The following is a 144,179-nucleotide window of genomic DNA, read 5'->3' on the forward strand; positions in this document are numbered from 1 at the left end:
GTCGCGGCTGCTACGGCCTGGAATACGTAATGCGTCTGATTCGCATTTCTGTAACTAGGTTTAGGGACTGAAGCGTGGTTACGAATAATACTCCGAACTGACTGAAAACTAAGCATCATATATCAGTAACTCTCACAGTTGTTTTATATTTATTTCGTATTTGTACTAAAAACTAAGAACCTCATTCAGAGACGTTTTCATGCCTCGCCGATAGTCGAACAAATCAAACAAATAAAGAAAAAAAGAATGTGTGTGTGTATGATAGAGAGAGAGAGAGAGAGAGATAGAGAGAGAGAGAGAGAGAGAGAGAGAGAGAGAAATTAAAAAGAATGAGAGAGAGTAAGAAATTGTTGTAAAGAAATTGAATCATGGTATGTAAAGAAATCTTTCATTAAAATGACACGTTACACATCATTACGAAATATCGTATTCATGATCTATGAAACAAGAATTGATCTAATGTAATCTAATCATATCATATTGATGGCTATCCATGAAGAGTCATGAATTACCAAAATTTTTGCCAATACCAGTAATGAAATCTAAACTTGAAAATAAAAGAGGACAATTTTTGTAATAAACCGGGACTCCTAACAAGACCCTTTCGTCCCTGTTAACTAACCACGAAAGATGTCTGATATACCTCCATGCTCAAGTAACAAAGAGCGCGTGCATTTAAAGATTAAGTGCATGATGTGAAGTTATATGACGGAGATACGAACCCAACACGTAATCGTATTGTTAATTAAGAAAAATCAAATGTTACGTGTCGGTTTTTCTTACCAGCTGCTAGGTGTTTTAATCTAAACTAAGGATACAAACTTTTGTACCTAAGCGACAATCTAACTGCACGCCTACCGTGCATCCACAAATATAACTTAAATATCAGTTGCTTACTCACCAACGGTAAGGTGTGTGCGTGTTTGACCAGAAATAATGACAACTATTGCGATTGCTGGCAACACATGAATAGACATTAAAAGCGTACGTTGGTTTTCACTAGCGGGACGGTGTGCACGTTATAGGGCTTGAACTGAAACTATGAATATTTTGGTATTGGATCAGGATTCGGACCCACATACTTACCTTTGGAGGAGACCTAGAGAAGGTTGCAGTCTTGCGAAAAGGAACGAAATGGTTGAACTATAATGTTCCGAGAGATTCAGATCCTCGAAAGAGGAGAAACGAATTCGAATCACAGTCCAGCACCAAATTTTTCAACGTCTCTAGTTCAATAAATTACAAGTAAAATAAGAGCCCCATCCTTTAAATGGCTATCGGTTCATAAAATAAAATAAAATTTTCTAATGTAAGTAAGTTTACTGGCGACTGTATTTCTGTTTACGATGACTTCCGCTATGTCATTTCCCAACGTAACCTGGCTCTGCCCAGTTGGTAATGATGGAACGTGATTTGTATTGCGAATTCTGGATTATAACGTCTTTCTCTTGAGGTTACCAGACGCAAAGTAAATCTGTTTGTGCTTCTTAAAAGTAAATGTCTGAACCCACGCATTGCTCCTGTGATAGTTCCACCAGACCATTGTGCCCACATTTCCCAGACCCAGGAGTATTCTGCAACGGATGATGTGCTGAGCTTACAAAAGTAGTCACGGTGGAAAAAACGCGAGTCTATTAAATGGTTAAGTAGAAACAAGTTTCTGATGCGGAGATTATGCTATTCTCATGTCAGCAGGATGTAAAGACCCTTGTAGGCATCATAGGCTCGATGTGAAGCCATTTTGAAATGTTCACAAATTCAGATATTTTCTTAGTTCGTGAAGATCCACTGGGAAGTGTGAAGTTACCGGATAATTGGATTGTTACCGTCATTATTACTATCATTTTCTTCTTGCCGCTGCTGGAACACTGTACTTGAATATCAGTTCGTGCCTTTTGGTCACTATACAAGTAGTTTCCCAAGAAGAGGTTCTTTCTCTGTCTACAGAATTCTTTTCATGTTAATATCAAACATCAGTAATTACTCATAGATTACATTAAAACTAAAGCAATCGATGAAGACGTTACTTGATAACAAAAACGCGCTGCCTTTCTTCTATTACTTGCGCCTAGAAATGGCTGTCGAGTACTGCCAAACCAAAAGCCAAGAGATCTTACTGTTTGCCGATATACGACGCTGTCAATTTTTCCATTAGATTTGGTCGACGTGACCTATTTCAAGTTGTGTATGACAGAGAATGTTTTAGAAAATCAATTGTTTTCCTTTGCAATAAAGAAAAAGATTTTCATTCTAAGCTATCCAAGTTCAAAATTTTTCGAATATTAGTTCCAGTTTAATATTCGGTTCTATAATGTAGGAAAGTATTTCGCACATGCAAAACTCGGATCCGGCCCACTGACCTTACACTCAGCCGCCGGCCATAAATTCTGGCTCAGAGTGACACCACATTAAGTAACCTAATATAGCGAAGACTATTTGCCAGTGCTCTCTCTCACCGGAAAATACGCAGTTCACTCATTAATTGGGCTCCATTAGTACACTGTAACAGTAATTTCTGTGTGTCTGCAATGCATACGGATGTAGAATTTAGCGGTGCTCTCTCTCCCACTTCTGTATACAATATGACTGACCTAAACGGGCCCTTTATCGTTACAGGCCCTGGACAGTGCTACATCATACTGACAACAGTAATGTTCTTATACTGACAATCTGACTGGCCGTTTTACCTGATTTTGTAATCATTTAAATAAGAGAACGTGACCTTCCAGTGGGAGACATTTCGTTCTCCCTTTTCCTTCTGTGACATTTTTCCGTAATCTATTTGCCTTCCAATCAGCGAAATGCGGTAGAGTACGGCCGGTAAACGATTTACAAATCACGATTTAGTCCCGTTATGACGATTTCTTCAAACATTGTCGTTGCTAAAGGAATTTACTTTCGTCTTAAATCGTCTCAAGCAGCAACGTTCACAGACATCCCAAATACGTAAAAGCTCATTATCCTGGTACGAAGTTTGTAAAACAAACTTCCCACAGTTTGTGTCAGGTTGATCTTTTCGTCTGATAGCACTGCCTAAGTATCACAAGTAGTGTCCCTGTAGCTTTGGGAATCATTGGTTAATAACGAGTTTAACACCAATGGGTATAGTATTGCTAAATATTCAAATTAATTATCAACCTAAGTCTGAGTTCATCCGCAGACTGTAGCGAATTTATAATACTGAAGCTAGACTTTGCATCCTTGTCCTCCTTGAGTGGGCATTGGAAGGCTTTTGCACACACGTACACAACACTATGAATACTTCGAACGCCATAGTTAACGTTGCTCTCATAAACTACTTTTGTTTTTTTAATTCTTCTAGGTGTTCAGGATGCAATATGTGTTGTAGATACAGCCTTAGAGCAAAACATTGACCGCCGAGCCGTCCACATAAGGTGGACAACACAGTCGTGCTCCTCTCAGGATCCTGTGTCCGGCAGTAAGCTCGATCTGCAACATTGTAGACTGCGGCACTTCCCAGAGGAAGTCTTGAGTTCAGTCTTAGTACATTATTCTTGACTAAGGCCGTAGTCTTGAGGTAAAACGCGAGACTAGCTAATATGACGTCTGGCGACCGGAAGCAGACAACGACAAAATTTTTATCGCCCCTTTCCTCTCGGTGCTGAAGCTATGCGTGTAATTCAAGCGAATCTACAATATATTTCGCTTTGTGTCACACTGGTAATAATAGTTTGGTTCAACAATGTTTTAGCGAAAGATTTCTTTACCGAGCATCTGCCTCTGAACACCGCATGCGTCTGAGTTCTCTGGGACCCGTTTGCTGCCTACCGGCGGGGGCTGAGGCACTGCGCTGCCTTCTGCCGACAACATCTGCTCCACTCCACACTCTCAACCATGTAAAATGCTTTAATGTTGTTGAGTAGTGACCCATAAAATCTGCCTACGATTTGTGTTTCACTCTTCATAGCAAAGGAGGCACAAAACCGTTTTTATTTGATGATTACTTTATTACATTAGAATGCAGTACATCAATGTGACACAGAATTAATTTCATTGTTTCTGATCCAGTGCGCTATAATTAAAGCGTCACATTCTGTTCTTTTCCTTGCACAGGAGATTCTTCAAATAATCTATTATTGTCATGGATTCATGTGTGTTACTCAAGGCACAGGGAGTAAATGCAATGTAATGTGTTTGGTTTCTTTCTTTGATTTTCTATGGTAAATGGATGAAAAAGATTGCGTCAATACCTATCAGAACCTGCTCTATAGCTACTAAGGCAAATTGATTGTTTTGAGGTCCATAAATTAATTAATGGAGAAGTGAACGCTGTTCACAAATGATATTAAGAATATTCAATTGGATTTAAGGCGAAAAAATTGCCCATATTTGAAGCTACATAGAGAAAAAGTAAGTTGCTAGAGACACTGTCAGCACATGTCTGCAGGGAAGTTTAGCATAGAGTAATCAAGAGGCTCATTTCCTTCATACTTATCACCCTGGCATGTGAGTCTTAAGTGAAGAACAATATTGAAATTCGTATCGTTGATGGTCGATTCGAATTTCTTCAGAGACGCTGGTATTGCGAAGCAGCTTGGAAGTCAGAACGCCATGATCTATGACGATTAACACAACTTACTGAGTCGAGCTACCAAGAAGATTTGATGTGTAAAGGTTTTCTTCCGATTTCTATACAGAATTTTTTCTGGAAATTCGCAGCTCCTTAAAAAAAAAAGCTCGCACACGATGGTCCCTACCTCAGTTGGAACTGACGACTGATTGAGCCGTTCTGACACGAGACATGGGCGGTACCACCGGGTTACAGACACACTGCTACCTTTGCACCACTCTCATCATGGTATTGGTCGCTCAGCCTCATAACGCATCGTGAAAGATAATAAAAGTTGCCACTTATGTGAAGAATAGCATTTCTTTAGCCAAAAAATTGAATTTTCTGCCTCAGTATCTTAGTTTACGTAAGGATTATACAGCATGAGCCATTCAAATGGAAAGGTAATATCAAGTAAATTTAGTGAGCCAATTCAGTACCATAGGCGGAAGTGATTGCACTGTCACAGTGTTGCCTAATGTTTGTGACGATGTTGCCAAATCTCAGGTGTGCTAGGAACAGCTGTGTAGCGGTATGCGTGGAGAATCCCCTGCTCGTGTCTTACGGGGATATGGAGAGGAACCGCAGGGTTTGGTTAGGATGCAGCGTTTTCTCCTAGCAGTTGTGTCAAACATTAAGGTGTATAATCTTCCATCACGATTACAGTTTCCTACAAAATATATACAAATAAAACACTTACCTTGTTTCTTTCCGACAAAAGATTATTTCAGTACGATAAAAAGTTTTTGGAAATCTCTTATGCCCACCTGTCACCAAAGTAAGATAAACACTTTGCACCTCGAAATCGATTGCATGTATGTGCAGTCTTGTGATGCTTAAATAACGCTCAAAGGACATTAAGTCCATATTTTATCTGAGCTTCTGTATGTCGATAAAATCGGTTCTAAACTGGGAATGCAACTTAGACCGTACTTAACGCTGAATTTGATCCCTTCGTGAGAATACAGCACGGCTACTATTTGTTGTTTGTTCAGAACTGCAGATTCCTCAACATCTCCACATACTGCGCGTGAATGGGTTCGAATCCTGGCCCGGCACTATAGATTTCATTATGTATTATCAAGCTCTAGCATGAGAACACCTATCTGCTGGTGGATAATTATTTTAATGTTTAATGTAATTTCATTCGTTGTCAACACTAACGATATGTGACGTTTTGACACCCAGTGAGACACAGGACTATTTGCGAGATCACTGTAAGTTCAAGATGTTAGTCCGAGCTGGACAAAAATTCGGAAGCTGACGTATCTTTGTGTATAGACAAAAGCGATATGATGTGTGGAGCTGTATTCCCAGTGAGCACTGAACTCTTCGTCATATTATTTCTAGTTCAAACACGCTCACATGTCGCTGCTGGTGCAACAAACCCATATTTAACGTTCGTTTTCTCTAGAATATAACAGCGATAGATGCCGGGTTGGAGTCTTGGGAAGGAAAAAAATGTATGTTTCGTCTCGTCATTTCAGTTAAAACATCTAGCTACTGCCGAGAAAATCCGAAATGTCACAGTTGATTGTGCGTCGATATCTATTCGATTAAGTTCTGAGTTCGAATCCCTGCCCAGTATAAAGCCTTACCTCACGGCAATTCAAGTAAGTTACTTGTTAAGAACCAAGATTCAACATCTCTCGTCGTTCGTTAACAGGGACAATAGGTGCTGGGTAGGAATTCGCGTCCGGCAAAAATGCTTGCGCTTTGTAATTTAAAGTTGGTATTTGCAAACTGGCTCTCTCTAAAATCGAGGTATTTTCACTCTCTGTATGCCAAATCAGGAGTGATTGTTATTTTCCGTCAGGCACGAAATCGTTGCTTAGTCTGCATGACCTGGGTTTGAATCCATATGCAAAACGAGACGGTTCGTCGTGTCATTTGAAGTTCATACATATTCTCAACTGGTTGCCCGTGAATAACTTCAATTTTTAATCTCATTTTGTGTTCAATGATAAGTACGGTATGTTACTTTGAAGAGTAAATCATGAATACGACGAATTTACTACGTGTATTACCTATCTGACGTAATAATGAGAGTGGTAAAATGTCAGGTATGTCATTTATTGTAATAAATGTGAGCTACAAGCCTTAAGGGCAGTCTTATCTGTGATAAGGTGTTCCGTGATATTTGTAGTATCGTGGTATTACTTTACATCTTGAGTTATTGCGATACAGAACAGTGTTTTCAGGTGGTGATTTGTTGGAACCACTTTCTATAGTCAAACGACTGTACCAAGGAGCGATAAGGGGACCTGCTAGACAGTTGCGTTATGTGGGTTGCATGTGAATCAGGCGAAATTCAATTCGGGCGTTAGGATAGTTTTGAGCATGACTGTACGTGTAGGGGCAAATGAATGATTAGAGTTGAAGAAAAACTGGATGATTAATTCAAGACAAAGAGCTTCACAAATTGATAAGTCGATAACGTGTTGGGCCACCTCTGGCCTTTCCGCGGGCAGTTACTAGCTTGACATTCACTGATAAGGTTAGTGGATACCCTTCTGACGGATATCGTACCAAATTCAGTTCAGTTGGTTCGTTACATCCTCAAAATCGCGACCTGCTTTAAAGAACCTGCCCATTGTGCTCCAGATGTTGAAAATTGGTGAGAGATATGGCGATCTTGCTGAGCAATGTATTGCCTTGCGTGTACAAACACGTAGGTACGATATCCGTGTGTGGTGCGTAAATTGTCGGTAGGCACCTCACTTAGTGTCCCGAGCAGAGTTCAAGCCGCCATAAAGACAAAGGGTGGACGCACTGCATATTAATGTCCACTAATAGGTGTCTGTACACTCACTGATAGGATAGTGTATTTCGAAATGTTAGCAGAGGCCAGAAGTTGGAGCATTTGGTCTTCCTGTTAAAGCTTACGTGGGGCGAGTCGTAGAATCTCTAAAAAGAGACACCTCTGGCAACACTAGTTCAAAGTGGCCTTCAAACTAGCCGTCAGAAGTGCCGTAGCCGAGACGCCCCCTGGGTAAACGCTACGGACTTCTGCAGTCGCGCCTCGCGATCTGTCACGAATTATGGAATGTATTCGCAGATACCAATTGTAATACGACAACGGCTATACAGTTTGCTGGAAACGTACAGGATGTTCTGAAATTCCCATCACTACCTGCTACAACTTGTAGAGGGGACTGAATACATAATACTCATATTTTAAATTGTAACCTGTCTCCCGAGACGTACCGTATACTAGAACCACTTGAAAACATGTTGGTAACGCTGTCACTTTGACAAGTAATTTGTTACATTGAGGAGCCAAAGAAATATCGTTTATGGTCCCCGCGAGCACGCAGAAGTGCCTCAACACGCCGTGGCATGGACTCTACTGATGGCTGAAGTCGCGCTGCAGGGAACTGACACCATGAAACCTGCAGAGCTGCCCATAAATCCGTAACGGTAAGAGGGAGCAGAGATCTCTTCTGATCAACACGTTGCAAGGCATTCCAGATATGCTAGTTAATGCTATAAAATTTACTAGAAACGTACAGTATGTTTGGGGAGTTTTGGTGGCCAGCGAAAGTGTTTAGGCTCGGAAGAGTGTTCCTGCAGCCACTCTGTAGCAACTGTGGTTGTGTGGGCCTCTCCATTGTCCTGCTGGAATTACCCACTTCCGTCGGAATGCACAATGGACACGAATGGATGCAGGTGATCAGACAGGATGTATCTAGACGTATCAGGGATCCCACATCACTCCGAATGCGCACGCTCTACAACGTCACAGAGCCTCCACCAGATTGAACAGTCCGCAGTTGACATGCGGGGTCCATGGAGTCATGATGTTGTCTTCATACCCATACACGTCCATACTGTATATACATTTTGAAATGAGACACGTCCAACCAGGGATTATGTTTCGAGTCGTCAACAGTCCAATGTTCGTACCGATGGGCCCAAATGAGGCGTAAAGCTTTGTGCTGTGCAGCCAGCAAGGGTACACGAGTGGGCCTTCGGCTCTGGAAGCCCATGTAGATGATGTTTCCATGAATGGTTCGCATGCTGATACTTGTTGATGGTCAAGCATTGAAATTTTCAGTTATTTTCGGAAGGGTTGCACTATCGCCACTCTGAACGATTCTCTTCAGATTTTTTTCTGGCCACAGAGATGTTGGAGATTTATTGTTTTACTGGATTGCTGATATTCAGGGTGCCCTCGTGAAATGGTCGTACAGGAAAATCCCCACTTCATCGCTACCTCGTAGATGCTGTGTCCCATCGGTCTTGCGCCAAGTATAAAACCACGTTCAAAGTCACTTAAATCTTGATAACCTGCCATTGTAGCAGCAGTAACCGATCTAACAACTACGGTAGACACATGTCTTACATAGGCGTTGCCGGCGGCAGCACCATATTAAGCCTGTTTACATATCTCTGTATTTGAATACGCATTATTATAATAGTTTCTTTGGCATTTCAGTGTAGATGTGGCCGAGTACATCTATTGTTCTACAGTTTCACTCTTTAATAACCAAAGAATCAAAAAAATCGGTCTTCAGAGACACTGGTTTTACAGGAGGGCGTTTTCCAATTTGAAATTAGAATGATATTATTTCCTTCAGCTGCTGATGGGCGTTGATAGATATCAACGAAGACGGGTGAAAATGTGTGCCCCGACCGGAACTTGAACCAGGTATCTCCTGCTTACATGGCATTCGCTCTATCCATCTGAGCCACCGACGGCACAGAGGATAGTGAGACTACAGGGACTGTCTCGCGCACGCCTCCCGCGAGACCCACATTCTCACCTTTGTATGTCCACACACTACATTCGTAGCGTCCTTTCGCACATGTCCGGAAGAACAGACACAATATCCATATAAATATATTTTCCAATTCGCGTGCGCTGCGTCTCCACGGGGCACCACAGACGCACCTGCTGACGGTGAAGGCACCCTTACTCGAAGACGTTGCGCAATGCTAACGAAAAGCGTGTGGGGAGGAGTCAGACGTTGTGGACAACGATCTTGATAAAGGCGACCAGCAGCTCTTCCAGTACTGTGCGCTTTGGCCACACAGAATACTCGTGTCGGTGTATTCGGCAAAAGTGTGCTCAAAAATGTTGCTCTAACACTCACAGACACATGAACGAGACTCGATCCAGGTCAGAGAGGAGACAGCCGTCAAATGACAGCATAGGATCAGACGTAAGTAACCCCCCCCCCCCCCTTCAGTGATTATAACCCTGTTGCATACCATATTAGCGAAGGTGTATTTATACGGCTGTAGCACGGATATACCTTTCCATACATGGGCTCCTCTTCAAAATATCGTCACTCAGTTCCCTAGAAGTTTTTAAGGGGAATTTTGCAACATCCTGTATCTCTCCACTAACTATACAGTTCTTTCCAGAATTAGATCCCTCTGCAGTGGAGTGTGCGCCGATATGAAACTTCCCGGCAGATTAAAACTGTGTGCGGGACCGAGACTCGAATTCGGGACCTTTGCCTTTCGTGGGCGAGTGCTCTACCATCTGAGCTACCCAAACACGACTCACGCCCCGTCTAAACAGCTTTACTTCTGCAGTACCCCGTCTCCTACCTACAGCTGTTGTACGACATTCGAAATATACGGATGTATTTCAGAATTTCGGCGTAATGCAACTTCGCAGAAACATGGCTGAATTTTCCTGTATATTGTTATCATTAAAACCAAGCACCGTCTCAGTACCTAATACTTTTTGATATGGAGACAATTTTCATCATTTCAAGCACTATTAAAGTTGGTAGGTGTAGGGAAAAAAATACCAGTACCATACTGAAAACATCGGTGAGAAGCGATAGAATTCCTACAAACAACTTGGAGAAAATCATTTTGGGTTCTAGGCCATGTCATTATAAAACAGTGAAACAACTAAAATAACTACATTCCGACCATCGTTTAAACGATCCTCTTCAGAGCGAATAAATGCCACGAAATTTCAAATCAGCAGCAGCGAAATGAAAGGTCGATTTGGAAACAGTTTCTATTTCTTCTTTCTTATCTTCGATTAATTTCCCAAATATCTCGTTGGTTTCGTATGTTGCTTTCTTTATACAAGGTGTTTCACATTTCTAGAGCTTGCAATTTTACCTAGTAACTCATGCATGCAAACGTCATCTAACGGGGCTACAGAGCATCAAAATACAGGCGCCAGCTCCGGCAAATGTATGTAAGTAGAGTGTGATGCCGTGATCATGTATCAATTTGATCATGTATCATGATCCGGAAACGAATGAGTCGAAAGTTACATACCTCTGACGGCGGAATACAAGTACTGGTACTGTTGTTGCTAACTTTCAAAGGTGGTAGTATGGATCAAAGTAAGAAAAAATGTCTGGTAAACATGGGCTACAAAATGCATACCTGAGGAGCTATGAGCACTTGTTCAGCAGTGGAGATATGTTTTATGCTAGTGAACAAGTCCTCACAGCTCTTAAGGTATGCATTTTACAGCCCATGTGTACTGGACATTCGGTCCATACTACCACCTCTGAAAGTTTCCTGCCCAACATCTCAGCTACAACACTACCGGTAGATCCTGTCACATGTAACAGGAATGTCTTCTCTTCCAATTTTCCGTTATGGGGACATAACCTCAAATTTATAGATTTATCCATCTCCATCATCATAGAAAATTGGTAACATCTTCATTGAATCTTTCTGTGTACACATATTTTACAGACTCCAGCGCCTGTAACTTCGATACCCTGTAGCGTCGCTGGATGACGTTTCCAGACATCGATTCCTATGTAAAACTTCATCTGGTAGGTCCCCTCTACAGACGCGATAAGTGTGTAGCACGACGTGTGAAACATTCTGTATGCAAAGTGAATAACATGGGTGAATGGGCTAGAACCGAAGCCCCCCCCCTCCCATTATCTCTCTCTCTCTCTCTCTCTCTCTCTCTCTCTCTCTGTCTCTCTCTCTCTCTCTCTCTCTCTCTCTCTCTCTCTCTCTCTCTCTCTCTCTCTCTCTCTCTCTCTCTCTCTCTCTCTCTCTCTCTCTCATTCTCTCACTTTCATTCTCTCACTCTCTCTTCTCAACTATCAACTGCCAGCTTTCCTTTATGTCTTTTAAGTCTTAAAACTGCTGTCTGATTTCTGGCAGAGCTCTAGATAACATGCCGCTCACTGTATTTTATCGCTGGTTGCATCATCTTAAATTCAAACTGTATATTTTGCTCAAAATTGTCAGAAGTTATTTTGTAACATCTATAGATGTTATAAATATGGGTTGAATTTCTTCAACCGATCTCTAGCGGCTAGTGTGTTCTCTCAAAATCGATTTTCCTCTAGCTCGTCTCCTCTAATTCCTGTGTAAATATTTTGGATCAGTATTTTCAGCCAGGACGTATGAAAGTGATGGTTCGATAGTATCCGCAATTATCACTATTTGCCTTATTTGGTGTTGGTGTTATTTTTTTCGTTTAGTCTGAAAATTTAGCAGTCACGTTAGTTAGCATAGATGTTGAGGAGTGAAGCAGCAAACGTCGATAGAATGAGTCCTCGCCGGTGCTGATAGAGCCTTCTGGTGGCGAAGCCCTGCACTACAGACAACTGAGTGTGTGAGGAACTAGTAGCGACATCTAGCAGCGAAGTGATGAACAGCAAAATGGCCGCGAAAATTGAGTGACTTAAATGTCTAGTTGCTGTTTATTTCTTCCTTTACACTATTATTACAAAACAGATTACGGCATCACTGCTCGGTTAGTCTGTTACCGTATTTTTGTGTATTTCACACATTACAAAATAATTCTGTTCTGGTAACATATAATGCAAACTACATCTCGAGCGACATTAACGTACGCAGCATGTTACATTCATCATTCCCTCTTCGTAATTTAGTATTACTAATAGTTTTGTCCACACTTTTAAGCATTAAAAATGGATATGTGGCTCGAAACAGGACTACTGTTACATTAAATGTTAACAACATAATCGCACGGTATAGTGAGTTAAAGAATATTGAACAGCAACGAGAACTGTAAGTAAGTTTATGCAATGCAACGTTAGTGATATAATAGTACAACAGTAATAGGCGTTTGTCAGCCCTTTTTTCTATTTTACAGTTTCACTCATTACTGATGGCAAATGCCTTGCAGAGAACGTAATATTCTGCATCTTCGGTACGGCCTTTAAAATCTCTTTCATTGAACTGCACTTAACCTGGAGAGGTAGTAATACAATTTTTTCTCTGATCTACAAGATACTTTTACAAAAAGTAGAGGCAGAGAGGTAGTCATGTAACTATTAATCGAAATATTATATGAACTATATGGGCGTGTTAGTAAAATCACCAAGAAATTCCTCTTATTAATTTTAAGTGTTATCTGTTTGATTCAGCATTCAGCTCACAAAAACCACGAGAAATATCGTTTTTATAAAAAAAAACAGTTTATGTCATTAGTGACCTGTGTAATATCAAACATCTCATTTTGACACTAGAATAATTTGAGAAAAAAGGCCTGTTTTAGTTTTTGAAAATGCAATAAGTGAAAACAATGTATTTTTAAAAGGTATTGTCAATTGTTACGAAACGATTTATTATACAGAATTTATTAATCGCATAGTAAATCATGATACTAAAAAGATCACCTTGTTGGCTTGTGATACAATATTTTGCATTTTTTTATGACTTTGAAATAATTACTGCTTTTTCAACACTGAGAATGAGTAAAATACATTATGTAATATATGAATCAGTATGATAAACTTTTTTTCGAATATTCATTGTTAACTACAAGAAAATGGCAGATGTTTGGGTACCTCAGAAGTATTCAGCACACGAAGGATAACAAAAATCATTTTTTTGGTAAGGTTTTTGTTTCATAGTTTCCTACAAATATTACTGATACCACAGTGAGATATATTAAGTACCTTAAAACATATGTAGATGTGGTCTGGTGAAGAAAGTGTGTGAATTAAAATTTAAAATGCTTGCACCAGCATAATCAGGTTTAGTTTGTAGTGTGGGAGTGAGCTCCACGTGGGACCCGAAGCACGGACCCCACGGGGGTGCCCCGCATGCGCCACATGCCAAGGCAGAGGTGAAGGCTAGTGTTCGGAAGTCTGAAAATTCCAGCGCCGGCCGGGGATTGAACCCCGGCCCGGCTGGGGCGAATAGCCCCAGCCGAGGCGCTGGAACGTTCCAGACCCCCTTACCACTAGACCACCGGGGACCCCGGCTGTTTCTTGCTCCATAGTCCAGCTAGTGGTCGTAGAGCACTTCCTGTTGTCCTCCGTGTTTACACCGAGGCAGCAGTGGCGTGGTGTAACAGGAAGTGTTTACTTGCGTCCGCTGGATGTCCACTTAGTGTACGACTTATTTACCCGGCTGACGTTCGTGTCGCTATAATCTCCTTAGTTGCGTTACAATTATATGCAGGGAATGAAAATCTGCCTATGCAGTTGCACGCAGTCGCAACTCACTATTTGAACCTCTGTAATTCGATCGTGTTGTCAAGACCCATGTCAGAACTGTTTATCGAAGAAAGCTCATGTGTTCGGTACATTTCATAAACGGAAGCGACTGGGATAACAGACAGCCCGTAAACATTTTGTAATGAAGCGTCAGCCGGTACGTAATACTCGATATCTGGAGTTGTTTTATCGGTTATTAAGATAATCGTTTCACCCCTACACACTTAAAAAAATTCCCGTGTTTTCTCAATAAAGCATAAGCACAGTACATAAATCCCTCACGAAAATGACATCGGAGAAGTACAAGTGTTCGAGTTCCACAGAAAACAAGTGGGTCCATGAAGGTGTGGAACGGAGAGCAGAACTAAAGTAAGATGTAACGTTTCGGGATTCCCTTATAGTCGCGTAGACACTCCAGAAGCAGGAAGATCCGTTTGATGACGTCTCTTGAGGAGCGAGGAAAAAATTCACTCTCAAATAACTACTGTACAAGATGCCTCGCCGCCTCTTGAAGGGTGTCATGGGATTCTGCAGCCGTGGACTCGGCGACCCGTGAGCCAACGCGGTGTTTCTGACCACATACATTTTAGCTGCGGGTTCTCCGACGTGCAAAGGAAGCCGCGACAGTGGGGAGGCTCTGCGTGCCGTTTTGTAATAAGAACGCCTCTCCACATTTTATCGTAGGAATGATATAAATTTTAAACTTCTTAGATCCACCGAGTCATTATGTATTCTTAAAATATCTTTTAACTCTTTTTCAACACATATGTATCTTTTACCTCTTTCACTGAAGAAGCTGACCAACAGATTTTTTTTCAATTTCAGGTATTGGTTTTATTGCATTCTCCTTTAGCGTATTGATCAGAAATTGTAGGTTAAGATACCTTTGCCTTATTGAGTATCGTTTGCTATGCCAAACTTCGACAGCATTCATTGTCCTGTGCATCGAATTGATGACGGTAGATAGCTGACCGAAATCACTTGGAAATAAATTCTCTGAACGCAGATAACTTTGATACAGTAGTGATAGGTATCGAGGTATTATCTAACGCAACTGAAGCCAACCTAAGAGTGAATTTATTTCGAAATAATTTCGGTCGACTGTCTGTCTTCACCAATTCCACATTTCAGGTTGTGTACTAGCATTTTCCATCTATTGACTGATTAAATAGTCTACGCCACTGGGCACTTGCTAAGCTGTTACTCTCCATGCTTCATCAAGGCAGTCCGGTGGAAGATGGACTCTACAGCACACGTGCGGCAAGACAAACGAACTACTTCTTCATCCCTGTATTGCTCCACTAATCGCAGTTCTTGTATGTCTTCCACAGGCATTGCTTGAAATGAAAATTACAACTGGAAAATAAATGTCTCGGATAACACTGTTTTCATAGCTTAATTTGCAGCCATTTCGAAGTAAAGCAATGCAGTTTTAAATGACAACCAAGTTATGACATTTCTCGGTTGAGAAAAAATATTTCACAATTATTTTGACTTTCCTCTGGTAAAAAAGCTAGTCTTCCGTGCTTCAGGTATCAACAAGTTGTTTCGAACACCTCTGAAATGTCCGTCCATAAGAAGAGCTTTATTTTCAAACATTTTCTCCCATTCTTCGTAACTGATCACCAGGATTCATTTGTCAGGAACAGGGTTATTATCAGTCTCCTTAAAAACTTCAGTGACTTTCAAAATATCTTCGTGCTGCCGAATCCCTGAACTACTGCCGTCTTTCTCACAATTCGTTATACTTGCGACGTAATCTAAACCTTTATCTCGCAAATCTTGAAATTGCTCTTTAAACCCTCCGAAAAAAGGCACTGTCTACTCACCGCAGACTGTTTCCCAGCAGTTATGCATTCGTTTCTTAATATCCACATCTGTTTCGTCAGGTTGGGCGAGAAACTTACTCTTGAGCCGTGATTCTACCATTTACAATTTTTAAACTGCCGCTGCTCCTATTCCGTTCGGAGTTCCTGTACAAGCAATTCGTATAATTACCACATTTCCGGTGCTCCTGGCACCGCTTACCATCCTTTCCCCTTTCTGTTTCCTTTTCCTTTCCTTTTTCTAACCACAGGCTCCAGTCACATTAACGTGATCACCGCCTGTGTCCGACGCTAATGAGTAGGGTATGCGTAACGCGGAAACTCAGCCACTTATGTGACATCCAAAAGGACGTGATCATTGCCTTTCGGGCCACAGGTGGATGCATTTTCGAAACGGCAGAGTTCGTAAAATGTTGGCGTGTTGCCATATTTAAAGCACTCCGCGCATGGCGCTGTCGAGAGCCGACGCTGAGGCCGTTGTGGTGCCCCACGGTCCACAGAGGACAGGAGTTAAAGGAGACCGCAGGTGAATAAGGTGCAACTGCTGAGCAACTGACCATGCACGTGAACCGAAGAGCCTACCTACAGTGTCTCTTCTAAGACCACTCAGCGAAAAATGCTATGTGTGGGTCTCCACAGCAGACTCCTGGTCCACACACCTATGCTGACTGCTGTTCGTCCGCGACGAAGGCTGGAATTTTCACGCCAGTTCTGCGACTGGGCGTCCACTGAACGGTGACCTGCGGGCTTTCCAAGTGACAGACAGACGTTGGCGTGTAGGGCGCGATTCACCTGAAAGTGAACACCCTGCAACAGTCGGCGGCAGGGTTAGGACAGGAGGAAGGATCGTTACGATCTCACAAACGTTATCGTGACACTCCCGTCGTTCTGGAAGGCACAGTGGATGAGCAGAAATATCGGTCGGAACCGTTGCCACACCTACATCGAGTCTTTTTTCCCTCGGAATCTACCAGCAGAACAACTAAATCTGTGACACAGCTTGCAGTGTGAAAAGCACCAGGATGAGTTTGCTGTACTCCGCCGACCACCAGGCTTCCCGGGCTTAACGGAATCGAGAATATGTGGGACCACCTCGATGAAGCTCTTCGTATCCTGGGTCCTCAACCGAAAAACGTAGCGCAGCTAACTAAGGCACCGGCGTCGGCATGGCTCAGTACCTCACTGACTCCTACGCGTTTCTCAGTTGTCCGCGCTTCCCGTTAATCTTATCCCCCTACAGTGACTCAATAACGACACTCTCCCGTACACGACAGCATCATCAACAGCCGCAGACTGCTGTTCACTCTGCCTGTCACCTCATTTATGTCTATACAGTATAACAGCTGTCTGTTACACTTCCTGGGACACTCCTGACGATGCCCTTGTGTCTGATCAACGCTCGCTGTCGAGAACGTACTGGTATCTGTTGTAGACTTGAAGCCGCTCTCATATCTGGGAACCGACTCCGTATGCTCATACGAGGCCCTTGGTTAACAGTGTGCAGTGGAGCACCGTGCCAAAGGCTTTTCTCAAATATAGGAGAGTGCAATGTGCTTGGGACCCTTCATCCGTGGTTCGCAGTATATAATGTGCGAAAAGGGCAAGCTGCGTTTCACACGAGCTTTCTAAAACCGTGCTGATTTCTGGACGTAAGCTTTTCGGTGTCTAGGAAATTTATTATAATCATATTCAGAATACGTTCTAGGATTCTGCAGAAAATCGATGTCTGTAATTTTGCACATCCTTTCTTTTACTCTTCTTGTACACGAGTGTCACCAGCGATTTTTTAAACTGCCTTAGGTTGGACCCATTACAGGTGTAATATTCAGAAGGCAAATGTATATTGATCTCGTTATATACGGCTGCAACTTGCGCTTTTGCCAGTCCTTTGCGAAATACTGCAGGGCAAGAGAAAGGCGATAAATGCGAATGAAGTAAGTAAAACTGAAATTGTTTTAACTTCTTCGCTGTCGCCGAATCCTTTCCAAGCGATGCGTCCTTGAGCGGGTCAAACAGGTAGCAATAAATGCTCTACAAGTGAGGTTGACTTTTGAAGTTTTTCTTACCAGTCAAGTACAATGCAGACAGCTTCCCCATTTTGAACGAAAGTTTAATCACACGTTAAAATCTCGTTCGAAAAAGGTTCACCTTCACGTTCATAGCACTCTTTGTTTCCTTGTGTTGTGTGAATTCTCTCGGGACCCACGTTGGACTTGTTTCGCTGTACTTGAGCATGTCAATGACGACGTTATGGACTGTGCCACTACCTGTTGCAGCTATTTTGCTATTCAGTTCTACTGCAACACGTCGGCCATCAGGAGTAATGTCAGAGCCGGCTTTAAGCGAAGGAGGAGACAGTTCAATTGGCCGGTCACGGTGTTTTTTATTAGTCACTGAAGTTAGATTGTTTTTGAACTGTCCTACGTATTTATCAAAAATTTCCGTCGTTCGCACAGCTTCGACCATACTGAAAAAACGTTAGAGAAAATATTTCGGCCGTTTTCCGTCTTCTGAAAGGGAAAACGCATCGTTGAACGTTGTTCAGTTAATGTGGAAACTTCAACCGGACACGCCATTCTCAATTGCAACATTAAGGTTATAAATAAAACAATTATTTTTTGTCAGCCGCTCTTAGCTCATCACAGTCATGCCATCCTAAAGTCATGAAACTACAAAAATTCTTCCTACGGACTATTCGACTTCATTAATTTGCTTTGCAGGGGAAACTCACAAAGGAGTATGTGCTTAGTATTTAGTCGGTCATTTCTAGTTGATGAGAAAGTTAAAACAAACAAGTAGCAAACCATTGCTCATTTATTTAGGAACAACATTTATCAGATACAGCTGAGTAACGTTTAACCCAAACCTTAAATGCCATATATATGACACTGCTCGTAGCTGCATCATCTGGCAAGAGTACGCACTAACACCAATAACAAGAAAATGCACCATGACCTTCGTAAACTGTGCATTCTTCATGCCACTGTTGGGAGCAGACATCACACTCAATACAGTCTTCCGTGACAGACTCGTTTTAGTCTTCACCACACCTTGGGCAGTTCAAAACATGAAGTTGGAATAATAGACAATTGTGAAGGTGATTCGATAAACTCTATGCCTGGCACTTAGATATGATTTGCACAATATCCATGTGGGTGTAGATCCCTCCTTGGATTGTGCCCTGGTTGTTGCTGAAGATGATGGAGCAGTTTAATCCAGATTAACCACAGAGATTCTACGTTGTTCGTTACTGATATTTTGTCCCCCCTTGGTTTAGTTTGTTTTCCTAACAATGCATTTTTGTACGTAGAATCAAACAGAATTCCGGATGTTTTTGCAGCTTGCTTTAGATGTTCGAAAACCTAAAATTGTGCAGTTCACAAAACGAAAAATCATAGTATCCTATGACTACAGCATCAATAACTCTCATTTTCAATCGGTCAGCTCACACAAATACCTCGGTGTAACACATTGTAAGGATACGGAATGGAAGCAGGACTGAATAAAACTCAAGACGCGTTCATACGATTTCTACACCTGGATAAGCGTTCGACAATGTAAAATGGTGCAAGATCGAAGTTGTGAAGAAAATAGCTCTAGGCAGAGACGGGTATATATTAGTACAAGACCCAAGAGGAAATAAGAGTGGAAGACCAAGAACGAAGTGCAAGGATTAAAAAGAGAGTAAGACTTTGATATAGTTATTCGCCTATACTGTTCAATGTTTGCATCAAAGAAGCAATGAAGAAAATAAGAGAGAGGTTCAAGATTCGCACTGAAATACGGGTTGAAAGGATACCAGTGACAATGTTTGCTGATAATATTATCGTTGTCAGTGAAAGTGAATTACTACAGGATCTGATGAATGAAATATACAATATAATGAGTGTAGAAGTAGGGGTCAGAGTAAATCAAAGACAATAGTGATGAGATGAAGCATAAACGGGAAAAGCGAGAGTCTTAACATTGGTGATAACGAAGTAAGAAATGGAACCATCACATCGTGTCAGTCAAAGATAAAGGTGGTGGCGAACTGTAATTTATTGTTAGAATTAAAGAGAAATATAATCAGTGCACAAAGATGATCTTTTTTGAACTATTGGTGCGACCCATACTCTAATATTGCTCCATGGTGTGGGACCTGTCCCATATACGAGTAGCAGGGGATATTGAACTGTTCATAATAAAGTCAGCACAGGTTTGTTTGGCTCACAGGAGAATGTAACAGAGATGCTGAAGAAATTGGGAGATGCCTGAAAATACACATAAGCTATCCCGAGAAAGCTTACTTGCCAAATTTCTAGAACATACCGTAAATTTTGAATATACGAGGTGTGTTAAAAAAAAATTGGGAACGTTCGTAATTTCGCGCCAATGGCGTGTTGGGGCGAAATGCAGTTGACATCCCTGCACGCGCGTGTGCTTAATGTGTAACTGCGGGAAGTTTCACTGTTGTATGTCTGTTAGCTTATTGTTCAGTGCTGTATTGACTAGAACGTTGTGTCGCACAGTTGGCGAACTTCGAGAGTGTATAGTTAGAGGAGCAATGCGCCTGCAATAAATTTTGCGTGAAACTCAAGAAAACCGCCGCTCGGGGTAGCTGCGCAGTCTAGGGGCCTTGCCACGGTTCGTGTGGCTCCCCTCTGTCGGATGTTAGAGTCCTCCCTCGGGCGTGGGTGTGTGTAAGTGGTGCAAGCCTAGGGACTGATGACATCAGCAGTTGGTCCCATAGGAACATAAGAGCTAAACTCAAGAACACCTCTACAGAGACACGCCAAATGATGCAGGAAGCCTACGGTGATGAGTCCTTAAGCCGCACTCGGTGTTACGGATGGTTCACACGGTTTAAGAACGGCCGGACGGAAGCTAAAGACGACGCTCGTCCTCCGACTTCTGCCAGCAACGCTTGTGTCAGGAACGTCAACGATCCTGTGCGTGCTGAACGAAGACTGACTGTCCGAGAGATTGCAGAAGAATGTAACATTGCAGTTGGATCGTGAAATCCTAATACAGCATCTTGCAATGTATCGTGTTGCCGCCAAGTTCGTGCCACGGCTCACGAGTCAAGAGCAGAAAGACCTCCACCTCCCAATCTGAGAAGAGCCTTAGGATCACCCAAATGAGAACGAGATGTTCCTTAAGAAAATTATAACTGGTGATGGGTCTGCAGTTATGACGTTGACATGAAGGTTCAATCTTCACAATGTGTAGGGAAATGTTCTGAACGATCAACATATAAAATAGCTTGTCAGGTCAGCTTGGCCTTTGCAGACATTTATTTTCAAAGTTGAAAACCAAGTTGAGAGGACGAAGATTTGTAACGATAGACGCACGGTCCAGCGAAAGGCGAACCAAGTCTGCTCCCAGAAGTGGAAACGGTTTATCAGTCGTGGGGGTGATCATATACAAATATGTGAAGGTAAGCGTAGAAAATTTTTGTGGACAAAGTTCCGGAATTTTTTAAACAGACCTCTTAGACGAAAGGTAATGAATACAGGCAAGTGGTCTGCAAATGTTCGTACGCTTGAGTTCGCTTCCATTCGCTGCTGTTGAAACTGGGCTTAATAATAATATTCCCTGTGTGAGATGTAATTGGAAAACTATGTAAACGCTGAGCTGTGCGCCGCTTACAGCCCACGCGAAATTATTTTCGGAGGGACACATCATTATCCCCTTCGTGCCTAAAGTTGCTTCGGCCAAACTCAAACTCAATTGCCAGGCCGATAGCTCGTTATCCTACTGCTCTGCAAGTAACACTTGGTCTGAAACCATCCGTACGGTTATGTAGGTTAAGACACTGCAGCCACTCAAAATGGTGGCTCCACGTTTGCGAGTAACTGATGAGAAAAGAAATTCTGAATTTTGTGTGACACTCCGTAGCATTAAGAAAGCTGAGTGACGTTAGTTGGTTGTGAGGTGTAATGGAAAGGATAATAGCTTCACATGTTGTGTTCGGATACCAAGATTTAAAAGCCTGAAGTCTTATATTTCAGAAGCAAGGAGCGTAACAATCAAGTGATTTATGAACAGTACGTGCACACATTTTTGCTCGGTTGATTTTAATTGAGGTTGCAACGTGCAGATCAAGCAAGTACCGTACTGTAGAGAGGTTGAGCAAGAGAAGCGTTTGGAACATGTGTTTATCCTTATTTTGGATAGTTAGCTTTCTTATCTGAGAAGTAATTGTGGCTAGCCCTTGACATGCATCACGAATTCCTTCGTCGTTCAGTCTAATATCGCCTTCCCCCCCCCCCCCCCCCCACACACACACAATACCCTCCACCTCTCATGATTTTGAAAATAAAAGTGTTCCTAGAAAAGTTGTTCACTGTACAGTTTATTTATGTGCCAAAGTTAGTGATAATGTGGGGGAGGGGGAGGGAAGGCCACAGACCTCAGGGAGGGGGGGGGGGGGGTAGGACAGGGGGTACTGGCAAATGTCTGATGACAGTCAGGAGCAACGGTCTAAGAAAGGCTGGGAACCACTGTTCAACTGCCTGTGAATGTATACTGAACATAAATGTGGAAAACTGACACAACCCACTTTTTGAATTTTTTTTAATTCGAGTTAACTAGTTTTGGAACCGTTTGAGGGACATCTGAAAATGTGGCGCACAGAATTCCCGTCTTTATTTCTTTAGATTGAATCTGGGTACTGGCTCTTTGACAATAAGACAGAGCACTCTTTAATGTATCGCCACGAGCGGCAGTTAAACGGCGACATGTATCGCGAAACCAAAACACCTACTTACCGTGGCAGCGTGGGCGCTATTGCAGTTAATATCCATCTAGCAACTTGCGTTTTAGTTGTCTGTTGGCCACTGGTCAATCTCTTTCCATTGTAAATATAAATACGAATTGTCTCCATATATCACAAGCATAACGTTTACCACAGATGTACGTTACAAAGATCTTTACTTAAAAATACAGCATACTTTGCTCGGAAACAATTTTTTTGATTTTTGTGCTTATAACACGACGGCGTGCTGAGAAGATAATGACTCGGTCTGTTTTATTTGAAGTCAGTAACATTCTACATCTTTACTATGGATATCTGCAGCCCTCTGCTTCGTACCGCGTTACATAGCGGTGTGTGACGTGACTATGTTGGGGGTGAGAAAGAGCTCACAACACTAAAAGCACGAATTCGAAGACTTCGTCCGCATGTGGAGCACACTCTCCTTGAGCACGGCAGTGCCAAACTACACACGATCGCTGCGGCATCTGCAGCAAGCCGACGTCCTTGGTTCACTGCCGTCGATCATCCTACACACAGTCTCGATTTTCGTCTATGTGCAAAACTAAGAAAACCTTCGAGCACTTCAATTATTTCAAGCGGTGCAAGCAGAGGTAAGGTTGTGGCTCTGTTAACATAGTCAAACAATATACTGTGACGGTGTCAACAAAATAGTATCTAGTTGGGGAAATTGTGCTGGTTCCGAGGGTGAGTGTGTTGAAAACTAAATTTATTGACGTGAAGAATACCGATGCAGAATGTTCATGAAGTTTGTTTTATTTAAAAATCTTTGTGACTTTTCACTCAAAACATGTCAACATTACTTTTCTGTACGTCCTCGTACAATGGATGTCGCAAAAAATACGTACATTGATCAAAATAAGTGTTAACATGAATGCTTTTAACAGCACTAGGTTCAAAAAATTTTAACTGTATGCCAATTGCAGATTAATTTTAATGGCAGCTAGCGCGATTATATGAGTGGACTATTAGATTTAATGGTGAGCATTTATGTAATTTTTAAACATTCTCTGCCTTGTCATTCTTCCTCTCTTAAGTGCCTCGTCTTCCAGTAACACTGTCGATCGATAGAATGATCTGTTGTCCGTCCATGGTTTTTCAGACCATTGATTCAGTGCTGAACCCAAACTGCTGGTCTGAGTTATTTAGCCTGGATAATCCTGTGCGTCGTGGGTCACGTATGCCATTAATCTTTCAAAGAAATGGTTCAAATGGCTCTGAGCACTATGGGACTTAACATCTGAGGTCATCAGTCCCTTAGAACTTAGGTTTAAGTAGTTCTAACTAACCTAAGGACATCTCACACACACACACACACACACACACACACACACACACACACGCCCGAGTCTGTATTCGAACCTGCGACCGTAGCGGTCGCGCGGTTCGAGACTGAAGCGCCTAGAACAGCTCGTCCACAATGGCCGGCCATTAATGTTTCATTGAATTATTAATTTCAACAAGTTTTATTTATTGTTGCGAAATTGCGCTACCAAAACAATCGAGTTTTGCTATGTGGATGCTGTTGAGAATTTCTGCATTTTCGTACCGCTATATTTTTGACTATATCTGTCGATGGTGTTGTTGTTGTCTTCAGTCCTGAGACTGGTGTGATGCAGCTCTCCATGCTACTCTATCCTGTGCAAGCTGCTTCATCTCCCAGTACCTACTGCAACCTACATCCTTCTGAATCTGCTTAGTGTATTCATCTCTTGGTCTCCCTCTACGATTTTTACCCTGCACGCTGCCCTCTAATGCTAAATTTGTGATCCCTTGATGCCTCAAAACATGTCCTACCAACCGATCCCTTCTTCTAGTCAAATTGTGCCACAAACTTCTCTTCTCTCCAATCCTATTCAATACCTCCTCATTAGTTACGTGATCTACCCATCTAATCTTCAGCATTCTTCTGTAGCATCACATTTCGAAAGCTTCTATTCTCTTCTTGTCCAAACTAGTTATCGTCCATGTTTCACTTTCATACATGGTTACACTCCAAACAAATACTCGGAGAAACGACTTCCTGATACATAAATCTATATTCGAAGTTAACAAATTTCTCTTCTTCAGAAACGCTTTCCTTGCCATTGCCAGTCTACATTTTATATCCTCTCTACTTCGACCATCATCAGTTATTTTACTTCCTAAATAGCAAAACTCCTTTACTACTTTAAGTGTCTCATTTCCTAATCTAATCCCCTCAGCATCATCCGATTTAATTTGACTACATTCCATTATCCTCGTTTTGCTTTTGTTGATGTTCATCTTATATCCTCTTTTCAAGACACTATCCATTCCGTTCAACTGCTCTTCCAAGTCCTTTGCCGTCTCTGACAGAATTACTATTTCATCGGCGAACCTCAAAGTTTTTACTTCTTCTCCATGAATTTTAATACCTACTCCAAATTTTTCTTTTGTTTCCTTCACTGCTTGCTCAATATACAGATTGAATAACATCGGGAGAGGCTACAACCCTGTCTCACTCCTTTTCCAACCACTGCTTCCCTTTCATGCCCCTCGACTCTAATAATTGCCATCTGGTTTCTGTACAAAGTGTAAATATCCTTTCGCTCCCTGTATTTTACCCCTCTGTCGATGGTATCCTTAATATTTTTCGATACGATCGCATTTCAAATGCCTAATACAGTCCATGACTCAGCTCCATAGAGTAGGACACCGAACGTGTAACATCGAAGTAGTCGAGTGCGAATCCTAATGACTGCTCTGAAGGTTCTCAGCAGTCGCCGCGGACTAAATGACTGCAGGGGACTCGATGCATTGGCCATAAGTTTTCTAGTAATTCTGGAGATTTTCCTTTGGACTAAGTATGAAGTCGTTCCTTGTTGCTTAGATCGTGCAGGTTTCAGACCGATTGTGTTAGTATTGCTACACTACTAAATGTGTATCCACCACCATATCAGGGTATATAATGAAACGGCGGCCCTCTTTCGTCATGCCTTACAAGGAGATATCTCCAGCGGTAGGATCGACTTTTTGGAACCATCTATACGGTTATGTAGGTTAAGCACCCAAGTATCGCACACTGCAGCCATTCATCCTGGTGAGTCAACGTTAGCGAGGAAGTGACGAGAAAAGAAATTCGGAATTTTGTGTGAGACTCGATAGTATGAAGAAAGCCGAATGACATAAGTTGGTTATGAGGATAATTGAAAGGATACTAGCTTCACATGCATGAGGTTGTGGGTTCGAATCTCACCAGAGAAATAAATCTATTTTAGGTCTTTATCGAAGTGACATTGATAATCATATTCCTTCAACTGATGTAAATATATATATATATATTTTTAGTTCCACTCCTGGGTCACGTGATTCAATAGTGATATGAACTTCTTCATTTGGTCTAGTTTTTCTTCTTATCATCCCTTCTCCACTGGAAATATTTGTTTGTGAACTTTTAATTATCTTCATGTATCAATTCCGATTTAATGCCTCCTGTTTTTATTACCCTGTATTTTCGTCTACGTTATTGTGTACATTATATCGATTTCTCACTTTGCTTGAATTTTATTTTACTTAGAAAACATTCTCTCATTTATGTCCTCATCTACACTATAATTTCCATAGTGCACAAAGATTTTATGTTATGTTTTAAATATTTGTATGTCGATTACCATGCAAAAAAAGGCACGTCTCCCAAAGAAAAACGTTTTTCACATTAATGCACAGTCAATATAAATAGATTATTTCGTCTTTTGTTTTTTAATTCATTTATCGGAGTTTTGAAGTAATTCAGTAGTCAAACAGATAGGTATAATAAATTACACATTCACAAAAATTCCGATTGGAAGAAAAATTAAACAAATGGAAAAGTTCATACGGTGACTAAAACGATGTGACAAAAGAATAGAACGAAAGAAATTACATTTAAACCAATAAATAGAGTACAAATAAACATCAAAGTCATTTCGATAAAGATTTTTAAAAAAATTTACTGCACCTGACGAGGCATGGTTAAGCTTCTATCGTAACCATTATGACACGTAACCAGACTGTGGAATACGACTTTCTTCACGCTATGTAGCATCAGGCAAAATTTTGAAATCTTTTCCGTCAGTTACTTTCAATCCGAGGGCCACCTGGATGCAGGGATCTTAAGTTGCACTACGGCTTATTTGGATTCAAAAAGTCGATCCCACCGCTGGGGGCTCTCCTTGTTAGTTTTAAGAGTAACAAACGGCACATTTTGAAATAACAGTAATATCGCAGTCCAGTAGCGCCGGACCCTGCAAACTTGAAAGACAACTCCAGCAAAGGCAAAGAAAATGTTACTGTAGCAAGTAAATTACTGTAGGCAACTGAACAACAACGAAATAATAACAATAATTGGTTCGCAGGAGAGCTTCTGTAAAGTTTGCAAGGCAGGAGACGAGGCACTGGTAAAGCTGTGAGGACAGGGCGTGAGTCGTGCTGGGGTGGCTCAGTTGGTAGAGCACTTGCCAGCGAAAGGCAAGGGTCCCGAGTTCGAGTCTCGGTGCGGCACCCATTTTCAATCTGCCAGGAAGTTTCAATAATAATAATAATAGATCCAGTCATATTAATATGACCAACTCCTATTTTCGAGGTCAACGTGTAATAACCCATAGACTCCAGGAGATAGCATTAGTAGGTGATGAATGGGGGTGGGGGGAGGAGGCTGGAAACAGTGAAGTCGTTGTCATAATGCGTAAAAGGGGCGATTTATGTGACGTCCAACAGGGCATAATCGTTGGCTTTCTTCCCAAGGGTGGAAGCATTTCCGAAACGGCAAAATCTGTAATCTTTTCACATGCCACTGTATGTAAAGTAAACCGTGAGTGGCAAAATCTCGGTATTCTAATCCGGCTCCAAGGCAAGTGTGTTGGACTACGGGCAGTAGGCGACACAGGTGAACGATAGCTGCAGATGTGTGTGCTGGCGAGAAGACGTGCAACTTTTGTGCAGCTGACAGCCCAGGCGAACCGAGGGCTGCCACCAATGTTTCCTCAACAACTTATGGGCTTCCGCAGTGGGCACCTGGTCCCTGCACCCACGCTGACTGCTCTTCATTGGCGTTGAAAGCTTGCATTTGCACGCCGGTACCACAACTGAAAGTCCACTGAGTGCTACAGGTGGCCTCTCCATATTCATCACATTTTGTGCTCCATCGGACAGATTGAAAGCAAACGCCCTGCAACCCTGAGGGAGTGTTATGGTGTGGGCAATGTTTTCGTGGCACTCCCTGGGTGATCTCGTTGTTCTGAAAGGCACAATGGATCAACCCTAGTACGCACCTATCCTTGGGGACCAAATCCACCCCTAGATGCACGTGTAACATAGCTCGCAGTGTATGTGCGTGGTTCTGAAAGCTCTAGGATGAATTTACCGTACTGCCCTCACCACCAAATTTTCCGCCTTTAAACCCAATCGAGAATCTGAAAGGTCACCTCGATCGAGTAGTTTGTGCCATGGATCCTCAATCGATAGAATTCTATCGCAGCATGACAAGTACTGGGGTAGGAATGGCTTCTTATGACTGTCGTTACATCATTGACTCTATTCCTGTACGTCTCGTGCTGCAGAAGGTGTTTATTCGGTATTTTAACACGTGGTCAGATTACTGCGACTGGACAGTGTAATAATAATAATAAATTTCGCTTATTTCAGTGCCCTCGTTTAAGTCTTTCAATTGGACGGCACTTTGAAGACATGCTTATCATTAACGTACTCCAGTTGTCCAACCGGGGAAAGGGAATCGGCAGTTTAACGTGGAATCCGCACCACATGTTGTTTCTACCGACTCCTCATATCATTGAGAGGTGAAGGCTGTATTAAAAGCAGACAGAAAAATTTATTTGTTCATCTGGGATTCGATCCCGAGATTCTCGATTTGCAGGCACGCGCTGTGCCGGTAGACCACCAGGTCCAACAGTTACGAGACGGTAATCGAACTGTATTGGCAGAGTATTTCGTCGTATTTTGCGTCAAGTAAATGTGCTGTGGTGCAAGCCAAAGTACATTCACGCTAAGGGCATCAGTTCCGATCCCAGAAAAATGTGCAGCCAGAGCAGTATTGTAAGTAAAAATCAAACTCTTCCATTTTTCTTACCGAATTGCTATACATCTAGAAAACAAACCAAAATTGTGAAAACATTTCATACAAGATTACTGACAAATTTTTATGAGTAAAAATAAACGGGTATGGTAATATACATGGAGGTGAATGAAAAGTAGTGGCAGTTTGGCTATAATTCATGTCAGTCTTCATTGACTAAAATTCACTTTATCACATTTCCGTCTCGCGTCTCGATCACTTTCCACACCCACATGAAAGATTTCATACACTGTCTGTGCATCCATCTGTGATGATGTCTCGCTAGGACCGCCATATGGTGTCTTATCATTTGCTGTAAGACGTGCCACGAAATACTTCGTTCATTTGGGTGATCAGGCCATAATTGGGGGGACTCTACCGGATGAATACGGTGGATGTCCCAGTATGTCCCGCTGCCACGTATGCGGTGCTCCTGCACAGGGCTCGTCGTTTGGCGTCGTGTAAGTTGGTAGAATGCAGCACTGGAGGGAAAGATTGTTGCGCGCTCCGACCACGTGCCCTTCCAGTCTGCACCCAAGCACGTTTTTCGTGTTTCCCAAACATACTATTAAGGCACTCGAGCTAGCCTCTCCATCTCTGAGAGAGTACACACTGCAACTGACTCAAACACGACTTGTGCTGCTGACTTTACTACTTCAGCCCACCATCTGTCAGCAACAGAAAGTGTGCGTACCGAAAGACTCACATCCGTCATATTATGGCATTGTGCTACCACTTTTTATCCAACACATGCAAAGACGCATGTGTGACTACTTGTTGTCTCCCATCTTGGTAGTGGCCTAATTATTGGGAGGTTTTGAAGTGCATTATCTATACGTGGTGTATCAAAAACAATCATCCGACCTGGGCCGTCTATATTTCTGGAACTAAGAAACATATACAATGAATACAATGAATTTTGTCCTTTGATGTACGAAAACTAAAAAAGTTATTTTCATCCTTTTCATTGGTGTTCAATATGCATCGTTGAGATGCACGGAACATGTGAATGCGGTGTTCAAATTGTACCAACACTGCAGCAAGCATGTCTGGAGTTACAGTTTCCACAGGTGCTGTTATGCGATGTCTCAGTTCATTTATTGCTGTTGGTAATGTAGGTACATAAAGAGTCTCTTACAAAACCATACATATATAATCACATATAGTCGGGTGCGGTGACCTTGGAGTCTAGTAGTCTAAGGGTGAGTGATTTAGTCCAGTGTGAACGATCCATCGTTCAGCAATCGTTTGATTTAGAAATTCCCACACTTCCAGATGCCACTGTCGCGGTGCCCCATCGCATTGGAAAATGAAGTCGTTCGAATCAAACTGTGGGAAGAGAAAGTTTTCAGGCATATCGAGATATATGCTTACTCTAACAGTGTTTCCGGCAAAGAAATATGAATCATACACATTTTCCCTCTAAACTGTACAAAATACATTAAATTTAGGAGAGTCTATTTTATGTTGTACACCTTCATGTGGTTGTCCCGTACCTCATATTGTCACATTATGAAAGTTCACCTCTCTGTGTAAATGGAGTGTTGCCTCGTCACTAAACACTAACTGTGGGAGAAAACGGCCATCCTCCACCTTGACAAGAGTGAAATTATGGAACTTCACACGATGTATTGCCCTCACGAACAGGTCGCATTAGCTAAATTTAATATTGTTTGATGCATAAACGTCGACGCAGAGACGCCAGACGGACATCGGGGACGTGCTGAGCTCTCGAGCTGCACGGCGAACGGATTTCTGCGGACCCCTCGTGAAACTGTGGCGGATGCGTTTGACGTCTGTGTCAGGCATTCGGGGACGGCCCGGCGATTCGCCTTTCCGCAAACCTTCTCTTTCTCTTAATCGTTGATGCCATCATCTAATGCTCTGTGCTGTAGGAGGATCATCATCGTACCTTGTACGAAAGTCACGTCGAACACTTATTACTGCCCACACTGCGCAAAATGCAGAACACAAAACGCTTCCTGACGCCGCGACACCATTTTTACTAGGACTGAAATGGTCGGACAGTGCTGCTGCCAAGCGGTAACCATGTAAAGCCGTAGGGTTTGCTCTTTCCAGCAGTACGCTATTCACGCACATACGTCGAATAACATAATAGTTACTTTTTTTTAAAAAATCGGTTGATCCTTTTTGATACACCCTGCATATTTACACTCTAAACAGTACCACCAATAAATTATCCCAGTGTGAAGGAAATCGTTAGATGTGATGTACGTGTAAAGGCAAACAAATGATAACAATTGCTGTTAAATTGGGTGACTCATTCAGGAGAAAGTCATAACGCGTTGGGCCACCTCTGGCCCTTAAGGAAGCAGCTATTCGACTTGATCTTCATTGATAAAGTTGGTGGATGTCCTCCTGACGGATGTCGTACCATATTCAGTTCAATTGATTTGTTACATCGTCAAAATCTCGGCCTGGTTGCAAGGAGAATCCCATATAGCTCCAAAATTGGGGAGAGAGGTGGAGATCTTGTTGGCCAGTGTATTGTCACGTACGTACACACAGATGAAACTCTCAACATGTGTGATGCATAAAATATCGTCTACACTGAAAGCGTTCCCAGCAGAGGTTAACCCCTCGTAATGGCAAAAGGTGGTCATACCGCATATTGAAGTCCACTACCAGGTGTCTGGATACTTTTGATCCGATAGTGTATTTCAGAATGTTAGCAGTGGCCAGAATTTGGGACATTCGGCTTTGAGCTTAAAGCTGGTGCGAGGCGGTTCAAGATACCTCTAAAAATAGACACATCTGGCAGCATTAGAGTGAAATGTCCATCAAAGAAGCTGTGTTGCGCTCTCTACCTACAGTTGTTCTCGTGGGCGTCAGAGCCCCCGTACGCAAGAGGCCCCCTGGGTTTTATACTGCGGACACGGTAGTCGCGCCTGATGAGCTCTCAGAAATTATGAAATGTATTCGAAATTTCTATTATGGTGGAACAACAACTGTAAAATATACCGGAAACATGCACGATGTTCCGAAATTTCCGTTACAAACTCCTAGTGTAGATGGGGAATGAGTACACAATACTCGTATTCTGAATTGGAACCCATCTCCTGTAACGCACCGTTTCCTCGCTACAGCCGTCGGAAAACATGTTAGTAACGCGACCACTTGTACAAGTAAGTCATTAGCTGTGACCCAGTACATCGATAGTTCCACAATTCCACTCATTGAAAGGAAACTTGATAAGTTTTCAGAAACACTCTTCTTTACAATACGGCCTTTTGAAACTTAGGTGCGCTGCGTCTCTTTGTAGCACTGCAGTCACCCGTGCTGACGGTGAACGCACCATTATCTCAAAGTCGTTGCGCAGTTGTGGCGAAAAGCGTATGCCGTGAAGTTGGACGCTGCTGAGAACGAGCTTGATAAAGGCGACGAACTTCGCCATACAGTAGGATCATATCGGTGTATTCGGCAAAAGTGCACTCCGCAATATTTCTCTAATACTGAGAGACACTTGGGTGACGCACGAACCTTGTCAGAGTGGCAGGGCTGACGGTGAATGACATCCGACGTAAGCATCTTCCCCCACCCCTTCCGCCATCCCACGATAGCTACCCTGTTGCCTACCCACGTAGCAAACATGTATTCAAACGGCTGTAGCACGGAAAGTATACGTTTCCGTACGGGGGTTCAAATTAAAAATATTGTCGCTTAGTTCCCTCTAAAAGTGCTAGAATTTCGGAAAACTCTGTATCTGTCCAGTAAACTGTACAGCTGGTGTCGTACCACATTCGAAATATCCGATTATATTTCAGGATTTGGGTGTTATGGCATTTTGCAGAAACATTACAGAATTTTGCTGTATATTGTTATCATTAAAGTGAACTACCGTTTCTGTCTCCATACCATAAATCATAAGTACCATTTATATCGTTTCAAGCACTATTCAGCTGCTACGTTTTAGGAAAAAATAATTGTATCATTCTCAAAATATCGGACAGAAGCGATATAGTTCCTACAAAGAACGCTAGCGAAGATGAACAAGTGCTCATGGTTCCTGATGTATGCATGTAACAGCCTATGTGTACTGCACATTGTTTTCTTCTCTCGTTCCGTACCACCACACCTGAAAGTTTCCTGTCCTACATCTTAGCAACAACGATAACGGTACATACTGAGGTAACAGAAATGTTCTCTGTTATAATTTTCCGATACAAGGACATAATCTCAAATTTATGCATTTTTCCATCTGCATCATCTTAGAAAGGTTGTAACATCTTCGTGGGATCCCTCTATTTTTGTAGGCACCGGTATCTATAACTTTGACGCTCTGTAGCGTCGCTGGATGACGTTTTCAGAAGTAGATTCCTATGTAAAACTTCATCAGTTACGTCCCCTGAACAGCCCTGAGTAGTGTGAAGCATGATTTGTGAAACACCCTGTATAAAGAATGAATAACATCAGGGAATGGACTAGAATCCTGTCTCACTCACTTGTCACGTATTTCCTTTCTTTCATGTCCTTCAACTCGTACAGCTGCTGTCTCGTTTCTGGTGGAGTTCTAAGTAATGCTTCGCTCGCTATATTTTATTCCTGGTTGCATCTTAAATTCAAACTGTATATTCTGGTCAACATCGTCAAAAGTTTTTTCTGTATCGAAAGATGTTATAAATATGGGTGCTGTACCCTCCAAATTGATTTTCCTCTAAATCAGCTTCTGTAAGGTGCTCCATTCCTCTGCAAATAGTTTGTATCAGTATTTTCAGCTAGGAGTTATCATAGTGGTGGTTTGAAAATATTCGCACTGGCCACGAGTTGCCTTATTTGGTATTGGTGCTATTACGCTTCTCGTTTAGTGTGAGGATTTAGCGGGTATTTCAGCCGGCGTACTCGTTCAGGAATGAAGCAGCAAATCCCGGCAGAGTGAGTCCACTGGTAGCGAAGCCCTGCGCTACAGACAACTGACTGTGTGAGGGACCAGTAGCGACACCTAGCAGCGATGTGGTGAAAAGGAAATAGTATTGCTAAAAGTTTTATCCACGATTTTTAGCATTTAGAATGGAGATATGGCACGGAATTTAATAGAAAAAGAAAACAGCTATAGTAGCAGTCTCTCTCTCGCAATGCAACAATAGTACAACAATAGACCAACTGAATCTGTAGAGGTAGTAATAAAATTTATTTTCTGACCTGCAAGATACTTTCATATAAAGCTGAGCCTGAGAGGATGTCAGCTAACTACCGTCAGAAATATAATATGAAACATGTAGACCTGTCAGTAAAATCATCAAGAAATTCGTTTTTTAAATGTTAAATGTTATCTGTTTAATTTAACATTTAGCTCACATAAAACCAGGATAATTATCCTCTTTCATACAAAGAAAGAGAGTACCTCATTAGTGACCTGTGTCATATCATAATCTCATTTTGACTCTTGAATAATTAAAAAAAAATTTGATATAATATTTTGAATTTCTTTTGACATTGACACAATTTATCCTGTTCCTGCACTGAGAATGTACTAAGTAAGTATGTAATATATGTATCAGTATTATAGCCAAATTTATTTTTCTAATTACTGATTATTAAATACCAAAACAGCTTCCAATTTCTTGTAGTTATCTTAGCAGCAGTTAGAACAAAAACGAAAATAAAACGTATTAGTTTTTTTAGTAAGGATATTATTTCATTGTTGTAATCCTACAAATGTTCATGATACTATGCTGTTTCTTTTGACAGTGAGATATAATATGTAGAAAGTACCTGGAAAATATATGCAGATGTGGTCTGGTGAAGAAAGTGTGCGTATTAAAATTTAAAATAAGTGATTGCAGCAGCATAATGAGGTATATTTTGTAGTGTGGGAGTGAGCTCCACGTGGGATCCGAAGCACGGACCCCACGGGGGTGCCCGGCATGCGCCACATGCCAGGGCAGAGGTGGAGACTAGTGTTCGGAAGTCTGAAAATTCCAGCGCCGGCCGGGGATTGAACCCCGGCCCGGCTGGGGCGAATAGCCCCAGCCGAGGCGCTGGAACGTTCCAGACCCCCTTACCACTAGACCACAGGGGACCCCGGCCGTTTCCTGCTCTGAACTCGGTCTGGTAGTCCTGTCACACTTCCTGTTGTCGGCTGTGTTTACATCGGACGCTGAGTGGCATAGTGTAGCCGGCAACATTAGAACGCTGTGAGGGGGAAGTGTTTACCTCTGACTAGTAGCTGTCCCCCCTACCCAGGTGAAGTAGCTTTACAGTTACCAAAGACATTTTAAATCAGCCTTTGCGACTGTATGCAGTCGACGGTTGTTAATCGTTTGTTTCAACCTGTTCCCAAATGCCTCGAGAAAACCGAAGCAACTTCTTCACTAATCGAGGCGACTGTCATATGAAAACGACCCGCAGACATTCTATAATTACAAGTCAACGCCTAGCTTACACCAGATAATTCTGTCTGTTTCATCAGTTGTTTTAACAGTGCACGAAATACCACAGCATGTTATTAATCCGTTGCAAATAAATTTCTGTGTGTGCAGTTCAGGTCTGGGCCGTAGAGTTTTCGTGAAAACGTCGGGATAAAATCGTAACATGCATTTCATATTAATATGAAATTTAGTTAACAATATCTTTATTACAGTGGTCACACTCACAATTTTGGACTTTTCAGTGGCTGGGGTACGATATAGGCTTTGAGTACGTTATCGCGTTGCGCAATTTCTTCCTTTTTTTCCGACTCTGAGGGAGCTGTCACCTTCTCTTAGCGCTGCCCTATTTAGGCTTCTGGGAGGGCTTTTCTCACGTTTTCTGTAATTTAGAGCATATTTACAAGTCCTGAGACGAACTCTTCCTATGTGTCGTAGGTTTAAACTCAATATAGATTTTCGTTTATATTCCAGCGAATATTTTTATTTTCTGTTACTCCTAGCGGCGCTCCCTAAGCTGTTCATCGCAATGACACACAAATGAGAATCCTAGCTAACAGCTTCACCAGTTTATAATTTTACATAAAGATTATTCCTAACAATGACCCGCATATGCCAATACAGGCAATAAGTGACAACCACGTGGACTTAACCTTTGTTTGCGCACTGTCAGTCTCGTAATTAATAGTGATTCAAATCTGACGCCATTTTGTCACACAAGGAACTTCGACCACGGAGAAAGTAGACGTTTTTCACTTTAGGATATTTTCCAGGAAGTTTCCGACATTCGTAAAACAGAAACGAGTTTCGACGCTGTGGAATGCAACGAGAAGTAGCAGGTAACGAATTGTTTCGGGATTCCACCATCCAAGCTGCAAACGATCATCGAGCGGAAAGATAATGTTGCTCATAAGTATTAAAAAGCGGGAGCAAGCAGACCGGGCGAGACGAAAGTTTATAGTATTGCCTTACTCAATGCAGGGTACAAAAGGTATTTGTCGGAGGTTATAGCTTAACGGAATGCTAAATCATTAACGGTTAGTCTGGGAACCGAAGTCTCAGATACAAATAAGAAGTGACACGCTAAATCCAAAGGCATAAGGTGGTTTATAAGAAATTTAGTTCACAAAATGCATCCATTCGTAACAGTTTGTTCAGTATTGAAAAATGAATGAAGCTGAATGTATGTATTTTCGAACATTTGTGTGTACCTTCCATTTCAAATACTAAAGCAAATAACATGTAAGAAAACTGGAAATACGTTAGTAAAAAGAAAATAAAAATTTTATTTCGATTTTTCCTGATTTCATCTAAAGTCGAGTTAAATAGAATTAATTATTCGAACTTCGAATTGTGCAGACTCGATTGTAACGGTCCCTTGCGCTTCGAATTTTCTAGTCAGGAGTAATGTCTAAAAAGTAAAAACAAATCTTTTCGTACTACTATCCACGTTGCAGTGGATGTTGGTTTGGTTGTCCTTTTTAGTATATCAGTATGATCATAGAGTCATAATCAACGTACACAACGCTGTTACGGTATAAAAGTACTTTGGTAAAAATAAAAGTCGCGTAAGAATGCGCTTTTGCCATGCATCCCAACTCCCTAAATCCGCCATCAGGCAAAAGAAAGTGAATACTCTTTCCTTTGTTTTCACCCTTCATCGATGACAATTGATAATGACTTGGCAGCAGACACCTGTTTAGCTTGAGTGAGTGCTTAAACGGAAGGCATTGACGAATAAAAATACAAAACAGATATATACGTAACGTCAGGTAACCATGAAGAAAAGCAGACTTGGTTTATTTTACCATATAAGTTAATTCTTTTAAAACATCGTAAGTAGAATTAACAATTTCGGTCGCTTTCAACATCTAGGAATGTTCTTTATAATAGATAAGTTTCTGATATTTACTTATAGCATTCTTGTGTCTTTTCCCCTTGCATTTGGAGTTGTCTTCTCTGACTGCAGATTTTTGAGCAGCAGTGATGTCATTATCCTACATTTATGTTGGTCTGCAGCGCTGAGGTTGATCCCTCACCTGTGGTCGAGTGAGAGATCATTCCAAAGTATGGCAGGCAGCGAAAGACTTTGCGAGGGGCCGATCGTAGGGCCTCCAGAGGAACCTTCTTGGAACGCAAATTCGTGGTGTTCACAGAAGGTGAGTTTGCTGGTGGTTCGGAACTCCAGTAATAGGCGCGTAATTGGGCCCCCTTAGTAACATGGCTGCCAAGGTGTGGAAGGATGGCAGTGTGCACAAGGTGGGGGAGTCAGTCCTGATTTCTAAAGAGTGCTTCCGGATGCCATGAAGAGTACAGGGTGCACCCAACTGCAGGTGGTGGCCCCAGTCGGTGCCAATGGCGTGTGTCGCTTTGGATTGTAGGAGATTCTCTCTCCTTTTGTTTAGCGGAAATGGTAAAGACTGCCAGTCTTGCTTGCGAGATTAAAGCGGAGCTCACCATCTGCAGCATCATCGACAGAACCGACTGTGGTCCTTCGGTGCAGAGCCGAGTGGAAGGTATGAATCATAGGCTCAGGCGGTTATGTGACTGTGTAGGCCTCAGAGTCCTTGACTTGTGCCATAGGGTAGTGGGTTTCTGGATTCCGCTTAATAGGTCAGGAGTCCACTACACGGGTAGTGGGGGCGGCTGGGGTGCATTTTTAGGTTAGAGGGTCTCAGGAAAACATAGAAATGGCGTCTGTCTAAAAGGGGGCAGGTAACACACAGTAAGGAGGTTGTAGAAACGATCGGTGTTGTAAATTATCGTAGCTGTGTTGGGAAAGAACCAGAGCTCCAGGCCCTAATAGAAAGCACTGAAGCTCAAACAGTTATAGGTACGGAAACCGGGCTAAAGCCGGAAATATGTTAAGCCGAAATTCTTTCAAACGACCTAACAACGTTCAGAAGGGATAGATTAAACATAGTTGGTGCTGGAGTATTTATTGCTGTCAGAAGTAGTTTACCTTGTAGTGAAACTGAAGTAGATAGTTCCTGCGAAATAGTTTGGGTAGAGGCTGTACTTGTCAATCGGACTAAACTGGATCGTTTTACCGACCCCCGAGTGAGAGGATATAGTTGCTGAACAGTTCAAAGAAAACGTGAGTCTCATTTCAAAAGGTACCCCACTCACACAATTATAGTCGGTGGTGATTTCAATGTATCCTCGATATGGTGGAAAATTTACACGTTTAAAGCCGGCGGCAGGCTTAAAACGTCACTTGAAATAGTACTGAATGCTTTCTAAAAAAAGTATTTTGAACTATTAGTTCGTGAGCCCACTCGAAGCATAAATGGTTACGAAAGCGTACTTGACCTCATAGCAGCAAATATTCCTGGATGAATAGGTAGTATCATGACGAATACAGGGATTAGCGACCACAAGTCAGTTGCCCGTACACTGAATAGTGTAACACCTACAACCATCAAAAAGAAACTTAAAGTACATCTGTTTAAAAAAAGCTGACAATGCTCTTAACGATTTTTAAGGAAACAGCCTCCACTCCTTCCAATCTGATCATGTAAGCGTAGAAAAGGTGTGGAATGATTTCAGAGAAATAGTATCGATTGCAATTGAGAGAGATATATACCACATAGATTAATAAGTGATGGTACTGATCCCCCATGGACAAAACGGGTGAAATCGCTGTTGCAGAAGTAACGAAAAAGCATGCCAAATCTAAAAGAATCCAAAATCCGCAAGACTGGCAATGTTTTGCAGAAGTTCTAAATATAGCGGTTACTACAGTGCGAGATGCTCTTGATAATTTCCGCAACAAAACTCTGTTTCGAAATCTGGCGAGAAACCCAGAGATTCTCTTCATGCATAGAGTACACCAGTGTCAAGACGCAATCAGTACCTTCACTGCGCGAAAGTAACGGTGGAGTCACTGATGACAGTGCCACTAAAGTAGAGTTAAGAAACGTGGTTTTCCGAAACTCCTTCAGCAAAGAATACGAAGTAAGCATTCCCGAAGCCCAGTCAACAGAAAGTGCCAAAATGAGAAGCATATATCCTCGGTGTAGCAAAGCAGCTTAAATCACTTATTAAAGACAAGGTTTCCGTTCCAGATTGTATACCAGTCAAGTTCCTCTGAGTGTGCTGATACAATAGCTCCATGTTTAGTAATTATATACAACCGCTCACAGAAAGATCCGTACCTAAAGACTGGAAAATTGCTCTGGTCACACCAATTTCTTAAAGTACTGCCTTTTTTGATGTTTAACAAAACTGTTGGCAAGCGTACTTGTTATACAAATGGGCACGGCAAAGGCTTAAGGTCGTAAAAAAAATTTCAGCGTTAAACTGGAAATAGTTGTAGGAGAGTATCAGAAGTAATAACCTAATGACATCTTTAATTTCTTGTACATTAGGTTTATGTGTTGGAGAAGATTCTCATCAGTAATTTTAATAGTCTCATAAATGTGAATGTTAACAAGTAAATTAACTACGTTAAAGGATACGGAATTACCATAATCAGAAATGGAAAAGTTTTTAATTTTAGCTGTTAGTTAAAGGGAATTTTTGACAGTGTAGTTTTCTGCAAAGACATAATACTCTTTAAATGGTGTACGAGATTTTTTGCCGATTTCGTAGAAGCGCCGTCTGTATAGTTAACACTGTGGACAGGAAGCGAAGGCGGCGTGCAGTCGGAGGCGATGCTGGGTTCGTAGCGGTGGGCACCAATTGTCGGCTACGACGGGACTGCCCGGGAGGCACACTCACACTCCAGTGGCCGCACGTGTCACGGTGAATGCAGCAGTGACCCTGTCGCGGATGCGTGCACCACCTGTTCTAGTGTCTCGTGTACACGAAGGACCTCTGCGGACCGAGCTGCAACTTTCTTAGCTCGCTGGACTGTGCAGTTACTGATTTACAGGGGCTATGCTCTATGCAGCCTGCCTGGCAGAGGTATGTTGCAGGGTGGCATCAGAGCCTGACGGCTTCCGCGACTGGACAAATGAACTGGCGATAAAAAAAAAAATCACAGCAACAAACGAACAAAAAATCATGTAGAGTAATGAAATTTCGGGAATACGTCTGTCTATGTAGGATATTTAAGTAATTAACATTGCAGCATCACAGGGCAACGTAAGCGCGAAATAAGCCGTTGCAAAAGTGACATGCTGGTAAGTTAATAACAGATGTAACGATCAGAATGTTGAATGCAAACATTGAAACGGGCACGCATTGTGTTGTAATGGTGTGCGATGTCAGTTTTGTGTCGCAAATGCCGGTGGTTTGGGGGTCAGTGAAATGCATGCTACTGGGCGCCTTGGCTCGGGGCTGTCTCTGAAGTAATCGATTTTTATTTCGTTATGTCGTCGACTGCTGTTCGAATTGCTACTGCAGAAGAAATGTGATGTGCCAGAGACGTACGCCAGACACGACTGCCCTCCCTCTTGGTAGCGCCACGTGACCGGTCGGAGCCCGAGCTTTTTGCAACCGTACATTCTCGCGGTCACCGCTGCCAGTATACAGTGCTACATTTTTGCCAAGTCTCCTGCGAAATCGCTGGAGGAACATCCAGCTTCTCGTGTCCCTATTACACGACCTCGTTCAAACTCGTTAAGATGATCGTAATGGCGTCTCTGTCTCCTCAAAGGCATTCTTGGCTAAGATCAAACCACCACGTCCAATCTAGAAGGTAACTAACGCTCACAACCGCCACGGCGTGTATTTACAGCAGACCTGATCTGCACCCTCACAGTGCCCCCCCCCCCCTACTAACACCATTCTTATGCGACTGGCGCGAAATTTAAATCGACACTATTTTTCAATTGTAGAAACACGCCTACCAACTTTCGTTTATCTCTCACAACTGCTTGTGGTGTTGCGATTTTTTCCGTCGTAGCACATCTGCAATGTAACGTCCACTGTTCAAAGTGCCGCCAATGCGGACAAGAGGTGACCGAGACCTGTAACCAATTGCTCCCCATACCATCACGCGGGGTGATACAGCAGTATGGCGATGACGAATACACGCTTTCGTGATGCTGTAAACAGAACCTGCATTCATCCGAAAAAATGACGTTTTGCCATTCGTGCAGCCAGGTTCGTCGTTGAGTACACCATCGCAGGCGCTCTTGTCTGTGATGCAGCGTCAAGAGTAACAGAGCTCATAGTCCATGCTGCTGCAAACGTCGTCAAACTGTTCGTGCAGATGGTTGTTGTCTAGGAAACGTCCCCACCTGTTGACTCAGGGATCGAGACGTGGCTGCACGGTCCGTTACAGCCATGCGGATAAGATGTCTGTCACCTAGACTGCTAGTGATACGAGGTCGCTGGGATCCTGCACGGCATTCCGTATTACGCTCCTGAACCCACCGATTCCATATTCTGCTAACAGTCATTGGATCTCGACCAAGCAGCAGTGTCGCGCTCCGATAAACCGCAATCGCGATAGGCTAGAATCCGACATTTATCAAAGTCGGAAACGTGATGGCACGCATTTCTCCTCCTTACACGAGGCATGACAACAACGTTTCACCAGACAACGCCGGTCAACTGCTGTTTGTGTATGAGAAATCGGTTGAAAACTTTCCTCATGCCAGCACGTTGTAGGTGTCGCCAATGTTGTGTGAATGCTCTGGAAAGCTAATTATTTGCATATCACAGCATCTTCTTCCTGTCGGTTATATTTCGCGCGTGTAGCAGGTCATCTTCGTAGTATAGCAATCTTAATGGCCATTAGTGTACATAGGAGTCACTTTTTCCAGTCACTTGGGACTTTGCGTTATGCGAGAGATTCACGATAAATGCAATCTAAGTAAGGGGCCAATGCCGTAGAGTACTGTTTGTGAAACCGAATCGGTATTCGGTCAGGACCTGGCGACTTATTTGCTACCAAATGTTCCAGCTGCTTCTCTAGGCTAGGAATGTCCATTACCGTGGTGTCGACACGAGAGTGTAACGACTGCATGTTTCTACGATTCTGCTGCGTGAAATATTCCTTAAACATGAAATTTAAAACTTGAGCATTCCTTTTGTTGTTTTCTACTAGCACACCAGGCTGAAGCTTCGCCCCCCACTCAGCGGTTTTACGCAGGACCAGAATAGTCTCGCGATCTCTTCAAGATAATTTGTTGAGGTATGACGGTGGCAGCTTTATGCTCGAGCTTCGATCTTTCCACAGACGCACGAACCTCTACTAACCTTGAATTGTTGTTAGCGTGCTCTCTGTTGAACTGAGTGTGCAACAGTCTCTGCTTCATCATCATTTTCCGCAATGTATCTTCTCCATCCTTCATTCGCTTACTAGGCACATACTTTTCCACAGCACGATTTAGGATCTGTTCAAACTTGGCTTATAATTACTCTACACCCATCATACTGGAACTAAATAATGTCCATTCACTGTTTGAAATTCTAACAACCGCTTTTCTGCTCAACTACTCTCCTAGCTTTCTTGATTGATTTAATAACTTAAGTAACCATCGTCGCTACGGCAACGTCATTATCACTAACGCCTGTCTCTGTAGTGACACCCTCGGTGAGTCCAGGCATCTTTGTAGCTACATGCTCTAAAATACTTACATCAAAAAAAGTTTAGCATCACTTCGGTTGGTTCCGGAAACTATTCCAATTTTTTGTACAGAGATCGATATAAACATCGTTTCCGCCCTTATTATTGCTCATAAAAATGGCACATGGCATGTTGTACCACCGTATAGCGAGACCTTCAGAGTCGGTTGCCCAGATTGGTGTACACACCGGAACCTGTAATACCCACTACCACGTCCTCTTGAATTAATGCACGCCTGTATTCGTCGTGGAATACGATCCACAAGTTAATCAAGGCAGATTGTCCCATTCCTAACGGTGATTCGGCGTAGATCACTCAGTGTGGTTGGAGGGTTACGTTGGCCATAAACAGCCCTCTTCAGTCTGTCCCAGGTATGTTCGATAGGGTACATGTCTGGAGAAAAATGGTTCAAATGGCTCTGAGCACTATGCAAATTGACTTACGAGGTCATGAGTCGCCTAGAACTTAGAACTAATTAAACCTAACTAGCCTAAGGACATCACACACATCCATGCCCATGGCAGCATTCGAACCTGAGACCGTAGCTGTCACCCGGCTCCAGACTGTAGCGCCTAGAACCGCTCTGCCACTCCGGCCGGCACATGTCTGGAGAATATGCTGGCCACACTAGTCGGGCGATGTCGTTATCCTGAAGGAAGTCAGCCACAAGATGTGCACGATGGGGCCGCGAATTGTCGTCCATGAAGACGAATGCCTCGGCCATATACTGTATACTGCCGATCTCGTTGCACTAAAAACGAAATTAAAAAATCGGTCGGAGGATGGCATTCACGTATTGTACAGCCGTTGCGGCGCCTTCCATGACCACGAGAGAGTACATCGGCCCCACATAATGCCACCCCAAAACAGCAGGGAACCTCTATGTTGCTGCACTCGCTGGACAGTGTATTTAAAGCATTCAGCCTGACCGGGTTGCCTCCAAGCACGTCTCCGACGATTGTCTGGTTGAAGGTATATATGAGACTCATCGGTGCAGAGAACGTGATGCCAATGCTGAGAGGTCCATCCGGCATGTTGTTGGGCCCATCGGTACCGCGCTGCACTGTGTCGTAGTTGCGAAGATGGACCTCGCCACGGACGTCGGGAGTGAAGACGTGCATCGTGCAGGTTACTGTGCACTGTTTGAGTCTTAACACGACGTCCTGTGGCTGCACGAAAGGCATTATTCAACATGTTGGCTTTGCTGTCGGGGTACCTCCGAGCCATAATCCGCAAGCAGCGGTCATCGATTGCCGTAGTCGCCCCCGGGCATCCTGAGCGAGACATGTCATCGACATCGCTTTCGTTTACTCCGACTCGCCTTGACAATTCACTTGTTGAGAGCCCTTCCTGGCACAAACGAACAATGCGGACCGCTGTATTGACGGTGTAGGCACGGTTGAACTACAGACAACACGAGCCGTGTACCTCCTTCGTGGTGGAATGACTGGAACGGATCGGCTGTCGGACCCCGTCTGTCTAATAGGCGCTGCTCATACACGGTTGCTCACATCTGTGGTCGGGCTTAGTGACATCTTTAAAAAGTCAAAGGGACTGTGTATCTGATACGATATCCACAGCCAACGTTTATCTTCCCGAGTTCTGGTAACCGGGGTCACGCAATTTTTTTTTATGTGTGTATTTCCATTGTATGTGCTCTCTCGAACTAGGTGCTCAAGACAGTTTTCGAAAAAACATGTTCAACAGTACTCTGCAAGGCTACTTATGTGGAAACCTTGTAATGAATCCATCGGTGTCCTTGTCTATGCTCGGAACTAATACTGCACGATTTGGGTACTTCCGCACTACTGAGCGTAGACTTTCTTTGAATAACTCTGTCTCGACGGAATCGGGAGGCCGTTAATAACATCCAACAATTACCTTCTTTTCACCTAGACCTGTTGTGCGTTACCAGATAACTTCACAGCCACACTGAAATCCGACTTGAGTAGAAACAACATTTTTGTCGCCCTCGGTAAACGCTTCCCCATCAGTGGCGTTTAACATGTCTTTTCGTTACACGTTTCACGAATCGCTAAACATTTCAGAGCTTTATACAGCTCTCGGTCCCGAGAATAATTTGTGTGTGACGAATTTCAGAGAGGGCAGTAAAGGCGAAATATTAGGGATACGCAATGTCTGTTCTTTGTGACATGTTTGAATAAACGGACAGCACGCTTTCATATAACTGATTCGCCTCTACGAGCAATGAATCATGTAGCAGCGGACCCCGGGTTCGAGTTCCAGGGTTGCATACATTTTTTCTCATTGCCGCTGATTCCGCGCAAGGTCTCAGTGCAGCTTACCTTAATAGTTCCTTCCGTTTCCTTTCTCCTCGCTACAGTCTACATAAAAAGGAAAAATAGCCGGCGGCGAAGATGAGCGGGAAGACACAGATGACCTCATTATACAGGTTGCACGAGAAACATTAGGCATTGAAATAGGTAAGGTAGACACTGGATGGTACGTGGATTATAAGGTGCTTCGAAATCTCATCCAATAATTGTCAAATTTGTCTCACACCGAAAAAGGACGCAGATCTTCAGCCACGAGAAAAAATAGTTAGCAAGGGCAGGGCTTACAATAAGACAAGATCTTACACTCCTGGAAATTGAAATAAGAACACCGTGAATTCATTGTCCCAGGAAGGGGAAACTTTATTGACACATTCCTGGGGTCAGATACATCACATGATCACACTGACAGAACCACAGGCACATAGACACAGGCAACAGAGCATGCACAATGTCGGCACTAGTACAGTGTATATCCACCTTTCGCAGCAATGCAGGCTGCTATTCTCCCATGGAGACGATCGTAGAGATGCTGGATGTAGTCCTGTGGAACGGCTTGCCATGCCATTTCCACCTGGCGCCTCAGTTGGACCAGCGTTCGTGCTGGACGTGCAGACTGCGTGAGGCGACGCTTCATCCAGTCCCAAACATGCTCAATGGGGGACAGATCCAGAGATCTTGCTGGCCAGGGTAGTTGATTTACACCTTCTAGAGCACGTGATACATGCGGACGTGCATTGTTCTGTTGGAACAGCAAGTTCCCTTGCCGGTCTAGGAATGGTAGAACGATGGGTTCGATGACGGTTTGGATGTACCATGCACTATTCAGTGTCCCCTCGACGATCACCAGAGGTGTACGACGAGTGTAGGAGATCGCTCCCCACACCATGATGCTGGGTGTTGGCCCTGTGTGCCTCGGTCGTATGCAGACCTGATTGTGGCGCTCACCTGCACGGCGCCAAACACGCATACGACCATCATTGGCACCAAGGCAGAAGCGACTCTCATCGCTGAAGACGACACGTCTCCATTCGTCCCTCCATTCACGCCTGTCGCGACACCACTGGAGGCGGGCTGCACGATGTTGGGGCGTGAGCGGAAGACGGCCTAACGGTGTGCGGGACCGTAGCCCAGCTTCATGGAGACGTTTGCGAATGGTCCTCGCCGATACCCCAGGAGAAACAGTGTCCCTAATTTGCAGGGAAGTGGCGGTGCGGTCCCCTACGGCACTGCGTAGGATCCTACGGTCTTGGCGTGCATCTGTGCGTCGCTGCGGTCCGGTCCCAGGTCGACGGACACGTGCACCTTCCGCCGACCACTGGCGACAACATCGATGTACTGTGGAGACCTCACGCCCCACGTGTTGAGCAATTCGGCGGTACGTCCACCCGGCCTCCCGCATGCCCACTATACGCCCTCGCTCAAAGTCCGTCAACTGCACATACGGTTCACGTCCACGCTGTCACGGCATGCTACCAGTGTTAAAGACTGCGATGGAGCTCCGTATCCCACGGCAAACTGACTGACACTGAAGGCGGCGGTGCACAAATGCTGCGCAGCTAGCGCCATTCGATGGCCAACACCGCGGTTCCTGGTGTGTCCACTGTGCCGTGCGTGTCATCATTGCTTGTACAACCCTCTCGCTGTGTCCGGAGCAAGTATGGTGGGTCTGACACACCGGTGTCAATGTGTTTTTTTTCCATTTCCAGGAGTGTACAAAGGACCATCTAAGGATTTAAAACAACGCCACATCCCATTTCGGCCTTCAGAATGTATGTACTCTGGGCGGCAGCATAATTAAGACCGCCCCCCCCCCCCCCCTGAAAAGAATGCGTTTAGAAACGTGTCAGAACTGAACAGCATCAAGAGAAACTATGCGAGCCAAAGCGAAATCCTAGCACCTCTCACCTTAATTTAATACTAATCTTTTGCAACATCTCTCCTTCTCTGAATGCTATCTTGAAATTGCATCTACTCTCCAACTATCTCTGTTTCTGTGCCTTTACCTATTGTTCTTGTAACTGTAACTCCGTAATTATCTTCCTGCTAGTGTCTTCGACTGTTACCGTTAACTGTAGTATTACTTGATCTGAAACTATTTGCCTGAAATTCTTTACATTGTATGCTATAGCATACAACTGTAGCTATTGTTATTTTCCTGGTTACCTTACTCGCTCACCTACTCGGTTTAAACTGCCGAGAGAAATATCGCAATCACTATTATTGTAGTAATTCCTAACTTGTTGGCATTCTTCGTTAATTTTGTAGCGAACTGCTTTTCGTCCCCTGACACATCGTATCTATTCTCGACGGCACCCCTTCACAACGAATACTCTCCGCTCCTCTCTACTCCGTACTGTAACTGGGTTTTCTCTGTTTGTGATGGTCATCTGTCAGGATGAGCACTACTGCAAAGGGCATTTGATTCTAAAGCATTATGTCAGGGTGAAAAACACTAAATAAATTACTTTTTCTCTCTTAACAACATTTTTGCAGGGTGGGTTCATCATTGGCTCTGGTATGAGGTAGAATGAAACAGCAGTTTTACATAAGATAACTTTTATTGAAAGTTTTGTACAAGGGTTTCTGGCTGGGATACTGGCAACTGTGTCGTTTGCGAAGCCTTCTGCGTGCGTGAGCGGCGGCGTCTGATTACGCACGGCGGTGTGTATCTCGTGTCGCCGTTTCGCCCAGTTGACTGGAGACGCGCATCGCGAGGTGGTCCGTTTAATTATTGAGGAAGAAGTGAATCGGACGGTGACGACTCGGATGTGACTGCTGATGTGCGCTGTCTCCTTCCCGTCCTCACGAGTCACTCGGGTATATAAAAATCTGGCCTCAAATACCTTCTGTCTTCTGGCGCCGAGGCTGCTTGCTATTCCATTACAGCGGCGGACTCGGTGCTTCTGTGTACGATGTAGTATCTTCCTGCATGACGGTCTTGAGCACCGACTGTACCGGAACTGAACTGAAAGCTACTCCTGTCGGGCCCACTGCGTCTCGCGTACTTATTCACTTCACTTCACTGGAGGTGAACAACATCGCTGTCGTTGCCTCTTTTGTCACGTCGAAAAGCTTCGCGAAGAATCTTCTTAACGTCGGTCATTGGCTCTCGGAATGTAGGCGAGAGCCTTTGATCACGTGTGACAATTGAGAAACACGTGAGCCGGACGGGCGATGCCCTGACGGCTGAATCGACAGCTTCTGCTTACGTGGGGGAGGACGATAGCTTCTCCTGAATGTGCTGACTTCGCGGTCATTGCCTCTTCTGCTCTGCCCGTTGTTTGCCAGAGTGTAACTATTCTAAGCTAAACGAAGTTTCTCATTAATTTTAAATTTCTACTTCACTTCACTAATTTATTTCCCTATCTTAAGTACCACTCAACAGTATTTGCGCCGATCTCCGTGCACTGTTTTAGGAAAGTGTAATGCCGTCACTACACGGACGGTGTTGTGAACATCAGTCTTGAGCGTGCCAAGTTGAAAGTGCTGCCGAACGCTCTGACTTGTGCATACAGCATGTGCGTGTCAACGTGGTACACGCGACCGCAGCGGCAGCATCTGGGTCACACATCACCCGGTTGTCCGCCCCGGTAGCTGAGTGGTCAGCGTGACAGACGGGTTCGATTCCTGGCTGGGTTGGAGATTTTCTCTGCTCAGGGACTGGGTGTCGTGTTGTCCTAATCGTCATCATTTCATCTCCAAGGACGCGCAAGTGGCGTCAAGTCGAAAGATCTGCACCAGGCGAGCGGTCGGGAGGCCCTCGTCACACGTTTCTCTCTATCACCCACTTTACAAAATGCATGGGCGTAAAATTCTTAAGCTAGCGCTATTAAAACGCGCCTTTCCTCTCTTGTCCACGTGAGAGTCACGTTGTTCTGCGTGTAGTGTCCACGGACATGTTATAAGGCAGAAAGAGAAGCTCCGTAACAAATAGCGCGATTCAAAGTCTTACTTTATATTTGTTCCTATTCAGCAGCAGAATCTTCACAACATGTGAAATAAAAAAGAATTGTTTTACACTTTCTTGTTATATCTTACTGCATGTAGTGCAATCTGTCTTGTAAATTAAACCATTCGAACAAACTCCATCCTCAGATGGAACGTACATATGTAACATCGAATATTAGAGAATATACTTTTATTGCACTGAAAAGAAAGTATCAGATCATAACAGAAAAAGCGAAGACTAGTAATAAAAATATTCGGATCCACTGAGGCGCAAACAAGAATCACATTACCAGCTACCTCATCATTTCGCTCTACCGACTGTGACTGTCGAATGGCCATACATTGAATCTGACCTACTGAAAGTTTTAATGGTAGATACGTTATTAACTGACACTGAAATATGACAGATTGTATCAACGACAATGCGTTTCTTATGGATCCTCACTGTGCCCGTTTACAGTCTGTCCCCACTCTGGCTACCCAGCCACGTCACCGGGCGCCTCCACAGGCTGTCTCACGACGCAGTACCGCCCTGCCGCGGCGCGCGCTATAAGTCGGCGGCGACGCCGTCTGCATACACGGCCCGGCAGCGTTAAATTTTAGACGAGTGTTTTAGTACCGTAAAGAATACAAAAGACGATAGCTTCTTCCGAAACATAACGCTATAGAGTAAATAATATTAACATATGAACGTAAGTCGGGATTTTACTACAAACATGGAACCGAATGCCTGTTCATGTGAATGTACGTTCCTCTACTTCTACCCCATAAAGCGCAATGAAACTGTAGAATTTAAGAATTATTCTCACTTTGTGTTTCTACTAAAGGATAGAAGTTTCCTTTGAAGGATTGCGTTGAAACTTAACAGGTCTTGCAACACGATGAGTGTTTAAAAAGTAACAAGAAATTTACAATTTCTTGTGTTGTACTAGTCCGATTTGCACTACATTTTTTGTCACTGCCTTCGTAAACGTACGTGAAAAGTATGTGGACAATGTTATATCCATTGGCTATTTGCTCTATTGTCAGCTGTCAAAAAGGATACATGTGTTTTGGTAGCATCAACGATTATTTGTTTTGTGTAAAAACAGATTAGAGAATCTTTCTTACATAAAGAGTATGGAATTTTAGAAAAGTTAAATATTCCTTTTGGCGAGCCTGTTACGAGTAAAACTGGAGTTTTTTGTTTCACGACAATTTGTAGTTTCCGTAATGTCGGCACTATTTTTAGATTGATGTAAAAGCCCTCCATCGTTTGTGGAAGGATCGATTTTATGAAATTGTCTACGACGACGGGTTTACTCCCAAAATTACTAGTTTTCCTTCGTGGCGATCCCTGTAAACCACGCGGTTTATTTTTGCTTTCCTTCCTTAGGCGTGACAGACGTTTGCATAAATTGGAGCCCTTTGCTTGGAACGGGTAACAGTTCTTTTCGTGTCACCTCCTTAACACACGCTCGTTACATCTACATCTACATCCATTCTCTGCAAGCTACCTGACGGTGTGTGGCGGAGGGTACCTTGAGTATCTCTATCAGTTGTCCCTTCTATTCCAGTCTCGTATTGTTCGTGGAAAGAAGGATTGTCGGTATGCCTCTGTGTGACCTCTAATCTCTCTGATTTTATCCTCATGTCTCTTCGCGAGATCTACGTAGGAGGGAGCAATATACTGCTTGACTCCTCGGTGAAGGTATGTTCTAGAAACTTCAACAGAAGCCCATACAGACCTACTGAGCGTCTCCGTGCAGAGTCTTCGAGTTTATCTGTCATCTCTGTAACGCTTTCGCGATTACTAAATCGTCCTGTAACGAAGCGCGCGGCTCTCCGTTGGATCTTCTCTATCTCTTCTATCAACCCTATCTGGTGCGGATCCCACACTGCTGAGCAGTATTGAAGCAGTGGGCGAACAACGGTACTGTAACCTACTTCCTTTGTTGTCGGATTGCATTTCCTTAGGATTCTTCCAATGAATCTCAGTCTGGCATCTGCTTTACCGACGATCAACTTCATATGATCATTCCATTTTAAATCACTCCTAATGCGTTCTCCCAGTTGCTGACCTGCTATATTGTAGCTAAATGATAAGGGATCTATCTTTCTATGTATTCGCAGCACATTAAACTTGTCCACATTGAGATTCAATTGCCATTCCCTGCACCATGCGTCAATTCGTTGCAGATCCTCCTGCATTTCGGTACAATTTTCCATTGTTACAACCTCTGGATATACTACAGCGTCATCCGCAAAAAGCCTCAGTGATCTTCCGATGATATCCACAAGGTCATTTATGTATATTGTGAATAGCAACGGTCCTATGACACTCCCCTGCGGCACACCTGAAATCACTCTTACTTCGGAAGACTTCTCTCCATTGAGAATGACATGCTGCGTTCTGTCATGTAGGAACTCTTCAATCCAATCACACAATTGGTCTGATAGTCCGTATGCTCTTACTTTGTTCATTAAACGATTGTGGGGAACTGTATCGAAAGCCTTGCGGAAGTCAAGAAACACGGCATCTACCTGTGAACCCGTGTCTATGCCCTTCTGAGTCTCATGGACGAATAGCGAGAGCTGGGTATCACACGACCGTCTTTTCCGAAACCCGTGCTGATTCCTACAGAGTAGATTTCTAGCCTCCAGAAAAGTCATTATACTCGAACATAATACGTGTTCCAAAATTCTACAACTGATTGACGTTAGAGATATAGGTCTATAGTTCTGCACATTTGTTTGAAGTCCCTTCTTGAAAACGTGGATGACCTGTGCCATTTTCCAATCGTTCGGAACGCTACACCGCTTCAAGAAGGGGGGCAAGTTCCTTCGCGTACTCTGTGTAAAATCGAACTGGTATCCCATAAGGTCCAGCGGCCTTTCCTCTTTTAAGCGATTTTAATTGTTTCTCTATCCCTCTGCCGTCTCTTGCGACATCTACTATTTTGTCATATGTGCGACAGTGTAGAGAAGGAACTACAGTGCAGTCTTCCTCTGTGAATTAGCCATTTAGTAGTTCGGCCTTCAGTCTGTTTCAGTACCATTTTGGTCACAGAGTGTCTGAACATTTCGTTTTGCTCCACCTACTGCTTTGACATAAGACCAAAATTTCTTAGGGTTTTCTGCCAATCAGTACATAGAGCTTTACTTTCGAATTCATTGAATGCCTCTCGCATAGCCCTCCTCACATTACATTTCGCTTCGCGTAATTTTTGTTTGTCTGCAAGGCTTTGGCTATGTTTATGTTTGCTGTGAAGTTCCTTTTGCTTCCGCAGCAGTTTTCTAACTCGGTTGTTGAAACACGGTGGCTCTTTTCCATTTCTTACGATCTTGCTTGGCACGTACTCATCTAACGCATATTGTACGATGGTTTTGAACTTTGTCCACTGATCCTCAACACTATCTGTACTTGAGACAAAACTTTTGTGTTGAGCCGTCAGGTACTCTGTAATCTGCTTTTTGTCACTTTTGCTAAACAGAAAAATCTTCCTACCTTCTTTAATATTTCTACTTATGGCTGAAATCAGTGATGCAGTAACCGCTTTATGATCGCTGATTCCGTGTTCTGCGTTAACTGTTTCGGGTCTGTTTGTCGCCAGAATGTCCAATATGTTATCGCCACGAGTCGGTTCTCTGTTTAACTGCTCAAGGTAGTTTTTCAGATAAAGCACTTTAAAAAAATTTCACTGGATTCTTTGTCCCTGCCACCCGTTATAAACGTTTGAGTCTCCCAGTCTAACGGGTGATCAAAAAGTCAGTATAAATTGGAAAAAGTGATAAACCATGGAATAATGTAGATAGAGAGTTAAAAATTGAGACACATGCTTGGAATGACATGGGGATTTATTAGAAAATACAAATTCACAAAATGTCTGACAGATCTCTTATGCGCGTCGTTTGGTGATGATCGTGTGCTGAGCCGCCACTTTCGTCACACTTGGCCTCCTAGGTCCCCAGACCTCAGTCCGTGCTATTGTTGGCTTTGGGGTTACCTGAAGTCGCAAGTGTATCGTGATCGAGCGACATCTCTAGGGATGCTGAAAGACAACATCCAACGCCAATGCCTCACCACATACTCCGGACATGCTTTACAGTGCTTTTCACAACATTATTCCTCGATTACAATTACTGTTGAGGAATGATGGTGGACATATTGAGCATTTCCTGTAAAGAACATCATTTTTGCTTTGTCATGCTATTCTGATCTGATGAAGCGCCACCTGTCGGACATTTTTTGAGCTTTTGATTTTTTTTTTTTTTGTTCTAATCAAATCCCATGTCATTCCAAGCATGTGTGTCAATTTGTACCTCCCTGTCTACATTATTCCGTGATTTATTCAGTTTTCAAATTTATACTGACTTCTTGGTCACCTGGTGTATCTGGCAAATTAAAATCTCCACCCAGAACTAGAACATGATGGGGAAATGTACTCCGCAAATAGCTCCTCTTCGTCTTCTGCAATTTTCTTGCAATGCAACGCTGTTATCCAGCACTTCCAGATACCGAAGTATGTCAGTGACTGATGCTGGCAACAAGGATCTCACGAACAGAAACGACGTATTGTACACCACTGCACGCCGATCTACGCCGCTAGACAGGTAACAGGCAACTGATTTTGGGTGCCCCTGGTGAGCCAAGCCTCTACATCCTTACATTTGTCCTCTATCCATCCCTGCTTAGCCATTTTGCACTTCCTGTCGATTTCATTTTTGAGACGTTTGTATTCCTTTTTGCCTGCTTCACTTACTGTATTTTCATATTTTCTCCTTTCATCAGTTAGATTCAATATCTCTTCTGTTACCCAAGGATTTCTACTAGCCCTCGTCTTTTTACCTACTTGATCCTCTGCTGCCTTCACTATTTCATCTCTGAAAGCTACCCATTCTTCTTCTACTGTATTTCTTTCCCCCATTACTGTCAATTGTTCCTTTATGCTCTCACTGAAACTCTGTACAACCTCTTGTTCTTTCTCTTTATCGAGGTCCCATCTCCTTAAATTCCCACCTGTTTGCAGTTTTAATCTACAGGACATAACCAATAGATTGTGGTCAGAGTCCACATTTGCCCCTGGAAATGTCTTACAATTTAAAACCTGGTTCCTTAATCTCTACCTTACCATTATATAATCTATCTGATACTAAAAGGTATCTCCAGGGTTCTTCCATGTATACAACCTCCTTTCATGATTCTGAAACCAAGTGTTAGCTACGATTAAGTTGTGCTGTGTGCAAAATTCTACCAGGCAGCTTCCTCTTTCATTTCTTAACCCCAATCCATATTCACCTACTACGTTTCCTTCTCCCACTATCGTGTTCCAGTCACGGCGTAGCGTGCCATCATCATCAGATTACTCCTGTTGACTGACGTCCAATGCCGGCGGGCGGTGTGGTATATATACCTGTCGCCTCTCCCCTCCGTATGGACTCCGCGTATGGACCGAGGGATGTGCAGGCCGCGGTGGTCTTTCAAATTTCAACGCATTTTCCATCAAAAGTGCAACAATGCTATTTGCTATTAAAGGTTTGAAAGCTACTGGAGTATGGCCCACGGACCAGTCCGTATTCACCGATGCAGATTTCCTCCCGGAAGACAAAACTGACATCGGAATTGAGAGGCCGTCAGATAAAGAGGTTATTGTATCTGGAGCTGAACGATTGGAGTTGCCTTCACCTAGCACACCAGGTAAAAAAGACGACGCCAACAGGTTGGGTGATCAAGCTGGCAGGTTTCAGCTAATTGTAACTATGAACTGCCGCCCAAGAATGACGAAGTTATTGAGGCTAATTGTTCTAGTCCTGCAACTGCTAGATCGTACATTTATGGGTGCACTTAAGACTCACTACAGCGAGAATATTTGGCAGTGGATGCTCCATGAAAGCAAACTTGTTGGATCCTATGATATAGTGTGTTTCTTTGGCAAGGGAAGGAAATACAGTAGAAGGATGAAGTAGTGAAGGCAGCAGAGGATCAAATAGGTAAAAAGACGAGGGCTATTAGAAATCCTTGGATAACAGAAGAGATATTGAATTTAATTGATGAAGGGAGAAAATATAAAAATGCAATAAATGAAGCAGCCAACAAGGTACACAGACGTCTCAAAAATGAGATCGACAGGAAGCGCAAAATGGCTAAGCAGACATGGATGGCTAGAGGACAAATGTAAGGATGTAGAAGCTTATCTCACTAGGGGGTCTTTGGCAAAGTTCTTTTCCTCTCTTTTCTTTAATAATGACTTCTAACTCTTTTTTGTACAGCAAATCAGTTGAAACAATGGTCTTTCCCCTCATCCATTCTCGGGAATACGAACATCAGGGCAACATAAGAACTCCTGCACTCAGCAAACAGACGACCATTACTAGAGACCCACACTCAGCAGCAGTCAGAGAACAAATTGGCGTTTACCTCTGCTTGCAGTATCAGTCTGAACTACACTAAGGCCTGTTTTCTAAACGTTCCATACACGATCTTCTGGATACTTATGTTTCCAGAATTCAGCTTATAGCAAGTCGTAGAATGAGTTAACTCTCTCATGCGAAAAGCGTTTTGCTCGAACATATGATGTTCCAGTTGGCTTTCTAATCGAAAGCTTATCTTGATGACGTCGAAGAAAATGGCCAAGACAAGCCCTTCCATTCACAACTGCAAGTTGGTAGGCCATTTTTCTAACATCCATACTAGTAAAAGCATAGAATTTGGCCTCCATATAGTGTATGTAAACCACTAGTTCTCTTTCCAGGGCAGCTGGTTTTCTTCCAAACTTTTTAGTTTCAACATCTGTCAGGTATTAGCCTCATACACATACTGGCACAGAGTTGTTTTTGGGACAGCGCAATGTTTGCTTTTTTAACTCCCATGAGTTTTACTACAACAGCAGACACTGCCTCTCGCATTTTGTTTTTATCCCACACCTGCCTTTTACGGGTTCATTTAGGTGCCAGATTAGTCCTAGGCATCTGAAAACAGAAATAAAAACATTTTACGGTCTGCTTATAATATGGACCCTGAGGTCCACATTACAGTCACTTACACCTTGTAAACTAGTGTAGACAGCTTAAAAATGCAATAATACCATACTTTTAATCTATTTGAAACTGTTGCCAATACTTAGTAGGTTGCATCTAAGTATTAACCAATAATGGTATGTTAATACACCACTAGAGTTCAGCTAAATATTATTAAGATATTAAGGGGGGGGGGGTGCATATTACCACCACTTACTCTACATGGTAATGCAAAGCAGGTGAAACATTTGGATAAAGGTGTACTTGCATTCACGTTGCTTGTAACAGCAAATCTGTTTGACAGGCTCATTGTCATTGTGAAAGCAAAACTAACAAGTAAAATGAAAACATCCACCATAAGCACGAATCCAGTATTTTGATGAATAAGGACTCAACTAGAAAGGTAGGCTGAGGTTGGAAAGTACCAGCCACAAAATCACTTGAAGTTTACCTTGTGGAAGAAAATATTATCCACTGTAACTCCAAATTAGAGTGCACTGACTGTAAAGTAAGAATTCATAGATATTACTATGCATGTATTGATTATAGCATTAAGTTAAATACGTGCAAGCATATACATAATGTTTATGAAGTAGAGAGTATAGAAGAAAAACCGTTTGAAATTTCTGAATTACCAGATGTACTACTTATGAATGTTGGAGAGGAAAATTCTGAAGCCAGTTTGTTCCTGTGACACAGAGGTACTGGCAGAAATTGTTTCTGGTATTTCAGTTACTGAAGTTTAGCTGGCCAACAAAATGGTAACTTCACTGAAGGCTAGTGTAGGTGCTGTTCATGCCAGTAGTGGCGTCTCTTTCAATAGCCCACAAAGGAGTCACAAGAGAAAACTTGCAGTACAGAGGAGACTGTTTAGAGCAAAGAAAACAAATTCCTCAAGCTGCATACTCATGGCAGTTCCTGATACAGAAGAAACTGTGAACACTTCTGGATGAAGGTTTACACCACATTAGCTAGTGTGTTGATCTCACATTCAGGAACATGATGGCTTTATTCCGTGTCCTGCCATCCAGTTTTAGGTTTTCCATTATTTCCCTAGATCAATCAAGGCAAATTCTGGGATGGTTCCTTTGAAAGGCCAAGGCCAATTTTCTCCCCCATCCTTGAAACAGTCAGAGCTTATGCTCTGTCTCTGACGGCCTCACTGTTGACAGAATGTCAGATGTCGATATTCCTTCCTTCTTCACTGGCCTCTGGTGCGGCAGTTCTGCTGACACGTGGGACCACCAGAAACTGCTGCGGCTTGTGCCAGCAGCCTAGAATGCTGGCATCACTGGGTCAGCCCCCTCCCAAGCCGTGCTGGGCAGTGATGACTGTGACTGAGGCTCAGCGCACTGCTGGTGATGGCCACACATTTGACAACTGTCCCAACGTGACAACAGAGTGAGTTGCAATCAACTTGTAATATATATTTATTTTTGATCTAGCTAGATGGGTAACACTAGTGCAACTGTTAAACAGATTAAATATTTTCATATTCTAGCAAGGAATACACTAACATCTGATTGTTCACAATCAATTTTCCTGATAATGTAACTCATTTACCAAAAAATAAATTTGGTGAATAAATAATAATTTCAGTATCAGTACAAACACATGCAGTTGGAATTAGGAATGAGTAATTATGAATTAGCAATATAACCCAACTGAAAGCCTTTCACGTTCCAATTTGCAGTATAATTTTACTTTTTAAAAAAATCCCCCTTTTTGAAAAGTTATCTGTAACCAAATAACTCATATTCCAGAATTTTCTGTTTTTAGCGGGCCATTATTTCCTAAATTTAAGCATATAATTTTGTAGTTCTAATTTACCAGGGCACAAAAGTGGCTGTTTTTATTTGGGAACAAGTAATAAACTTGTCATTAATGCTAGTAACACCCTGACACAGATGCTAAGAGAGCAGATACCAAGTCTCACTGCTTGCCTGCTGGCTGCAGATGTTGATTGATTGTCTGAATGAGGAGAGGAACGAAACAGTGACATCATTTGTCCCAAGATCCAAAGTGGCAGAGACTGTGGGAGCAGCAAACCAACAGCACAATCTATTTGATGGCGAAGCAAAACAGGCAAATGAAGATGGAACACTGGGGTGGCAGGAAGAGTAAAGAACTGGAGGGAGGAAGGGGGAGATCATAAGACACCCCAATGGTGCTATGTGTGACATGGTGCTGGAATCACTGCTAACCCACCCCAGTTCCCACTTCATACCATGATTGCGACACAATGGGGGATGACACAAGAAGAGGGGGTGGTGATGAAACAGCACAAAATGGAGAGGAAAACCTGACCAGCATGAAAGCAATGATGAAAGCCTTCAATTGTGGAAGAGAATTCAGGTACTTAAATCTAGGGAACAAACCACTTTTATGATGAAAACCAAAGACAGATGTAACTATGTAAGGTTGTATGCTACCATCTGTGATAATGGAGAATGGAAGAGTGTGTTTAGTGCAAAAGGCCAAATGGTAGGGGAGTCTCATAAAATGTGGGGGTTACAGATCATTATGGAGTAAGAGGCTTAGATTCAACCTTGTATGACCAATACGAAGTTCGCAGAGGATGGTAGATCCCCAGTGGGCCATGTGGCAAGAGTCCCCTTATCGCAATAAGTTTATTAGGCAGGGGGTTGGCCTCCAAGAGTCAGCTCAAGGCTGAGCAAAAAGGAATTGGACATGAGGCTGCAAACCCAGCACCAGAGAGGTCACACAAAAGGGGCACACCCTCCAGCCACAGGATCAGCAGTTCATTACCTGGGATACCCACATGAGTGGGAACCCAAAGAAAGTCAACTGAACAACCAGCATGGTCAAGATTGGTAAGGTGGTCTTAGATGTCATAGACCAAGAAGAGGGAGGGAAAACCACTGCCTGATAGCCTCAAGGGCAGTTATCGAGTCTGCACATAACGTGGGTGGGAGAGGACTGTTAAACATACTAAAGAACCTGGTAAATGGCCATTAGCTATGCAGTACACATGCTACATGGGGCAGGTAAGAGATGGTGTTACTTGCCAGCAGAAGGCACATTCCTTCTAATTAGCAGATTTAGAGCCTAGAGCCATTCCATTAAAACACAACAGCAGCCTGAAACTCCCATAAAAGCTGGCAGAACAAACAATGAAACACAGACCCCTCTGAATCTGGGATCAAGGAACTAACCAAGGGGGAGGAGGTTTTTGGAGAGAACGGGGAACAGGACAAAGAGGGAAGATAAAAATCATGGCAAAGGACTGCAAGCTGGAGCCCAACTGTTAAACTCACCTGAAGAGCGAGCAATTTCCTGCTCCTAAAGTATAAAATATAAGGGATGTGTGGGGAAAGAGAAGATGGTGATGGCATAGGAAACAGGAAGCTTAGACTGTTGTACCAAAAGGGCAGTGAGTGGGGGACAACCCCAGCTTCAACCAGGAAACAATACGGCTACTGCAAAAGGTACTGATGATCAGATAGATACCACAATGGTGGACCTGCTCCAAGAGGATCAGTATGGAAGGAGCAACTGAGCCCTAAATTTGGCTACCATGCCCCCCTCCCCCTCCCCACACACACACACACACACACACAAGTAAATGTCATAAGACGACCCAAGAAATGGAAGTGGTGGACCACAATCAGAAATTGGGTCTCGAGATAGAGCTCCAGTAGGTATCGTACACAATATGGTGACAGAAATGCACCACCCACAATTTAAGAGGAGAAAACTGAAAACTGTGTGAGAAGGTCCATGCAGAAGCATACCACATGGCACCCTGGAACTGTCACTTCACAAAAGCCACCAAGTGTTTGAGTTATTTAACACAGAAGTCATCCACATGCAGAGCAGGGGTGACCAACAACAGTTTGACGGAGGTCACAAGTCCTTTAATAGTGATGAGGAAAAGGATACTTAACACTGAACCCTATGGAATGCCATCCTCCTCAGCAATGGAGTGTCCTCATCCCAGGACTTATGTCCCTTCTTCTCTTTCATAAGTAGAGGAGGACACACGCTAGATGCCAGAGAGGTAAGGGGGGAGAGAGGCTTCTGCTAGTTCTATAAAGAGAGACCAGGCAACCTTGGGGATGCTAGAGCTGACGGTTCCATGGCCAATGTGTACCAGCAGACTCTTGGACTGAGAGGAGGCCCTAATGGCAGCAGACACCAGAGAAGAGGCACTTCTCTGGTGGATGAAAGGAGCAACAGTTGGAGGGGAGGAAGATGTAAGTTGAGGGGAGAGGGAGAGAAGAGTGAGGCATCACTGGGATAAGGTGGGGGAAAGGATGTAACAGAGTCAATAGTAGATTTTTGTAGACACAAGGCGAAGCTGATCGTAAACCCCAATATATTCTTTCCTTCTTACAAACAAGCGACAGTTGTGACAATGAATACATGTGGTCAGTAGAACAAAGGCACACCTGGGCATCCTCATTCATTGCATACAGGATTAATACATGTGTACAAATCATAAACACCAAAAACATTTTAGCAGTGGCAGGACATACATCACAGTGCACAGTGATAAGCCATAACCTTGACCTTGTCTTGGGGGTATCCCCTTCAAAGACCAGAATAAAGTGGTCATTATCAGTGTGGTTGTCCTTAGTGCCTTTCTGAATATGATGAACAAAATGAATGCCTTGCCACTCCAGACTGGCCCACGCTTCACCAGTTTGGAAGATGAGGTCTCTATGAAAAAGACACCCTGAAGCATATTCAAAGGCTAGTGAGGAGTAATGGTTTGCCAAACTTGTCTTTGATAGTTTCTACCAAAATAATGGGTTCATGGTGGGAAGGTGTCCTTGTCAGTCTTGATGCAGACCAGGTAATGGGAAAAAGATTTGACCCCAAGCAAGCGAGTCTGACCCTCCTCCCATGAGGGGATAGTTGTAAGTTGAAAAGGGGTACCATGAAAAGTCGTTCCTGACTAAATGTCAGCCAAAGATGGCCGGTTTTTTAAGTCTGATACGTTTGATACAAAGTGTAGACCCTAATAGCACCAAAACCAATCAGGGGCTCTCCCCTTGTGCACTACTCAGCCACACCAAGGGCCAATGCCATAGGGGCTGTTGCTGGGAGTTCCAATGCTTCAGAATGACAAGCCACTACTCCTAGGCATACACAGGGAGGTAGCAGCTCGTGTATCAGAACTGTCATCCCTGTTTTCAGAGGACTCCATCAAAAGAGTACATAACACCCCAAGCACACGAAATGACTACTGTGCTAGCTGTACAGCACAAAAAGGGCAATGGCTTCCGGTAAAAAATGGAAGAGATGGTAAGCCCACATGCCAAAGACTTCATGTATGGTGTTGTTCCACAGCTGGCTCACACCATGGAGACAAAATTTAGAGTAGTTCAATCCCCAAAGAGGGACCAAAATTTCCAAAAAGGGAATTGTAAAGCAAGAGGAATAATACTGTAAGGGATATCAACAAAAAAAGATAGCCAGGCCAATGTAAGCAAGGGAAAGGTTTGAGGACAGGGATGGATGAGCACGGGAAAGTTAATGCAATTTTGAAAAGTAGAAAGGATCCAATTGCTAGCAGCCTCATGTGCACAAAATAATTGTGACCCCCTTCCACTGGGGAATGGGGATGGAGCAGATATAGAAACATGATTCTGTGATGTTAAAGATAAACGAATCTTCATATGTGAGTATTACTGGATTTGCTCCAAGTATCCACTGGCCAACATGCAAACATGTAGTACTGAGGTCAGACTGGCCATCGTGACAGCTCTATTTCTCATGCAGTGAAGTAGACAACACTACCCAGTGCTGTTGGCACTGTTGCAGTCGCATGTTGTATTGCCATGCTAGGTGACACGACAACTCACCATAGTGCACACAACTACACACTGCTTACTCTAGAGCCCTGTAAATTAATATTAAACCGACTGAGCATATACAAATTAAGAGATGACTCACAATTCAATAATGTGCATATCAGAGAATCAGTTTCATACCTAGCGTGAAATGAAATGACAGTATGGCATTTCTGGCCGGGAGATCGTATGCAGGAGAAATCGGCTGCCTACTGCAAGTCTACATCAGTTGATACTGCTTATTTTTGCATCTAAAGAAATGGTAAAATGGTGATAAGCACAACACAACACCCAAACTCTGAGAGGATAAATTCTCAAATTGGCCAGGAATTGCACCTGGAGCCCCTGCATAGCTGTTGGTCTCTCTATCCGACAGCCACAGTGATGGACAGAGCTGGCCTCCAACACACTCATTTACTGGCAGTCCTGTAAGGCATTGTGTATCGGAAGAGGAAAGCAACATTGGGCATATGAATATAGGGATGACTCACAAGGCATTTCAGTATTGTGCTTACACACAATCAGTTGCATATATGGTGTGCTGTTTGGATGCTCTTGCTGCCATGGTATGCCAAAAGCTTATCCCTCACACCCAATGACAGGTCCTGTAAGCAAATAAGTAAACACTAAATCAGAATGCAGGCATTGTGTATTGAAACAGGAAAGTAACATTGAGCATATTTGAATTTATAGACGTCTCACAAGGCATTTCAGTATAGTGCATATTACATAATTAATCTCATACCTGGTGTGCTGTGTGGAATCTCCAGCTACCTTTTTTAAGCCAAAAGCTTACCCTTCACGCCCAGTAAGTAAACAAACAGGAAGACAAGATGTCCAGCGAGTGAGATCACAGGTGTTTTCTTCGTCCACTAAAAGAACTTATTTGAGAGGAAATAGTGTCAAATTTAAATTTCCTTTGTTTTGTATATTTGCTGTAGTGTCCATTCTTGTCACAAAACTGAATATTTGCGTCCCCATAGAGATTATTCTTGAAAAAAAAAAACAACTTTGTGTAATCTGAAGTCACGATAATTGTGACATAATGCGAAATTTTCCATTCCAAAACACAAAAAATTCTATTCAAATTTTCCTGATAGCAGAAAATTCGTTTAAGAAAGGCAGCTACTAGTTTCATCAGTGCCTATTGTTACTATAAAAGTATAATTAAAAGTTTTTTAAATTGTATTTAACTAACACATTTCATATTGTTCACTAGTTAGAGGTGATCTAGGTATAAATTTAAAACCTGACCAAACACTAAAGTAAATTCTCTAAAAGCAAAGTAATTACTAATTCACTCTCCTGTCATTGTATCTCTAAATCAGTACAAAAACAACAACAATGGCATGTAAGACCTCCATGTCATTTTTGCATACATATAGCCAATCTCGTGTCCTGGACAAATTTAAAACTTAATTATTCTTTTGAAACTGATCCAGAGTGGGAAATGTGGAAGCTGTTATAGCATTGTGAGTAGAGGGATTTGTTGCTAACCTTGTAGGAAATATTTTCACTGGGGGAGGGAGAATCTTGGGAGAACAGAAGAGGCTCTCTCCTGGAACTGCAGAGTATGCAGTAGGAACATTTTAGTTGGGGTACAGGAAAGGAAAATCTGTGCCCTTGGGGCACAGTTGAAGGAAGGAACTGATAAGGATCAAGAGAGATAGGGAGGTTGTGAACTGGCAGCTTGTAGGAGGGTAGGAAGAAAGAGAACATGATCTGATGTTTTTGGGGTTGATGATAAAACTGTGTGTCTACCACTGCCAGAGCCTCTGGTAGAACACGGAGCAAGAAATGTGCAGCACACTTCAACTGAGGCCAAGAAGCTTAGAAATATACAAAATGTTAGGAAGAAGAAAGTGCTGCTGCTAGGTATTAGGCATGGGTGAGTTGTAGGCCCCGAGTTACAGGAATGTTTAGGGGCAACATACCAGGCCACCAGTATGTTCCAGCCAAATGCAGGGCTAAGTCATGTGATAGAGGACTTAAGGTCTTTACAAAAGAAGACCATGTAGTGATAGTGGGTGGGGCAGGAAACAGTTTGCACAGGGATAGGGCACATGACATAGGTGGTGACCTGGGCAAGATAGCTTCCCTGACTTGTGGCAGTACACTTTGTTGAGCTGTCACGATTGGCCAAACCTTGATGGAGATGTGAGGCGAATCAATTTGGGGTTAGGGAAGCCAACTTTGCTCACATGCCCGTCGGGACTATCGACAGATGGGGTTTCACTGGGTGTGGCCTATACCTAAACAGGACTGGCAAAGGAAGATTGGTACAGCTGATTCGTGAAAGTATAGGGGGTGGATCTCGGGCCACACATGGTCAAATACCTGTTGTCATCAGTATGAGAAGTAGGTCTTTTTTAGGATAAATCCAGACAACAGGTTCCCCTGCCTAAAGAGTGTCTCCAGCAGTTTGAATTAACAGGGCTTGATATCACCAAGATATTAATAATTTTGTGTTTGTATGGATCTCCCAGAGATAGTGTGGACACTGTTTTTCAATAAATTAACAGAATTTCTATATAAAGTCTCAAGTACAAAGCTCAGCACAATTCTGTGTGGGGACATTAAAATCAACATGAATATCATAAATGAATCCAGCAGCACCTTCATAAATATACTTCAAAGTTTTGGCCTCTCCCTATTGGTCAATAGTGCAACAAGGGTTGTTACAATGACTTCATCAGTAATTGACCATGTTGCCACAAATATGGGCAGGGAAAAATGTGATGTAGCTGTAAAAGATCTCGGATTATCAGACCATCTCTGTCAAACAACAACAGTAATATGAGACATGAAATCATCCCATAAACTACAAGCCTACAAATGACATCCATTGGAAATGAAAATAAAAGATTTTTCAAAGGAACTAGCAAAAAAAAAAACAAAAAAAAACGCTGGGATGAAGTGTATAGGGAAACCAATGTGAATAAGAATCCACATTATTTAAATTGAACTTTGAAAAGGCATTTCCAAAAGTATGCATGTCTGTATCAACGTCACACAAAAGTAGATGGATAACAGCAGGTACTAAGAAGTCCTCCCAAACAATTAAATACCTCACTTCCATGGAAAAGAGTCACAATGATCCATAGGAAGGTGCTGATAGCTGCAACAAAATCGTTTAATGACACAGTAATATATAATGCAGGGAATAAAAGCAAAGCAGTCTGGGATGTTATAAAAACGGGAACGGGAACAGGGAGAGGCAAAGAAAGACAGACAGAATAACATATTGCTAAGGGAGGAGGATAAGGTAATAAATAAGCCACAACACTTATCAAAGTATGTAAATGAGCATTTTTCAAGTATTTTAGGGAAGTTACGGCAAGAATTCCCCAAAACAAATATAACCCCTGTAAAAAATGTTGCATTAAATACAATGATGTTACTTCAAATCACAGATAATGAAGCCAGTAAAACTTTAGTTTTTGAACAAAGTCAGTAGGCTTAAATGAAGTACCAATGCGTGTACTAAAACAATGCATAGAAGTTATACAAGGTCCCTTAACACACATAATAAATGAATCCTGTACACCAGGGACATTTCCACAGCAGTTAAAACAGGCAAGAGTTGTGCCTTTGTTTAAGAAAGGTAATGCAGAAAATTACAAGCTGTCACCATTCTCAAAAATAATAGAAGCAATTATGAAAAACAGATTAATGAATTACCTGAATAAGTACAATCTTTTAAGTGAATCACAGTTTTGTTTGTGATGTGGCAAAAATACGGAGTCAGCTGTCGTAGAATGCACAAAAGTTGTACTTGATGCTCTTGATAAAGAAGAGTCTGTCAGAGGGTTCCTTTATGATCTTTCTAAGCCCTTTGATGCAGTCGACCACAAGATTCAATTAAATCAATTAGAAGCATTAGGAGAAAGAGTGGTAGCTAAGGACTGGTTTTGATCATACCTAGCAGATAGGGTACAAAGAATAGTGATAACACATACTTCAAATAGAGCTTAACATTTAGTAAAACACTTACCTGAACAAATGTAAGCACATTACACACATCCATGCCCGAGGCAGGATTTCAACCTGCGACCATAGCAGTCGTGCAGTTCTGGACTGAACTGCTCGGCCACCACGGCTGGTGAAAAATACATTAATATGGGGTTTCCGCAAGGTATCAAATTAGGACCAATAGTATTCCTGATGTACATCAATGACTTTCCCAGTAGTGTTACTCATGGTGAAAAAATTCTTTTCATTGATGACAGCAATATTATAGTCAGTGAGAAAACAAGAGAATTCCTCTAAGAGAAAGCAAATGAAACTCTCAAGGAAGTCTACAATTGATTGATTTTTATTGTTGTAGAGACCTCAGACGCATTACAAAACAGAGAAACTTCTGGTACAAATTGATATTGCATAGTAATTTTAGCCAATTACAGACTTACTCATATATAGAAGCATGTAAAAACTGATCACAAAGTGTAGTCATACCATATTCTTTGCTTCCCTTGAAAATTCATCCGTTCCATAAATGTTGAGTTCAAGAAGAAATTCTTTTACTTCTTTTTTTTCATTGGAAGATCTCTGATATGTTGGGGCATGGCATAAAAAAATTTTATGGGCTTGTATAAAGAGCACTTTTGTATTTTCTTATAGTTACATCAGAAAGAAACTAGGTCTTGCTTGTTTCTTGTGTTATAATTATGCCGCATGTCATACTGTTGATACTTCGGATAGATTTCCTTGGTATGCATTACACACTATGGTATAAATATTGACAGCAGGGTCATAATCTGTAATTTTTTAAAGCTTGGTCTACAGTGAGCTCTGGGTGCCAAGCTACATATCAGTCTTATTGCCTTATTTTGTAGTTTGAAGACATTAGCTGCCTTGCTTTGATGTCCCCACAGTAAATGTGACTGTGGTTTCTTTTGCTTTAAGTACTGGCACATTTAGACAAAGACACAGCTTCCTTGGAGAAAATATTCCTTTGCTAATGCTGCTTCCCACCTTTTTGAATCAATTGAGATTCCTAGGAAATCAACAGCATTTGAGCTCTGCTCAAGTTCAGTGTTATTATTCCACGATACATACAGGTCTTGATTTTTTTTTGACACAAAGGGAATTAGCTTTACACCAGTTTTCAACTTTGACAGTGCACTGGTCTGCTTAATATTTGACCTTCTGTGCTGTTTCTGCAGTTATACAGACTGCAAGATCATCTGCAAATAAGTAACTCCTAGCTGATGGCCCAACTATGTTACATGATAAGTCATTATATAAATAATAAATAGAATTGGGCCAAGTACAGAACATGCCCACATGTAAGTAATCTGATTCTGTACCATTAAAAACCACCTTCTGCACTCTATTACTTAGATAAGATTTTATCAATTCCCGAGCACTTCCTGTAAAGCCATAGAATTGCACTTTGTTCAATAAGATTTCATGAGACACAGTGTCAAAAGCTTTTCATAAATCACAGAGTTTATTATGAACCATGAGCTTGCGTTCTAGTTGCTTCACACACTGTGTTAAAAGTGATAAGGCAGATTTAACAGTTCCTAACCCTGATCTGAAGCCAAATTGTCTATCACTGAAGATATAGTTTCCTTCAAAGTATTTTACTATTTAATATAGCTTCTATCACTTTAGACAAGACTGGCACAATTGAAACAGGCCTAAAATTATCACAACTTTGGAGGCTGCCTTTTTTGTGTATTCGAGTGACTTTACTGCCCTGGGGAACTGAGCCTCCGAAATACATGTATTTTTCTACATGTGTTATCAATTCTGGCAGCTGAACTGAATCACATTTAACATGGCTGAACTTAAACCATAAACGTCATCAGTAAAACTGTTCTTCATTTTCCTCAGTATATAGGTAACATCCTGTACCTTGACAAATTTATAGCTAAATGTACTTCCAGGTTTTGTGGTGTTTCTCAGGCAGTATTTATGGTCAGTGACTATATTGTAAGTGCCAATCACCTTCTCAGTGAAGGATGTATTTAACTGTGCAGCATTCAGATTGCTGCCTTCAGCCTGTGAAGTCATTTTCCTGTTGCATTGACTGTTAATGATATTATTTTCTGATGTTAGTATTATATCTTCATACACCTAGCTTCCTTTAAGGCCTGTCTTAATCTTTCCTTTTTCACTGTGAGCATGTCTTTAAATACTTGAGAACCTGTACTTCTATACCAGTCATAATATTGATCACACTCCCTCTTGATCTCCAACACCTTTTCACCCTTGACCTTATTTACTCGTAGTGCCTTTTTATTATTTGGTACCTTAATGGGAAACGACATCTTAGCATATACAGAAAGAGTAGATATGAGTTCTTCCACCTTTCTACCTATTGCATATTCTCGATAAACTTGCAACCAATAACTTTTATCAATATTAGACTTAAACATATTTAGATTATCATAATTGACCACACATACACTCTTTCCTGCCATGTGCACTGAGTCAGTGGCCAGATACCCAGGTCTTAATTACGTCTGACTTCAGATGCACTAACTCATTTGACACAAATATATTGTTAATACATGTACCAGTACCTTTATAATGAAGCCTTGTTATTTCAGTGGTTGTAATATAAAGACCAAATGAATTTAATAAATTATTTGCATATGAGTTACAGATAGTGGACAACTGAAAATTCAAATTGAAATCTCCACAGACTGTCAGTATTGCCTCGCGTGTTCCAATATTTCTACGGAATCCAAACTGACCTTCCCCAAGGTCGGCTTCAACTAGTTTTTCCGTTTGTCTGTAAAGAATTCACATTAGTATTTTGCAGCAGTGACTTATTAAACTGATAGTTTGGTAATTTTCTCATCCGTCAATGCTTGCTCTCTTTGGGATTGGAATTATTATACTCTTCTTGAGGTCTGAGGGTATTCCGCCTGTCTCACCAGATGGTAGAGTTTTGTCAGGACTGGCTCTCCCAAGGCCGTCAGTAGTTCTAATGTAATGTTGTCTACTCCTGGGGTCTTGGTTCGACTCAGGTCTTTCAGTGCTCTGTCAAACTCTTCACACAGTATCATATCTCCCACTTCATTTTCATCTACGTTCTCTTCCATTTCCATAATATTGGCCTTGTATAGACCCTCTATATACTCCTTCCACCTTTCTGCTTTCCCTTCTTTGCTTAGAACTGGGTTTCCATCTGAGCTCTTGATGATCATACAAGTGGTTCTCTTTTCTTCAAAGGTCTCTCAAATTTTCCTGTAGGCAGTATCTATCTTACCCCTAGCGAGATCAGCCCCTACAGCCTTACATTTGTCCTCTAGCCATCTCGCACTTCCTGTCAATAACATTTTTGAGACGTTTGTATTCCTTTTTGCCTGCATTTTTATATTTTTTCCTTTCATCAATTAAATTCAATATTTCTTCTGTTACCCAACGGTTTCTACTAGACCTCTTCTTTTTACATATTTGATCTTCTGCTGCCTTTACTGTTTCATCCCTCAATGCTACCCATTCTTCTTCTACTGTATTTCCTTCCCCCATTGGTGTCAATTGTTCCCTTATGTTCTCCCTGAAACTCTGTACAACCTCTGGTTCTTTCAGTTTATCCAGGTCCCATCTCCTTAAATTCCCACCTTTTTGCAGTTTCTTCAGTTTTAATCTACAGGTCCTAACCAATAGATTGTGGTCAAAGTCCACATCTGCCCCTGGAAATGTCTTACAATGTTTCCTTTCCTCCCTACCGAATTCCATTCACCCATGACTATCAAATTTTCGTCTCCCTTCACTACCTGAATAATTTCTTTTACCTCATCATACATTTTATCAATTTCTTCATCATGTGCAGAGCTAGTTGGCAAATAAACTTGTACTACTGTAGTAGCGTTCACTATGCTGTTTGTAGTAGCTTATCCGCATTCCTATTTTCCTATTCATTATTAAACCTACTCCTGCATTACCCCTATTTGATTTTGTGTTTATAACCCTGTATTCAACTCACCAAAAGTCTTGTTCCTCTTGCCACCGAACTTTACTAATTCTCACTATATCTAACTTTAACCTATCCATTTCTCATTTTAAATTTTCTTACATACCTGCCCGATTAAGGGATCTGACATTACACGCTGCGATCCGTAGAATGCCAGTTTTCTTTCTCCTGATAATGACATCCTCGAGTAGGCCCCTCCTGGAGATTATAATGGGGGACTATTCTTGGGTAAAAGACACCATCATTTAACCATACAGTAAAGCTGCATGCCCTCAGGAAAAATTATGGCTGTAGTTTCCCCTTGCTTTCAACTGTTTGCAGTACCAGCACAGCAGGGCCATTTTGATTAGTGTTTCAAGACCAGATCATTCAATCATCCAGACTGTTGCTCCTGCAACTACTGAAAAGGCTGCTGCCCCTCTTCAGGAACCACACGTTTGTCGGGCCTCTCAACAGATACCCCTCCGTTGTGGTTGCTCCTACAGTACGGCTATCTGTATCGCTGAGGCACGCAAGCCTCCACACCAATGGCAAGGTCCATGTTTCTTGGGGTGGGGGGGTGTACTTTTCATTAATAATCCAAATTATTAGCATTGATATTGTTGTGTCTTAACGTATTATTATAATACATTATTAATGTTAGTGTTATTATTATTTTGTTTTCTGTGTAATATCGTTACTGGTCATGTGTAAGTTAGCGCCTGAAGCATCTAATCTAGTCAGGGTAAATAAGCCATAAATAAATAAGTTTGGGAATTTTGTTGCAAAAACTACAACAGTTAACTGATAAAATTTGTCAAAGTGTCTTCACTCTGAATGCTGTCTGATTTTGTTATCTGTATGTCAACTGCTTTGTGTTCATCAGAGTATCTCAGACTACCATGTAGCCTAAAAACCACCATGTGCACCCCGCAAGTACTTACCTAACTCATTAGCTGCTTCCTTTGTGTAGTGTACCCTGACCTGTCTAGGAGAGTCCTACAATTATCCACCCAATAATGGAGGTCCAGCCAAGACTGTCAGACTCAACAAAGCCTCTGGCCGAGATTGTCCACTCGGCTCCAGACCTTAGGACCCCAGTCAACTCTGGAAACTGTGCTGCAAATCGTGAGCTGTTCTTGCACTCCATATGAGAGGCCAGCAGCCTCCACCAATCATCTGAATGAACTGAGGATGACCTCGGAACCCTCGCAAAAGGCACTGTCAGAACTGATGCCACTCCTCGGAGATTACTGCACCCTGCAAGCTCAATAGCCACAGGCAAAGATGCCCCATCTCGGATGAGGCTCCCTGACAGACCTACTGAGTGCATATTGGCTATCTTTCTGGCTCTGAACAATATTTCCCTAATGTGTCCAACACTTGTGAACCCCTCCTCCGGTGAGCTCGCTCAGATGCCGTTGGAGGAGTGACACACAGACGAGTGGGCATGGCTGGACAGCCAGCCTCCACATGCCTAACCTAGCAGTGTAGTTAGTCGTTCAAGAGAAATGACGACTGTGCTACACACTGCCTGAATTTCCACTTTAAAGTTACAAAAATGTGAGACTTCTTGTATTTAAGAGGTGTAAACTCATGGAATTTAAGAATTAATCTATGAAGAAAACAGAAAAATCTAAAGACATAACTAGCTGTTGTCCACATCTGGAACCAGTGTGTAACTCAGCTTTACTTGTTTCTTGTGAAGACGAGATTTAAAAAAGATTGTGCTCTGGGTTGATCTATATTTATTTTTGTCGTTATGAAATTTTGAACTTTATTTACAAGCCAGTCAGTGCCCCATTGTGAATTTACGGAAAAGCTGAATAATGCAGCAATACTGAGCATTAGCTGAAGTTTAGATATATTAGGAACCTGTGCATACTGTCAGTCTTTTAGCCTCCTTCTTTTAGAGAGTCTTTGTACATATGATGGACTACAAGCACACTTTTATAACAACAGCTTAATAATCATATATTTTACTCTTCCATAAAAAAAAAATTTAAATAACAATCAGTACTTTTCAGCCATGACTAGAACCCCCCCAAAAAAAGATCTATGCGAAGAGGCATCGGACGTCTCAACAGTGATGACTGACAACTGTGTCATCCTCAGCTAACCAAATTAATTGGAGGGGCACGTGGTCAGCACACCTCTGTCCCGGACCTTGCCAGTTTTTGGCAACGGCGATGCTACTTCTCAGTCGAGTAGCTCCTCAGTTGGCCTTACAAGGGCTACGTGCACCCTTATTGAACCTTGCCCACACAGCACAGTACAGAGAGCTTCACTCACAATGTTTCATCGAGATGTGCGTCGGTTAAAATCACACGTGGTTTCTTACAGGGCTCAGAATTTTGCTGCCAAGCTGGATAACAGACATGTCTAATCCCACAACCATAGTTTTTTATTACAGTCCCAATCTATTTGACTAAATTGCTCGCTAACAAATGAATACTTCACTTACCAACATTTACAGGCTTTGTGAAAATTGGCTACATCTTTCAACAGAACTTTGCCCACTTCATCATAGCTTGATGTGAGGAGTAAGAGTATCGTGGTCAAAATTTTGTGTTTGCTTCCAATAACAGTATGCTATTAATCACTTAATTTAAACCATATGCTAGTACATTTGTATGTCATCCTGATACCAGGTTCCCACCATATATTTCATTCCCTTGAGAATCAGCTAGCAAATCTCCTTACACTCTATTCGTGCATGGTACGACGTATGACCAGCTGTCTGCTATCCTGAATGGACTCTTCCAAACTGTGACCAACAACCACCTAAACTGACTCGTGTGATGGAATGGGGCATTTACACAACATTTTAAAATATTTCACATTCCAAGCTAAAATTTCAATTGAAACAGGAACTTTCTTTCTGTGGCCATAAAATGATGTAGACCTAACTATGAAGCTATTATAATCGTTACAGGACAACTTTTCAACACTGTCATACAACATACACAAGTTCTTGTGAGTTCATAGTAGAGGTCCACCTTGAGCCGTGCAATTAATTACGAATGAAGCACGGTATTGATATTAAATGTCTGAGTGATAGTCAGTTTAGAGAGTAATTTAAAACAGATTTGTACAATAGCTGGGAATAAGGGGATCTGGCTGAGCTCGTCTGGAAAGCGGCGGTGAGGGGAAACTTTCACTGTGGCTGCCTGGCCCAGTAAGTGTCTTTGTGATCCCTAATGGCACCACCGTGTGGATGGACAAGAGTCAAGACATTCTGCATTGTTCACTCACACAAATATTTTACGTGTTGGAGTGAGAAGTAATGTTTGTGAAAGATGCAATTGACTGCCAAATGCAGAAAATCTGGCTTTGGGATGTGTGCCAGAGATTGCTGTCTTACAGGTGAACTCCCAGCTAGGCCTTTTAAATGCCACCAAACACATAACTCTTACAAAAATTTTGTTTAGGGATTTAAGACCTTTGGACAGTGGTTCATCTTGATGTTTTTCAGAGTGACAGAGAGCTAAAAGGAAGCTGCCTCACTGACACGGGAGAGAGATACGAATAGTGAGGCATGACTTTTTCCAAGGGGTATAGCAGAAATGGAAGCAATGGTTGCCCGAGTAAAACATAGCCCAGGGAAGGGGAGTTGTGCTCTCTGAGGAGCATTTTTCCCAGTCAGAGCTTGGAAGATCCAGAGCACAGCCAGTAAAATTAAGCACATATAGAAAAATTTGGCAATTTGAGGTTTCTCTCCTCACAGTTGCTACACTGATGTGTAAGGAGACTTGTCAAATATTTGGCCAGCCACAGAAGTGGTCTGCTGCTACTGAATGGTATCAAGGGAACTTCAAGTCATCTTGTAAATACAATCTCAGAGATTCATTCGGAATATTTGTATTGCAAAGTCGTGAACACTCTGCTTCTAAAATCCACAAAAAGTGTGACAAATTACCTCCAATAACTTATTAGTTTCAGTAGTTCTATTCTGTGCTCATAAACCAACTAATCACAATACATGTTCCACAGTCGTAAAACACTCCTTCCCACCCAAACACACAACCTCTCAAAGCTTCCAGAATGAAATTTTCTCTCTGCAGCAAAGTGTACACTGATTTAAAACTGTGTGCTGTACTGAGACTCTATCTCAGTACCTTTGCCTTCTGTGGGAAAGTGCTCTACCAACTGAGCCACCTAAGCATGACTCATGACCCATCCTCACAGCTTTACTTCCTCCAGTACCTCATCTCCTACCATCCAAACTTCAGAGAAGCTGTCCTGCAATGCTGGAAGAAAGGATATAGCAAAGACATGGCTTGTCACAGTATGGGGGATGTTTACAGAATGAAATTTTCACTCTGCAGTGGAATGTGTGCTGATGTGAAACTTCCTGGCAGATTAAAACTGAGACTTAAACTCAGATCCTTTGCCTTTAGCAGGCAAGTGCTCTCAAAGCTTGTCACTGTTTGGAGCTACCATGTACACAAAGCCATTGCTGCTAATTTTGGCTAACAATAAAAGACAAGCAGCTCCATTACACTCAGTCCAATACATTATTGATAGAGTAGTTTGTATTAGGAAACCTGCAATAAAGTTCTATTCATGCACACGGATTAGCATTTTACTTAAGTGTCAGTGTACACCATTTTCCCAAAACTGCGAAAAAGAGAATAATGTATCATGTAATAAAATGTACTGTAGCCTGTTTGATGCATCAGTCCATTTGTCACAAGCAACTGGAGTTGAGTACAATAGTGTTAATAGCAGACTAAGTGTGAAATGGTATATTGAAACTTACTTAACATACTTGTAGACAGAGTGTCAGGGACACAGATTATTAATAACAACTTTTTCATTTATGGTCTTGTGCTGGTATGAACTACCAATTTTCTTTTGGTTCCAGCTGTATGGAATTGAATTCTCACAAGCTTTTTGTTGAGTACTCGTAAACCGATGTCAGATGGTAGCTGACTCTCATACCAAACACGACCTCATCCACAGCCATGTTGCCAGCACTATCATGAAGATGGCTGCAGTATAATTGGATAAATAAGATGATCTACTCACCACACTGGTGGCAGCAGAAACTATATGCAAAGGATATAGAAATGTGGAAGCTTTCAGAGCCAATGGCTCTTCCTTCTAGCAGAAGATTTGAAGGGAAAGAAAGAAGACTGGCAAGACTTAAGAAAGGGAGAGAGTTATGGAAAAGTTGCCCAAAACCATAGGTCAGAGGAGACTTACCAGACAGGATGAGAAGGAAAGACTGATCCTTGGTGCCTGCGCTGGATGAGATTTGAAAACCTGAGAGCTTAACGATGGAAGATGCGGTAATCAGCAAGACACAATTTACTGGAAAAAAAAGGTCATTTGGAGTCAATATGAGCTGAAAGCTAACTGCATTGTACATGACAGGCATATATGGGGAGGGGGAAGATGGTGGAGATGTGTGGGTGTGGGGGGGGGGGGGGGGGGGGGGGATAGACGGACTGCAAAATGAAAGGGGAGCAAAGAAAAGGAATAGTTACTGAGAATAAATTCTGACAACACTATGATGCAATTTTACTTTTTTAAGCTGATGTTTCTCATTGATTGTGTAAACAAAACAAACGGATCACATACTTTTGGACATATAAATACAGACTGATTATTGGCTCCAGTGTCCAAGGTTGTTGAATAAGTCAGTTTGCAGTCTGCTTGTTTCTATTAAATCATTGTCCACCCACGTTAGCTGAGTGGTGAGTGTGACATACTGTCGATCTTAAGGGCCTGCATTTGATCCCCAGCTGGATAAGAGATTTTCTCCACTCAGGGACTGGGTGTTGTGTTGTCCAGATAATCACCTATTCATCCCCATCCAAGCACAATTCGCCAAAGTGGTGTGAAATTAATTAGTTTGTTTATTTTCATTCATTTTAGAAAAACATCTGTCTGTCTCTGATTTGATTGTCTTGGCCATGGTTTCTAAATCTGCCTCTACTTGTGTGACACGCCTCGTGATGTCATCATGAGGGGTAACGCACTTTCCTACTTTTGTCATCATGTGCTACTTAAAGGTTTGACATTGATTTCATTATGTTTTGCTAAAACTGTTAGTTTTGAAAGCTAGGTGGCCATTTGAGTGATCCTTTTGTTCAAGTCAGTACCAATTTTGGTTAATTTAGCGTCATTACTGTCAAGTTTTTTCTTTATTTCCTGAAATTTTTCCGTAAACAGTTTCTCATTGTTCTGTAAACTTGTATTCATCTGCTGAAATTGTTGCATGACTGCACTGATAAATTGTGAGAAATTTACTGTTTGAACATTATCTGCTCCCGGTAAATCGTGAGAATTTACTGCTTGTGATCCACTTTCCATATCTTGCAACTCTATGTTGCTGTCGGTTCCTACGGCTAGATTATTTAGGTTCTGTATTTCATTTACTGTTTCACTTGTTTGAGCAAGTGTAATTTAATTCTATGCTGCTTCATTGGATATGGAACTTGCAGTAGGCAAACTGTTTATGTTATCCATTCTGTGAATCATGACCGTATCAATAGTAATAAGATTTTTTTTTAAACTCGTCTCTACAATGTTTAGCTTGTATGTAATGTTATTCAAACAATGCATAGAGTTGATCTATTTTTGACAATGTCTCTACACGCCATGTTGTCTCCACTGAGCTGTGTATCGGCCATTTTGCAGTAATTGTTGTCGTACTTTGAAAAAAAACAAAAAATATACACTCAGCAGTAAAAATCACTTTTTAACTTTAGCAAAACTTCGCTATATATCGTGAGTTAATGAAAGATTGTGCCAACAAACAGCCCAAGATGCTATGGGGCAATGTATCACAGGATGGCATTTGGCACCTTTATGTGTCAGAATATACACCTGCATTGCCATCAGAGAGTGGTATGCATTGTAGTGATGTGACAGGACACCCTTCACTGTGACACGTGTTTCATTTGACCTGAATTACAATGATGTCGCATCGTGTGACAAAAATGACCATTTCTTTGAGGGTGTTGCAGTTTCTTCTTTCAGCAGAGTATATGGTATGCATTTCATTGTAACCTTTCTAGTTTAGTAAATAAATCACATTCCTTGACAAGGATCTCAATATCTGTTTATTGTTGTTACTAAGTATATACTACAGGTCAAAATTATTCGATCACCTATGAAAAAAGCTGTGCACTTTATTTTAATAGACAACTACACTCTTCAAACTAAATAGGCTAACAATACAAATATTTTCTCTCTCTCTGTCATTAAGTACCCTTCGTGCTAAGAACAGCTGCGCAGACTGTTGGCATTATGGAGATAATATTTTTGCAGAGATTACAGTCCCATGCATCTGTAATCCATAGATTTTCAACATTAGATGACGCCAGTTCTCTGATCTCTCTGCCATGTTCATCCCAGTGGGTGAGGTGGAGCAGTGGTTAGCACACTGGACTTGCATTCGGGAGGACAACGGTTCAAACCCATGTCCAGCCATCTTGATTTAGGTTTTCTGTGATATCCCTAAATCACTTCAGGCCAATGCCGTGATGGTTCTTGTGAAAGGGCAGAGTGGACTTCCCTCCCCATCCTTCCCTAATCCAAGCTTGTGCTCCGTCTCTAATAACCTTGTTTTCAATGGGACATTAGTGTTTAACCTCCCTTCCTCAAGTTCATCCCGTAAGTATTCGATGGGATTTAAGTGAGGCGGCTGACTTCACCAGACCATATTCTTCAGTTTCCCAAATTTCTTTCCTCTATTGACTTACTATTGGCACAATTTAGAAGTCTGTCTGAGATCATTGTCTTGCTGCAGATCAACCCACAACTAATATGCCTCTTGGCAGATTGAACTGAATTGTTGATCAGTACTGACTTCATACGTTCTCCACGATGTCAATGAGTAAACATTCAGTGAAGGCTTACAAATTTAAAACTCGATTAATCCTTGGACCATTGCAATCAATTCAACTTCTCTCTGTCCATCCATGTAAGTCATGGTCACACAAATGGCTTTGCTGTGCTGAGACAAAGGTTGGAGCTTCTCACATATTGTTTACTTTATTATTAATTATAGGTGCAGGAGGATTCTTCACATTTACTCTGTACACATAGGAACTAATCTTTGCTTTACCGTGTTACTCAGGGTCTTCCAGATTGTCAAACACTTGAGCTGGCACCAGAGCAATGTATACACTACTGTAGGCTTGGTTAGGCCAAAATTTGTTACTATTGCCTTGCTAGAATAGCCTTTGTGATGCAGAGCTACAATTACAGCACTTTTTTCAATTCCGACCTCCTCCTTCCATCTTATTAGGATGCAATACAGCATGAACTTGAACAAGTATAGAAACTCACTTCTAGGTACACACAGTGTACAAAGGCAGCAAAAGAAATGAGACCTATTTAAATGGAACCCTCTTAGGTAAAGGCCACCAGTGTTGTGGAGACTCACCAGCACCTCTCTGGGTGAAGAATGAGCTTAGTTTTTGCATGTTTTACTATCAAAAGAGGTTTATGGTGCAATACTCAAAGTTAAATCCCTGTGTTAACGCAAATCAATAGCTGTGACTGAAAACTTTTCTTCACTTTAGCATCTAAAATTCGCAGACAATGTGTGTGATCATCTGGACCACAGCCCTTGGACACCCAAAAAGATCAAAATGCATCTGACAGCAAGCCATCCAAGTCATTGGCACATCTCAAGGGCCCAAGTAGCATGTACGTGGTTTTATAGTGATCCCAACATAAACTGCTTCCAAACCTCAGAAATGGAATTCTGTGATTGAAATTCAACCTTTGTAAGAGATTAGAATGTATGCCACTTACTACTAGCACAGACATACTGCTATTTTAAGTGTTCTCTCTGTCAAGGTAACTGTAACTGAATTGGCAGAGAAGTGACTAAACACAGGAATGATATTGAGTTGCTACAACAAAATCAGGGATCTTCTCTTTATAACAGTATCTAATTTTGTAATATGTTTCTGCTGTTGAATCGTGTTCCATCTGTGTATTACAGTGCCTATGTAGCACCAAAATGTTCCATCTTCAAAATTTGAATTTAGAATATTTTCATGTGCTTTTGGAAGGGGTGAAATGTCACAACTCGTATCCCTAGAAGTGTTGGTATTATAATTGCCAGCTCAGAGACATGGTTATTCATTACAAATGATGGGGGAAAAAGCCTCCAATTGAATACAAAGCTGATATATAAATGAGTGAGTGAATGTACAATTGCCCATTGGATTACACTGTGTCTGTTATTGTTATATTTCCAATTCTTAATTTTCTGCATTCAGTTACAGTTATCATTGTACAGCTTGCTACATTGAAGCATGGAAATCACCCCAAGACAGTGAAGATCACATGGAACATGGAATGAGTGTCTGAACTGAAATGATTCCAAGCAAGCTACCCTGGGAATTGATTAATACTAAAAGTGTGTACTGCTTGGAGTATCTGACAAATTGTGCAGGGTCAAAAACACATACATTTTACAGAAAAAGTACAAGATGTGGTGAACATTTTGACTGCAGTCTGGTATATTGAACTGCTATGGGTGAAACAGAGTACAGTACTGCTCAAAGTAGAGGTGCTAGTTCTTGGAGTGCATTTACAGTAACCAGGATGAAATGTTTGTGGCTTTGCTTGCCTGTGTGAGAAGGACTGTTGCTAAAGAAAAAATCCATTTTATTTTGCCAAATGTGTTTAAAAGTAAAAAATAATACATATATTGACTGAATTATAAAGGTAACTAATGATAATGGTGTTTCAGACATTCCAGACTACATCTTGGGTACAGTTACAAGAATTATCAGGTGCTGTGAAAAATGGTATTGGCTGCTAAACATTTAAATGTAATGCTGTGGTAATTTAGGATCAAGAAAGTGCCTTGAAAAAAATGTTTATGTCTCCTTTTTCGTATATTTTTTAAGTTGAAGTGACTGTACATCATGTGGCAATAGCTGAAACAAATTGGCAACAAATTTAAATGAAATGTATACAATTTTTACGGTTCATATAGAAGATAACATGTTTAATAAACAATGCTGTTTTTAACAATAGTATAATGAATACTATGCCTTATCTTACGATAACATTAGAATAATATTTAAATACCTAAATTTGGGAGTTTTTATAGCTAGTAGTGTCTGCAACACATCAAACAGAGCTTTTCGTTAGCTACCATTGTATGTTCCAGCACCATGTTAACAAGCCTGCCTCTCCTATCATACTTTATGTACACCCTATATAAAGTCCAGGAACACTTTCAAGTAATTACTGCACAAGAACTAAACATTGTACAGATATCATACATATTGCAATTTGAAGCGAAACTGTAAAAAAAACTTCCAAACAAACGGGGCACTGCTTCATCATGTGGTAGAGGCAGTACATACACCAGATCTTTAATGCGTCCCCACAGAAAAAAGTCACATGGAGTGAGATGTGGTGATTGGGGAACCACTTAGTGAAACACCTGTCCTCTTCTGTAGCAAGGCCGATCCATCGATGCAGCAGCTCTGTGTTCAGACACCCACAAACTTCACGATGAAAATGGGTTGGAGCTCCATCCTGCTGAAAAATGAATGAAGGGTCCAGTTGCATTTGAGGTATCAGCCATTGCTGCAACACATCCAAGTAGGAATATCCAGTAACAGTGCTCTCAGTGAAGAAGAATTGCCTGTACTGTTTTTGGTACGACAAGGCACAAAAAACATTTACTTTTGGGGACTCATGCTCAAATTCAATGCATTCGTGTGGATGCTTTGTACCCCCAGATATGACAATTATGCCTGTTCACTTTCCCATTAGTGTGAAAAGTGGCTTCCCTGCTAAATATTATGTAATCAAAGCCATTACCATCCCCATTCAGTTTTTGCAACTCTGAACAAAACTCAAAGAGAAGCGTTTTGTCATCATCATTGAGTTCCTGCACTAGCTCCAGTTTGAATGATTTCATTGACACCTTCTGTAGCAGGACTTTTCACTATGTCATTGGAGCTATTTTGAGATCATGGGATGCACGACGCACAGATTTTCTCGGACTCCTTATAGATGACTCTCGTATGCACTCCTCATTCACTTCACTCACACTGGGACGTCTGCTTCTCTTTCCCGGGCACAAGCAACCCATCATAACAAATTTGTTGTGCCAGTGGTAAATGGCCTTCCTTGTTGGTGGCTCCTTACCACACTAGTTTTTGTTGGACGCCAACACACCACGTTTGTGACTTTTGGTGGCTATCCTCAAGTTACGAAACTACACTGTGGTGGTATACATTAAAAAAAAACTTTCAGTGTCTCTTTGAAATGACACATGTATGATAGCTGCACACTGTTTGGTTCTTGTGCAATAAATAATTGAAAGTGTTTGTGGTCTTTATGTACGCCTCATATTTTTTTATACATGGCAAAATCATGATATTCTCAACATTAGAAATGTTCATAATGTAACCATATGCATAAATTAATTTGCAAATGAATGTAAAATGACTCATTCCTCATCATTATGATCCATAGAACATGTATCCTACTAACTAAATTGGATTAGATGATGATGCATCACTATTAAATCATTTGCCTGTATTCTCTCTGTCGCCAAAAAGTGTATTATTAAGGGAGATAAGACTATTAGTTTGTTCTTTCAGTTGTCACTTGAAACTGAAAATAACATTGATATGAATGATCATCAAAAAGAAAAGAAACTTTATGGTTCCATGGACCTTTACAAGTCTCAACCAACTATGCAGTATACATGTAGACTGAAGAGATGAATGAAAATTTGAACCCAGATCCTCTGCTCACTGGGCAGATGCACGAACCACTACACCACCCTGGCACAGTGGCTCTGCACTGTTTGCCCCAGCATGCCTCCCTCCTCAGTCCAAAATCCTGTTCACAACTCAGTCCACTTATTTCCCCAAAACACAAAGAGCACCACAGAGGATGTCAAACTGTCATGGAATAGCACCTCAGTTTTGAATGAAATGGGGATTCCTCTCTGGAACCATATAGTTTCATTTAATGAAAGCAGCTATACCTGGGTCTCAGGCAGGACCTCCTGTTTAGTTTGATTCTGAGGTACTATTCCAATACTGTTGGACATGTTCCACACCCAGGAGGATACCCTCTTTTGTGGGTCTGTGGAATAAATAATTAATGTAATCTAGTCTGAGATCCCCTCCTCTTGTGGCAGTTTATTGTATATCACTGGAGCAACAAGGCATTGTGACTAAAAAGGACACACCATTCCCATTTTCTGGAATGGTTGCAAGGCAAATGCACTTACTTGCAGGCCTTTATTATGGATAACAATCTGTTGAAGCATTAAAGAACACAGTTAACATTTCTGAATTGTGACACACTTTATAGACCAGAATTGTCTTCTCTAGGTCTCAACATGAATTTGATGAAGGGTAATTGTCTGAAACTTTACTGATAAAGGCAAAATAGTTCTCTTAATTCACCTCAAAAGCACGATAACCGACCTCGATATCAGATGGAGCAATAAATGAAATATTCGAAAGTGTCTTTCATTGGTTCTCAATAAATGGTCTAGCACATCATTTACAATGAAAATGCATCTTATTCAGTTTTGTACAAGGAAAGACAAATCATCACTAATAATGAAGCATTACGGAAACGAAATATGTGAAGACTGATTGTTAAAAATACGTGGGGGTACATAGTGATGAGAACAAGAATTAGAAAACTGAGTGCAGCAACATTTGCTCTAAATTTGATTGCCATAAGTGGCAATGACATCACTAGAAAATTTGACTTCCTTCTTTCATTGATGTCATATTTAGAATAGGGGCCTCTGCCCCCCTCCCCTTACACACACACACAAATGCACAGTGCCTATCCTCAAACTTCACATAGATAAAGAAATTAGGTAGCCTTGCAACACATACACTCTTATGAAGTTTGTTTTGAAGGATCAGCACAATTTGAAAATAATACTAGCATTCATAAATACAATACTAGGAGGAAAACAGTGGGACTTAATCTTGTTGTAGCACAGAAAGAAGCATATCATGCAGCCATAAAAATATTTGACAACCTCCCTTTAATTAACAAGGTGCTGGCTGATAATGAAAGTTGACAAGTGCTATTCCATAGATGAATTTCTGAGAAGGAAACAACAGGTTACCCACGAGCACTGATGTGCTGCTTCCTGGACTTGGGTAGGCGCGCCGGCCCCGAACTGAATCAGCCCAGCAGGTTAACAACGAGGGACGGCATGCCTGAATGTGGTTTTTAGGCAGTTTTCCACATCCCACATGGTAAATACTGGGCTGGTCCCCATGTACCACCTCAGTTACACAACTTACAGACATCTGAAAAACATTCGCACTATTTCATGGCTTACACTAGACGCAGACAGCTAGGGTACATTACTTCTGTCATGGGGGGTACATGATGGTGACAAGAAGGGCATCTGGCAACAACACTCTGTGACACTAACATTGCCAACTCTATAGTAACAGGGTCAACCCCATGTTGAAGCGGGGCAAAGGCCCAAGCAAATTATGAGAAGGTGACATCCAAAAATGAACATATCTACTAAATGCAATTTATCACAGTCAACATGAAACTTATTTTGGGCATACATAAGAATGAAAATAGCATACTGCAGTGTGAATGCCTTTTACTTTTAGGCCAAAAGGCAGTTCATATCTGTAAATCAAATCTACAATGAAAATATTCCTTTAAAAAGAGCATTTAAATATTCATTACATGAACCATGAGCGACTTTCAAAACCAAAAATCTTCTTCTTTCTTTCAAAATAACTTACCTCTTACTGAATAATGCTTGTTATACCATATCATTTCACATATTTTTATAGTGTAGTATGTGATACCATAGAAAAAACTGTACTTCACAATAATTTGAAATGTTTCAGATCACCATGCCAGAATAAAATGACGTAACTGTGGCATTAACTATCTTTAGAAGTATTCTTTGACGTAAGTGTTACATGCAAAAAAGAATAATTTTCTTAACAGTCACAAGCAACATGGAAATATCATCGGTGATGGTTGTGTTCCAACTTAAGTACTAGTGATTTTGGCAGGCTTCTTAAAAAATAGTTTACTGTAAACCATCAACATCTTTTTTCCTATTATCTTAGACTGGATGGCTGAAAAGTACTTGGGCTTTTGTCCAAGGAAAGGGTTTTGTAGTGGTTCATCTGCTCTTTTACATCTAGTTGGGACTTCTAGAATGCATTTGTCTCAACATCAGTATGAGTGTTTCCCATAGCTTTGTACTTGTGTATGGAAATGCATTTTATTTCACACATTTAATGTGAAATCCCTATCTAAGGACCTACAAGATGTACATCGGCGAGCAAGGTTTCTTAGCTGAGTCACTGATTGTAGATCTCATTGTATTCCTCTTTTGTTACAATTGTTGGCCTTTTTCTTAGAAGTTTTCCTATTCTATCAAAAGTGGAGTCAGTGCGTAAGTAACTGTGTCCTTTTAATAATAGTAATTATTAGTGCTATGCAACATATTATGAGGGAGCACGGAAGCACAAACAGTTGCTCTGCATTAGAGAAACAGTGTGACTGGAATGGAAATCACTCGACTGGAAGTAATGGATTAGTTATCCTTCACACAAAATGTGTATGCGGACACACATTTATTTTCCTAGGCTTGTATCTTGGCCAATGTTTGATTTCACTTAAATTGTATGATTATCTAGGTTCTGCTTATCCTGTTTGTTTTGTTCCATTCTGTGTCTCATTTATTTTAAATTCCTGACATGTTTGCTTTTGTGTGTAAGCTCCTCATATAAAGTTTTGTTGAGGATTAAGGCAGCAACAAAGTTCAGTAAATAGTCAGCATGAACTAATTCTGTGCAATGGAACCCCAGAAAAGCAGATGATAAAAGCTCTCAGGTTACAATTGCCTTCCTCATCTTCCAGAAAACACGCTACTTTTGATTTTTGGGTCATGACAAATGTTGACCATCCTGATGAGATCAGTCTCATTGACTGGGTGCACATTTGTCAAACATGGATTTCATGAGCTGGGGACTTGTTAACACGAACAGTGGATTACTACTCTAAGCTCAGGAATTGCTTTTGCCTGCCATCCAATGACACAGTAATGGAACATTGTACGCCATAGTGCATGGGATTTTGATCTTATTGGCTGAACTGTGAACATTGTAGGAGAAAAATAATTTTGAAAATGCACCATTTGTCAATAAGGGTTGAGGGGAGTGAAACAATCATTACTGAGTAACTGCTATGGAATATGCTGTACTGGGGCAAGCAGGGTTCTGTTTGGGTGGGCCCCAAATAGGCTTGTGATTATCTCACTGTATAAATTTCCAGAGGGTTATTGGTTGACCCTACCACCCCATCAGCAAACAAACGTTTAACAGTAAAAATGTGATAGTAACACAGTATCAGGAGAATTATTAAATAATGTTGCACTAGTTACAGAACACAGATTTGAACCGTTGCCTCATGACTCACACACATGAATGTATCTTCTTCTGCTTCTACACAATGAGCACTGATCCAAAGGAATTGCTGAAGAAATGGTCTTGGATGGTTATTGATTCATTCAAGAGACATACTTGAGGTATAGGGACTTCTGAAATTAAGTTACGCAACAGGCACGGCACCCTTTCAGAAGACTGGGCATGTTACCAATTTCCTGAGACACAATTCTGCTGCAGTACGGACAACAGGTTCATCACATTGTGGGAGTGAAATGGCTCTCCAAAGTTGAGGTACAAGGAACAGTAAGTTTCTTGTTAGCCAAACATATAAATTGCACACAAATTCGCCATGAAATTCTTGCAGTGTATGGTGCAATGCAATGTAGCATCCAGTCGTAGTGAAACAGTGCCAACAATTTGATGAAGACCATTCAGTCTTTCCAGCAAGCTCAGTGCATATTTGACAGGAAAGAGATTTTCCATCAAAGAGGAAATTCACACAGCAGTCCTCAAATTGTTCCATGACTGAGGCGCACGTTTATATTTTCAAGAAACTGAACAGTTTGTGGGATTTTCCAATTGTTGTTTACAGGTTTTAGTGACTGTAGTGAAAAGTAGTATCTGCATCACTTTGAATTGTATTGCAGCATACAGTAAAAGTTACTCAGTCTGCCATAGTAACAGGTAACTTTCTTTCTGAAGTCTCATAGTTTCCTGCTGCTTTCACACCTTTCTTTGACAATCATCAGATGTCAGGTTACTCCTGGATGCATCAGTGAATGGAATCCTACTCTGCTGACTGAGTACCCATTCTGTGTTTTCCCATACCCAACTCCACAGACCAATGCTTTGGGGGAGGGATGCTAGTGCTATCTGAGGCCACATTGATAATGTGGAGACTTGGATTCTGTCTTGACCATAGTTGCCTGATATCCCAGATATCTGGTTGGAAACCCAACTCCCAACTGTACTTTGTTGGGATAGATAAAATTCCTGGTTACATAAAAATGGACAACATTATATAAAATGATGTGGTCTTCACTTCAAATTGCTCATTACCAATTTCTAATGAGGGGCAGTCTTGTATGAGTTACTGACTTAAACTCCTCCTTTTATTAACAGCGCTAAGTGGCCATACTTGACTAAATAGCCATTGTTTTCGAGTAGTGCATCAGAGGTCAATCGTGACAGTGCTTTGTAATTCTCTGCTGAAAAAATTGAATAGGGTTGTGCAGTTTCCTTCCCCTGTGGCAGCCTTAGTCGTCATGATGATCTTATCAAAACATTCGAAAGAGAAATTGTGACGAAGGAAGCTGGGATAATTTTTTAATTTTTACTTCCCCCTTGTTTTGCAATATGCCTCCTTCAAATTTGTTTCTTCACTTTCAACTAATTACCATTAACATATGTGAATTGTAATCTGCATTTTCATAAAAGAGAAAGGCAGCCCCCTCAGGTTGAATTTTGTCTGTGTAATTGATTTTCTAATTTATATTGAGTATTCCTAGTTAGTATCTTTTATTATAGGGCAAAATCAGTCATTTTTATGTAACTTTAATTCCGATGTGGACTTATAAACAAATATAAATGGGAAGTTGTGCACTGCCCATACATAACTGTGTATTATTGGGAGGATGTGAAAAGTGAAAGTAGAAGACTGTGAAACGCAAGTGTGCATCTGTCGGCTACATCATTTACAGTAGACAGTACTGCACACCCCTATGTTTTCAGCCAGTATGTAGACACCGAGGACAACAAAGGAACAAAGTAGGCAAACCACAACAAAATGGCAGTTTACTTGCAGCACAGTCTAAACTATGTTGAAAAATGATTTGACTTTGAAGAAAGTGTCTACAGGACTTTCAAACCATTTTCACTGACAGTGAAACAGAGCTCAGTTTCAGAATATCTAGAAGTTATTTCTTGCAGATGGGGATTTGATGTTTGAAGAATGTGTGCAGTTAAAGAACTTTCTCAAGGATGAAGAGAAGAACTTTTCAAGCTGAAATCAGATTAGTGGAAGGAATTTTTTTCATTGTTATGAAAACTATGACAACTTCTTAAAACTTTTCCGTTTTGTTTCAGATGATGGTGAACACTTGGTGAGCTGAGAGGAACCTTTTCCCAGCAGCAACATTAGAAGCTGAAATAATAATAATAATAATGAAGATGGTTTAGTGATTTACATGTCTCCAGTTTTATTGAGGAAGAAGAGAAGATTCTATGAAGGAGATTGAAAAGTGAGCAAAAATCTCAATAAGGTAAAAAAACATTGAATTGTAGCCTGTGTGTGTTTAGTCTTGGTTTTTTAAAAAATATCCTGATTTAGTTCAGAAAAAACTTGGTGTCTGCTCTGTACTAATACAGCTGCCTTCTAAATGGGCAGTGCACAGCTCTTTTGCATTTTCTTGTGGGTGCCTATGAGCCACAACTCTTATGCTCTAAACAGGTTGTCGACTCCAGGCTACCACTGGAAGATGGTTTGTCTCATAGTAGTGGTTCTCTGTTTGAATGATGTCACTGTGGTGTATGACAAATTGACAGGCAACTTATCATGCTGCTATACACTCACAATGTAGATAAGCCTGAAATGATCCTTCAGAGCATGTTTACAGACAACACGGTTGAAGATTTTAATGAATCTGTCTCACAGAGACTTCTGTTCAATAGTAGATTATGATAAATATTCTGGCCAACAAAGTATCTGATTCCATTAAATTTTCAGCTATGTTTTTTCAATAATTGCAAATCTGCTGTTCAAAAATGGAAGCCTTTTGGATTGATATTTTCTTTGAAATTTCTTTCTGTTTCTTTGATGTTTGAGATTATAAATTTCATGTGTTTCAAATTATTTGGTTATGAAAATGCCTCATAGCACTTCTGTGTCAAATAGAAACTGTTATAATTTTTCATAACCACTAGAACAGTTCCTGAAGTTAATATTGTAAAAATGTACCTTTGATGCTTTGCACCCGTGAGTTGAGTTGTGCTATCGTTGTTAACTTTCTCAATAGTTTTAGTGAGGTTACTGAATGAGAGTAGTTGTCTTGGACTTGATGTCACATGGAACCAAGTGCAGTTTTATCTGTTGGACTGAGTAATGTGAACTCAGTGTATATCATGAACTGTAATTTGCTTTTATACTTCTGCAACTTTGAAATCAGTGACTCTTTTTTAGCCAGTTGCCAAAGCTTTAGAAATGTGGTTTAGCTGTTGATTACATTTGGAGAATTGGGCTTATCAAAAGCTACAATGTTGTTTCATCAGCAAGTCAAGATATTAACTGAAACTATATGACCTAGAGCCCACATGAATTGTACTTCTAAATATATTTGGATGGTGAGCTGAGCTCAAAATACTTCAAATCATGTCGATGATTGTTGATACTGTTTTCTAGGTTATGCAACAAATGTCATTGGAACTCTATCCTACAGTGTCATATCACAACATTACACTTCAGACAGTTCTGACAAACAAGTGTTACATCGTTTCAATATTTTCTTGTTGTTTGGAGTGAGTAACGGGACTCTTATAATACACAGGAAGAGAGAAGAAATAAAGCTCTTGATATCAGAGGCAGGAAGGGTCTTGGAAGATAAATTGAATGGAATGGAAGGGATAAAAATCAGAAATTTTTGACATTCCTACTTGGAATTTCCGTTGGTTGTTTTAAAAATGCTAAAATTCCACCAACCGACATATTGCCCCCTGCCAGTGGTGTGGTGTGATGTGATGCAACATGGAGGGGCAGCTGGTCAGCACACCTCTGTCCTAGGATTTTTTTTACTGTGAAACCACTACTACTCGGTCAAGCAGCTCCTCACAAGACTGACTGCATTTTGTACCGGTCCCTCCCCCCGAGGAAAAATCGCTGCAGTTAGTCGAATGGCACAGCTAAGGAGGCAGACAGTGGAATGGATAGTGTGTTAAAGAGCAGTTCTAAGATGAACGTAAGACAAGAATAATGGAATGTAGTCAAGTTCAATCAGGAGATGCGGAATGAATAACGAGGGATGATCAAATAAAGAGTGAAAGAAATTCCATAATATAAATTTATTTGTATATATAATACCTGTGTACACCAATACACTTGGAGGCATGCTCAGATAACTTCTACAAACCATTCAAAGAAAAGATCTTTGATTTCAATTGCAACAAAGCATCAGTCACTGCATCATCATCATCCTTTGAGGTATTTTTTTTCGGTTTGGGAAAAGGAAAAAGTCTGACACAGTCAGATCTGGAGAATATGGCAGGTGACACGTTCCACATCATTACGAAAGAATCGTGTTCATGATCCATGGAACCACTAATATAACTAACTAGAATTGGAAGTTTTTCATTGTCCATTATACGAGGTTTGTCCGGAAAATACGTATAAAGGTTGAATAATGTCTTTATGTTACAGGTTGCAGTCACCATCAGGTGAGACTACTGCTGTAATCAATCAAATCAATGCTCAGTTCGAGTCAGAGCACTCTGCATGAAGGTGGTAGTGTGCAGCAGATTGTGTTCTTAAAGACCGTGGATTGACAGAATGATTGCTGACAAGCTGTCAACCCTCAAAACAATTGTTCACAAAAACTTGAAATGAAGAAATTGTACCGAAGCTCTTGACACCAGAACAGAAAGCAAAGAGGGTTGAGTGCTGTAGGGATTGGTTGGAAGCAGAGGAACGAGGTGACTTTCTCAACCGAGTCATCACTGGAGACGTGTCCTGGTATTAGAAATTCGATGTGGAGCTCAAAGCAAGGAATGGAAACTAGCAGGAGAACCGAGAACAAAAGAGTCGCGAAAATCAAGGTCCAATGTGATGACAGTGTTGATTCTTGGAGCATTGTTCACAAGGAATTTGTCCCTCCCAGCAAGAGAGTGAACGGAAATTTTTACGTTGAAGTTCTGACACGTCTCGGAGCTCTTGTGGCAAGAGTTTGACCCTTCATCACAAGAATGCGCCCGCACACATGTCGCTCGTTGTGTTTTTGGCCCGAAGCTCAATCACCACTGGATTTAATCCCGTGTGAGTTCTTCATGTTCCCAAAAATGCGTAATGGTGTGGCATTGGGAGATGTGGAAACGACATGGCAACTAAACAACATCACAACTGAAGACTTTCAGCAATGTTATCAACAGTGGAAATGGCGTTGGCAGAAGTGTATCACGTCTCAGGGTGAGCACTTTGAAGGAGACCATATTGTAATACCTGAATAATTGTAAAATAAAGTTATTATGCAACTTTTATATGTATTTTTCGGACAAACCTCGCAGATTAGGAAATGAGACACTGAAGATAATAGAAGTGTTTTGTTATTTGGGTAACAAAATAATTGATGATGGCTGACACAGAGAGGATATAAAATGCAGGCTGGACTGTATATCTGAGAAAGAGGAATATGTTAGGAGTGGATGTAAATGTTACGGAGTCTTTTCTGGAGGTATCTGCGTGAAGTGTAGCCTTGCTCCGAAACGAGATGTGAACAACAAGCAGTTGAAGCTAGAAAAGGATGGTATCTTTAAAAATGTGTTTCTAGGAAGAAATTTTGATGATTTCGTGGATAAAACATAAGGTAAACTCTGTCCATCGGTACTGGCCGACCACCGTGTCATCGTTTACCAATGACGTCCAGCACACCACTATCCTGCCTGTGTCAGTTTTCTTGTCCTCGAGTTCCTCAGTTGGCATCACAAGGGTGAATGTACACTTTCCCAATCCTCTCACCCAGAAAAATCCCTGGCAGTACAGGGAAAGAAATTTTCAGCACAACATGAGTAAAAGAAGGAACTGGTTGATAAGACATACGCTGATGCATCGAGGAATCATCAATTTGGTGTTGGTGGGATTTGAGTGAGAGGAGGAAAAGCTGTTGAAGGGGAAATACAGTAAGCAGGTTCAAATAGATGTAGGCTTGCATAGAGAGCTGCATCAAACCAGTCTTTGGACTGAAGACCACAACAACAAAAACAGTTGGCTGTGTGTAGGAATTTTCTGTGGTCAGGAAAGCAATGAGAAATGATTTTCTGATTAAGAAAAGTGCAAACACTATACATTAATGTGGTGTAAAATGTTTCTTGAGCTGTTTATGAAGCCAGAGAAATCTTATATTAGTTCTTTTGGCATGATAAACCTGTACACGATGATTAAACTACACCTACCCATGGGTTTTATGCAACTTGCAATGCCTACAAATGTCATGGGCAAGATTTTCATTTCTCTCACCCACAACATGCAAATTACTAGTCCTACATAAAAAAATGAACAGGATCTTTTTGTGGGAAATTTAATGTAGTCATTTCTTTTTGGGAGGGGAGGGGATACGTTTTTACTAGAAGCCATAGTTTTTGAATTATTTAACAAAAAGTACAAGACAGGCATTCAAATGCCTTTTTTCTTGAATGCCACAGAAAGTGTGGTGTCCAACAAAGTACAAAATGTAATGTAGTTAATTTTGATACAAAAAGGTTCTGTTCATTGTTTTTGCAGGACTAACAGTGAGCATGTAGGGAGGAGAGAAGATTAAAATCATGGGTGTGGTTCTTGAAGATGTTGCAGGTTCCATAAAACTTTATGGCAGGGGCAGCTGAATAACCCTGTGTATGATCCACAAGATTCAACAACATGCTGATCAAACCTCATGGTCAAACATGGCTGCTGATAGAAAATAGGTGGTTCATATTGGCTTGAGTATCCCCATTATGTGACTGCTGTAAAGAAGAGGATGTGGGGTGTTCTCCGTCAGCTTTTATACCCACACTGGTATGCCAAAAGGCATTAAAATATACAAGGCATGCCAGAAAAGTAAGTACCATTGTGGGAAAGGACTCATGAAAACATTTCTTCAGACCGTAACAGCCACCACTGTTCAGACATTTGTCATAGCAGTAATCCAACTTTTCTATGCCCTTTTCATAGAAAGATAATACCAGTTAAGACCTCCAATACTGATCACACTTGCTTACATCATCATAGGTGTTCAAGCACCTTCATCCTGACTGATGATGAAGTAAAAGTGGTAGTCCGAAGATGTGAGATTGGCAGGTGGTCTCACTGTTCCCAAGTGAATTGTTTAGTAAGGATTTCAGTGCCACCAGCAGAAATGAAGCATCATAATGATTCGATTGAGAGTTTTGCATCTTTTGTTTTGAATAGTGTGATGGAGTTCTCTCGGTGTTTTGCAGTATCATACAGCTTTCATGGTTTCAGCTCTGAGAAGGAACTCAACAAGCAGAATGCCTTGTTGGTCGCAGAATCCATTTCACCTGACTTTTTGCACTTGCAACTTCATTATGATTTCTTTTTTGGGGGTGGTGGAGGATTGTCGGACTGTCAGTTCCTTCACTCCATAGATTGTTGATTTTATTTTGGAGTGTCATGAAGACCCCAAGTTTCATCACCAGTCACGATTCTATTTAAGAACTCATCTTCCTTATCACTGTATTCAGTGCTGAAATGTCAAAACTCTGCCAAGGTACATAATTTTGAAAGCATTTTTCAAACGCAATTCACAAAAATTTAAGCAATTTATGACTGAGTCATGCAAAACAGTTTTTGAAATACATTCTTATTGTGAACCATGTGTTTTCTCACCCATACCATCAGTGACAACAGAAGGCTGTCCAACACATGCTTCGTCATGAGTGTTTCTTCAACTGTCTCATCCACTTTCTCACCGTAAATGTCTACAAGTTGATGAATTTCAGCTGGCTTAATGTTCTGTGTGTTGGAACTAAACATAACAGAGCACACTTCACAGTCACTGGGCTCAGAGGTTGTCCTAAAGATTTTGACTGATCACTAACAAATATAAATACCACAAAATTGAGCTGCAGTGTCAAGACAATGAACCAGAGAAATGTGTGAACCTACAACACAAGTGCTGCAGTGGTAGTAGAATGATTTGGCAATTACTTTCAGGATGCACCTCATACTTAGGACTTCAATGGAAGTGCCTGTCGCCTTTTAATGTAAATTTTTGCTTATGATGGTAACTATGTTTAAGCAGTGTGTGTGTGTGGCAAGGGGGTAATTAACAGTTGAACTATCTTTGTTTTGTTTATCTCTCTCTAGTCATGACAGGTAATGTGAATCAAGGACAAAGGTACTTTCTGAGTTACCTTAGTCAAGCTCCAACCCTTCTGTCCTGTACAGCTACTTGCTTTTATCCTGAGGTTGTTACTCTCTGGTCAGCAGGTGCTCCTAAAAAAGTTGCATACATTGTGTGCAAAAATCTACATTTACAAAGAATTTGTGGGGCCAGACATGTTAGTAATGCTCAAGATATGGTGTGACTATTGGTATAGGGGCAATTCAGAAAATATCACCTGTCTACATTATGGCACAACTGGAATATGCTTGCTCAAATAGTGACAATGCATTCAGCTGAACTGGTAACCAGTGCTTCATATACCAACATCGTCTCCCCCTATAAAAAAAGAAATTTAGAGGCAGTCACATAAAAAAAGCTTCTTTGCCTCTCCTAAACACTCGAAAATTGTGTGTATGTAGTTTGTTTTCATATACAGGGTGTATTAAAAGAGCTGTCACCATTACCTACACTGCTTGCATGGTGTTAATTTGCACACAGATTTCTGGTTGTTCCACTGGAAAGCTTACCAAGACATTTACAGCATAAAACTGATACCTGCTTGTATTTTAAAAAAATGTACACAGCTCAAAGGTAGTGCAACTGCAGCTCTGTAGAATTACCATGCCTTTCATGCAGTACAACATTTTTAACCTCTGGGATAAGCTACGAAGTAATTACTCGATGCCATACGAAAAAACAAAACAGCCTCACTGCTAATATTTCTCACATACGTAATAGGTGATGGGAACAATGAAACCAACAAAATTAAGAAGACCATTAGCATTTTTTTTTAAATTCATCTATCTTTTACAGTAAATTTCAACCATAAATGTTTCGTAGGCACATTACAACATTAACAAACACTGTATTATAAATATAATTTGGGACTTCAGTGTGCAACTATATACATGACCATTTTTATTACTTAAGGGTTAATTTTATCAACTTACAGAAACAGTTAGGTTAAGAAACATTTAATCATGCCAATGGTCACCTGTTATCTCCCTGCAGTCTGTCACTGCTACATAGTGTTAAACCATAAGCTAGGTGGAAGACTCACTGGACGAAAAATTGTTAGAACTACCTACATACATTGGTAAAAAGCACTTCTGCTGGTCTCAAAATACTTTATTGTGCGCTTCTGTTCCAAATGACAACTTCACAGCTACAGTAATTTCACCAATAAGGTGGGCTACAAATAGGTTGTAATATTCTGACCTGAGTAGCTCTTCAGCAAATAGAGCTACATAATATGTGCTACTGTTTTTACATGACCACTAATGCTAGTCATGTTTACAATAGAAACAATAATTAGGCCCAATACATTTAAAATTGTATGCCTACAGCCAGAATGTACTACTTGTTGGAAATGAAAATTCATCAAAATACTTGTAGTACACACTGAAATACCTTGCATCCATTCTCTCTTGCTGCAATAAAGCTAAATCTCATAGCCAAAGGCAGTTGTACATTGTTGAGGGGAACTAGAACAGCTAGTAAATGTAACTAAATAATATCTGTATTCATTTGAGTTTGTTTCACCAAGATCGAGATTATGTTGTCACTTATGTCCCCTTGTTCTCACATTAACCGATTAGTTTTCAATTTTGGCCAATTGATACAAGACAGACTTATAACTCCTTCATGTTCATTGTTATTGGCAATAACTTTATTAGCTCTGATGACAATACAAAACTTGATAAACAAGTCAATGCAATCTGTGCCAGCACTTACCTCTTTCAAATTTTGTTTACATTCAGTGCTATTCATTTTGTTCTAAGGCTTGTGTTTAGTATAAATAACCAATGGTGCATCTGTAGGCCATACCAGTTCCAATATTAAAACTGCCTCAATTTGATCCCATAGATTGCCACTTTACTGATGTGGCATTTAATAAATTAAAAAGAGCATCTCTCTTGAAATATTTACAAACTGAATACTGCTGAACAAGACGTACGTACATTTTGACACAGTTATACAATTGAAAACGTTGACAGATGCTCCAAAAATTTCTTTTGCAACCTGAATACTGAAACATGTTCTAGGAACTACTTTAAAATGTTAAAATTCTACACTGGAAGACACTCTGTTTCATTTTTATATTACTGCAGAAGGGCAGGAGCAAGATAAGGTACTTTCAGGTTCCAGTACTGACCATGGTCTTACTGTCATCCAGTTAGAAACATTCACACAATGTTAGTCATAGCAGAAGCACTTCCACTACAATGGTTGTGACAAGTATGCTCCTAAACCCTATTATTCTCATTTACTTTTTTGTGGTTTACATTGTTCACTGATAAACAATGGCATCCTAGCAGACACTGTAGAAATAAACTTCTTTGGACCAAATACATGTTAAATGTTTATTAGTATTTCTGTCACAACAATAGAAGGTAAGTAAGGTTGCTCCACACCAAAATTATAAATTTTTTTACTGCCAACACCAGTTGTTCTGCTCCAAAATCAAACTAAATTTTCAGGTCTTCTGTGTGGACTGCAAGTTCCTTTATGTTGGGAGCATATGTTTTACTTAATAGACAAGTTTTCTAGAACTTGTGATTTAGTAGAAAGCAAAGAAAAAACTAAAAGGCGATGAAATGAGAAATTAGAATGTGTGAGAATCACTCCAATTAGGCCAGTGGCTATATAATCTTGGTGGTGCACGGAACTGGGTTCTCAAGGCTGAGAAGAGACAGAAAAATGAAGTGAGATGTTTATGTTCCTTTGAAAGATCTAGAGACACTAGGAAGGATTATGTATGCCAATCAAGGACTATTTAAGACCATGACAGTTGGTCCTCTTGACTAGGGGTGTGAGAGAACAAACCACCACAGAAGAAAGGGAAAAATATTGTGAACTGCTATGCCAGATAGACAAATGTGTAAATTCATTAACTGAACACATAACAGGTATTGACTAGTAATAAGTTTCGCCAAAGCCAGTTGTCATTCGTTAGGTCAATACATGCCTAAGATGTCATTTTTCATGAGTAACACTGTGTGAACAAAGAACAGCTCTCAAGCATACTAAACATCAATGACCCGCTGCCTACTGGAATAACAAAGTTTCTTTATGGACCACATTTTGATTACTTGGCAGAAGCAATCTCTAGTTTATAGTGGGCTGTAATGATATCAAGCATAATATCTCACATCACCTCATAACTTTGGCATTCTGCTGTTTTTAGGGCAGTGCTTAACAAATCAAAGAAGTTCGCCAAGATATGGCACCATTTTTTATAATACCTGCCACTCTGCTTGTGTCATGTTAATGGAAACTGACAATCATAGCACCCACAATGGTTCAATTTTCACTTTCACAAAAAGAAAACCAGACTGTCTGTGGGTTTGGTGCTCAGCAGGGGGCAAAACCTTGTTAGTGGTCTCGCTGTGAGACTCAAAAGCATTCTAATGCCCGTGCTTACATCACCGGGTTTTGAGAGAACTGTCGGAAGGCAGCAGTGTTATTCTTGGCAGGTCCTGGCAAAAATTACTATTGGGACAGCAAATGCATTAAATCACTAGAAACTGCTGTCAGGTAGAACCACTGTACTCAATAACAACCAGAATCATTTCTATAAGTATCGCGTATGAGTGCAGCTTATGGAAACTATATGGACATGAGTTCAAAATCCCTTTCTTATCTGCAGGAATTTACACTAGATTATCACACAACAGCTGTAGGGACCTAGAATAAGTTTATTCATTGAGAATACAGAAAATTGCGACACTCTCATTTCGTTATTTTCAACAGAACAACCGAAGGAAATAGAAAATCTAGCTGAAGAAATTAATAAATTACACCACAAAATTCAATTCACTTCATGTCACTGTAGGAATGAAACATTAACAAAACTTTTTATATAAAATTCTGAAATTTCCAGGAAGCCAACAATTACCAGGGTTACCATCCATATCAATATAAAAATGTGTTCTTCAGAAGAATGTTTAATCACATGCGTAATGATCCAATGGATACAAGTGAAATATAAAAAGAAACACAAATTGTAAAATCAGCTGCCTCCAGTTATGAATACATTCCCGCTGTAATACATAAATTAAACCAACCACCCACAAACAGGAAGACCATCTTTGTAATAAGCTGACCTTCCTCAAGGAAGATTTCATGCCAACCACTTCAAGTTGTATGACATGAAAATAAGCTTCTTCACAAGCAACACAATACTGAAAGCACTAAGCAAGAATATCACAAGTCAGGTATGTCCAAACTTCTGCAATAAACAAACTGGTAGAAGCACAGGGATGCACTCTGTCTTAACATCCAAAACAAATCTGACTTTGCAGAATGAGTTACTGGGCAAGAATTGTGGCAAGCAGTGTAGAAAAGAACCAGCCAAGAAATCTGACTTTCTTGAAGGAACTGAAATATCTTTCAACAGAGATACAGCACCAGTCTACTTGCTCAATGACAAATCTTGCCTTCACAACTATGAAGGCTTTATATTTCAAAAATAATTTAATTAAAAAAAACCTGCCCCCCTATCTCTCTTTACATCTTACCTACATTAATATCACTATAAATAATCTTGCATGATATATCTAAGCCTTCTACTCTTGTTTTTAAAAGTAAACTTCATGTACATAGCAAGAGCTGGAAATATTGGAACTTAACTCTATTATTGGGCATTCATGTTCAGTTTTGATTAAAGTATTTACCCACACACTTTTATTGTCTCTGAGCAAAGTATGTTATATCTTCATAACACGCATCAGTTGTACAGTGCTGGCTAAGTTTAGTAATCAATTGTGCCTCATGGGCATGACTATTGTCTGAAGTAGTGATGGAAGGAATTGACACTTTGAATGCTGCATAGAGGGCTATGTGAGTGTCTTTTCTGAGCAGCACATTGCAAATCATACCAGATAAGCTCAATGTTCAAATCTGGGGAGTTTAGTGGCCAGTGGAAGTGTTTAAATTTAGAAGAGTGTTCCAGGAACCACTTTGTAGCAATTCTGGACCTGCCAACTGTATCATTGTCCTGCTGGAATTGACCGACTCCATCAGAATTCCCAATGGACAGGATGCTTATGTATGTGTCACCTTTCAGGGTCATACCTAGCCATATACTCCAACTGCATGCCTCCTACATCATTACAGAGCCTCCACCAGCTACAACTGTCCCCTACTGACATGCAGTGTCCATAGATTCAAGAGGTTGTCTCCATGCCTGTACGTGTCCAACTGCACGACACAGTTTGAAATGAGACTTGTCCGACCAGGCAATGCGTTTCCACTCATCAACAGTCAAATATCGGTGTTGATGGACCCAGGTGAGGCATAAAGCTTTGTGTCGTTCAGTCATCAAGGGTACACAAGTGGACCTTCCGCTACAAAAGTTCATATCGGTGATGGTTCACACTCTGACACTTGTCCATGGCCCAGCATTGAAATATGCAGAAGGGTTGCACTTCTGTCACTTTGAATGATTCTCTTCAGTTGTTGGTCCTGTTTTTGCAGGATCTTTCTTCGGCTGCAATGATGTCGGAGATCTTATGTTTTACTAGATTCCGGATATTCACTGAATGCTCATGAAAATAACCACTTCATTCTTACGTTGGAGATGCTTTGTCCCATTGCTCATATGCCAACTATAACACCACATTCAAATTCACGTAAATCTTGATAAGCTGCCATTGTAGCAGCACTAAGCAATCTAGCATCTGTGCCAGAAAAATGTTGTCTCATATAGGCATTGCCGACTGCAGTGCCATAATCTGTATGTTTACAAATCCCTGTATTTGAATACGCATGCCTAAGCCAGTTTTGTTGGCAATTCAGAGTATATACATATCCAGTGAGAAGATAATGATATGTTACCAATCCACATACTGTGATGGAAGAGGTACATGGCAGGGAATGTGTTCTGTTGTTTGGTGGTTGATGGTATTCTGGGACCATTTTATCCTCAGAAAAAAAACCTCTTACCTTGATATGCTCAGGCTGTTACTATGACTGGCTGACTCCCGAGACACAGTCTTTTTCCAGCAATATGGTGCACTGTGGCAGATGTTGCGGACCAGGTGTTACGAGGTATGCTGAAATGGCAGGGGTGGTCCTATTCCCTGGTGTTCTAGGCCAACAGGCATTAGAAACGTGGGCTTGTTTCTGTGAGCACATACCAAGGACAGAGTCTAACAAGCAGCTGTCAACCACATCAAAAATTTAATGAACAAAATCATTTCTGTCCTTGCCACAGGTGATGCAGATATAATGTGCTGAATGTGGATCGATCCTGATAACAGACTGGAAATTGTGCCCACATGTTGAAATTGATTAAACTGCATAAAACTTTGTGACAATACCTTAGGTCAAATTTGTTTGCATGCTGTTACACAACATAAGTGTTCTGTAACTTTTGAGACACTCTGTTTATCCTCTGCCCATTGCAGGTTAAAAACCTTATTGTGCTGTCAGAGCCCTTGATATGTTCTCAGAAAGAGGCTAAACCACCACACATTTCAAGTCACCTGCTGTCCAGTTTATGTGGTGTTTGCTGCACTGGCAACATATACATTTTTATGCCTCAATAGTCTTCTGCAAGGGTCCCACTGCATGCAACTTGCCATCACATTATTTGGTTGAAAACTAGTAGACATGGGTCTGCAGTGATTCCTGTTGTGTTTGAGACTGACTGTCAATGGCAACTTACAATCTTCATCTCGATGACTAACTACGAGTTAGGATCTTAATGTGGCCACATTGTGTGGTACAACATTCCTTGTAGACAAGCATTTGGGAGAGAATAATCCCATACGAGGAGGGTTGAGGAAAGAGCATGTAAAAGGCACATTATAAAATATGTGATGAAGGGAGGCAAATAACGTTGAGTAGCATCTATCGACCCACTTCACTCAGTGGTCAGCTTATCTGACTGCCATGCAGTTCATTTCCAGTCATGTCGCACCTTCTCTCTGCTCAGGGAGTGGGTGATATGTTGTCCTTATTATTGATTCATCATCGCCAGCATGAAAGTCACCCACCGTGGTGTCAACAGAAAAGACCTGCTACTTGTCAGCCAAACTTACCCAGCAAGTGACTCCCAGGTATCAATGTCCATATGACCACTTCATTCCACCTAGAGCATTAGAAAGGGAAACGTACCAAAGAGGAACAGTGACTAAATATGCTAAATGTATTGGGCTATAAACAAACAAAGATACTATTTCAAAATTTAAAAGCTTTTGTCTACCTTGGTCACCAAAGTCTGAACATTATGGCCTTTCCTCAGAAACATACAGTGATCACAAGTCCAAAGTAGCAACCGAAAAGATATCTTATCAGTGTACTATCAGATATGAGGCTCCTCTGAAATTGTCTATGGAGGTTTTTTACTTTCTCCTACATAAAGGGTGAGATGAACTCCACTGATAAAATTCAGGTGGTGCTTCAAAGATGTTTTATGAGTATTTTGGTACAATGGACCTTGGTCTCCTGTGGCTCACTGCAAAGTAATAATGTAATTATGATTTATTTAGTTTGTTACCTTCATTTCTTCTGAAAATACACTGTCCAGACACGTTAATGTGACTACCCGTCAAGACCTCGAATAACCTCTTTTTGCAGTGCACACCGTTGCGAGACATGCAGGAAGAGATTCATGGAAATGATCATATGGCATTAATGACTGGCAGACCCCATCCAGGCTCGATCAGTTGCCTACTGCAATTCTTTTCATTTTATGCTGCTTTTGAGACATGCTTGTTGATGACAAGAACAACACAATGCCCACTTTCCAAGGACACAAAAATCCCGTATCAAACTGGGCTCCCCCACGTGGCTGTGAGGTTCTGTATTAACAGGGGTGTGGAGCCATTACTATTTCATTGCCAAGTCCAGGTGTTCTAGGTTTCTCATGTGAGGATCCACAGACAATACACCCTGGCAGGGGGGTTCCCACAGATTCTCAGTTGGTTTAAATCCGAGGACTTTGGTGGTTAGAGGCATGTAATGAACTCGTCCTGTTGCTGTTTGAACCACACATGTACACTGCGAGCTGTGTTGCATTGTACTGCTGGTAAATGTCACTATGCTGAATAAAAACAAACTGTGTGTACGGGTGGACACGGCCCTCGAGGACAGACGGATACATCTGTTGATCCTTTGTGCCTCCCAGAATATCATCACCACCCAGGGAATGCCACAGACTCCCTCCCCTGTTGTGCCCCATTCTGACAGTTGTTGCAGTTTGTTTTGCTTTCAGACATTTAACAATGTGCATTCCAATAGCCATCTGTCATTTGAAATGCCTCTCAGTTCATCTGGGTGGTCAGTTGTTTAACAGATGCACGTCTCTGCAGCTGACACTCACCCCTGTCATCTGTGGCCCATGACTACACAACAGTATCCACGGCACCAATTCTGAATAGCACCATTTTGCTGAGCACAGTATACTTTAACCACACTGACATGCAAACAGTTTACAGACTTACTCATTCCCAAATGCTTCCACCCTTTCCCCAAAAGCCAATGACAGTGCACATTTTGTCTCCTCCTTACAGTGACAACTGCACTATTTTCTCTGGATCCCAATATGCTTTGTATACCCTTCACTGCTAGTGGTGTTGTCTGTGAGTGATTACTGCATGTCGATTTTGATTGCAGGCAGTGGTCACATTAATATTATGGACCAGACCGTGTATCTACACAATAAAGAAAAAACCCAGTGTAGCATATCAACTGTATTTTGTCAAAAAATATGCAAGTTTTTTCCACAGAAACGGAAAATTTCTAAATTCGTTCCCCTGTTGAAAAAGAGTGATAATCTTGAAACAGAAAACTGCAGACCTGTCTCACTTCTCCCAACTTTCTCTAAGGTTTTGGCGATACTAATCAAATATAGAGTGACACATTATCTTAATTATGGAATCTGATAAACAGTAATCAGCATGGATTTCTAGCTGGGAGTAGTACCGAAACAGCTTTACTGGAAAAAACCCAAAAGAAATAAGTAGTAAATTGGGAGAGGGAAAAAGTGTTGTCAGGATAAATCTAGAGCTGTCAAAAGCCTTTGACACTGTTGACCACAGCATACTTTTGGAAAAGCTTGAAGCTATAGGTATCAGAGGACCGGAACAAAAAGTGGCTTGAGTAGTATCTGGAAAAGAGGATGACGGTGGTTGGAATTACAGCACCAAAAGAAGTGTATTAGGCCCCTTGCTGTTCCCCATTTACATTAATTATATTCATGTGCCAGAGAGAAAAGCTAGAATCAAGTTGTTTTGCTGATGATACTAGTTTAATTGTTTGTTTTATGAAGCAGTCATTGCACACTATTGTGGACCATGTCCTACAAGATACACAAAAATGGCTCGGTGCAAACAAGCTAACACTGAATGCAAAAAAAAAAAACTAATTATGTGCAATATGTAAGAATAAGTGAACATGACGACCTACATCTCACTATGGAGGGAAACAACTTGAAAGAGTTCAGTGAGCAAAATTCCTGGGTATGCACATTGATGAGAAGATAAACTGGAAGGACCATGTGGTGAGCTTAGCACTAAAACCCAATTCAGCATGTTTTGTACTTGGAATAATTTCAAGAGTTTGTAGTAATGATGTACCAGATTAGTATATTTTGGCTATTTCCAGTCAATTGAGGCCTATAGGATAGTATCCTTGAGGAAAAACAAATTGTTGTTTAAATGAGATTTTCAAATTACAGAAACACCCTATTCAGATAACGACCCAGAGCCCACATCAAACACGTTGTAGGCCCCTTTTTAAAGCATTGGAAATTTTTGCAATTCCATCATTATACATTCTGAAATGTCTGTCGGTGATCAAACAAAATCGCAACAAAATGAAAAACCAATACAGGTTACCATACACGGCAATGTAAAAATCTCCACTTACAGGCTGTAATAAGGACCCAAAGTCAGAAACATGTATGTAATCAAGGCATCAAACTTTTTAATGCACTACCAAAACATATCAAAGAGCTGGAAAATTAGGATAAATTTAAAACTGTTATAAAGAACAACATGCTTGACAAATGTTATTACAGCATAAGTGAATAGCTGTGCACAAATGTATAAGGATTTAATTTCATGTGATGAACAAAATTTCATCAGTGAATGTGTCTTGCAAGCCCATAAGAAGATCAATAACCACATGCTTAACAAATGTCACTAAAGTATAAGTGAATAGCTCTGCTCAACTGTAGAAAAATATATGATGTGGCAAATGAAATCACAACTTCAAGGAATAGGTCTGTCCAGCACATAATTTCTTGTGTCATAAAAACAGTTATTTGTTGTATATTGTATTAAAAATGAGATAAATTAATATGAATACAGCACAAATTTGATCATTGGGATGTTGTGGTCTTAAGTCCTGATACTGGTTTGATGCAGCTCTCCATGCTGCTCTATCCTGTGCAAGCTGCTTCATCTCCCAGTACCTACTGCAACCTACATCCTTCTGAATCTGTTTACTGTATTCATCTCTTGGTCTTCCTCTACGTTTTTACCTTTCCTGCTGCCCTCCAATACTAAATTGGTGATGTCTGAGAACATGTCCTACCAACCGATCCCTTCTTCTACTCAAGTTGTGCCACAAAATCGCCTTCTCCCGAATCGTATCCAATACCTCCTCATTAGTTATATGATCTACCCATCTAATCTTCAGCATTCTTCTGTAGCACCACATTTCGAAAGCTTCTATTCTCTTATTGTCCATGTTTCACTTCCATACCAGGCTACACTCCATACAAATACTTTCAGAAACGACTTCCTGACACATAAATCTATACTCGATGTGAACAAATTTCTCTTCTTCAGAAACGCTTTCCTTGCCATTGCCAGTCTACATTTTATATCCTCTCTACTTCTCATCAGTTATTTTGCTCCCCAAATAGCAAAACTCATTTACTACTTTAAGTGTCTCATTTCCTAATATAATTCCCTCAGTATCACCTGACTTAATTCGACTACATTCCAATATCCTTGTTTTGCTTTTGTTGATGTTCACCTTATATCCTCCTTTCAAGACACTATTCATTCCGTTCAACTGCTCTTCCAGGTCATTTGCTGTCTCTGACAGAATTACAATGTCACTGGTGAACCTCAAAGTTTTTATTTCTTCTCCATGGCTTTTAATACCTACTCCGAACTTTTCTTTTGTTTCCTTTACTACTTGCACAATATACAGATTGAATAACATCGAGGAGAGGCTACAACCCTGTCTCATTCCCTTCCCAACCACTGCTTCCCTTTCATGTCCCTCGAATCTTATAACTGCCATCTTGTTTCTGTACAAATTGTAAATAGCCTTTCGCTCCCTGTATTTTACCCCTGCCACATTTAGAATTTGAAAGCAAGTATTCCAGTCAACATTGTCAAAAGCTTTCTCTAAGTCTACAAATGCTGGAAATTTATGTTTGCCTTTCCTTAATCTAGCTTCTTAGATAAGTCGTAGGGTCAGTATTGCCTCATGTGTTCCAATATTTCTACGGAATCCAAACTGATCTTCCCCGAGGTTGGCTTCTAGTTTTTCCATTCATCTGTAAAGAATTTGCGTTAGTACTTAGCAGCTGTGACTTATTAAACTTATAGTTTGGTAATTTTCTCATCTGTCAACGCTTGCTCTCTTTGGGATTGGAATTATTATACTCTTCTTGAGGTCTGAGGGTATTTCGCCTGTCTCATACACCTTGCTCACCAGATGGTAGAGTTTTGTCAGGACTGGCTCTCCCAAGGCTGTCAGTAGTTCTAATGGAAGGTTTTCGACTCAGGTCTTTCACTGCTCTGTCAAACTCTTCATGCAGTATCATATCTCCCATTTCATCTTCATCTACATCCTCTTCCATTTCCACAATATTGTCCTCAAGTACATCACCCTTGTATAGACCCTCTATATACTCCTTCCAACTTTCAGCTTTCCCTTCTTTGCTTAGAACTGAGTTTCCATCTGAGCTCTTGATATTCATACAAGTGGTTCTCTTTAATTTTCCTGTAGGCAGTATCTATATTACCCCTGGTGAGACAAGCCTCTACATCCTTACATTTGTCCTTTACCCATCCCTGCTTAGCCATTTTGCACATCCTGTCGTTCTCATTTTTGAGACATTTGTATACCCTTTTGCCTGCTTCATTTACTGCCTTTTTATATTTTCTCCTTTCATCAGTTAGATTCAATATCTCTTCTGTTAGCCAAGGATTTCTAGCAGCCCTCATCTTTTTTCCTACTTTATCCTCTGCTGCCTTCACCACGTCGTTCCTCAAAGGTACCCATTCTTCTTCTACTGTATTACTTTCCCCCATTCCTGTCATTTGTTCCCTTACGGTCTCCTTGAAGCTCTGTACAACCACTGGTTCTTTCAGTTTATCCAGGTCCCATCTCCTTAAATTCCCACCTTTTTGCAGTTTCTACAGGTCATAACCAATAGATTGTGGCCAGAGTCCACATTTGCCCCTGGAAATGTCTTACAATATAAAACCTGTTTCCTAAATCTCTGTCTTACCATTATATAATGTGAAATTTTGCAGTATCTCCAGGTCTCTTCCACATATACAACCTTCTTTCATGATTCTTGAACCCAGTGTTAATCATAGCTAAGTTATGATCTGTGCAAAATTCTACCAGATGGCTTCCTCTTTCATTTCTTCCCCCCCAATCCATATTCACCTACCACGTTTCCTTATTTCCCTTTTCCTACTACCGAATTGCAGTCACCAATGACTATTAAATTTTCGTCTCCTTTCACTATCTGAATAATTTCTTTTACTTCATCATACATTTCTTCGTCATCTGCAGAGCTAGTTGGCATATAAAGTTCTACTACTGTGGTAGGCGTGGGCTTCGTGTCTATCTTGGCCACAATAATGCGTTTACTATGCTGTTTGTAGTAGCTTACCCACACTCCTATTTTTTTTATTCATTATTTAACCTACTCCTGGTTACCCCTCATTGATTTTGTGTTTATAACCCTGTAGTCACCTGACCAAAAGTCTTGTTCCTCCTGCCACCGAACTTCACCAATTGCCGCTATATCTTACTTTAACTTATCCATTTCCCTTTTTAAATTTTCTAACCTACCTGCCCGATTAAGGGATCTGAAATTCCACGCTCCGTTCCGTAGAACGTCAGTTTTCTTTCTCCTGATAACGACATCCTACTGAGTAGAGCTCGCCCAGAGATCCGAATGGGGGATTATTTTACCCCCGAAATGTTTTACCGAAGAGGACGCCATCATCATTTAACCATACAGTAAATGTGCATGCCCTCGGGAAAAATTTCTGCCATAGTTTCCCCTCGCTTTCAGCCATTCGCAGTACCAGCACAGCAGGGCCGTTTCAGTTCGTGTTACAAGGCCAGATCAGTCAATCATCCATAATGTTGCCCTGCAACTACTAAAAAGGCTGCTGCCCCTCTTTAGGAACCACACGTTTGTCTGGCCTCTCAACAGATACTCCTCCGTTTTGGTTGCCCTATGGTACGTCTATCTTTATCACTGAGGCAAGCAAGCCTCCCCACCAACGGCAAGGTCCATGGTTCATGGTTCATTGGGATGATGATAAATAAAAGTTGCGAGTGGATGAGTGTGTTATGCACTGCAAGGCAAAACACAGCCAACTGGGCACGGTATAGCAAGAGCCAACGCTGCAGCACACTACTGGAACAGAAACCTTTCATCATTTTCCACTATGGAAGTGTTTAGAGAACGTGAGCTTAAGTCCTAAACGAACATAGTGTGGATGTGTAAGCCCTCAGCCTTCGTGCACTAAATTCTTCTCATCTCAGTACCACAGCTTTCGCCATCGGCGTAACCGTGGAATGCAGTAAGGGGTTGGCTGTTCGACCACAAGAAGCGGCAGCCTGCCCTGAGTTACAAGGGGCTAGCGGAAATTCGCGGGGATAGTCAGCTGCACTGTTTTGCTGCTTTACCTACAACTCAGACTATTGTGGTCGTGACATTTCTTATACCTATTAAGTGTTGCAACAATGTATTTGTATGATTTCAGCTGTTACAACTGCGACTCTTTGGCATCACGGTAATAGGGTACGGCATTTTGTCGCCTGTTTAACTGCACAGTTTTATTTTTCGCTATCGATTTGCTGTAGTACCTTAGAACATATTCTGAGGTCAAACAGAACGACCTCAACGCGAGCCAGCATGAATTTCGAGAATATAGATCATGCGAAACCCAATTCACTTAAAAAGCACAGTTGTGCTGGTGAGTGAAATGCGTTTCGGAAATCAGTAAGCACCGTTTTCCCCCGTCTGCCTTGATCTCTGGTTTTCAGACTGTCGTTCGAGTCGGGTTGCACGTAGTCGATGTTTTCGGAATTCATGCTGCTTAGCAGGGGGGAGCTCATTCAGTCTGAGGTACCTCGTTACGCCTGAGTTCAGAATTATAAATTTTCTGCTTGACCAAGATTTCGTGCCACCGTGAAGACCAGCCTAGACTTCAGGGTGGCTCTAATGCCACTCTTGATTCCTTGTGGATGGCTTGGAAGTTAAAGCTGATAATCTCTGAGAACTGTACACAGTCGTATGCGTGAATACAAGGTGCGCTGATAAAAAGTAAAACATTTATTAACTGTCGGCTGCTACTTGGTAATCAGCACGTGATTACCGACGCAAAAGGTAATACAGAGTTTGACAGTAGGCGTACAAAAAATATCTCGTGACCAAAGACGTAAGCGTAGTTATGGCGATTAGCTTCTTAAAAGTTTACACAAGTACAGATGGAAATTGTGCTCGAATATGTGATACAAATAAAGCAATATACTGATGTGAGTTGGGCGTTTTACTGCTCTGTAACTGGCAACAGGATCGCGTTTACGTGTAAGTTATCTGGGCATCACAACCAATTAAAATAGATCCTCCTCCCCCCCCCCCCCCCCATAAGCATAAAAAAGCAAATGTCGGACTTGGTAGTCTAGCGATAATGAGCGTGCAGGAACAGTAGAAGTCGCGAGTTCGAATCTCGGTGCCTTTCTTTTTTGTATTTTTAAGTGCAGTGTGCCATGTTTTTGGCTAAATATACCACTTAATCTTTTACCCTTGTTTTCGTCTGTCTGTTGCAGATCCTTTGCTTCGGGAACGGGGAGATGTATCAAGTTGAAATTTTTTTTCACATACAGAGGTCGTGTTCCCTTCACGGTGTAAAATATACAGACCTAGAGGGCACTTTCTGTTGACCTACACTAATGAAAATTAGCAAGGAGCAAGGTTTTACAGTACACGTAAAGGAAAAATCCGAAAACTGGCAATTTGTTATTATATCACACGGAAATTGTTATCCAACATCGAACTTCAAATTACAACATCAGTAGTTCTGCGTTCATGTTGACTGGGTCCCAATACTAAACGTCAAATATCGCGCAAGGAATGGCAGTATTGTGTTTCGGAATGTAGCCGTCATCAGATATCCATATGTGATTACTGCATGTGCATATGTCGTTCAAAGTTGCATGTGAAGCAAAATTTCGCAGAACAGACGCAGTTAGCCTCAATGCAGAACTTCTAATTACTCTAATAACAGTAATACTTAAATATCTTCAACATTTCGCGGTCCTGTCACCAACTGTATAAATATTAATTTTAATAATGAACAGTCTCAGTTGCACCGTTTATCTAGAATTTACCAGTGTTTCAGTCGGGATAACCCAACCTTCTTCACAATAACAGTATCTACGGTCTGTCCATAGTGGACATCGCCAAGTTAATACTACTAATTCATAAACTATCGCCAGACTGTGAAACTTATCTGGCACTGCCTCGGCCCCACTTCGCGACCGCGATATGGCAGCCACGAGCGCTGTACTGGATCTCCACTATGAACACACAGTAAACACTGTTATTCTGAAGAAGGTTGAGTTACCCCTACTGAAACCTGGGTTAAGTCTAGGTAAGCGGTGCAACAGAGGCTGTTCATTATTAAAATAATAATACTGGTCGCCAGCTTCCTGCATGACTTTGTCACATTTATACTATTAAAATGAAAACATTCTCGAAAATCTTTTAATCCGTGGGATCGGTATCTTGCCAGGATCAATGTCGATAACGGGTGAAAATAGTCGAGATTCTCTATTCCCGGAACGTATGAACTGTCTACATACATAATTAAGTTTGTATAACATCCTCACCGAGCGAGTCCATTTTTTCGTATATTATGCAATGTACCTTTTTCTCTTTTGAAAATGTGTCTTAATGACGTGTAAGATTTGGCAGTTCATGGATGACTGACATGCAATGATTCAAACCCATTACATTCTTATGCCTTGTCTTAAATAACAATGCTGCAATGAGACTGAAAATTGAAACCTATTACAGGGTTGCCACAACTTTCCCCCAAGTGAAAGACATAAATTGTAAAAAAAAAAAAAAAGTAATGACCTCTGTGTTTCTGAACGTGTGAACAAAAATATTAAGTACTAACATCAAAATGTTGTGTAATGAACTGCTTGTAGATGGAGAAAGGAAGGCCAATGGTAGATATGTTTAATTAAGATCACTGATTTTATTTTCATAAAGTAAAACCCATTTGGTGACGAAAATATGCATTTTCTTGGAGTTGCGAGACACATTCCTGAAAGCAGTGATGGTATTTAAAATAATCTCAGAAAAAAGTAGGCCTCTCGAAATAAATGTACAAGGTGGGGAAGAGGTGTGTCAACCAACACTGTAGGTGACTGCTAATAAAATTATGCTTCTATGTTCGTAATTGTCGGTTATTACTCACTGAGTTATGTCTATTATCTACAGGTATTGTGTGATTCTTTTTCTTTCAATAAATACATGACTTCATAGTGTACAACAAACTGCCTGCGATTGCCACAATTTTTTTTTTCTTATCGTCCATTCTTTCAAATATATAAACTACTTTCGAAGTGCCAAAATATACTATAATAAATAAATTTTGTATCAAACGCCGCACTGTACAATGTACTTGCTGTGAGACAGTCACGATTCCCGAAATACATCGCCTGGGGCCGAGGAGGGGCACCACAGTCCTAGGTCCATGGTAGTACCCGCACATTAGTGGCAAACTATGGGCTTTGGATCGGCAGGCCCGATCCGTTAGAGAGACCCACAGAAATGGCCTGCAATTTTTGCCCGCCACGAAAGCCCATTCATGTGGCCAGCCATTCACATGTCACAGTCACCACGTCGATGAAATGAGACCGCGGCGATAACACACGCAACGGGTAACTCGAGCAAATACTCTGAGAGTAGTCAGCAACTCACCGTAATGAAGAGCGCTCAGGCACATAGAAAAGACCATCAAACTCTATAACTAAATTTTTGGCTACAGCCTTTGTCAGAAAACGAAAGTTCTTGTGACTTTTTTTTACTGCCAGTTCATTTGTCCAGTTGCGGAAGCTGTCAGGCGCTGACGCCACACTGCAACACACCACTGCCACGCGGGCTGCATCGAGCACAGCCCCTGTAAATCAGCAACTGCACAGTCCAGCGAGCTAAGAAAGTTGCGACTCGGTCTGCAGAGGTCCTTCGTGCACACGAGACACTAGAACAGGTGGTGCACACAACCGCGACAGTATCAGTGCTGCTGCGGACCTTTCGCTGCATCCACCGTGACTCGTGCGGCCTCTGGAGTGTAAGTGTGCCTCCCGGGCAGTCCCGTCGTAGCCGACAATTGGTGCCCAGCATCGACTCCGACTGCACGCCGCCTTCGCTTCCTGTCCACAGTGTTAACTATACAGACGGCGCTTCTACGAAATCGGCTAAAAATTAGATACACCATTTAAAGAATATTATGTTTTTGAAGAAAACTACACTGTCAAAAATTCCCTTTAACTAACAGCTAAAATTAAAAACTTTTCCATTTCTGATGATGGTAATTCCGTATCCTTTAACGTAGTTAATTTACTTGCTAACATTCACATTTATGAGACTATTAAAATTACTGATGAGAATCTTCTCCAACACAAAAACCTAATGTACAAGAAATTAAAGATGTCATTAGGTTATTACTTCTGATACTCTCCTACAACTATTTCCAGTTTAACGCTGAAATATATTTTACGACCTTAAGCCTTTGCCGTGCCTATTTGTGTAACAAGTACGCTTGCCAACAGTATTGTTAAACATCACAAAAGGCAGTACTTTAAGAAATTGGTGTGACCTGAGCAATTTTCCAGTCTTTAGGTACGGATCTTTCTGTGAGCGATTGTATATAATTACTAAACATGGAGCTATTGTATCAGCACACTCAGAGGAACTTGACTGGTATACAATCTGGAACGGAAACCTTGTCTTTAATAAGTGATTTAAGCTGCTTTGCTACACCGAGGATAAACACTTCTATGCTTCTCATTTTGGCACTTTCTGTTGACTGGGCTTCATATTCTTTGCAGAAGGAGTTTCGGAAAACCACGTTTCTTAACTCTACTTTAGTGGCACTGTCATCAGTGACTCCACTGTTACTTTCGCCCAGTGAAGGTACTGATTGCGTCTTGACACTGGTGTACTCTATGCATGAACAGAATCTCTGGGTTTTTCGCCAGATTTCGAAACAGAGTTTTGTTGCGGAAATTATCAAGAGCATCTCGCACTGTAGTAACCGCTATATTTAGAACTTCTGCAAAACATTGCCAGTCTTGCGGATTTTGGATTCTTTTAGATTTGGCATGCTTTTTCGTTACTTCTGCAACAGCGATTTCACCCGTTTTGTCCATGGGGGATCAGTACCATCACTTATTAATCTATGTGGTATATATATCTCTCAATTGCAATCGATACTATATCTCTGAAATCATTCCACACCTTTTCTACGCTTACATGATCAGATCGGAAGGAGTGGAGGCTGTTTCCTTAAAAATCGTTAAGAGCATTGTCAGCTTTTTTTAAACAGATGTACTTTAAGTTTCTTTTTTATGGTTGTAGGTGTTACAGTATTCAGTGTAGCAGCAACTGCCTTGTGGTCGCCAATCCCTGTATTCGTCATGATACTACCTATTCATCCAGGAATATTTGCTGCTAAGAGTTCAAGTACGCCTTCGCAATCATTTATGCTTCGAGTGGGCTCACGAACTAATTGTTCAAAATAATTTTTTTAGAAAGCATTCAGTACAATTTCGGCTGACGTTTTATGCGTACCGCCGCCTTTAAAGGTATAAATTTTCCAGCATATCGAGGATAGATCGAAATCAACACCGACTATAATTGTGGGAGTGGGGTACCGATTTGAAATGAGACTCACGTTTTCTTTGAACTGTTCAGCAACTATATCCTCTCAGTCGGGGTCGGTAAAACGATCCAGTTTAGTCCGATTGACAAGTACAGCCTCTACCCAAACTATTTCGCAGGAACTATCTACTTCAGTTTCACTACAAGGTAAACTACTTCTGACAGCAATAAATACTCCAGTACCAACTATGTTTAATCTATCCCTTCTGAACGTGGTTAGGTCGTTTGAAAAAATTTCGGCTTAACTTATTTCCGGCTTTAGCCAGCTTTCCGTACCTGTAACTGTTTGAGAGCTTCAGTGCTTTCTATTAGGGCCTGGAGCTCTGGTTCTTTCCCAACACAGCTACGATAATTTACAACACCTATCGTTTTTACAACCACCTTACTGTGTGTTACCTGCCCCCTTTTAGACAGACGCCATTTCTATGTTTTCCTGAGACCCTCTAACCTAAAAATGCACCCCAGCCGCCCCCACTACCCGTGTACTGGACTCCTGACCTATTAAGCGGAATCCGGAAACCCACCACCCTATGGCTCAAGTCAAGGTATCTGAGGCCTACACAGTCACATAACCGCCTGATCCTATTATTCATACCTTCCACTCGGCTCTGCACCGAAGGACCACAGTCGGTTCTGTCGATGATGGTGCAGATGGTGAGCTCCGCTTTAATCTCGCAAGCAAGACTGGCAGTCTTTACCATTTCCGCTAAACAAAAGGAGAGAGAATCTCCTACAATCCAAAGCGACACACGCCATTGGCACCGAGTTGGGCCACCACCTGCAGTTGGGTGCACCCTGTACTCTTCATGGCATCCGGAAGCACTCTTTACAAATCAGGACTGACTCCCCCACTTGTGCACACTGCCGTCGTTCCCCTCCTTGGCAGCCATGTTACTAAGTGGGCCATTTACGCACCTATTATTGAAGTTCCGAACTACCAGCAAACTCACCTTCTGTGAACACGCAGAATTTGCGTTCCAAGAAGCTTCCTCTGGAGGCCCTACGATCGGCCCCTCGCAAAGTCTTTCGCTGCCTGCCAGGCTTTGGAATGATCTCTCAGTCGACCACAGGTGAGGGATCAACCTCAGCGCTGCAGACCAACATAAATGTAGGATAATGACATCACTGCTGCTCAAAGATCTGCAGTCAGAGAAGACAACTCCAAATGCAAGGGGAAAAGACACAAGAATGCTGTAAGTAAATATCAGAAACTTATCTATTATAAAGAACATTTCTAGATGTTGAAAGCGACCAAAATTGTAATTTCCACATACGAGATTTTAAAAGAATTAACTTATATGGTAAAATAAACCAAGTCTGCTTTTCTTCATGGTTACCTGACGTTACGTATATATCTGTTTTGTATTTTTATTCGTCAATGCCTTCCGTTTAAGCACTCACTCAAGCTAAACAGGTGTCTGCTGCCAAGTCATTATCAATTGTCATCGATGAAGGGTGAAAACAAAGGAAAGAGTATTCACTTTCTTTTGCCTGATGGCGGATTTAGGGAGTTGGGATGCATGGCAAAAGCGCATTCTTACGCGACTTTTATTTTTACCAAAGTACTTTTATACCGTAACAGCGTTGTGTACGTTGATTATGACTCTATGATCATACTGATATACTAAAAAGGACAACCAAACCAGCTTCCACTGCAACGTGGATAGTAGTACAAAAAGATTTGTTTTTACTTTTTAGACATTACTCCTGACTAGAAAATTCGAAGCGCAAGGGACCGTTACAATCGAGTCTGCACAATTCGAAGTTCGAATAATTAATTCTATTTAACTCGACTTTAGATGAAATCAGGAAAAATCGAAATAAAATTTTGATTTTCTTTTTACTAACGTATTTCCAGTTTTCTTACATGTTATTTGCTTTAGTATTTGAAACGGAAGGTACACACAAATGTTCGAAAATACATAAATTCAGCTTCATTCATTTTTCAATGCTGAACCAACTGTCACGAATGGTTGCCTTTGGTCAATTAAGTTTCTCATAAAGGACCTTATGTCTTTGGAGCTAGCTTGTCACTCCTTATTTGTATCTGAGACTTCGGTTCCCAGACTAACCCTAAATGACTTAGCGTTCCGTTAAGCTATAACCTCAGACAAATACCTTTTGTACCCTGCATTGAGTAAGGCAATACCATAAGCTTTCGCCTCGCCCGGTCTGCTTGCTCCCGCTTTTTAATACTTATCAGCAACATTATCTTTCCGCTCGATGATCGTTTGCAGCATGGATGGTGGAATCCCGAAACAATTCGTTACCTGCTACTTCTCGTTGCATTCCACAGCGTCGAATCTCGTTTCTGTTTTACGAATGTCGGAAACTTCCTGGAAAATATCCTAAAGTGAAAAACGTCTACTTTCTCCTTGGTCGAAGTTTCTTGTGTGACAAAATGGCGTCAGTTTTGAATCACTATTAATTACGAGACCGACAGTGCGCAAACAAAGGTTAAGTCCACGAGGTTGTCACTTATTGCCTGTCTTGGCATATGCGGGTCATTGTTAAGAATCATCTTTGTGTAAAGTTATAAACTGGTGTAGCTGTAAGCTAGGATTCTCATTTGTGTGTCATTGCGATGAACAGCTTAGGGAGCGCCGCTAGGAGTAATAGAAAATAAAAGTATTCGCCGGAATATAAACGAAAATCTATATTGAGTTTAAACCTACGACACAAAGGAAGAGTTCGTCTCAGGACTTGTAAATATGCTCTAAATTACAGAAAACGCGAGAAAAGCCCTCCCAGAAGCCTAAACAGGGCAGCGCTGAGAGAAGGCGACAGCTCCCTCAGAGTTGGAAAAAAGGAAGAAATTGCGCAACGCGATAACGTACACAAAGGCTATATCGTACCCCAGCCACTGAAAAGTCCAAAATTGTGAGTGTGACCACTGTAATAAAGAAATTGATAACTAAATTTCATATTAATATGAAACACATGTTACGATTTTATCCCGACGTTTTCACGAAAATTCTACGGCGCAGACCTGAACTGCACACACATAAATTTATTTGCAACGGATTAATAATATGCTGTGGTATTTCGTGCATTGTTAAAACAACTGATGAAACAGACAGAATTATCTGGTGTAAGCTAGGCGTTGACTTGTAATTACAGAATGTCTGCGGGTCGCTCTGTTATGACAGTCGACTCGATTAGTGAAGAAGTTGCTTCGGTTTTCTCGAGGCATTTGGGAACAGGTTGAAACAAACGATTAACAACCGTCGACTGCATACAGTCGCAAAGGCTGATTTCAAATGTCTTTGGTAACTGTAAAGCTACTTCACCTGGGTAGGGGGGACAGCTACCAGTCGGAGGTAAACACTTCCCCCTCACAGCGTTCTAATGTTGCCGGCTTCACTATGCCACTCAGCGTCCGATGTAAACACAGCCAACAACAGGAAGTGTGACAGGACTACCAGACCGAGTTCAGAGCAGGAAACGGCCGGGGTCCCCGGTGGTCTAGTGGTAAGGGGGTCTCGAACGTTCCAGCGCCTCGGCTGGGGCTATTCGCCCCAGCTGGGCCGGGGTTCAATCCCCGGCCGGCGCTGGAATTTTCAGATTTCCGAACACTAGCCTCCACCTCTGCCCTGGCATGTGGCGCATGCCGGGCACCCCCGTGGGGTCCGTGCTTCGGATCCCACGTGGAGCTCACTCCCACACTACAAAATATATCTCATTATGCTGCTGCAATCACTTATTTTAAATTTTAATACGCACACTTTCTTCACCAGACCACATCTGCATATATTTTCCAGGTACTTTCTACATAACACATCTCACTGTCACTGTCACAAGAAACTGCTACTACATGTATCATGAACATTTGTAGGATTGCAACAATGAAATAAAATCCTCTCTAAAAAAACTAATAAGTTTTATTTTCCTTTTTGTGCTAAATGCTGCTAAGATGAATACCAAAACAGCTTTCATTTTCTTGTAGGTAATTATGAAAGTAAGTTTGGCTATAATACTGATACATATTTACTTAGCACATTCCCAGTGCTGAAACAGAATAAATTATCTCAATGTCAAAGAAATGCAAAGTATTATATCAATACCATCACACAAGATATTTTCAGGTGTCTCAGTCTGCCTTTTCTTTTTAGTATCCTGATTGATAATACGATAATAAATAAATTCTGAATCAGAAAACGTTTCGTAACAGTTCACACTCAATGCCATTTATAAGTGTATATTGTCAGTAATTGTAGTTTCAAAACGAACACAGGCCTTTTTTTTCAAATTATTCAAGTGTCAAAATGAGATTATGATAGGACACAGGTCACAAATGAGATTAACTCTTCGTTTGTATGATACAGGATAATTTTCCTCGTCTTATGTCAGCTGAATGCTAAATTAAACAGTTAACATTTAAAAAAACGAATTTTACTGACAGGTCTACATGTCTCATATAATATTTCTGTTGGTAGTTTCATGGCAACCTCTCAGGCTCAGCTTTATATAAAAGTATCTTGCAGGTCAGAAAAGAAATTTTATTACTACCTCTACAGATTCCATTGGTCTGTTGTTGTTGTACTATTGTTGCATTGCGAGAGAGAGAGAGAGAGAGAGAGAGAGAGAGAGAGAGAGAGAGAGAGAGAGAGAGAGAGAGAGAGAGAGAGAGAGAGAGAGAGAGAGGGACTGCTACTATAGCTGTTTTCTTTTGCTATTAAATTCCGTGCCATACCTCCATTCTAAATGCTAAAAGGCGTGGATAAAACTTTTAGCAATACTATTTCCTTTTCACCACATCGCTGCTAGGTGTCGCTACTGGTCCCTCACACAGTCAGTTGTCTGTAGCGCAGGGGTACGCTACCAGAGGGCTGTAGCCGAGCTGGCGACGACTCACTCTGCCGGGATTTGCTGCTCCACTCCTGAACGAGTACGCCAGCTGAGATACCCGCTAAATCCTCACACTAAACGAGAAGCGTAATAGCACCAATACTACATAAGGCAAATCGTGATCAGCGAAACCACCACTATTATAACTGCTTGCTGAAAATACTGATACAAACTATTTAGAGCGGAAGGGAGCACCTTACCGAAGCCGATCTAGAGGAAAATCCATTTGGAGGGAACAGAACCCATATCTATAACATCTTTAGATACAGAAACTTTTGACAATGTTGGCTAGAAAATGCTGTTTGAATTTAAGATGCAACCATGAATTAAATATAGCGAGAGAAACATTACTTAGAACTCCACCAGAAATGAGACAGAGGCTGTACAAGTCGAAGGATATAATAGTAAGGCAATACGTGTGAAGTGAGTGAGACAGCGTTCTAGTCCATTGCCTGATGTTATTCATTCTATATGCAGGGTGTTTCACACTACTCGGGACTGTACAGGGGATTTAACTGATCAAGTTTTACATAGGAAACTACTTCTGAAAACGTCATCTTGCGATGCTACAGAACGTCAAAGTTATAGGAACCGGCATCTACAAAAATAGATGGATCCCACGAAGATGTTACAAACTTTCTAAGATGATGCAGATGGATAAATGCGTACATTTGTGATTATGTCCTTGCACCGGAAAATTATAACAGAAAACCTTTCTGTTACCTCTGACAGTATGTACCGTTATCGTTGTTGCTAGGATGTAGGACAGGAAACTTGCAGAGGCGGTGGTATGGAACGAAAGAAGAAAACAATGTGCAGTACACATAGGCTGTAAGATGCATACATCATGAACCATGAGCACTTGTTCATCATCGCTTGCGTGAAAGCCATCTCCACTATTGAACAAGTGCTTACAGCTCCAGAATTATGCAGTTTAGAGTCCATGTTTACTGCACTTTTTTTCTTGTTTCGGTCTATACTGCCGCCTCTGAACGTTGCCTACCCTACAATCCTAGCAACAACAGTACCAGTACTTGTATTCCACTGTCAGAGGCAGGATAACGATTTTGACTTACAACTTTCGACACGTTTGTTTCCGGTACAGGGGCCCTTACCTCAAATCGATACATTTGTCTGTTTCCATCATACTAGGAAGTTTGTAACACAATCACGGATCATCTTGCATATACATACATTTACCGGAGCTGGCGCCTGTGACTTTGATGCTCCACAGCGTCGGTGGGTGACGTTTGCAGGCATGAGTTTCTAAGTAAAACTGCAAGCTCTAGAAGTGTTGTGGCTCAGTGGTCTGAAGAAGATGATTCTTGCGATTAAGGAAATATATTTGAAGATGCAAGTAGTGAATAATTAGCCAATTAACCTGCAGATGTGAATATTGAGGCAAATGGCAGTCCTTCCGATAATATTACTTCATCAGAGTCTGAAAATGGAGCACCATCACAAAAAGGTATAAAAGACCACACATACATTAGTCGGAATGGAGCGATTTGGAAATTAGATCCTCCTGCAACTTTTCGTACGCCTGTCCATAACATCGTAAAGAAGGCACCTAGTCCAGCCCTTGGTTTGAATACCTGTAAACATAAGGATGCCTGGGACTATTTCATCTCCAAGGAAATGATCATCTGCACAAATATTGAAGGCAGAAGAGTGGCTGCTTTACGTGGAAAAACGTTTTGCTTGCTGGAATGGTGGGTTTTCTTGGTCTTTTACTTCTTTCTGGTGATGAGAAGACTTGGGATGTCCTTATTAGAGAATTATTCTAGGATGAAAAGGAAAATCCTACATAGAAGGCCACCTTGTCAGTAAATAGATTCGAGGATATAAGGAGAATGATTAGATTTGATGACAGGCGGACCCGTGATGCTCGATCTGCAGATGACGCAGCAGTTCGCTATGTATGGGCACTATTTCTTGACAAGTGTAGAAATAGAATGAATCCCAATCATTCGCTCACAGTTGACGAACAGCTAGTCCTAATCCGTGGAAGATGCAGCTTCACCCAGTATATGCCCTCTGAACCAGCCAAGTGTGGCATACAAATATTTTTGTTATGTGATCATATGCTTTAGAAGGAAGCCCCATGAATTTATTCAGAAAAATCTTGGATTGAATGTAGTGAAAGATCTTGCTAAAAGCATTCAATGATCATCAAAAAATATTACCGTTGACAACTTCTTTACTAGTATGCTTCAGAAGCAAATTACAGTGGTGGGAACAATCAAACAAAATAAACCAGAAATTCCTAATGAGATGAAACCATCAGTCTCAAGAGCAATTCATTCCTCTTTGTTTGCATTTATAGGTGTCATTACAATGGTGAGTTATCTTCCCAAAAAGAAGAAGTCTATAGTTCTCACTAGCACAATGCAATACGACAGAAACATTGATGAAACTCATGCAATAAACTTCTATAACTCTACGAAGGGTGGAGTAGATAAATGGACCAGAATATTCGTTATTACACTTGCAAGAGACAAACGAGAAGATGTCCATTTGCATTATGGATGAATATGAAGGACATCGCAGCAATGACCACTGAAATTTTATTTTCCGCCCAACATCTGACATACCATAGTGGAAGAAGTAATAAAAGGCGTTTGTTCCTAAAAGGTTTAGCGGAGGAAATGGTAATACCTCTAATGGAACTTCATATTCAGATCCCTAATCTTCCAAAGAAAATCGTTGATGATATGCGAAGATGTCATATTGCCGAACCAACTACATGTTTCAGGAAAAAGAAGAAGATCCAATTATTGTCCATATAAGAAACACAGGAAAAGTGCTATGACATGCATTAAGTGCAAACCCAACATTTGTAAGGAACATAGTGGCGTTCTTTGTGCTTCTTGTTTGTCACATGTCGAAAACTAAGAAAGATGCAATTTTATGTGAACAATGAATAATAACTTTTTGTAAAAATATTGCCTATATACATAATACTGTGAATAATGAGCATGTTTTAATTGAAGAAATTGGTTGTAATAAGTGTTTTAAGATGTAAACTGCAAGTTATAAGTGAATTAATAAAATAATTTGTATATGTTGTTTGTAAAGGAAAGTTACTAATAAAAATTCACTCTTAGAGTTTTATATAAATAATGTTAATCAGGCCCACCAGATCCTGTCACTGTATCTTAGGAATCTTGCAATATGACAAAAAATTTGACAGAACGAAATTTAACTCCAAAGAATGAATATGTGGAAAGAGGAAAATTTTAAATTAGGTCAGGGCCTTGGAGGCCCTGCATATGCATTCATGTGTGTTTTCGGCACCATGCATCCTAGCGTTAAGAGAAACAGAATGTTTGAATAAAGGCAAACCGCCGGGCTGTCCCCGAGTGAATGATACAGACGTCGAACGCATCCGCCATAGTTTCACGAGGGGTCCGCAGAATTCCGTTCGCCGTGCAGCTCGACAGCTCAGCACGCCCCCGACGTCCGTCTGGCGTCTATGCGTCGACGTTTCTGCATCAAACAATATTAAATTCAGCTACTGCGAGCTGTTCGTGAGGGTGCTAACATCGTGTGAAGTTCCGTAATTTCACTCTTGGCAAGGTGGAGCATGGCTGTTTTCTCCCACAGTTTGTGTTTAATGAGGAGGCAACATTCCATTTATACGGAGAGGTGAACTGTCATAATGTGACAATATGAGGTACGGGACAACCACATGAAGTTGTACATCATAAAATAGACTCTCCTAAATTTAATATTTGTATTATATATTTCTATTTTTTGTCTGCATCCTAGATATTTATAGGCATCTGATTATTCCAGCGCTTCTATGCAGTCGCCGTGGTTATCCAATATGTAATCTTCTTGTTTAGTGTTTTCCCTTGCCTATGCTATTTTTCTTACATTTGTCTGTTCCAAAAGCCATATTTATATAATTGCTGAATACTTCTGTTATCTTTAGTAATTGGTTGAGTTGTTGATTTGTTGCTGCCAGTAGTTTTAGATCATCCATGTGTGGGTATGTTCCAGTAATATTGTATCCATAATTTGTATTATTTAGCATGTTGGATAGTGGGTTCAGAGCAAGGCAGAACCAGAAAGGACTTAATGAGTCTCCTTAGTATATTCGACGCTTAATCTGTATGGCTGTGATGTGATATTATTTGAATTTGTTTGGATAATAAGTGTGGTTTTTCATTACAATGTTTAGGAACTGTATCAATTTAGGATCTACTTTGTATATTTCCAATATTTATAGTAACCATGAGTGGTGTACACTATCAAAAGCTTTTCGGTAATCAATGTATGTGTAGTGTAGCGACCTTTGTTTAGTTTTAGCTTGATATGTAACCTCTGCATCTATTATCAGGTGCTCTTTACATCTTCGTGCTCCTTTGCAACAGCCTTTTTGTTCTTCATTTATAATTTTGTTCTGTGTTGTATGTATCGTTATTTTCTGTGTAATGACTGAAGTTAATATTTAGTATATTGTTGGTAGGCATGTCATGGGGCAATAATTTGCTGGGTTTGCTGTGTGTGCTTGATCTTTAGGTTTCAGACAAGTTATTCCTTGTGTATGTGTATCAGGGAATGTGTATGGGTCTGCAATGTAACTGTTAAATAATTTAGTTAGATGTGAATGTGTTGACGTGAACTTCTTTAGCCAGAAATTTGCTATTTTATCTTTTCCAGTGGTTTTCCAATTGTGTGTAGAATTAATTGCTTTGCTCGCTTCATGTTGCAAAATTATCACTTCAGGCATTTGTGGTATCATCTTTTATGTCTCTGTTTCCGCTAGTATCCACCGTGCATATCTTTTATGTTGTACCAGGTTTGACCATATGTTGCTCCAGAAGTGTTCCATGTCTGTTATGTTTGGTGGATTGTCTTTTTTAATGCATGTGTTATCTATTGTCTGGTAAAATTTCTTTTGGTTTGTGTTGAATGTTTGGTTTTGTTTCCTTCTATTTTCACTTTTTTTGTATGTTCTAAGTCGTTTGGCCAATGCTTCTAATTTCTGCTTCTTTTCATCTAATTGCTCTATCGCTTCTTGTTGTGAGATTTTACCTAACCTTTTTCGTTTTTTGTATGATATTTCTTTTCTTAGAAATTGTGTTAGCCGTCTGATGTCTTCTCTCAGTTTTTCTATTCCGATCTGTAGCCTGTGTTGCCATGCAGGTTTTGTGGGTTTCTTCTGTGTGTTGGTTGGTTCTGATGACTGTCTAGTGTGTAAATTTAGTATAGAGAGTGCTCCTATTTAAACCAGTAGTTGTAACTCTCCCATAGTTGTGTTTTCATTTATTTTGTTGTGTATGATTGTGTTGATAGTTTTTATTGTTGTTTCGTCTTGTGGGTTATTTGGCGGTGTATGCAAGAATGGTCTAATGCCTGTATTTGTGTCTTTGTATTCTATATATGTCAGCTGAAATTTTTCTTCTATATCTAACATGTGTGTCACTTCGTGTTCTATTTGTACTTGTTCTGGTGGCAGTCTTAAGATTTCGTTTTCCTTTGATTGTTTAATTGATGCGTGTTGTTCTTTGTTTGTTTGCTCTGGGATGTGTGAGTCCATTACTGTATTATTTTCTTCTTCTTCTGATTGGGCATTATTTTGTTCCAGTATTTATTGTACTCGTTGTTTGATGTTTTCTAATTCTGATTATTACACGGATCTGATCAGCTAGTCGTTATTCTGTTAAAAATTTTAATTCTGGGTATCTGGTAGTAAATGTTGTGTATACTTGTGATCTGTATCCAGTTGTATTGGTTGCTAGGTCTGTTGCTTGGTATTATTATTATTTCGTTGTTGTTCTGTTGGTTAAACGTGTGTGTAGCGTTGCCAGGTTACTTGCTAGTGTAAATTTTTCTTTTGCCTTTGCTAGAGCCGTCTTTCAAGTTTGCAGGAGCCACCGCTAGTTGCTTCTATTGGACTGCGACGTTACTGTTCTTTCGAAATGTGCCGTTTGTTACTCTTAAAATCAACATGGAGAGCTCCCCAGCGGTGGGGTCGACTTTTTGAAACCAAATAAGCGGTAGTGTAACTCAAGACCCCCCCAGTATCAGACCCTGCATCCAGGTGGGCCTCCGTTTGCAAGTAACTGACGCAGAAGAGTTCGGAATTTTGCGTCATGCTATATAGCGTTAAGCAAGTCTTATTCCATAGTCTGGTTGCGTGTCATAATGGTTAGGACAGAAGCTTAACCATGCCTCGTCAGGTGCAGTAAAATTTTTTTAAATCTTTATCGAAATGACTTTGTGCCTATTTTTACTCAATTTATTGTTTTAAAAGTAATTTCTTTCGTTCTATTCCTTTGTCACGTCGTTTTAATCACCGTATGAACTTTTCCATTTGTTTCATTTTTCTTATATCATTCTTCTTCCAATCGGAATTTTTGTGAATGTGTATTTTATTGTACCTATCTGTTTGACTATTCAATTACTTCAAAACTCCGATAAATTAATTAAAAAACAATAGACGAAATTATCTATTTATATTGACTGTGCATTAACGTGAAAAACGTATTTTCATTACAAGACGTACCTTTTTTTGCATGGTAATCGAAATACAAATATTTAAAACATAACCTACATTCTTTGTGTACTATGGAAATGTATGGTAGATGAGGATATAAATGAGAGAAGGTTTTCTAAGTAAAACAAAATTCAAGCAATGTGAGAAATCGATATAATGAACACAATAACGAAAACACAGGCCCATAAAAACAGGAGAAATTAAATCGGAATTAGTACATGAAGATAATTAAAAGTTCACGAACAAATATTTCCAGTGGAAAAGGGATGATAAGAAGAAAAATGAGACCAAATGAAGAAGTTCATATCACTATTGAATCACGTGACCGAGGAGCGGAAATAAAAAAAAAATATTTACATCAGTTGAATGAAAATGATTATCAATATCACTTCGATAAACACCTAGCATAGATTTCTTCCTCTGGTGAGATTCGAACCCACAACCTCATGCATGTGAAGCTAGTATCCTTTCCAATACCCTCACAACCAACTTTGGTCATTCGGCTTTCTTCACGTTATTGAGTCTCACACAAAATTCCGAATTTCTTTTCTCGTCAGTTCCTCGAAAACGTCTACCCACCAGGATGAATGGCTGCACTGTGTGATACTTGGGTGCTTAACCTACATAACCATATAGATGGTTTCAGAAAGTCGATCCTACCCCTGGAGAAATCTCCTTGTAAGACATAACGAAAGAGTGCCGCCGTTTCATTATATCTACTAATACGGTGGTGGACACACAGTTAGTAGTGTAGCCATAGTAACACAAACGGTCTGAAAACTGCACGATCTAAGCAACGAGGGACGACCTCGCACTTAGTCCAAAGGAAAATCTCCAGAATTACTAGAAGACTTGTAGCCAATGCACCGAGTCCCCTGCAGTCATTTAGTCCGCGGCGACTGCTGAGAACCTTCAGAGCAGTCATTAGGATTCGCACTCGACTACTTCGATGTTACATGTTCGGTGTCCTACTCTATGGAGCTGAGTCATGGACTGTATTAGGCATTTGAAATGCGTTCGTATGGAAAAATATTAAGGATACTATCGACAGATTTAGTCAAAAGTACGGCGGAACGAAAATGTAGAAATTCTCAACAGCATCCAGAGAGCAAAACTCGATTGTTTTGGTAGCGCAATTCCGCAACAACAAATAAAACCTGTTGAAATTAATAATTCAAGGAAACATTAATGGACGGCAGTCTGGACGAGCATTTCTAGGCGCTTCACTCTGGAACCTTGCGACCGCTACGGTCGCAGGTTCGAATCCTGCCCCGGAAATGGGTGTGTGTGATGTCCTTAGGTTACTTAGGTTTAAGTAGTTCTAGGTTCTAGGGGACTGATGAGCTCCGATGTTAAGTCCCATAGTGCTCAGAGCCATATGAACCATTTTCTGAAAGATTAATGGAATATGTGATCCACGACACACAGGATCAACCTGGCTAAATAGCTCAAACCAGCAGTTTGGGTTCGGCACTGAATCAATGTCCTGAAAAACCATGGACGGACAACAGATCATGCTATCGATCGGCAGTGTTACTGGAGGACGAGGTACTTAAGAGAGGAAGAATGAGAATGCTTAAAAATTACATAAATGCTCACCATTAAATCTAATACTCCACTCATATAATCGCGCTAGCTGCCATTAAAATTAATCTGCACTTGGCATACAGTTAAATTTTTTTTTAACCTAGTGCTCTTAACAGCACTCATGTCACCACTTATTTTGATCAATGTACGTATTTTCTTAGACATCCACCGTACGAGGACGCACTGACAAGTAATGTCGACAGATGTTTTTCTTGAAAACTCGCAAAGCTTTTTAAATAAAACAAACTTCATTAACATTCTACATTGTATTCTTCACGTCTATAAATTTATTTCTCAAGACACTCACCCTCGGAACCAGCAAAATTTCCCCAACTAGATACTATTTTGTTGACACCGTCACGGTGTATTGTTTGACTATGTTAACAGAGCCACAACCTTACCTCTGCTTGCACCGCTTGAAATAATTGAAGTGCTCGAAGGTTTTCTTAGTTTTGCACATAGACGAAAATCGAGACTGTGTGTAGGATGATCGACGGCAGTGAACCAAGGACGTCGGCTTGCTGCAGATGCCGCAGCGATCGTGTGTAGTTTGGCACTGCCGTGCTCAAGGAGAGTGTGCTCCACATGCGGACGAAGTCTTCGAATTCGTTATTTTAGTTTTGTGAGCTCTTTCTCACCCACCAACATAGTCACTCAGATAAGAGAGGTAACTATCCAAAATAAGGATAAACACTTGTTACAAAACGCTCCTTACGCAAAATCGGAGGCCTCTAGGAGCAGAGGGCTGCAGATATCCAAAGTATAGATGTAGAATGTTACTGATTTCATCAAATAAAACAGACCGAGCTATTATCTTTTCAGCACGCCGTCGTGTTATACGCACGAACATAAAAAAAAATTGTTTCAGAGCAAAGTATGCTGTATTTTTAAGTGAAGATCTTTGTAATGTACATCTGTATTAAACGTTATGCTGGTGATATATGGTGACAATGCGTATTTATATTTACAATGAAGAGAGATTGACCAGTGGCCAATATACAACAAAAACCAAGTTGTCAGATGGATATTAACTGCAATGGATTAGTGGAGAAATACAGGGATGAAGAAGTAGTTCGATTGTCTTGCCGCATGTATGCTGTAGAGCACATCTTCCACCGGACTGCCTTGATGATGCATGGATGGTAACAGCGTAGCAAATGCCCGGTGGCGAAAAGGTCATGAATTCGTAGACTATATAGTCAGTCAATAGATGGAAAATCCTAGTACACCATCTGAAATGTGGAATTGGTGAAGACAGACAGTCGACCAAAATTATATCGAAATAAATTCATTCTTAACTTGTCTTCAGTTGCGTTAGGTAACACCTCGGTAGCTAACACATCTGCGTTCAGAGAATTTATTTCGAAGTGATTTCGGTCAGCTATCTACCGTCATCAATTCGATGCACAGGACCATGAATACTGTCGAAGTTTGGCATAGCAAACGATACTCAATCAGGCAAAGGTATCTGAACCTACAATTTCTGATCAATATGCTAAAGGAGAATGTAATAAAATCAATACCTGAAATTTAAAAAAATGTAATCCGTCGGTTAGCCTCTTCAGTGAAAGAGGTTAAAAATAAATCTGTGTTGAAAAGGAGTTAAAAGATATTTTAAGAATACATGATGACTTGGTGGATTTAAGGAGTTTAAAATTTACGTCATTCGTACGAAAAGTTCGTAAAATAAGACAGAAGTAATGTTGTAGAACAGAAAATGTAAAAAATAATATTTTTTTAAACACGGCTATGCACAGCCTTAAGCCTAGATAAAATGTGGAGGGGCGATCTTATTACAAAACAACAGGCAGAGCCTCCCCATTGTCGCGGCTTCCTTTGCAGGTCGGAGAAACCGCAGCTAAAATGTATGTGGCCAGAAACACCACGTTGACTCACGGCCGCAGAAGCCCATGACACCCTTCAACAGGCGGTGAGGCATCTCGTACAGTAGTTATATGAGAGTGAATTTATTCCTCGCCCCTCATGAGACATCATCAAACTTATTTTCCTGCTTCTGGAGTGTCTACAGCGAGTATGAGGGAATCCCGAAACGTGACATCTTACTTTTGTACTGCTCTTCGTTCGACACCTTCAAGGACGAACTTCTTTTCTGTGGCACTCGAACACTTGTACTTCTTCGATGTCATTTTCACGGCGGATTTATGTACTGTGCTTATGCTTTATTGAGAAAATATGGGAATTTTTCAAAGTGTTAAGGGATGAAACGATTATCTTAATAACCGATAAAACAATTCCAGATATCGAGTATCACGTACCGGCTGGCACTTCATTACGAAATGTTTACGGGGCTGTCTGTTATGACAGTCGCTTCCGTTTATGGAATGTACCGAACACAGGAGGTTTCTTCGGTAAATAGAAGTTCTTACATGGGTCTTGACAACACGATCGAATTACAGAGGTTCAAATAGTGAGACGCGACTGTGTGGAACTGCATAGGCAGATTTCGGTCCCTGGAAATAATTGTAACGCAACTAAGGACTTTATAGCGACACGAACGTCAGCCGGGTAAATAAGTCCCACACTAAGTGGACATCCAGTGGACGCAGGTAAACACTTCCTGTTACACCACGCCACTGCTGCCTCGGTGTAAACACGGAGGACAGCAGGAAGTGCACTACGACCACTAACTGGACTCCAGAGCAGGAAACGGCCGGGGTCCCGGTGGTCTAGTGGTAAGGGGGTCTGGAACGTTCCAGCGCCTCGGCTGGGGCTATTCGCCCCAGCCGGGCCGGGGTTCAATCCCCGGCCGGCGCTGGAATTTTCAGACTTCCGAACACTATCCTCCACCTCTGCCTTGGCATGTGACGCATGTCAGGCACCCCCGTGGGGTCTGTGCTTTGGATCCCACGTGGAGCTCACTCCCACACTACAAACTGTACCTGATTATGCTGCTACAAACATTTAAAATTTTAATTCACACACTTTCTTCACCAGACTTCATCTACATATATTTTAAGGTATTTAATATATCTCACTATCAAAAGAAACTGCTTGCTATATTTGTAGGATTACAACTATGAAATAAAACCCTTACAAAAAAAAAGATTTTGTTTTCCTACGTGTACTGAATACTGCTGAGGTAAATACCCAAACATGTGCCATTTTCCTGTAGTTAACAGTCAATATTCGAAAAAAAAGGTTATCATACTGTATTTCACACATTCTCAGTGCTGAAAAAGCAGTAATTATTTCAAAGTCATAAGAAAATACAAAATATGACATCAATAGCAAATCACAAGCCAACGCTGTGTTATTTTTAGTATCATGATAGACTATGTGATAAATAAATCCTGTATAAGAAATCGTTTCGTAACAGTTGACAATATCTTTTAAAAATACTTTTCACTAATTGCATTTTCAAAAACGAACAAAGGCCTTTTTTCTCAAATTATTCTAGTATCAAAATGAGATGTTTGATGTGACACAGGTCACTAAAGAGATAAACTCTTCTTTTGTATGAAAAACCTTATTTCTCGTGGTTTTATGTGAGCTGAATGCTGAATCAAACAGATAACACTTAACGTTAACAAGAGGAATTTCTTGGCGATTTCACTAACACGCCCATATATTTGATATAATATTTCGATTAATAGTTATATGACAACCTCTCTGCCTCTACTTTTACATGAAGTATCTTTTGGATCAGAAAAGAAATTATATTACTACCTCTACGAGTTAAGTCTGGTTGAATGAAAGAGATTGTAAAGGCCTTAGCCGAAGATGCAGAATGTTACCTTCTCTGCAAAGCATTTGCCATCAGTAATGAGTGAAACTGTAAAATAGGAAAAAGGGCTGACAAACGCCTATTACTGTTGTACTATTATATCACTAACGTTGCATTGCAAGAAACTTACTTACAGTTCTCGTTGCTGTTCAATATTCTTTAACTCACAATACCATGCGATTATTTTGGTAACATTTAATGTAACAGTAGCCCCATTCCGAGCCACATATTCATTTTTAATGCTTAAAAGTGTGGACAAAACTATTAGTAATATTAAATTACGAAGAGGGAATGAAGAATGTAACATGCTGCGTACATTAATGTCGCTCGAGATGTAGTTTGCATTATATGTTACGAGAACAGAATTATTTTGTAATGTGTGAAATACACAAAAATACGGTAACAGACAAACCGAGCAGTGATGCCGTAGTCTGTTTTGTAATAATAGTGTAAAGGAAGAAATAAACAGCAACTAGACATTTAAGTCACTCAATTTTCGCGGCCATTTTGCGGTTCATCACTTCGCTTTTACGTGTCGCTAATAGTACCTCACACACTCAGTTGCCTGTAGTACAGAGCTTCGCTACCAGAGGGCTCTATCAGCATCGGCGAGGACTCACTCTGTCGGCGTTTGCTGCTTGACTGCTCAACCTCTATGCTCGCTGATATGCTGCTAAATCTTCTGAATAAACGAAAAAAATAACACCAACACCAAATATGGCAAATAGTGATAATTGTGAATACTACCGAACCATCTCTTTCATACGTCCTGGCTGAAAATACTGATCCAAAATATTTACAGAGGAATGGAACACATTAGAGGAGACGAGCTAGAGGAAAATCGAACACACTAGCCGCTAGAGATCGGTTGAAGAAATCCAACCCATATTTATAACATCTATAGATGTAGAAAATAACTTTTCACAGTTTTGACCAAAATATACAGTTTGAATTTAAGATGCAACCAGCGATAAAATACAGTGAGCGGCATGTTATCTAGACCTCTGCCAAAAATAAGCCAGCAGATGTAAGACTTATGAGGAAGCTGGTAGTTGATAGTGGAGGAGGGAGAGAGAGAGTGAGTTTGCATACAGAAAGTTTCACACGTTTGTAGAGGGGACCTACCTGGGAATCGAAGTCTGGAAACGTCATCCAGCGACGCTACAGAGTATCAAAGTTACAGGCGCTGGAGTCTGTAAAATATGTGTACACAGAGAGATCCAATGAAGATATTAGCAATTTTCTATGATGATGGAGATGGATAAATGTATAAATTTGAGGTTATGTCCCTATAACGGAAAATTGGAAGAGAAGACATTCCTGTTACGTGTGACAGTATGTACCGGTAGTGTTGCAGCTAAGATGTAGGGCAGGAAACTTTCAGAGGTGGTAGTATGGACCGAATGTCCAGTACACATGGGCTGTAAAATGCATACCTTAAGAGCTGTGAGGACTTGTTCATCTTCGCTAGCATAAAACATATCTCCACTGTTGAACAAGTGCTCATAGCGCTTCAGGTATGCATTTTGTAGCCCATGTTTACCGGACATTTTTTTCTTACTTTCATCCATACTACCACCTTTGAAAGTTAGCAACAACAGTACCAGTACTTGTATTCCGCCGTCAGAGGTATGTAGCTTTCGACTCATTCGTTTCCGGATCACGATACATGATCAAATTGATACATAATCACGGCATCACACTCTACTTACATACATTTGCCGGAGCTGGTGCCTGTATTTTGATGCTCTGTAGCCTCGTTAGATGACGTTTGCATGCATGAGTTACTAGGTAAAATTGCAAGCTCTAGAAATGTGAAACACCTTGTATAAAGAAAGGAACATACGAAACCAACGAGATATTTGGGAAATTAATCGAAGATAAGAAAGAAGAAATAGAAATTGTTTCCAAATCGACCTTTCATTTCGCTGCTGCTGATTTGAAATTTCGTGGCTTTTATTCGCTCTGAAGAGGATCGTTCAAACGATGGTCGAAATGTTGTTATTTTAGATGTTTCACTGTTTTATAATGACATGGCCTAGTACCCAAAATGATTTTCCAGAAAGTTTGGAAGGTAGGAGACGGGGTACTGCAGAAGTAAAGCTGTTTAGATGGGGCGTGAGTCGTGTTTGGGTAGCTCAGATGGTAGAGCACTTGCCCATGAAAGGCAAAGGTGCCGAGTTCGAATCTCGGTCCCGCACAGAGTTTTAATCTGCCACGAAGTTTCATATCGGCACACACTCCGCTCCAGAGGGAACTAATTCTGGAAACAGCTGTATAGTAACTGAAGAGATACAGGATGTTCCAAAATCACGTTAAAAACTTCTAGGGAACTGAGTAATGATATTCTGAAGAGGAGTCCATGTATGGAAAGGTATAACCGTGCTACAGCCGTATGAATACACTTTCGCTAATGTGGTATGCAACAGGGTTATAATCACCGGAGGGGAAGGGGGGTTACTTACGTCGGATCGTATGATGTCATTTGACGGCTGTCTCCTCTCTGACCTGGTTCGAGTCTCGTTCATGTTTCTGTGAGTGTTAGAGGAACATTGCTGAGTACACTTTTGCCGAATACACCGACACGAGTATTCTGTGTGGGGAAGCTCACAGTACTGGAAGAGCTGCTGGTCGCCTTTATCAAGATAGTTGTCCACAACGTCTGACTCCTCCCCACACGCTTTTCGTTACCATTGCGCAACGTCTTCGAAAAAGGGTGCCTTCACCGTCAGCAGGTGCGTCTGTGGTGCCCTCTGTGGTGCCCCATGGAGACGCAGCGCACGCGAATTGGAAAATATGTTTATATGGATATGGTGTCTGTTCTTTCGGACATGTCCGAACGGACGCTACGAATGTAGTGTGTGGTCATACAAAGGTGAGAATGTGGGTCTCGCGGGAGGCGTGCGCGAGACAGTCCCTGTAGTCTCACTATCCTCTGTGCCGTCGGTGGCTCAGATGGATAGATCGACTGCCATGTAAGAAGGAGATCCATGGTTCAAGTTCCGGTCGGGGTACACATTTTCACCTGTCTTCGTTGATATATATCAACGCCCGTCAGCAGCTGAAGGAAATAATATCACACTAATATCAAATTGGACAAGGCCCTCCTGTAAAAACAGTGTCTCTGAAGACCGATTTCTTTGTTTCTTTGATTATTAACGAGTGAAACTGTAGAACAATAGATGTACTAGATCACATTTACACTGAAATGCCAAAGAAACTAGTATAATAATGCATATTCAAACAGAGAGGTATGTAAACAGGCTTAATATGGTGCTGCCGCCGGCAACGCCTATGTAAGACATGTGTCTACCGTAGTTGTTAGATCGGTTACTGCTGATACAATGGCAGGTTATCAAGATTTAAATGACTTTGAACGTGGTTTTATACTTGGCGCAAGGCCGATGGGACACAGCATCTACGAGGTAGCGATGAAGTGGGGATTTTCCTGTACGACCATTCCACGAGGGCACCGTGAATATCAGCAATCCAGTAAAACAACAAATCTCCGACATCTCTGCGGCCATAAAAAAATCCTGCAAGAATGGAATCTAAAGAGAACCGTTCAACGTGGCGAAAGTGCAACCCTTCCACAAATTACTGAAAATTTCAATGCTTGACCATCAACAAGTATCAGCATGCGAAACATTCAATATATCTACATGGGCTTTCAGAGCCGAAGGCCCACTCGTGTACCCTTGCTGGCTGCACAGCACAAAGCTTTACGCCTCATTTGGGCCTATCTGTACGAACATTGGACTGTTGATGACTCGAAACATATTGCCTGGTTGGACGTGTCTCATTTCAAAATGTATATACAGTATGGAAGTGTATGGGTATGAATACGACATCATGATTCCATGGACCCTGCATGTCAGCTGGAAACTGTTCAAGCTGGTGGAAGCTCTGTGACGTTGTAGAGCGTGCGCATTCGGAGTGATGTGGGATCCCTGATAAGTCTAGATACATCCTGTCTAATCACCTGCATCCATTCGTGTCCATTGTGGATTCCGACGGAAGTGGGTAATTCCAGCAGGACATTGGAGCGGCCCACACAACCACAGTTGCTACAGAGTGGCTGTAGGAACACTCTTCCGAGCTTAAACACTTTCGCTGGCCACCAAACTCCCCAAACATACTGTACGTTTCTAGTAAATTTTATAGCATTAACTAGCATTTCTGGAATGCCTTGCAACGTGTTGATCAGAGGAGATCTCTGCTCTCTCTTACTGTTACGGATTTATGGGCAGCTCTGCAGGTTTCATGGTGTCAGTTCCCTGCTGCGCGACTTCAGCCATCAGTAGAGTCCATGCCACGGCGTGTTGAGGCACTTCTGCGTGCTCATGGGGGCCATAAACGATATTTCTTTGGCTAAACAGTGTAACAAATTACTTGTCAATGTGACAGCCTTACCAACATGTTTTCAAATGGTTCTAGTATACAGTACGTTTCGGGAGACGGGTTACAATTTAAAATATGAGTATTATGTACTCAGTCCCCTCTACAAGTTCTAGCAGGTAGTGATGGGAATTTCAGAACATCCTGTACGTTTCCAGCAAACTGTATAGCCGTTGTCGTATTACAGTTGGTATCTGCGAATACATTCCATAATTCGTGACAGATCGTGAGGCGCGACTGCAGAAGTCCGTAGCGTTTACCCAGGGGGCGTCTCGGCTACGGCAGCTCTGACGGCCACGAGAATAGCCGGAGGTAGAGAGCGCAGCACGGCTAGTTTGAAGTCCACTTTCAACTAGTGTTGCCAGAGGTGTCTCTTTTTAGAGATTCTACGACTCGCCCCACGTAAGCTTTAACAGGAAGACCAAATGCTCCAACTTCTGGCCTCTGCTAACATTTCGAAATACACTATCCTATCAGTGAGTGTACAGATACCTATTAGTGGACATTAATATGCAGTGTGTCCAACCTTTGTCTCTATGGCGGCTTGAACTCTGCTCGGGACACTAAGTGAGGTGCCTGCCGACAATTTACGCACCACACACGGAGATCGTATCTACGTGTTTGTACATGCAAGGCAATACATTGCTCAGCAAGATAGCCATATCTCTCACCAATTTTGAACATTTGGAGCACAATGGGCAGGTTCTTTAAAGCAGGTCGCGATTTTGGCGATGTAATGAACCAACTGAACTCAATTTGGTACCATATCCATCAGGAGGGTATCCACTAACTTTATCAGTCAATGTCAAGCCTAGTAACTGCCAGAGGTGGCCCAACACGTTATCGACTTATCAACTTGTGAAGCTCTTTGTCTTGAATTAATCATCCAGTTTTTCTTCAACTCTAATCATTCATTTGCCCCTACACGTACAGTCATGCTCAAAACTATCCTAACGGCCGAATTGAATTTCGCCTGATTCACATGCAACCCACATAGCGCAACTGTCTAGCAGGTCCCCTTATCGCTCCTTGGTACAGTCGTTTGACTATTGAAAGTGGTTCCAACAAGTCACCACGAGAAAACACTGCTCTGTATCGCAATAACTCAAGATGTAAAGTAATACCACGATACTACAAATATCACGGAACACCTTATCACAGGTAAGACTGATCTTAAGGCTTGTAGCTCACATTTATTACAATAAATGACATACCTGACATTTTACCACTCTCATTATTACGTCATGCACATAGTAAATTCGTCGAATTCATGATTTACTCTTCAAAGTAACATACCGTACTTATTATTTAACACAAAATAAGACTAAAAATAAAGGTATTCACGAGCAGCTAATTGAGAATATTTATGAACTTCAAATGACACGATGAACCGTCTCGTTCTGCATACTGATGCAAACTCAGGTCATGCAGACTAAGCAAAGATTTCGTGCCTGAAGGAAACTAACAGCCACTCGTGATTAGGCATACAGAGAGTGATATACCTCGATTTTAGACAGAGCCAGTTTGCAAATACAAACTTTAAATTGCATAGCGCAAGTATTTTTGCCGGACGCGAATTCCTACCCAGCACCTATTGTCCCTGTTAACGAACGACGAGAGATGTTGAATCTTGGTTCTTAACAAGTAACTTACTTGAATTGCCGTGAGGTAAGGCTTTGTATTGGGCAGGGATTCGAAGTCAGAACTTAATCGGATAGATATCGACGCACAATCAACTGTGACATTTCGGATTTTCTCGGCAGTAGCTAGATGTTTTAACTGAAATGACGAGAGGAAACATTATTTTTTTTCCTTCCCAAGACTCCAACCCGGCATCTATCGCTGTTATATTCTAGAGAAAACGAACGTTAAATATGGGTTTGTTGCACCAGCAGCGACATGTGAGCGTGTTTGAACTAGAAATAATATGACGAAGAGTTCAGTGGTCACTGGGAATACAGCTCCACACATCATATCGCTTTTGACTACACACAAAGATACGTCAGCTTCCGAATTTTTGTCCGGCTCGGACTAACATCTTGAACTTACAGTGATCTCGCAAATAGTTCTGTGTCTCACTGGGTGTCAAAACGTCACATATCGTTAGTGTTGACAACGAATGAAAATACATTAAACATTAAAATAATTATCCACCAGCAGATAGGTGTTCTCATGCTAGAGCTTGATAATACATAATGAAACCTATAGTGCCGGGCCAGGATTCGAACCCATTCACGCGCAGTATGTGGAGATGTTGAGGAATCTGCAGTTCTGAACAAACAACAAATTGTAGCCGTGCTGTATTCTCACGAAGTGATCAAATTCAGCGTTAAGTACGGTCTAAGTTGCATTCCCAGTTCAGAACCGATTTTATCGACATACAGAAGCTCAGATAAAATATGGACTAAATGTCCTTTGAGCGTTATTTAAGCATCACAAGACTGCACATACATGCAATCGATTTCGAGGTGCAAAGTGTTTATCTTACTTTGGTGACAGGTGGGCATAAGAGATATCCAAAAACTTTTTATCGTACTGAAATAATCTTTTGTCGGAGAGAAACAAGGTAAGTGTTTTATTCGTATATATTTTGTAGGAAACTGTAATCGTGATGGAAGATTATACACCTTAATGTTTGACACAACTGCTAGGAGAAAACGCTGCATCCTAACCAAACCCCGCGGTTCCTCTCCATATCCCCGTAAGACACGAGCAGGGGATTCTCCACGCATACCGCTACATAGCTGTTCCTAGCACACCTGAGATTTGGCAACATCGTCACAAACATTAGGTAACACTGTGAAAGTGCAATCACTTCCGCCTATGGTACTGAATTGGCTCACTAAATTTTCTTGGTATTACCTTTCCATTTGAATGGCTCATGCTGTATAATCCTTACGTAAACTAAGATACTGAGCTTTTTTTTAAGGATCTTCGAATTTCCGGAAAAAATTCTGTATCGAAATCGGAAGAAAACCTTTACACATCAAATCCTCTTGGTAGCTCGACTCAGTAAGTTGTGTTAATCGTCATAGATCATGGCGTTCTGACTGCCAAGCTGCTTCGCAATACCAGCGTCTCTGAAGAAATTCGAATCGTCCATCAACGATACGAATTTCAATATTGTTCTTCACTTAAGACTCACATGCCAGGGTGATAAGTATGAAGGAAATGAGCCTCTTGATTACTCTATGCTAAACTTCCCTGCAGACATGTGCTGACAGTGTCTCTAGCAACTTGCTTTTTCTCTGGGTAGCTTCAAATGTGGCAGTTTTGTCGCCTTAAATCCAATTGAATATTCTAAATATCATTTGTGAACAGCGTTCACTTCTCCATTAATTAATTTATGGACCTCAAAAGAAGCAATTTGCCTTAGTAGCTATAGAGCAGGTTCTGATAGGAATTGACGCAATCTTTTTCATCCATTTACCATAGAAAATCAAAGAAAGAAACCAAACATTACATTGCATTTACTCCCTGTGCCTTGAGTAACACATATGAATCCATGACAATAATAAATTATTTGAAGAATCTCCTGTGCAAGGAAAAGAACAGAATGGGACGCTTTAATTATAGCGCACTGGATCAGAAACAATGAAATTAATTCTGTGTCACATTGATGTACTGCATTCTAATGTAATAAAATAATCATCAAATGAAAACGGTTTTGTGCCTCCTTTGCTATCAAGAGTGAAACACAAATCGTAGACAGATTTTATGGGTCACTACTCAACAACATTAAAGCATTGTACATGGTTGAGAGTGTGGAGTGGAGCAGATGTTGTCGGCAGAAGGCAGCGCAGTGCCTCAGCCCCCGCCGGTAGGCAGCAAACGGGTCCCAGAGAACTCAGACGCATGCGGTGTTCAGAGGCAGATGCTCGGTAAAGAAATCTTTCGCTAAAACATTGTTGAACCAAACTATTATTACCAGTGTGACACAAAGCGAAATATATTGTAGATTCGCTTGAATTGCACGCATAGCTTCAGCACCGAGAGGAAAGGGGCGATAAAAATTTTGTCGATGTATGCTTCCGGTCGCCAGACGTCATATTAGCGTCTCGCGTTTTACCTCAAGACTACGGCCTTAGTCAAGAATACTGTACTACGACTGAACTCAAGACTTCCTCTGGGAAGTGCCGCAGTCTACAATGTTGCAGATCGAGCTTACTGCCGGACACAGGATCCTGAGAGGAGCACGACTGTGTTGTCCACCTTATGTGGACGGCTCGGCGGTCAATGTTTTGCTCTAAGGCTGTATCTACAACACATATTGCATCCTGAACACCTAGAAGAATTAAAAAAACAAAAGTAGTTTATGAGAGCAACGTTAACTATGGCGTTCGAAGTATTTATAGTGTTGTGTTCGTGTGTGCAAACGCCTTCCAATGCCCACTCAAGGAGGACAAGGATACAAAGTCTAGCTTCAGTATTATAAATTCGCTACAGTCTGCGGATGAACTCAGACTTAGGTTGATAATTAATTTGAATATTTAGCAATACTATACCCATTGGTGTTAAACTCGTTATTAACCAATGATTCCCACAGCTACAGGGACACTACTTGTGATACTTAGGCAGTGCTATCAGACGAAAAGATCAAACTGACACAAACTGTGGGAAGTTTGTTTTACAAACATCGTACCAGGATAATGAGCTTTTACGTATTTGGGATGTCTGTGAACGTTGCTGCTTGAGACGATATAGACGAAAGTAAATTCCTTCAGCAACGACAATGTTTGAAGAAATCGTCTTAACTGGACTAAATCGTGGTTTGTAAATCGTTTACCGGCCGTACTCTGCCGAATTTCGCTGATTGGAAGGCAAATAGATTACGGAAAAATGTCACAGAAGGAAAAGGGAGAACGAAATGTCTCCCACTGGAAGGTCATGTTGTCTTATTTAAATGATTACAAAATCAGGTAAAACGACCAGTCAGATTGTCAGTATAAGAACATTACTGTTGTCAGTATGATGTAGCACTGCTCAGGGCCTGTAACGATAAAGGGCCCGTTTAGGTCAGTCATATTGTATACAGAAGTGGGAGAGAGAGCACCGCCACATTCTACAATCCGAATGCACTGCAGACACACAGAAATTACTGTTACAGTGTACTAATGGAGCACAATTAATGAGTGAACTGCGTATTTTCCGGTGAGAGAGAGCACTGGCAAATAGTCTTCGCATATTAGGTTACTTAATGTGGTGTCACTCTGAGCCAGAATTTATGGCCGGCGGCTGAGTGTAAGGTCAGTGGGCCGGATCCGAGTTTTGCAAGTGCGAGATAATTTCCTACATTATAGAAGCGAATATTAAACTGGAACTAATATTCGAAAAATTTTGAACTTGGATAGCTTAGAATGAAAATCTTTTTCTTTATTGCAAAGGAAAACAATTGATTTTCTAAAACATTCTCTGTCATACACAACTTGAAACAGGTCACGTCGACCAAATCATATGGAAAAGTTGACAGCGACGTATATCGGCAGGCAGTATGATCTCTTAGCTTTTGGTTTGGCAGTACTCGACAGCCATTTCTAGGCGCAAGTAATAGAAGAATGGCAGCGCGTTTTTGTTATCAAGTAACGTCTTCATCGATTACTTTAGTTTTAATGTAATCTATGAGTAATTGCTGGTGTTTGATATTAACATGAAAAGAATTCTGTAGACAGAGAAAGAACCTCTTCTTGGGAAACTACTTGTATAGTGACCAAAAGGCACGAACTGATATTCAAGTACAGTGTTCCAGCAGCGGCATGAAGAAAATGATAGTAATAATGACGGTAATAATCCAATTATCCGCTAACTTCACACTTCCCAGTGGATCTTCACGAATTAAGAAAATTGCTGAATTTGTGAACATTTCAAAATGGCTTCACATCGAGCCTATGATGCCTACAAGGGTCTTTACATCCTGCTGACATGCGAATAGCATACTCTCCGCGTCAGAAGCTTGTTTCTACTTAACCATTTAATAGACTCACGTTTTTTCCACCGTGACTACTTTTGTAAGCTCAGCACATCATCCGTTGCAGCTCACTCCTGGGGCTGGGAAATATGGGCACAATGGCCTGGTGGAACTATCACAGGAGCAATGCGTGGGTTCAGACATTTACTTTTAAGAAGCACAAACAGATTTACTTTGCCTCTGGTAACCTCAAGAGAAAGACGTTATAATCCAGAATTCGCAATATAAATCACGTTCCATCATTACCTACTGGGCAGAGCCAGGTTACGTTGGGAAATGACATAGCGGAAGTCATCATAAATAGAAATACAGTCGCCAGTAAACGTACTTACATTAGAAAATTTTATTTTATTTTATGAACCGATAGCCATTTAAAGGATGGGGCTCTTATTTTACTTGTAATTGATTGAACTAGAGACGTTGAAAAATTTGGTGCTGGACTGTGATTCGAATTAGTTTCTCCTCTTTCGAGGATGTGAATCTCTCGGAACATTATAGTTCAACCATTTCGTTCCTTTTCGCAAGACTGCAACCTTCTCTAGGTCTCCTCCAAAGGTACGTATGTGGGTCCGAATCGTGATCCAATACAAAAATATTCATAGTTTCAGTTCAAGCCCTGTAACGTGCACACCGTCCCGCTAGTGAAAACCAACGTGCGCTTTTAATGTCTATTCATGTGTTGCCAACAATCGCAATAGGTGTCCTTATTTCTGGTCAAACATGCACACACTTACCGTTGGTGAGTAAGCAACTGATACTTAAGCTATATTTGTGGATGCACGTTAGGCGTGCAGTTAGATTGTCGCTTAGGTACAAAAGTTTGTATCCTTAGTTTAGATTCAAACACCTAGCAGCTGGTAAGAGAAACCGATACATAACATTTGATTTTACTTAGTTAACAATACGATTACGTGTTGGGTTCGTATCTCCGTCATATAACTTCACATCATGCACTTAATCTTTAAATGCATGCGCACTTTGTTACTTGAGCATGGAGGTATATCAGACATCTTTCGTGGTTAGTTAACAGGGACGAAATTGTCTTGTTAGGAGTCCCGGTTTATTAAAAAAATTGTCGTCTTTTATTTTCAAGTTTAGATTTCATTACTGGTATTGGCAAAAATTTCGGTAATTCATGACTCTTCATGGATAGCCATCAATATGATATGATTAGATTACATTAGATCAATTCTTGTTTCATAGATCATGAATACGATATTTCGTAATGATGTGTAACGTGTCATTTTAATGAAAGATTTCTTTACATACCATGATTCAATTTCTTTACAACAATTTCTTACTCTCTCTCATTCTTTTTGATCTCTCTCTCTCTCTCTCTCTCATACACACACACATTCTTTTTTTCTTCATTTGTTTGTTTTGCTCGACTATCAGCGAGGCATGAAAACGTCTGTGAATGAGCGTCCTAGTTTTTAGTAAACTTACGAAATAAATATAAAAACAACTGTGAGAGTTACTGATATATAATGCTTAGTTTTCAGTCAGTTCCGAGTATTATTAGTAACCACGCTTCAGTCCCTAAACCTAGTTACAGAAATCCGAATCAGACGCATTACGTATTCCAGGCCGTAGCAGCCGTGACTTGGAGACACCAGCTATGGTCACTTCCCAGCCCGCTGTACGATCACATCGGTTCGTCTTCTTTCTGCTGGTACTGTAACTGAGATTTGACAACAATTCAACGTATGTTTGGCAACTCTGTGATCGACCAGTTGCTTCCTGGTGTGCACGGCATTTATCCTCAAAGTTCACTTGATTTTACCTGTCATTTCCATTGAATAATCTGATTTACTATCGCTTTAGGTGTAACAAAAGATTGTAAATTTACGGTTTTCAGCCCAGGAAAGTCGTTGCACGTGGAAATCGCAACTAATCTCGTCCTTTAAATAGCGGTTTACGAGAGCTAGACATTATCGATCTCGTAAGAGTAAGCTAAGACACGTACTTCTACGCCAGCTCTGTGGTAATGCGCTGACCTGAGAAAAAGCATCTGTTATGGTTCGCACTTCCAGTCTCACTGACTGTAACGTTTTTATCCCTTCTGTGAAAGAGCTACAAGCAGTCAGATAAAACATCGATAAGGAAATCGCAAAAAATTACTTTCGGCTCATAGTGCAATAGTGAAAACTTACAATGCTGCACAACAGGTAACTCCTCTTCCCGCCGCTGACAAGCAAATTTTGGGTTTCTAGGAATACAAAACTTTACTTATGAAATGCGACATTTGCACTGCACGACGTTTTCAACAAAGAGATGGCGCAATACAGCAGACCAAGTGGAAAGAAACACTTCCTATTTAAATTTGCGCATCCTAGACTGTTGGCTGTTCTGTGTAGGTGGCAGGTACGTGATTTTATTTCGGTGATTACAAAATAAAGTCGAATGTATGCACTGGGTAGTCGAGGCAGCTAGTTCATTGTCATTCGGTCAACCAAGTAAATGAATTTACTGAACCTGCTGCAAATTACTACAGGAAGCCTGTGTGTCAGAATTCTCATCCAGTGGGGTGCAACGGCGTTACGATAGAAAAATGAGCCACATACTTATAATATGCTTGTATATCTATGGACTGGGTTCGATTCCAACTTCTGTCAATGATTTTAGATAAGGAGAGACAGATTCCATTCTCTTCTGGCTACACCAAGTGAAGAAGATATAATGACATTGTGGTCTGAAATTAACATGAAAAATGTTATTCCTTTTCTACAAAGTAGACGTTAGGATGAATCACAATAAAGACTGGAGCGGCGACACGTAGAAACCTTTCTTATACTTGTTATTTATTTCTAGTGACGAAACAAACGCTATGTAGGCTCACAGGATACTTAGTCAATATTTTATCTGAGCTTCTGTATGTCAATAAAATCGGTTCTGAACTGGGAATGCAACTTAGACCGTACTTAACGCTGAATTTGATCACTTCGTGAGAATACAGCACGGCTACAATTTGTTGTTTGTTCAGAACTGCAGATTCCTCAACATCTCCACATTCTGTGCGTGAATGGGTTAAAATCCTGGCCCGGCACTATAGATTTCATTATGTATTATCAAGCTCTAGCAAGAGAACACGTATCTGCTGGTGGATAATTATTTTAATGTTTAATGTATTTTCATTCGTTGTCAACACTAACGATATGTGACGTTTTGACACCCAGTGAGACACAGAACTATTTGCGAGATCACTGGAAGTTCAAGATGTTAGTCCGATCTGGACAAAAATTCGGAAGCTGACGTATCTTTGTGTGTAGTCAAAAGCGATATGATGTGTGGAGCTGTATTCCCAGTGAGCACTGAACTCTTCGTCATATTATTTCTAGTTCAAACACGCTCACATGTCGCTTCTGGTGCAACAAACCCATATTTAACGTTCGTTTTCTCTAGAATATAACAGCGATAGATGCCGGGTTGGAGTCTTGGGAAGGAAAAAAAATAATGTTTCCTCTCGTCATTTCAGTTAAAACATCTAGCTACTGCCGAGAAAATCCGAAATGTCACAGTTGATTGTGCGTCGATATCTATCCGATTAAGTTCTGACTTCGAATCCCAGCCCAATACAAAGCCTTACCTCACGGCAATTCAAGTAAGTTACTTGTTAAGAACCAAGATTCAACATCTCTCGTCGTTCGCTAACAGGGACAATAGGTGCTGGGTAGGAAATTCGCGTCCGGCAAAAATGCTTGCGCTATGAAATGTAAAGTTGGAATTTGCAAACTGGCTCTGTCAAAAATCGAGGTATATTACTCTCTGTATGCCTAATCAGGAGTGACAGTTAGTATCCGTCAGGCACGAAATCATTGCTTAGTCTGCATGACCTGAGTTTGCATCCATATGCAGAACGAGACGCTTCGACGTTTCACTTGAAGTACATAAATATTCTCAATTAGCTGCTCGTGAATACCTTTAATTTTTAATCTTATTTTGTGTTAAATAGTAAGTACGGTATGTTACTTTGAAGAGTAAATCATGAATACGACGAATTTACTACGTGCATTACCTATCTGACGTAATAATGAGAGTGGTAAAATGTCAGGTATGTCATTTATTGTAATAAATGTGAGATACAAGCCTTAAGGGCAGTCTTCTGTGTGATAAGGTGTTCCGTGATATTTGTAGTATCGTGGTATTACTTTACATCTTGAGTTATTGCGATACAGAACAGTGTTTTCAGGTGGTGATTTGTTGGAACCACTTTCTATAGTCAAACGACTGTACCAAGGAGCGATAAGGAGACCTGCTAGACAGTTGCGCTATGTGGGTTGCATGTGAATCAGGCGAAATTCAATTCAGGTCGTTCGGATGCTATTGGGCATGAATGAACATCACGTGTATCGATTTCCAATGCGCTGGGGTAAGTCCTCCGGGATACGTTTATTCTCCCTAGTGTGTAAATATATTTGGAGCATGTCATTCAAAAACGTTTGAAACGACATAGACGGGAGGGGGTTGTTGTTAGGAGAGCAGAATGTATTAGACTCGCGGATCATGTGGTGTTATTGGCAGAGAGCAAAATAAGTATGACTGAGATGTTAAAAGAATTGAACAAGAGACGTGAGTAAATTGGAATGAGAAATAATAAGAAAAACGCAAAATGTCCGGTGATAGGTGCAAGAAAAGCAAGAACAACTATAATGTTAGGCAGGAAGATACACAACAATTTAGTGTTTTTAGATAACTGCGACGTGCTGTTATGGACGACATTGGAAGTAATAAGGAGGTGAAAATACGTATAGCAATTGCCAACGAGACGTTTCATAACACGAGGCTTTTATGTGGGTGCGTTGATAGGGGATAAAATAGGCAGGTACAGTGAGAAATGAGGTGGTGTTGAGTGGGAGAACAGAGAGAAATTTTAAAGGTAGCAGGATGAGCAAACACAATTGGCATGGACACTGAATGAGAAGAGATTGT

Source organism: Schistocerca gregaria, unplaced genomic scaffold, assembly GCF_023897955.1.
Source record: "Schistocerca gregaria isolate iqSchGreg1 unplaced genomic scaffold, iqSchGreg1.2 ptg000043l, whole genome shotgun sequence".
Classification (NCBI taxonomy): domain Eukaryota; kingdom Metazoa; phylum Arthropoda; class Insecta; order Orthoptera; family Acrididae; genus Schistocerca; species Schistocerca gregaria.